General features: G+C 39.3%; 1 protein-coding gene across 1 annotated transcript; it reads right to left on the reverse strand.

The window, feature by feature from the left end:
• Positions 1-9,337: 9,337 nt before the first annotated feature.
• NOX3 (NADPH oxidase 3) lies at positions 9,338-94,645 on the reverse strand (the record flags this gene model as incomplete). Its single annotated transcript, XM_080700152.1, has 14 exons — positions 9,338-9,464; positions 19,281-19,405; positions 22,795-22,941; positions 36,713-36,869; positions 43,703-43,956; positions 45,697-45,789; positions 50,710-50,839; positions 54,743-54,924; positions 58,142-58,287; positions 67,404-67,488; positions 68,668-68,778; positions 68,926-69,021; positions 91,645-91,843; positions 94,545-94,645. The coding sequence occupies 14 exons, from the start codon at positions 94,643-94,645 to the stop codon at positions 9,338-9,340; spliced, it is 1,953 nt and encodes a 650-aa protein (XP_080556278.1).
• Between the last annotated feature and the right edge of the window lie 49,534 nt (positions 94,646-144,179).

A 144,179-nucleotide genomic window follows, 5' to 3' on the forward strand; every position in this document is an offset into this window, starting at 1 on the left:
TCAATCTCAAAGCAACGATAATTTCATCTGAAACCTCGATTCCCTTTGTCCTGTGACTCCACATTCCACAGGTGCCAAGGATCAAGATGTGGGCATCTGTTGGGGGAATTACTCCATTACCACAAGCCTATGTAGTAAATTTTTTTCAGTTAATATAATTTCAAGTTCTAAAACTTGCTTTTGGCTCTTTTTATATTTTCTATTTCTTCTCTGAGACTCTTTTTTATACTTATTTTATGAGTGCTCTTAATTGTCTGTTGGAATGTTTTTGTAATAGCTGCTTTGAAATTCTTTGTCCAACACTTGTGTCATCTTGCTGTTGGCATCTGTTGATTTTTCTCATTCGAGTTGAGCTTTTCTAGTTCTTCATAGGACAAAAAATTTGGATTATATGCTGTGCATTTTGAGCACAATGCTATGACACACTATATCTTATTTAGATCTTCTATTTTTGTTGGAAGCTAGCAGGTTTAGGTTCATAATCCATATCCTGGCCCACTTTTGTAGTGTGTGGCTCAAATATCCACTTAGTTTTCAATGCTATTTTGGTATGATCTACTTGTGTATATCCCAGAGGTCAGCCTGAAACCTGGGTAGCACTGTACCAGGGTTTATTCTCAAATCATTGGCCAAATGGTCTCTAGCTGGTTTCATTCACTGGCCTCTTGGGACCTCACACAAGACTATATAAATCCTTTTCTTCCTCTCCCTTCTCTATGTAATCCCCAGCCCAACACACACACTCACCAGCCTCTGCTAGGTATTCTTTAAATGCATGCCAGGAATAATTGATAGATCTTCACCCTACAGTCTCAGAGGGTGCGGGGTAGGGGGGATGATGGCAGAGTAACACCTGTGTTCATGTTTGCAGGATTAATAGAGTTATATCATTTTTTGGTGACAGTTGTTCATATTTTAGTAATTATCTATTGGAACCTTATATTGTTAATGCTGTTGTTATGCTCCTAAGCATAAAAATTTGACTTTTGAGATAAATTGACTGGAGACTTGGAGAAGGTGGCATGTGATTATCATACAAGTGTGTAATGATGATGTTCCTTCCCTTGATTAGGGGTTTACTTAATTGAATCACTAAATTAAGGCTTTATCATTACTGAGCTCTCCTTTTTAAGGCCAATCAGGAGTTTTTGAAATAATTTGAAGGTATTTGAAAGTAATAAGGATTTTTTTATAAAGCTGCTTTTTTCTATTCAGTTTGGGGAGGACTGGGAAAAACTAACATGGAAGGCAGCAGTTTTTTTAAAAAATGAAAACTAATAGAATAATGTAAAAATTGAAAAAAAGAAGAAAAAGGATAAAAAGGAGAAAGAAAAGAGAAAAATAATCCAGTATTACAGTACCTAGTAGGTAAGAAGATACTTTAGGCCATTTGGTAGTGAGTGACTCATATTGATAAAAGCATGGATCAACCAGGACCCATCCACCTTTTAGAGAAGGAAAAGGTTGGTTAGCCTGGTGAACGGAGCTTTCTTCATGACAGCAGAGTGGATGAGCTTTGCTTGAAGGAGCGTATAGTTTTCCTGAAGTTGAATTACACATAAGTAATGATGTTAACTTAGAAAATTTTGTAGCACATATTGGAGGTCACAAAAATAGCCTATAATTTCCAGAAATGTTTATAGCAAAAGGAGAAACAAATGAAATGATAAAACAGTGATTTTGGATAGGGTTTGGGTGTGATAAAGGATAGAAAGAAACCGAAGTTGACTCAGAAGTTTTTAATGTTTTGAGTCCGGGCATTTTAATAGATGATGGTACCATTAACTGAAATAGTGAAAGAATAGGAGTGTGAGGTGAAAAAGAGCTTGGTTTTGGATATGTTAAATTTAAGATATTGATGATACTTTCAGTAGTGAAAGTACTGGTGGATGTATCAGAATGTAATGCAAGAGAGAAGCCTGGGCTAGAGTTTTAATTTTGGGTCTCACCAGCAAACAGATGGTGTCTGAAGCCACAGGACTGTACGATATTATTCAAGAGAAGAAAATAGATGGAAAAAGAGAAGAGAGCCTATGACCAAATCCTAAGGCACAACAATCCTTTGAAAGTGGGCAGAGGGCCCTGAGAGGAAAACAGAGATGGTTCTGTTACAGAAGTCAAAAGAAGGAAGTGCTTAAAAAATGAAAGTTGGCCAAATATTTCAGTTACTGCTAAAATTAAAAAGGAGTTGGATTTCACATCCAACTTTGAAAATAGTCATAGTCATGGAGATAAAAATCCAATGAGTCTGTGTTAAGAAGTGTTAGAGACATTCATCTTTAGAGGGCTGACTGATAATGCTACAATCACACACACATGACCAATAGAAGAGAAAAAGGACAAATGTAAGCTAATAAATTTCAAAAACCTGTGCTCAAGAGAAGGAACAGAGGATTTTGAAGTAATGTTCAGAGGAGTGGTGCAGGGTGACTTCCACAAAACGTGCTTCTCTGAAGCTACAGTTTGTGAGTCCTGAGAAATTGTGCTAACACTCTTGATTTTAGGATGTGAAGAGAAGGAAGGGGAAATGTTATAATCTCTCTCTTCTCCTGGGAAGGTGTGGATGAATAAGGAAAGAAAAAATTTTTTGAAAGTTGACTTTTTCTGTTGGAAGAGAATAATTTGAGCTTTTGCCTTTATTGGGGAAAGAAGGAAAAATCTGGGGCTGTCTCTTCATGAAAATGCACTCAATACTCCCCCCTCACTCTATTAGTTGGGAAAAACCAATTTATAGGATATTCAATGTAGTCTCAGAAGATAGAACGGGACCTATGAAATCTAATAAAGCCTAACACCATCTAAACCAATATTCTTTGTTGCACAATACTTGCTCTCTCAAGATAGAGAAAGGTAGGTAACATGTGAAAAACCCAGTCTAAAATAATCATCCACACAAAACTTAGTAAATGAATGTTTATAGTAGCATTATTCTTAATGAACTCAAAGTAGGAACAACTCAGTATCCATCACCTAATGAGTGGAATGTGACAATAGAATATTATTTGGAAAAAGCAAAACACCAAAGTACTGATACTTGCTACAGTATGAATGAATCTTGAAAATATTATGCTAAGTGAAAGAAGTCAGTCATAAAGATCACAAACTATGTAATTTCATTTTTATCAAATGTCCAGAATAAAAAATCTATCCATTTATATCATATGTCCAGAATAAGAGACAGAAAGTAGAGTAGTGGTTGTCTAGGATTAGGACAGTTGGGGAAACATGGGGAGTGACTGCTAGAGAATAAGGGATTCCCTTTTGGAGTGATAAAAACGTTCTAAAATTGCCAAGGTAATGGTTATCTAGCTGTAAATACCCTACACAAAATATATAAAATACATAAAATACTACTGAATGATATACACTTTAAATGGGTTGATTTAATGGTATGTGGGTTATATCTCAATGAAGCTATAAGATGAAAAAGAAAGAGAGAAATAGGGAGAGAGAGAGAAATAGAAAGAGGGATATATATATATATATATATATATATATAGAGAGAGAGAGAGAGAGAGAGAGAGAGAGGGAGAGAGAGAGAGATAGGAGAGAGAAAGAGAGAGAGAAAATGCACAAACATGGCCTCCTTAAGGATGGTCAGGGGGAAAATACATTCCACAATTTATTCATAAATCCAATTAAGTGCCTGGGTAGTGTTAACTAATATTAGATGAAAAAAACCCAAAACCAGAGGGAGTACATAGCAACTGTGAAGAGACACTATAGTAAAAAGAATAAACACCATACAGAGAAGAAAAGAATAACTTAACCTACTGGAAACTATTGCTCAGGTGATTCCTCACCATTTATTTATGTTACAGACAACTTAATGAGTACATTAACTTAATAAGAAACAGAAAGAAGGATCAAATTGTAAACAAAAAACAAAAAACAACATAACGTAATAAGATCAAAAGGGATATTACAAATCTAAGGTAAATCAACCCTCTAAGTAGCATATTTATGAAACTAATTAAAAATTTTGTAAACAATAAGGAAAAGATTAGACATTTTCCCTATTCTGAAATTTCTAAATCTAAATAATCATGAAAACTGTGGGGGTTTTTTGTACCCACTTGGCGACATAATGTGTCCTGAACAGATGTGAGGTTATTTATAATCTTTGTTGATTCAAGTTAACTTGAATATTCATATTCCTAGTTTTCATTGAGAAAACGTTAATGCCTTTGAGTACTGCCCAGACTCCACTGGGAATATTATGCAACATATGGAACATACGTTTGTTAGTTTTTAAAATGTGAAATCATATTAAATTCCAAAATATATCTGGCTTCAAAGATTTCAGAAAGAGATTGCAATCCAGTAATAAATAAGGGAAAATGATTACTAAATAAAAGAGACAAAAGATGTAAGTAATTAGGGCAATTACATAATGGAAAAAAGAAAAAGGCTCAGTATAAGAATCACTGATGCTTCTGAAATAGAGGCAAAGGAAATATAAATGTATGCAAAGACCTAACACAAGAAAATTTTAACAAAGTGAAAGGAATCATTGAAAAATCAAACTGTAATACAAAAAATTGATGTGAGAAACTCAATATCACTATGAACTTTAAAGATAAAGGAAAAATTATTTAGGCATTTCAGAAAAAAATTACTTACAAAGGGGGAAGGGTGGAGTTGGCCTCATACCTCACTATGGCAATGTCCAATGACAGAAATTACTAGAAAGTTCTCTCTGTCACTGAACCCTAGAAAGTTCTGAAGGAAGAGAATACTGTCCAAGAATACAAGGCACATCCAAATATCAGTTGAATACAAATGCAACATGCCAAGTTTCAAAATGAATTAAAGCAGAGAAGGCGACAATTTGAGTGTTTCTTCAAACACTGCTCCACCCTTCCACAACTTAGAAGTGTAGGTTGAATAAAAACTCAAGGATAGAGAAGTTATGTTACAAAGAATGCTGGTGAGAATAAATCCATTTAAAGTTACCTCTTTTAATTTACTTACAGAACTTAACAAAGGCTATACTGAATCACTAGTTCTTTTCATCTGGGACCATAAGGACCTAGGAACTCCTTATTCCAGTATCATCCTCCCAACATTCGTATTATTGTTTTCTAGTATTTCTAGTACTTCCTAAAAATGTTCCTTCCTAGAGTCACCTGCCATTTTCTTTTGCAGTCAATACTTAGAGATTTACAAAAAATAGTTTTCAATTTCTTTGCATATTGCCTCTCATTCATTGAATATCTTCCTCCCTTGAATATGTCATTGAATCTCTTCCTTTGAATATGTCTTTACATTGATGGAGGTAAGTGTCAATTTTCTGTTGTTTGAAAATATCTGCACTTTATCTTGATCTCTGAATATGAATTTCTCTAAGCAGGAAACTCTCCATTAATGGTTATGTTTCCTCAACACTTGGAAGATATTATCTCATTATATTATGGTCTCCAGTGACGCTTTTGAGAGAGCCATTGTCAAACCCACTATTGCTCATTTTAGGTAATGTTTCCTCTCTCATTGCTTTGGGGTCTTTTATATCAAGATTTTTTTCTGAATATGAAATTTCTCTTCCCTTTCCATCTTTCCCCTTCACTTTCTCATCCCTTCTTTTCTTTTCCACATTTTTCTCCTCACTTCACTCTTTTTTTTTTTTTTTGGTACTGGGGGGTGGAATCCAGGGGCTTTTCTACCCCTGGGCTACACTCCAAGACCTATTTTATATTTGGAAACAGGGTCTCTCTAAGTTGCTGAGAGCCTCACTAAGTAGCTGAGGCTGGCTTGAACCTGTGAGATCCTCCTGTTTCAGCCTCCCAAGCACGAGATTACAAGAGTGTGCCACCACGCCCGGCTTCCATTTTTCTTCATTTTTTCCCTTTTGTTTCGATATTTGAGTTTTCTCAATTTATTTTATTTAAAATGATGGAGTAATTACCTACCATTTAAAAAAAAGTTTAATGAGAATTTAAAATTTAAAATTTCATTCATTTTACTAATTAATTCAAAACAAGTTGGTATCTTAGCATATTTAATATTCATATCTGGGGACCTGTTGACGTCTACCCATTTGAAAGTGTTTTCCTGTTTAATCATGCGTTAAATATTCTTGCATAATTTTTGTTAAATGAATGGACAGGTTTGCTACATTTTTGTTTCAATTTTGAATGGAGTTTTTATTCTTTCTTAAACTTGTATTTTCTATTTGATTATTGCTAAATAAAAGAAACCTACTAAGGTGTTTTTAAAAAAAATATGGTTAGATCATATTTTACAGAGTGTATAGGAAAATCAAACAGCATCCCTAGAAATCAAAATATGTGGCAAATTATGTTAAATACAAGAGTATTTTATTATATTAGACAAAAATTGGATAACTAAAAGATACATTTCATTTTCAAATAGGCAGGAAAAGAAAAATGATAACTAAGTCTAAGAGAAAATTTTAATATATTTAATAGTTTTGTTAAAGTAAAGATTAGATTTGACCCCAGATATTTCTAGTTGTAAAGGTTGAATCAAACTTAAATGAGGAATCAATTACAAGGAACAATTGACTATATTAAAATTAGCAGTTTGTATGATCTGTATCAGGCAACGCCTAAAGGTACAAAAAAGTCTAATGCAGAGTAATAGAAATCATTTTGGAGACATCATTGAATATATTCAATTTTTTTCTCTAGGATGTGCTTAAAATTTACCTTAGAAACTTTAGAATTACTCTCAATACTTGAGAGTAGTGTAGAATTAATGATCAATTCACAATCCAGAAATACTTAAAAGAGCTGAGGTGGCTGCCTGATTTTATATAAAAAAATCATGCCTGGCCAATTTAATTCTCTTTTATGACACAATAGCAGACTACAAAAATAATCATCATTTGCAAAACCAAATCTATTTTAATTCAGTAACTTTTTATCTACTGTATATGTGATGCTGTTTATAAGCTAAGACATATGGTGTGGTGTACTGTTCTCAATGGCTAGTTATCATTGGATGGTTTTTCAGGTGGACCCTGATAACAGCCAGTCCCAGGAATTCCTGGTGGAGTTCTTTGAAGCCGACAATCTGATTGAAAACCTAAACAAAAGAATTTGAGATATTATGCATTAAATTGGTAGGTATTAGAACACTATATGCCAGTATTGGTATCTGGGTCTATACTTTAAAACAATCTTAAAATATTAGAAGGAACAATTATAAAATATTAATCAATACTAGTCGAGAAAAGTATAAGATGTGAGAAATGTTTTGGGTAAGATAGCCCCGTGTTATGGTAAGATTGGCTCAATGGGCATTTAAAATTAAAAACAAAGTACATCATGTGATTAGAGAATTTTCCTCTCCCCCTCCCATCCCCAGGTCACCTTATTTGCTCATCTGTCGAATCTCCTTCATCTAGAGTTGCTCCTATGACTTATTTCTCCCTAGCGTTCCCATATTAGGCAGAGCATCTCATTTCTTATTTTTTTTGTGATTGACTAATCTCACTTAGCATAATGTCCTCCGGTTCCATTCATTTCCCTGTAAATGATGTAATTTTGATCTTCTTTATGGCGGAGTAAAATTCCATTGTGTACATATCCCACAGTTTTGTAATCCATTCATCTTTTGATGGACATCTTGGCTGGTTCCGTAGTTTGGCTATGGTGAATTGTGCAGCTATGAACATAGATACACATGCATTAGTTTGGTAGTTTGGTTTCCTTTCTTTTGGGTAGATACCCAGAAGTGGTATTGCTGGATCAAATGGTAGATTTATTCCCATTCGTCTGAGGATCCTCCATACTGTTGTGGAGGGAGGGGAAGGAATGGGGCAGGAATTGGGTAAGGGCTAATTGGGTGATGTGTGCATGGATGTCTCCACCATCTTGTATCACATTAAGATATATGACTACAATGCACCAATAAAACATTGGAAAAATAAAAACAAACCTCAGTTATTTTGTGGAGCAGAAATTGTGTTGGGGTGTTAAGTGTCAAGATCACCAGAGACCAAAATATGAGAATAACAAAAAAGTATTTGTTAAAAAAGAGTGAGAAGGAAATAGAGAAAGAAGAAAGAAAAGAAGGGAAAAAAGAAGAGAGGGAAAAAGAAAGAAGGGAAATAATTTAGTTTTATGTAGACTGAATACAAGATCTAAACCATTTCCTTTTCTACCCAATACTAGTCAAACCTCTATTACATCATTATTTCTTATTTTAGTCAACACATATAAAACAGAAGTAGGAAATATGAGTGATTGAAGAATTAGAATACACATCCTGGGCCAGAAGGGTAAGCATTCGGTATTGTTTGGGTTAGACAAGGGCTAGTGTCAAAACGGGTTCATTATCATATATAAAGTATTATATAAAGTATAAAGAGTTTTTGTGGAAGACAGTCCCCTTGGTGACTTCTCTGGTCTATACAGGATGAAAAAAGCACTAAGGAACTTAAGTTTAAAGCAGAATGGAGCAGGTTTGGGTATAAGGCAGGTGTCTTTGCCATTGGGGAAAATCACTTTTAAATGATTTCTTTTTTCTTTTTTTTTGTGGTACTGGGGATGGAACCTAAGGGCATTCTGAGCTACACCCCCAGCCCTATTTTTTATTCTTTATTTTGAAATGGGGTATCGCTGAATTGCAAAGGGCCTCGCTAAGTAGCTGAAGCTGTCCACAAACTGCAATCCTCCTTTCTCGTCCTTCCAAATGCTGGGATTACAAGCGTGCGCCACCACGCTGGGCTTGAAATGATTTCTAAAGATGTTAAGCCACGCAGCAATATAAGTCTCCCTGCCAGCTGCAATGTTAGGGAGAAAGTTGACCTATGCAGAGGGTCAGCCAGATTCTGCAGGCAAATTTGGTCCATGACCTGGTCTGGAATAGTAAATGAGCTAACTCTGACTTACAATTTTTTTTTAATGGTACTGGGGGCTGAACCCAGGGGCATTCTATCTCTGAGCTACACCTCCAGCCCCATTTTCTTTTCTTAATTTTGAGCCAGGGTCTCACAAAGCGTTGAGGGCCTCACTAGGTAGCTGAGACTGGCTGTGAACCTGCAATCCTCCTGTCTCAGCCTCCCAAGTATTGAGATTACAAGCGTGCGCCAGCACGCCCGGCACTTTTACATTTCTAAATGGTTGAAAACAAAAAGAAGAGCGTATGGAATCCACGGCCCTAATAAACTCTTCTTGGAGCACAGCCACGCCCATTCCTTTGTGTTCTTGTTCCTGTTAACTTTGGTACCAAACAGTGGTAGAACTGGTGAGATGGCAGGTCCACAAAGTGCAGGATGACTACTGTTTGGCCCTTTCTGGGAACAATTTTCTGGTCCCTAACCTATACAGTTGCAGCCACTCATGTCAAGCATCGATCTTACCTTCAGTGTCTAGAAGCTTTCCTGGTTGTAATAAAAGTGAACTCCTCTGGGGTCCGCTGATGAATACAAGCGGCACATTCTTTGAAGCGTCTTCGACAGGGCTTTGGGGCCACAGAAGAACACTCCGATGCTGCTGCTGGAGGGGAAAGAAGGGCAAGGCCTGTTACCTGGGTGAGGCCAGCCAGAGGCCAAGACAGAATTACAGAATTAGGGAGGTGGCTATTATCCTTGCTTATTGACTGATTCATGTAGCTGCACTCACGTGCGTTTCCCTTAGGTTTTTACCTTCCTGCTTTCAGCACCATGCTTCCTCCCAGGTCCCCAGGGTCCCGTTATTCCCGATTCACACATACACACAGGCCGGGGCAGGCAAGATTGGGGCTGGAAGGGGCCAGGGTGACTGTTCAGGCAGAAGAGCTATCACCCGGATTTGGGGTCAGGTGACCTGGATTAGCATCTTCTTGGACCTGCGACTAGACTGTAAACTCCCCAGAGAAGGAGCCTGACTAGCTTCAGGCACCACTCAATCCTAGCGCTTGGAGGAGCACTTGGTAACCAGCAGGCAAATGACGCAGCTTGACTTAAGGAAGGATCAGATGAAAGGTCGTGCCGATTATTGCCTGTGTGATCCTGGGCAAGGCACCAGATCTTAGTTTCCATAAAATATGAAACAAAGATAATGATTACATTTGTATGTGTTTTTTTTCTTTTTTCTTTTTTTTTTTTTTGGTGATACTGGGGGTGGAACCCAGAGCCTTTCTACCTCCAGGCTATACTCCCAGACCTTTTTTATATTTTATTTGGAAACAGGGTCTCACTAAGTTGCTGAAAACCTCACTAAGTAGCTGAGGCTGGCTTTGAACTCGTGCAATCCTCCTGTTTCAGCCTCCCAAGCGCGGGGATTACAAGCGTGCTCCACCACGCCCGGCTTACCTTTGTATGTTTTATTGAAAACAAAATGAGAATTCAGCCAGGCCTGGTGACGCATACCTGTAATCCCAGTATTTGGGAGGCTGAGGCTGAGACGGGAGGATTACAGGTTTGAGATCAGCCTCAGCAACATAGTGAGGCGCTTAGCAACCTAGCAAGACCCTGTTACCAAAGCGATAAAAATAAAAAAAGGGGCTGGGGATATAGGTTGGAGGTAGGATGCCCCTGGGTTCAATCCCCAGTAACACACGCATGTACACACACACACACACACACACACACACACACACACACACGGTAATGAATTCAAAAAAGTTTTAAAGGAATGAGCTGTCGCTAACATCCTGCTCCACTCAGCCTTTCAAAAAATAGGTAATAAAATGTATACTGTAGTAACAGAAACTGAATTTATTTCTCCTATTTAAATCTGTTTATTTCTTGAAGATGTCCAAAAGGAAGAGACGGGAGAGGAAAAGACAGTATTTAAAATGGCGTCACTCCAACATTGCTCTAATTATGACAGTGCAGGGAACATGGTAGAAAGACCACCCAAATCCCATGTGACTCTGTTTATATGTAAACACCACCTTGGTCCAGGGGTCCAGGTTGTCTTTTGGGACTTCCAGAGATAATGTCTTTTCCCCCTGTCTTGAAGATTACTATTCAGTGTAGCATTTCTCTGGCATAAATAGAATTAGTTAGTCTAGATCAAAAGTTCTCCAACTTTCCTGTGCATAAAGTTATCTAGGGAGATCATTAAAATGTAGATTTTATAGCTCCAAGGAATTCATACTTGGCCAGGAGCCCAGGCGATAGGAGGCAGATAGTCCTGTGAGCCATACTTGGAGGAACACTGAGGTAGAGAAATTCTTCATGAGAACCAGTCTACTATACTGCTTTATTCCTTTGGACCCACCTTTTGCTGGGAAGTTTCTTCACAGCCTAACTCAGCTTATACAGTAGCATGGTTCTCTGCTGTGTACCACAGCTACATATAAGGATGTGTTCCAGGACCGTAACATCCACAGCAGAAGTTGATGACTTAATCACATTTCAAACTAGCTTCAAAAGAACGTACCAAATGGCTTCATTTAGAAATGACAATATGCTCAAAATGCACGAGTATTACTTTCAAAGATATTATTCCCGTGGCTAAATTCAAGAAAGTACTTTTTCAGAAAAATATTTCCTACTGAAAAATACAGCTTAATGAAAAGCCATTTTAAGGTGTTTATGAATATAAAAAGCCACGGAGAAGGAAGCTGTTGGTTCTATCACATGGTTGCTGGGTAACTTCAGGAACACTAATTATCTTCCCAAAGCCATCACTGCCCCAGATAGATATGGGGCCGTAAGGATAGACAAGCCATGGCGGGTCCAGCCTTCAGCCTCAGGCTTGGCACAAGCAAATTCTCAGTCCCTTTTGGCTTCCCTACGTTATTACTGCACATGATGTCTGTAAGTTTCTGCCTGCTCTTCACAGCTGCACAGAAGATGGGATGCAGGGTGCTACCCAGAGGCCATGATAGGTTTACATGCATCAGCACTATGTCTTTTGAGCTCTGGACTGAAACATTTTAGTGATTCATGGGTCACGTAAGACCCTTCCCAATGAGAAGAAACAGCTTTGTTTTGTCTCTGATGCCCAAAGCTATCTTTGCATCCAGTTTTTAAAGATGCTGTTGTGGGTGGTGATATTTTTCCATTAGCATCGATGTCACCAAAGAGACTGCTCACTGGCCCATTCCCAACAGGCTCCGGCTGCCCTTTCCCTTGGAGCTCCGGTCACTGTTTGCAGAGGCCAATGGTGTTCTTTGAAGCTCTGCGTTTAAGACTTCATTTCAAAGGATTCTGATTGCTGGCCGCCGGATTTTTCACTGTTGTCTCCAGTGGTTCACAGCACCCCTGCCCCTTTGAAGCTGTGGCTATTCCACCGCACAGCTAAGTACATACTTTTCTGTACTCAGGGTTCATAACCGTCATGGTTATGCAATCCCCAAAAAAGTCTCGCCAAGGATGTTCATTATCTATCTATCAGCCACGACCAAAAGGTCAGCCCTTTGCTAGTTCTCTGCACAGCGCTCTCCCCACAGAAGACATTCTGTTGCTTCCCTGATGCTGCCTGTTTGGCATTTATGATCCTAAGGACAGCGATTTCTTGTCAAGATGCACACTGTGAGCTACGGAGCCGAGAACCCGCACTAAGCGGCGAAGGCACAGATGCGGCGGTTTTTTATTTTTCCTTTTATGAGGCAATGGACAAGCACAACAGAACCCTAATGGGGTTGGTAAAGAAAAAAATTCTTCTATAAAATTTAATTACCCACAATTGCTTAGAATTAAAAAAGAGATTCTCTGCAAAAGAAGAATAAAAACACAGGCACTGTTTACTCCCGGGTTTACAGCCTGCAAGCTGCAAAGCTTACGCACTCGTGAGGAGCTGGATCGGGGACAACATAAATGGCGTTGATCAGCCTGAGCTGCTGACTTTGATAAGAAAAGGACGAATTTCACATGGGCTGCAAAGATGGTTAGCATTCACAGCATTAGTTTGAGCTCCGATAAAAAATAAAGAAAATACTTCTTTGCTTCTCTGTGTTTGCTAACTAACTACTGCGCTCTTCTCTGTGGGGCTGGTGCAGTTTTTCAAAACAGTTCAGAGATGCCATGCATGGAAGGCATCCAAAATATCACCCGCCAGGAGATTTTAGCCAAGCAGATATATGAGAGTGTGGGCGCGCCCGGGAATAATCCCAGCACCTCGCTGGATTCCCAGGTTCTGCTGCCGTGAGCTCTTCTCTCTTTAAATTGTGTGTTTGTTTTTATGTGTTGGCTTTTATGCTTGGTAAGTTATAACCCTGTAGGGGCAGACCCTAAACCCCATTTAAAAAAAAATCAAATTACTTTATACCCTGAGTGCATTCTGCAAATAAAATCGATAAACAGAAGGTTCCTGTGGATTTATGGAGGCTTAGAAAGAAGGTACCGAGAGCAACAAACTCTGTTTCAGGCATTGGACACAACTTCTGGTTCATCCTTTCTACTGAATGTTTTTCACTAGAAATGCCTTCAAATGATTTATCACATAATTATATTTTATACAACGCCTTCTTTTTCATAACCACAGATAATAATTCTGCTGGCTAGCTTTGAAAAAAATTTAACTTATCTCTCAGTCAATTTGTAGCAGTGTGCTGCATTGCATTTTTCGGTGTCCAAATGACCCAGTTGTTCATTCAGACGTCTCTAAGAGTGCTTGCTTCCCGAGTCTTCTGTTTACTTTCACCAACACCATCTCCTCTGGCAGACACAGCTGTGCGGTGCGACTCTTGTCTCTGGTTTCTCCTCCATATTGCCACCCATCCACTTCTTCCTGCTGGCCACTGTGCCAAGCTCTGTGGTGCTTGGATAAAACTACTGCCCTCGAGGCCCTTAGAGTCAAACATCTGAGTTGTGGCACTGGATCCCAGAAAATGGCAAAGCCATATTTTGCCAGTGCTGTCCTTCCCCTCCCCAAACAAAACACTCAACTATCTACATCTTCATACATAAATAACCTAATATTTGGTCATCACTAAGAATTCAGTGGAGAATGTCATCAAAGAGAATTTGTAACGATAAATCCATCTCAAACTACCCACCTAATTTCTCCAACCACAAATAAAACAAATATGTAATTTTTGTTGAATCTTCACCTGGTTGGGATCAGAAAGCTGGGTGCTTTCTTGGTGGAAAGGTACTATTTAAATGTGCTGACAGTATCCATATCATTGGTTTATGGTGGCTTTATTTTTCTCATAAAGCTCTAATTTATCATGTATCGGATTTCCACTTAAATCTACTTTTTTGAGTGGTCTGAACATTTTAGTCATGTAATGAATGTTTAGGCTATCCTGCTAGATAAAGGACCTTGTGTGCTATAATCAGAATGCTAATTTCTTAAAAATATCATTTAGAAACATTTTGCACATATGCATGTACAAATGAAAATTGAAGGGTATACACACAAGCAAATGTGGCTCCAGATGGACACATTTACTCAATTTAGTATAAAGGTATTTTTACATTTCTGAAAACAATGGATGGTCTAAAATACACTCATGCATTATGAATTAGAAGCCCCCAATCACATGGCAAATTGACACCTTTATTCATTGTTAGATTGGGTCAAACTGCTCTAAAAATGGTATTGTACTCTTCTGATCCTTATTTTTTCTTCAAGACAAAAGGAACTCTTCCACTGACATTTAAAAAAATAGCCAAATCTTTACCATTTTTATGGTAATTAATGACATAAAGTTTGTACCTACCAGGCACGGTGGAGTTATTAGCAGATAAGTCAAATGTGGCAAACTATTATTTGAAGTGGAAGAGCGAAGGCTAAGGCCCCATGGAAAACACCCCGTACTCAATTAATTAAAAACAGCTGATCCACAAACTCAGCAGGCTGAGTACATATACAATGTGTGTTTGTCAAAAGCAGCTAGATGTGACAAAGCTATATTTATTTTCATTCTGTGTACCTTCTTGGAAACGATTCCCCGATTCCTGAACACTTGTCGGAAGCTTGGGAACATATTGAGAATGTTTACAAAAATGAAATATGGCTCCCTTTTCTAAAAGACACATTTCTGTAGATTAACCAGACATAGATGTCAATGCCTGTATTTAATTAGCCTACCATATTTTAATTGGGAGAATGAGTTTCATTGTTTTAATGCTTAGAGTACTTTTCTCTGCTTGTCTGAAGTAATACAGGAGTTTGGGCATATCAGTAAAAGTTATTTTTCTATGTAGCCAGTTATTGTTTGTTGATCATCTTTTAAAACATATTTATGTTTTTGTAAGTGGGGCTGATCTAATTACCCAAACTAATGACAAATAAAAACAATAGGAGTGCAGTTTCCTATTTTCTACTTCAAGTCTTTGATCCATTTTTAATTTTTCTTCCCTCTTCCTTATTTGTATTCATTTTGATGCCATCAATTTGCTTCTCTATTACTGTTATTTTTGCAATTTTCTGGTTCCTTTAGAGCTTGCCCAACTCTCTTTGATCTGCTTCCCTCCAAGCTTTATTTTTGGTGCTGTTTTTCATGTTCTATAAAAAAATATTTTCGCCCCTCTTCGCTTTATTCTTTTGATTTAACTCCTTAGAACAAGCATGGGCTCCAGCTTTGAGCGAACAGGTAAATGTTTTTACAAGAGTAAGTCCTAAGAATCCTTGGCTTTGCACTGATGAATAGAAATGGTTGAGCGCCTACTTCAAAGACACTCAGGAACAAAGAACCTTTTTGAGGCCACTAACAAATCCACCAATTTCTTCGGCCCGGTCTTTGCCAAAAGATACGAGGCAGGACGAACCTGTCTCAGAAGAGTGGCCGAGCGGGCTTGGGGACAAACATCTCCTTGACATCACAGAGGGGAAAACACACTGTTTATCTCTTTAATAACCATCCCGAGGAAAATTAATGCTACTTTGTCCTCTGCGCGGAACAGTAATTGGATTGTGTGTTTCATTTCTAGCTGGACAAAGGCCAGGATAGTGAAATACTTCTCAGTATTAGATTTTCTTGTTTAAAAATTAGATTTTATTGGTGTTCCCTTTCCGAGATTTCTTCATTAAAAGCTTCATTAAACATAAATCTTCTTTTACACAGCAGAAAACAAAAATTATTTTTAAGGAGATCATTTTAAAAGTCTTCTAGAAAGACAAGGCTAAGTTTATTTGTTTATTTTCTACTGGTGATGGCCTCTGCCCAGGAACCTGGTATTTCAGGGATATAACAATAATTGACTTTGTCCACATGGGTCTAATATTCATTACCTTTGTGCTTGAAGCTATATAACAAGTTGCTGTGTTCAAGACTCTAAGATGATAACGAATATAATATTAAAAAAAATTGGCGGCCATAAAGTATGGTTTAGAGGCTTGGTTTCAGTGACGTCTAAACCCAGGGGCCTCTTCTTTCCAGGAAGGTACCAAATCATCCAATGGGGAGAGTTTGCGGAGCTGCTGTGCTGACCAATGCAACTGAACTTTAAGGATATTTGTGTGCTTAGAGTATGGCTTCTTTAGAGAATGTACCCACTTCTGACAAAGGGCAACAGAGAAAGTGACAGCAGTATAGTCCACCCAGCTTGAAACTCTTCAACCCCTCGCTCATTCCCTGAAAAAATCGCACTGGCTCACGTCTCAGCTCTGCAGAACATAATTTTCTGGGCAGAGTTGGTGCAGGCCCAGTTTTACCCTCAGTCTCTTGATGCCCAGTGTTTCTGGCTCACACTTTCTGTGGGAAAAGAGATAATTAAATGGCTGGGTTTGCAAGGCCTTCCCCACTGAGCTGCAGACTTCATGTATGACAAAAATAAACAAATACAATGTGAGATGTCAGTAAAGGGACTGTCACCATAAAGAGTGGGACTCGCTACAGGAACTTGAAACAACGATATGTGTCCGTGTTCAAAGCTGCAAAGTGGGAAAATTCACTTTCCCGCTTTGTGACGACTGAAAACGGAGTGTAAACTATTTATGAAGGAATATATTTGTAGTTGGGCGTGGTGACACACTTCTATCATCCCAGTACTTGGGAGGCAGAGACAGGAGGATTGCAGGTTCGAGACCAGTGTCAGCAACTTAGCAAGATCCTGTTTCCAAGTAAAAATTAAAAGGGCTGGGGGTATAGCTTAGAGATAGAATGCCCCTGGGTTCTGCCCCCACTGTGTGTACGTGTACATGTACATGTACATGTACATGTACATGTATATGTATATGTATATGTATATGTATATGTATATGTATATGTATATGTATATGTATTTGTGCCCCCAAAGGAGAAAATAGGAACAAAAAACTCTAGTTATAAGAGCTTTTAATCTCTCATTAATTTCTACCCATAAACTCTTTAAGGAAACTAGTTAAAATTATTCTGTCTCTGTTCTGGACAAGAACTGGATGGGTGTGCAATGTGGCAGTGACCCTCAGGGCTCCAGGGGCTGGAGGTCCAGGAGTCACGGTGTTGAGTCAGGATTCTGAGAAGCTACGGCAGGTGGGAAGCACTGAGTTTAGCGAGAAGGTGGAGTTCCAGGACTGGACTAGTGGCCAGGCATCAGCAAAAGTTAAGGAGAGAGGCGAGGGGGAAGAGACAGAGGTCACGGCACCGAGGCTGGGAAGCGCCCTGGCTCCTTGCCATTCGTTGGCAGTTCTCATACAGGCCTCAGAGGCTGAGCCCTGGACAAAAGAAAGACCAAGGGAATGTATGGCTGGTGCTTCGCAAGGGCTTTTTACCACACGAGCCTGAAGGTAAAAGTTTAGCTTTTATTGTTTTTTTCTTCTTGGAAACCTGTGCCTTTTGGGCTGATTCAAGGTCACAAAGACATTTCCACAGTACTTCTTCAAGGTGTGTCCTCCCTAGGCTGTGTGCTAGGAGCCTTCTCACAGAGCCCTGGTCTGGTGTTCAGGGTTTCTGGGGCAGGCTGCTGGGACACAGGGTCTAGAGAGACTTACTTGGCAAGGGCCTCATGGAGCATGGCACACTTGAGATTAGAGCAATTTCTCAGGAGACACTGGTATTGTATGCGTATAAACCTGGGATGGCACACTGGTGCCCTCTTCCAAAAAGCTCCTGGTACAAATGAATCCCACAAGTGCAATGGCAAAAAAAAAAAAAAAATAAAAAATAAAGACTAGCTGGGTGAGGTAGCACATGCCTATAATTCCAGTACTTGAGAGGCTGAGACAGGAGGATCTCAGGTTCAAGGATAGTCTCAGCAACTTAGATACCTAATTTCAAGTAAAAATAAAAAATAAAATAGGGCTGGGGAAGGGGTGTAACTTGGAGGTAGAATGCTCCTGGGTTCAATCCCTAAAAATAATGAATGAACAAATAAAAGAAAGAAAGAGAAAAAAGAAATGAAGAATAAAATGTCATAATTCTGGAGTTCTGGCACAAAGAGACTACAAGGAAAATGTAAGAAGTAGCATAACTGACTCCAAACTAAGTAATATTCACCAGAAAAGTTTTGTATGGAGCAGAAAACAATACTAGGGAACTACAAGAAGCTTCATAAAGCACAACTCCTGTGCAGGAAGACCAAAGCTAAAATGCTGGGGGAACCGCAGGGGATAGAGAGGTGATCAGAGATACCCCAGTATATTTTAATTTACTTCTACAGGGTCAATACTAATAAATTGGGTAGAAAGAAGGTCAAATATTGTGACCTTTTCGGGAGGTCACGATATTGGCGGGTCAAACTACCCTCCAAATATTGTGGTCACATAGCTAGACATTTCTAGAGTCAGAAAATATAAGCTTCATTCTAGTCCCATGGCCCCAGAGCAAGTGCTCTTCCTCTTCTACATTAGATTTGATCATGTCATGATAATAATTGACATGCTGATAAAAACAGTAACCACAGCAGCTAACGTTCATGCACACTGTGCGGAAAGCCCAGTTTTAGGCACTGTACACGTATCACGCACTTGCTCCTTGCAGAGGTCATTGTTTTCAGAGGAGAAAACTAAGTTCCAGGAGAGATAATTGGCTCAGGTGTGCTGGTGGTAGTGGCAGAACCAGGATTTACGCCTATGTACTTGAGCGCCCAGCTCCAGGGTCCTTAAGCACCCTGAACCCCTGCGTGGTCTCATAACATCTTTCTCTGCTTTTGCTAGTCATGCCAGATACACCGTACAGTTGGACATAAGTGAATTCTCCAGCAAGGTAATTAGATATAACTATATTCACCAAAGTGTTCCTGAAGGCATATGTTGTTTAAGAAGTATCATCTGTAAAATGAGGTGAAGTGTGAAAAATTTCAACGTAATCGATAATCGTCAGAGGCCAGTTAAGCAGAGGTATGTGCTTCCTGAAGGAGACCATGACCCTCTCTTCTGGAGTAGATGTTTTGTCTTTAGACAAGCTGTGTAGTACTGACTGCAGATGAAATTCCCCCATCAGCAGCATTTCAAGGGTGTTTCTCCAGGGAGGCTGCAGCAGGCAGAGGAACGAGAGCTTCCCTACCTTACCTGGGGTGGTTGTAGGCAATCTGCTTGAACTCGTTGTTCCAGTTGGGTCTCCCATAGAATGTTTTCTGCTTTAAGCCAGTAATCACATCAGTGTTTTCATCCCAATGTAAAGCTATGTGAATCGCCTAAAATAAAAATTGTGGTATCAGGTGATATTTAGAAAAAAAAAAGTAAGAGCCCTGTGTAAATTAAGGATGAAATTGCTATGCTCAGTTTTAGATTTAATAAAAATATTTTTATAGGTATGGAAATGTTTATCATTAGAGGCAGATATCACTGATACTATACTTTAGGGCAAATATCATATCTCATATATCTATATATGGAGCCTTACTGGGACTAAATTCTTCATTATATGTAGTAGATTTGCAATAACATTAGCCTAGAAAAGATAGTTTTCCTTGAAAGGTTGAGAGCATTAGAGTAAACGTGGCTAAGGAAATGCAATACTAAACTATTTCTTTTTTTCCCTGCCAAACTTCTCAAAACTTAATCTCCACCTGCTGTCCCCAATCACTTAGTATTAAATCCTAGGGATTTGAGAAGGGCATTGCTAGATTAAAGTGCCATGAAATGTCCAGGAAGAAGCTGGGTCTTAGAATCAGATCTGCCTACTGGGTTGAAACAATTTGATGTATAGTCATTCCTCGATATCCGTGGGGACGGGTTCCAGGACTGGCCCCCTTCCATCCCTGCAGATACGGAACTCTGAGGATGCTCAAATCCTTTGTAGAAAATGGCATGGTATTTGTATATAACCTATGCATATTCTCTAGTATTCTTTAAATCATCTCTAGGTTACTTATAATGCCCAGTACAATGTAAATGCTATGAAATCGTTGTATTGGCCAGACAAAAAAGGTCTGTACATATTCAGTCCAACATTTTGTTGAGCATTTTTAGTCCTTGGTTGAAATTGGAATCTTGAGATGAGGAAATCTGTGAATATGGAGGGCTGGCTGTGTACTGGTAGGTTTCAGGCATTGAGAGGATACTGAGTCCAGCAGACAGGACATGGTGGCCAGAGTACAGCAAAGGGGCATGGTCACAGTTCTGTGCCTAGCTGTTCCCCTTGAAATTAAGTGAATCCACCCAGGAGTCATGTAACAAGTGGCCAATAAGTTAGCACCTGAAGCACATGGTTCTCTTGCTGTCATTTGTTTCAGCCCCTGCCGAATCCTGGCAGCTACCGTGCCCTTTCCTCCTGGGGTGGGTGTCCCTTGTGCTACCCCCGAGACCTATCACCTTGCTCACCTTGCTCTTACCCTCTGACTCTTCCCAGACCTGACAGTTTGGGTAACAACCCTGCTGGGCCAGCTCATGCTCCAAGTTTCCACTGCAAACCCAACTTGCCTGGATGACTTTCCATCTTGTCTCAGAAAGCAGACAAGGCCAGCGAGGTTCAGCAGAAATGACCAGAAGCTGCCCTAAGAGGCCAGTAGACCACGTCAAACTGGGGTTTCAAAAATTCAGGTGGCAGAGAGCCACCATCAGGCAAGTTTGACCCCAAGGAGCAGCACTAATATTAGAGAAAAGTTTGGGAACAGGACTCCAGGAGAAAACAAGGCAGGGACATGGGCAGAGGGCACTGTGAGGGAGGAGGACCAGTTTGCACAAGGACAGACGAGCGAGAACAGCAGGATGTGGAGGCATCCATCGTTGGGCAGCTCTGGAGCCAGAGGAAATGATGGGGCTCAGAGAGAACTAGGTCACATTGGGAAGGGCCTTAAAATGTTTGGGAGGAGGCCTGGACATTATTTCCTGAAGGCTTGCTCTACTTATGTTTGTGGTGCCGCCAATCACCGATGTTCAGACATTTGGAATTATATTTGTTCCATATTTCTCAGCCCAATGTTCAATTAATCTCCAAACTCTTTTGATTTGCCCTTCATAATACCTCTTCCATCTGTCCCTTCTGTTCTTGTCATTTTGCCACTTTGAGGTTGTTGAATTCAGCTTAACAATTGGCGATTTCTAAAACAGCCTCTTCATGCTTGATTTACTGACAGAACGTACCAATTATTTTTTTTTCTTAAATGTGGAGATTAGTGATTTCCTGCCTGAAACTTGAGAGTCTAAAGAACTTCCAACGTGTCATGGTAAAAATCTTAAGAAGATATCTATTTTAATTTACTTGTATTTAGAAAAAAATAACTTTCTACCCTACTCTTGGAATTGGCAGAGATAGGAGAGGACAAGGTTGTGTTGTCACAGAATCAGCTTCAGGTCTCAGCTGGGAGAACCCAAGTCTTCTACCTTGGGTTCTTGGACACTTGGGATCAATTTGCTTTAGAAGCAGAAGAGAAGGCACGGTGCTGCGAAGCAAAAGACGAAATCCATGTCTGGACCTCACCAAATAGATCATCAGTTAGAAATCCCATTTGAATAAGGGAAATGTTTGTTTAGGAAACATAATTAATGCTCTATAATTCATTAAGATGTTTCAAGCCTAGTTCCCAAGAAACCTACATTTTGAATTATCCCAAAGGATTAAATATTTAAGGAGGACTACAAACAAGACCATAAAAATTCATAAAGCTACTGGGTTTCAAGCAAAGTTGTATTCATTTGCAGAGGCAGAGTCAAATGATGGTGGTGTTCTAGAAGGATGTGTGTGTGTGTGTGTGTGTGTGTGTGTGTGTGTGTGTGATTGACACAGAGCATTCATTTGCAAATTTAGTGATTAATGCAAATCTCCCTGGCCCAGACACACTTTTCTTGAAAATATACATCCAATGATAGTTGCTACTGAAGTGGTGATTAAAATATACATTTCATAGCCTGGTAATTGCTTCATTGTTCACTCTAATATTTAAAGTGTTTAACTGGATTCAGATGAAATAGTCACCATTCAGTATTATCAACATTGAAATGTGACTGCAGCCAGTGTTTTGATATACATTATTTTTGGTAAACTCAAAATTAATATATTATTAATACAATGCAGTGCAGGATACCTCCTCTAACTAAAGAACATCTTGGTCTCAAGTAAACAAATACACATGTACACAGTTTCTAAAAACACCTCATCAAAAGGAAGTCTCTAGACAAATCATGCATCATTATTATTTTTATAGATGCTCTCATAATTTTCAAAAGTTTGACTATAAATACCCGAGAATATTTTCTGTTTAACCCAAAACAGCTCAACACATAGAATTAAGACCAATTAAGAACTCCACAGATGATACAACCCATCAGTAATATTTGCTTGTTGTCACTCTTAAAGAGACAAAACCTCATTGGAGATTTTCGATGTCTGGATTTTCTTCTACTGCTCAACCTTTTCATCTTCTTTTCTATTCAGTGAGAAAACTGTGGTCCTTTTTATGATTACAACGTAAATGTTTCATTCGAATTTGTTTTTATTTTATTTTCCTTTCCTTTTTAAGAACATAAAAGAACTCTTTCACGCTACCAGATAACTATATAGCTCATTAGTAAGATTGCTTCTCTTCTCTTGGCTCTCTATTAAACAAGTAAGATAATAATATTTTCAAAGTCTTATTGATACCTGATTTTCATCCCAGCCAGTAAGAAATATATGATAACTCAGGAAGTGGGTTTTCCCTTGCTCACTCATCCGTGTCTCCAGTGAGAGCAAGAGATCAGCAAACCACTCAAATGCCCTTGCGTCCCGGCAAATCCAGTAGAAATACACCTGTCAAGAGAGAAGGCAGGACAACCAAGCTGTCCCTCTTTCCATAATGTGCTGATAATCGCAGACTACTTTATCTCCATTAAATTATTTGAGCCCAAATGGGCACTTCTGCAAAATAACATGCTTTTCTTTGCCAGTGAACAAACTGTCACACTGTGATTTCTTTTAAAAAAAAAAAAATCACATTGTGTTTGAAACGGCCCGGAGTGAATTCAGAGAGTCAGGAGCCCGTGGCTGAGCCAGCTCCTCTGGATGAGGATCAACTCACCACATTTCTGGCTGTGCTTCTTCTGAACAAGATTAATAATCATAACTAGCTGTGCCTTTCAATGCTCCCAAAAGGGGATAAGCTGTTAGATCAACCCCCTTCATCTTTACTTATGACCTAAGCTCAGGATTTCAGCTCTCTTCTCCAGAGACCCCAAAGGCTTGGGCACTAATCCACTTCACCAGCCACGGCCTCTGGAGAATGGAGATTATGGTAATTGCAGAATCAAATCACACAGGCCAGAAATTTTCTCTCAGCGAGATATATCAGTGTCCAAGAAAACTGGTTCGTGTGGTGTGGGCTGCACCTCTGTGTCAACTGCTATAGTGAAATTGTGTCTAGAGAGAAATTAAAAAAAAAAAAACAATCTGGGTGGAGCAAATGGCAGGTGACAGGAGTAGTTTGGTTCTGCTAAAAGAAAGGCTTAGTTTTTGTGCTTTGAGTTTCAGATAATTGCATCTAGAAAAAACCATGGGAGATAAATCTGTTAATTCTCTGGATTTTTCTCACATTCTTACCCCCTGCTGCCCCTCTTTCCTGAATCTTCTCCCTCTTTCCTGAATCTTCTCCCCCAGGAGATGTCTCTAGGGCTTAACAACATCTGCAGAAGGAGAGGGGCTGGTTTCAGACCCAGGTCTATCCCCACCTGTAAATACTATCTCCCATGGCTAGTGTTCTTCTCCCTCTCCTCCAGCCAGCCTGGAAACTCACAACGGTACAATCGGATTTGTAGGCAAGATTTAATTAATAGATCAAATTCATGAGAAAATTAAAATCACAGTATGTATTCAGGGTTGAACATCTGAATACTACTCTCCATTCCTCCCCCTTACCTCCCCCATCCCCATCTGCCTGCAACACGGTAGCCAGAGAGCCCCTTCCACAGCCAGCAGGTCATGGCCAGATTCTCATCCCCTGCTGCGTCCAGTCCACCCTAGCCCCCGGCTCCTCCTTCAGACATGCACTCAGGGAGCTGCACCTCTCCTTCCCAACTGCCTACAGATCTTCTTTTTAGGTTGATGCAGGAATTTATAAATGTAGAAAGAAGCGCAAAAAACTGAAGAGCCTAAGACCCTTCTCTTAATAACTGGAAATGACATATTTGTGGTAACCTTTCTGTTCAGAAGGGCACTTGAAATATTAATTTCAGGACCAGTGGTTGCTCAGATTCTAAAAACACCCCACACCCCAACAAAGAAAGGAATTGCCTCTATTGGGTCTCATCTCTTCCCTGTAGGCAGCGGGCTTTCAGTGCAGAATGGGGGCAATGGCTCCCTCTGGTGGATGCCCCAAGAATCTCCATGAACAGGGCCTCTGGGCATCCACATATTTCACTGGCGCAATGAATATGTATTGGATGCCTTATGTGTCCAGACCATTCGGGGCTCTGGAACAATAAAATTGAACAAGAGATATAAAAAATATAATCCCTATCCTCATAGAGTTTGCATCTTAGGGAGAAAAAAGAGGATAAATAAACACACCAAATATAGAACACATCAGATGGTGAAAAGTGCTGTGCCCAAACAAAAGGCCGGCTGGGAAGTCAAATGGTCAAGGGAAGCCTCACTGAGAAGAAGATATTTGGGCCAGAGCTGGAGGAGGTGAGCAAGCCAGGTGCTGTGAGGAGGAACTCTGCAAATTCACAATCATACAATTGGATCTGTAGGCAGTTGGGAAGGAGAGGTGCAGCCCCCTGAGTGCATGTCTGAAGGAGGAGCTGGGGGCTCGGGTGGACTGGGCGCAGCAGGGGATGAGATGAGAGAGGAGGCTGGGGGAATTTCCAGTGTTGTAGGGCACTGTTGTCTAAGTGAGGCAGGAAGGCACTGGGTGCCTAGAGAATCTGGCCATGACCTGCTGGCTGTGGAAGGGGCTCTCTGGCTACTGTGTTGCAGGCAGATGGGGATGGGGGAGGTAAGGTGAAGGAATGGAGGGTAGTTAAGGGGCTGCTTTGATATCCTATGTTGGTGTTATGGTTGGCTCTGGAATGTCCCCCAGAAAAGCTCATCTGCTGGCAACACAGCAGTGTTCAGAGGGGAAATAACTGAGTCATCAGTGGACGAATCCACAGATGGGTTTATCGTGTGAATGGTCTTACTAGGTGGCAACTGAAGGCAGACAGGGTGTGATTAGAGGAGGTAGGTCACTGGGGGTACGGATCTGGTGACTATATCTGTCTTTGGTCGCTTCTTCTCACTGTCTCTGCTTTCAGCTGCCCAGGCCATGGTCCTCTGCTGCATCTTGCTGCTATGATGCTTCTGCCTTGGAGCCGGCCAGCCATGGACTGAACCTGAAAACATGAGCCAAATAAACCTTTCCTCCCTAAGGTGTTCTTGTCTGGTGTTTTGGCGATAGCAATATAAGAGCCCACTAATACAGCTGGCAATGACTGTTGTCACCTTCTTCATATTCGCTCTGTGAAGCACTTACTCTGTTCTTTGAGTAAATCAGCCCCTGCTTTGCCTGGCTTTTCTCCCAGTGGAGACAGAAATGCTGTGGACTGAATTTGCTGCCCTGTTCACCTGTGCCCCTCCCTTTCTTCCTGTCCGGTAGGTTGTATCATCTCAGAACATGAAGGGTGGCATTTGACACAGAACAGACACCACTGATTTATATTCTATTATGTCCTACTCTTTGAGGAGCATACTTAAAATACATGCACATATGCACTTGTTAGACAAAACACTTGCTTTCTTTAGGAAAAAAATCTTTTCATTTTCAACCTTTCTTACTTGAAAAATACCCACAAGTTATGTTGTAATTTTTATCTTTTCAAATAAAAAATTATTCCTGTCCTTACTTTCTTGCAGCGTAGCTGTGTGTCAGTGCTCTTGGGGTTTGCCAAGCCTTTGTGCCTTTGCTTCCTTGTAAGGGCTTTGTGTGTTTCCCTTGCATACCTGACTTACAGGGGACACTGGCAGCTTTGGTACAAGAGACTATGGAGGAAAAATGAATAGGCCCTGGTGAAAGTGCTTTAGGAAGAAAGAGAGAGAGAGAGAGAGAGAGAGAGAGAGAGAGAGAGAGAGAGAGAGAGAGAGAGGCTTTGAAGAGAAGTAAAGCATATTTACCTTTACTGTCTTTCATCTTTCTAATGGTAGGGGACATTCACTGTGAGGAGACATAAGGGCTCCACCTCTACATTTCACCCAGTAGAAAGAAACTGGCCAATGGTAGAACAAGAATCCCAGACAATGGGCAGTGACTCTGTGATCTGTGCTTCTCAGCCCTCACCTCATCTTGGTCTCCAAAAATAAAACAAACCCTAAAATCAGTTCCCACTGTAGAGCATGGCTTTCAGAATTCTGCAGCTGATACCAGAGGCCTGAAATACCTACAGTTACTTTAAAAGATCCTATTAAACAGAAAGTCATCCCCAGTGAAATAACAAAAGTTCTGAACTTTCTTGGTAACCAAAGTTTCTCCACATTCCTGTAGACACAGTGCATGCCCAGATGTTCCAGGAGATCACACCGGGGTTCTGAGAGGGGGTTCCGGGTGTGTGTGGCTGGGTGCAGGCCGTCACTGTCCCATCACTCCCAGGCACAAATGATCTGACCCTGCTCAGCTGTGTCCACGGCAGAGGCCCAGGTCTGAGCCACACTCCCGAGACCAAGCTCTCTCTTGAGTCTCATCTTGTCATCTCGGTTCTATGCTCCCCCACACCTGTGTTTCTCTTTGAGAATTCTTCCGTGGCTCATGTGGACCGGGTCTAGGTGGTGTGGGACCCACCTATGAAAAAAGAAGAGCTACTATTTTATTTTACCATGAGAACTTGCGGGTTCTCCAGTCAGGGTCAGATACTGCCAGGCTGTTTCATCTCAGAAGTCTCTACCAGAGCCTGGACGGGCCCCACAACCACAGGAAGAGGACCCTTCCACATACACACGGCTCATTCTTGACATCTGAAATTAACTTTCCAAGGATGAATGGGAAAAATGTATGTATGTATGTATGTATGTATGTATGTATGTATGGCTCAAAATCACTGCAAAAAAAGAGAGAAAGGATGGATTCATCGGGATACATGCTTAAGATGAAGCACAACACAGTCTTGATACACCGTGAGTCCCTGAGATCCATAACCTGACCTGGACTCCTGGCTTCACTACCTAGAACTGTGGAACTGGGGCAGGTTATTCAGTCCAAACCTCGATTGCCATATAGGTGAAATGTCTACAAACATGTCTGTGAACATAAAACAACTCATGAGGCTATAGTGAGGCTGAAAGGATATGGTCTGTGGAAGCGTTGAGCTCAGATGTTCCCTGTGACTGTGACTCTCCTTGTTCTTTGCAGAAGTGAACTGAATGAGCACAACACACTGATTAAATCAAGATGGGCAATTGCATTCCATGGTTTGTGTTCTAGTGAGTCACTCTTGAAATACAGAGATGGTGGTCATTGAGAGGCGAGTACCAAGCTTTATTTCTAGCACCAGTCATGGAAGTGGAATTTCAGCCCTGATCCTGAGAAGAACTGCTCTTCTAGAGAAAGTGCACCTCAGGCTCTGTGTGTGCTAATCCTCAGTGGTGGTGTTTGACAGGGAGTCGAAGTGCTCCCTTGACTCATGCCTACCCCAGGGAGAAGGCCAGTGAGCTGCAGTGTGAACTGCCTCATCCAGGGCAGCATGCTTTTGTCACCACACTGGACATCAGAACTAGAATGAATCCTGCTCTAAGCCTGCATAGAGAGAATCAGGACTATTGAAAGGGCGTTTCTCTCTAAAAAGATGCGGACTGCAAATGATATTTAGAAAACATACTACCTCCTCAATAAATAGTGCTGCTACTGTCTTGCGTTTTACATTGTTGTTATTGCCATGGGAACCCTGGATGAGTGCAATAGCATGCAAGAAAAATACAAGAATATGCTTTCTTCTTTTGATAAGTCTCCCTAATAGGTGAAGCTTTTAGTTTTAAAGCAATAAAGTTGTTTTTTTCTAGTAAATCATTATGAGACTCAGATCAGCCTTTGTCAATCATTTTTCACCCTTAAGATTTTTCCTTAAAGCCATTATCCTGAATATTAACTATTTCATGACTATTCACAACTTTGTGCTGTGACCCAGGACTTGGCATTTGTGTGCCTCTGTTTCTCCTAGTCCTTGTTGGACAGCTGGAGCATCCAGAAGCAGTCGAGTGAGTGTGTAGATTGTGGGATGGCTACTGTAGAGTATTCTGAACACACCAAATGAAATGAAACAGGTCATTATGCCTTGACACTAATGTTGTTCCAAGCCATGTTATAATGGAAACCAAAAACAAGCTATACATCTTTTCTCACTCTCTACCTTGCACAGACATATATTTATGTAAAACCACTCCCCTGCATACATGTACAGGGCTGTATGCTTGCGTGTGGCGATCATGAATAGGATGAGAGCCACTCACCGGCTTATTGGGGAGCTTTCTGGGAGTCTGATGGGGCGCTAGTTAATTTGGGAAAGAGGGTGAATAAAGGGAAACTTTTGGGGGAGAATATTTTATTTCCATCTTTCACAAGGAGATTGTAGTCATGCAATGCTTCTGGGGTTAATAAACCAAGATACCGAAAATACTAACATCAGTCACCTCTCCACTGGGCAACGGTAAGGCCTAATGGGGTACTGGAGTCTTTTGAGGTTGTCTAATGAAAGCGGGGAGCCCATGTGTCCTCAGGAGAGGAGAACGTGGCCTCACATCACCCAGCTCAATTGATTACAGCTCTCCGTGTGAGGAGAGCTGATCAATTCTGAGAGTCGCCAGAGCTCCAGCACGAGGGGAAGTGAAAGTAAATAATTTCTCAAATGAAACAGATTAAATTAAATGCATTTTTCATTCATTAGAAAGGAGAGCAGGTCCTCCTTCGTTTTATTAATATCTTTAAGTAGAGTATGGATTTTTGTCTTTCTTGGCCTCTTTCCCTCATTCCCACTGGCCCTTGCTGTCTTTTTATTTGAATTATCTGTTTATTATATTAGGTTAAGAACCCAAAGGCCATTTTACATGGGACACACTATAAATACCCATTATCACCATTATCTATTATTGAGCTGATGAAGAGAGACAATTTATGGAGAAATCAGATTATCTCAGTTTTTCTTTATCATCAGTTTTATTGTAGTCTGAAGATTACATATGCAGTTAAGAAAATGAACCAAATCTTCCAGTTGGCAGTTCCCTCAGTCCTGTCTACAGTCTTGTGGCTGTGATATTAGGGAGAACTAAAAATGTGTAAGCCAATATATTTATGTCAGCCATCTTCCCCCTCCCTCCCCATTCATTCACACCTATTTCATTCATCATTTTGACAGTTTGCACAAGCAAACTGTCCTAATTTTTTTCAAGAGCTCTTTTCACAAATTGAGTGTGATGTAGAATTAATCATACCCGTTAGGCAGGAGTTGAAGGACTTTTATCGCTAGAGGGCATTTACAGCCCTCAGCGTTCTGCTTCCTCCATATTGCATCAGAGACTCCTCAGGGGCACAGGATTCTGTCTGCCTTCAGCTAAGTGAAGTGTGCTCTTCCTTATGTGTTGAAAATGTCCCTTTCATGTATTACAACCTCCCCCACTTTCTTTTCAGCCAACCATCATTATACTTACTGTTATTTTGCCTTTCTGAGAAATCTCTCCATGACCACTTCTCCCCTCTCCTCTAACCACCCTCCTCCTCATACCTTTAAAAATAAAAGGTAGTTGGAAACAAAGAAAAAATTTAAATGCCGGCTTCAAATAGGAAATGCTGCTCACGACCCCAAAGAAGCAGCTGGGGTCTTATTGGTTATGCATCTGTATTTCACTGAGAAATTTTGTAAAATCAGGCGGCAGAGGAGAAGGGTAAAGGAGGGACAGTATGCAGTGGTTACAGTAGAGGGAAGTTTGGGGCTAATTTTTAATTTTTTAAATTTTTTTTTGGTGGTACTGGGGTTCCTGGAAGCCCTTCTACCTCCGGGCTACACTCCCAGACCTATTTTTATATTTTTTATTTGGAAACAGGGTCTTCTAAGCCAGCGCGCACGGCTGGCTTCGAACCTGGACGATCCTCCTGTCTCTGCCTCCCAAGCGTAGGGATTACAAGCGTGCGCCACCACGCCCGGTATGGGGCTAATTTTTTAACTGTAGTCTTAAAACTTGAGGCTTGTTCATTCGAATGTATTCCAACTAGTATTTTACTCATGGAGGATAAAGTCTTGCCTAGCCTCAGTTAACCATTTGCTCATAAAATCCCTGTTTTTTTTTTTTGTTTTTTGTTTTTTGTTGTTGTTGTCTTGGTGGTACTGGGGTTCCTGGAAGCCCTTCTACCTCCGGGCTACACTCCCAGACCTATTTTTATATTTTTTATTTGGAAACAGGGTCTCCTAAGCCAGCCCCGTGTGGCTTCGAACCTGCGCGATCCTCCTGTCTCCACCTCCCAAGCGCGGGGATTACAAGCGTGCGCCACCACGCCCAGCAAATCCCTGTTTTGAACTCCTGTGCTGTTTCCCCCTTATTACAAAAGAGAACATTGAGAAAACTAGCTCAGACCTGAAATCGTGGGGATGCTGTTAGATAAATATGCATTTCTTTTCTGTTCTTTTAAAAGCATATAGATGCTGACAGCTCAGTGAAGGAGTAGTATTTATAACTTGAAAGCATGTGGGCAGCCCTGGCAAATATTAGTTACATAAACCTAACGATAGCTGTATTCACTCACACGCACACATACATGCACTTGATCCAAAGGAGAGAAACTTCCTAAACTTGGTCTCATCCAAACTTGTTCTCATGCATGCGGACTCTCAGGAACTGGATCTTAAGTGTAATTCTCAGCCTCAATTTTCAATAGCATGAAAACCTTACTTCTTTCATGAAAGAGCTTTGAAGTGGAAATAAGAAACACGCGCTCTGGTCCTAACTCAGCAACCCATCAGCTCACGTATAGCCACTAAAAAAGATGTCCAGAAAAGCCATGTTTGAGGAGGTTATAGTTTGCTAGAGAAAATAGGATATTATGTGGATTTTAATAAAAGAAAGAAAGATAGTTAAAGGAACAGGAGAACAGCCAAGCACATAGTAGGTGCCAAATAAATAATACTAGTTGAGTAATTGAAGTACTCTCCACACCATTTTTGTGTAAAGCATGATGTGACCTTGAGTGTAATAGAAGCCATAAAGCAATGTGACACCTTGACACGTTGGTTTTACTTTGTGGATAGCAGGAGCAAAGAAAGAGCTCAGGAGGACTGAGAAGTTACCATAAACCATGCCAAAATTTTGCTCTGAGGTCCAGATATACAAAATGGTAGCTGTTCTGCTCTCTTTGTTAAACTTAGTTGTGATATAAAAGAAGAAAGATGGGCTTTGGCATCAGAAAGACCCTGATTAATATTCTAGTTCAAATATTTATTCACTGTGGTTCAGATTACTCATGGTATATTGAAGATATTATTTATCTGAACAAATTACTATGATAATTCGATAAAATGATTTTATCCTTTCTATTAGCTTTGTGATTGGCATCTGTTTCCTCATCTGTAAAAGCTGGGAATAAAAATGACATATAAATGCTCGGTTCTCCACCTCCTGAGAAGAAAATGCTAGATCAATTTAGGCTGGTAGTAGAAGTATTGCTAGTAATCTGTTTATATCTTTGACAGATATAATTATCATTTATATTATTTTTACACAGTACCTCTGTATTCTATATATCTTGCTTGTTATATTTGTTATTAAAACTGTCTGTTGGATGTTGTTTTAGTTAGCTTTTCTGTGCTGTGAAAAACCTAATGAAGTTCAGAAAATTTTAAAACTGGTTTGTGAGAGGAATTTGAAAAGATTTGGAGATACAGGCTGGAGAAGCCTTAGAATGTTGTAAACTTAATGGTGATGCTGGTCAGAAGACCATAATCCTGATATGAATGGAGACAGTAAAGACTGTGCCCATGACCTTCCAGAGGGCAAGGAGGACTCGATAGGGAAATTGGGTAGAGCCCACATGTATTACATTCTGCAAAGAACTTGTCTACATTTTGCTTATGTTCCGAGACTCTGTCAGGCTGAATTTAAAGACGATAGACTAATTAACCAGGCAGAGAAAATTTCAAACCTGTAGAGTATTCAAGTAGTAGCAGAAAGCAAAGTAGAAAGATTTAAATTTTTTTTAGTTTGGCCAGAAAAGTATATGTGAAATTGGGGCCATGGAATATGTTATTGCTACAGAGATTAATATCACTAAAGAGAAATTAAGTATTTTGCACAAAGACAATAGAAAGGATTCAGTGAGGGCATATCAGAAATTAGCAACAACCCACGCACTGAAGACTCAAGGGTGTAACTATGGAAATTTGTTTAAAAGAGTTTGCTTTGGGAGGTCATGGGGGCATAGCACACATAGGAGTACCTAAGAAGTTGTTTCTCTAGGACTCATTTCACCATGTTCAGCTGTTCAGGCACTCATAGGCCAGTGTAGCCATTGGTTCAGGTGAGTTTGGCGACTGCTTCAGCTAATGGCCAGGTCTTGGCATCATCCATGTGGTGCTAATTTTGCAGAAATGCCATATGCTGATGTTAAGGGGTAATGGAGGCATCCACTCAAAAAAATATTTTTTTCGGTACTGGGGATGGAACCCAGGGGCGTTCTACCTCTGAGCTACAACCCAAGCCCTATTCTTTATTCCTTATTTTGAAACAAGGTCTCACTGAGTTGCAAAGTATCTGAGGCAAACCTGGATCCTCCTCTCTCAGCCTCCCAAATGCTGGGATTATAAGTGTGCGCCACCATGCCTGGCTTCCACTCAAATTTCTAAGGAAGTCCTGGGAGGCCAGGCACCATGTAGCAGGGTCAAAATCCCTGTGGGAAGGCTTCGGGGCGGGGGGGGGGGCACAATTTGTGATTCTGTAAAAATGAAGCAAAATATGCATGGAGACCTCAGGAATTAAGAGGTGCCAGAAATGTGGGACATCTGTCAAGGAAGGCTATATGCTGCAGGCAGTGGGCAGGGTTAAGAGAACAGCTATACCAGCTGCAACTGGCAAGGCCATAGGAATAGGGCTGCCTAAGCCCTTTGGATATCATATCTCACCACTGTTTGCTTTGGGTGCCCAATATGGAGCAACAAGATTTAAAATTTGTCTTGCTGGGTTTGTTCCCATTCCCTTTTTTTATGCACCTCTTTCTCCCTTTTGAAGTATAGTGTTTACTCCATTCTCGTTCCTGGTTATCAAGAGATTAGAGTGCCTTTTCCTCTGCCTGTCCTGCTACTGAACCGTTTCTTTCTTTCTTTTTTATTTTTTTGTGGGTTTGGGGATGGAATCCAGGGGCATTTGACCTCCAAGCTACACCCCCTACCACATTTTTTAAATTCTTTTTTAAATTTTGAAACAGGGTCTCACTAAGTTGCAGAGGGCCTCACTAAGTAGCTGAGGCTATCCACGAACCGTGATCCTCTGGTCTCAGCCTCCCGAATGCTGGGATTACAAGCGCGCACCACCACGCCTGGCTTCTATTTTATATATTTTTTTGGAAACAGGGTCTCACTAAGTTGGTGAGAGCCTTACTAAGTAGCTGAGGCTGGCTTTGAACCTGTGTGATCCTCCTGTCTCAGCCTCCCAAGTGCAGGGATTACAAGCATGCACCACCATGCCCGGCTCTGAACCATTTCTTTCTTAGAGCTGGCAAATCATGAACTGACATCTGAAACCATGAGTTCCAAATAAGCCTTTCTTCCTCTAAGTTGTATTTTGTCGGGTATTTTTGCAACACCAATAGAAAGGCTGGCTAAAACAGACATGAATTGGGCATGGTGGAGCACACTTGTAATTCCTGCGCTTGAGAGGCTGAGAGAGGAGGATCACACAGGTTCGAAGACAGCCTTAGCTACTTAGTGAGGCTCTCAGCAACTTAGTGAGACCCTGTTTCCAAATAAAGTATAAAATAGGTCTGGGAGTATAGCCCTGAGGTAGAAAAGCCCCTGGGTTCCACCCCCAGTACCACCAAAAATATAAATAAAATTAAAAAATAAAAAAGCAGATATGGATTATTACTTCTCCATCGTGTGGAAGAGGAAACCCAGTTCAGAGAAGTAAACTGATGAATCAAAGGTGACCCATCAATAGGAACAGAATCAGGCAGTCCTCCTACAATGTCACATTAGGGCTGCAGGTGTGTGTGTGTGTGTGTGTGTGTGTGTGTGTGTGTGTGTGTGATGTTAACCATGTGTTGGCTATATTATGGAAAGGCCCAGATGAATCTGGGTTAGAATTCAGATTCTGTCTTTTATTACATGTACATTTCAGTATTTCTAAGTTTCATCACCTAAAAATTAGTACAAACAGGATTTGTACTATTTGCCTTATATACAAGATCATGTCAAATAGAAACAAAAACATATTTCAAGCACTTGTCACTTAGTCATGAAAGAGCTAATTTTATTCTTTGTTTTGAGGAAAGTCCTGACTGTAGAGATCTTTGAGTATAGTATTGTCCTCAGTGCTATTTCTTAATAGGAATAGATGGAGAAGGTTTCATGGGCAAATAGTTTCAGAATGATGGGTGAAACAAGGTGCAGTGAAATTCTTGTTTTGCAAAACTTATTACATAGGGTAGCAAATGATGGGAATCTTGTAAAATAATTTATTAAGGACAAAATATTGTTCCTTCCACTGGCCTAATTATCACAGATTATGCATTAGCTATTCAAATAGTGAGCTTTAGAAGTTTCAGATAACTGACAGATTATTTCACAATCACATTTATTCAAAACAAATGGCTTCCACTAGACTAAAATTGTATAAACATACTAAGACGTGTGACCGAATAAGTGAAAACAGGGAGAATTAAGTTAGGAAAAGTAAAGATAAGCTTTCTAAACCATCTGGAAGCTTTTCCAGTTTTCCTGTGATAGCAGAAAGGAGAGAGGGAGGCAGGAAGGCCCTTTTCCACTAGGTTTCATGATGGTTGGAGCCAAGAGAAGCTTCTCAGATCTGGAAACAGAACATGCCACCTGGAAGGGGCATGAGCTATATAGCAGGGATGTCAGGTTTATCCTCCCAGAAACGACACCTGGCCAGGACAAACCTGGTTTTGTCTCTGAAGGGGGAGAAGTAGATGTTAGGGGGAGAAGATTCCATGGGTAAAATAACTTGGGAGTGATGCGTGAAACATGATTGCCTGTGACTCTTTTCTCTAGGATGTACTTGATAGGGCAGTGAGTGATGGGAGTCTTCTTGAGTGGGTTGTCGTAGAGGCATTTTGTAGGTCCATCTGACCTCAGCATCCTCTTTAGCAGATCATGCCATATGATCAATATTCCCTAGAACACGCTGGGACATGCTGATTGAAGCAACTATTTTCCTTTGTTGGGTAAGAAAACTGCAGTCCAAGGGTCACTCCGAGAAGCAGGGATAGGGTTAGGACCAGCCCCAACTTGCCTGATACCCTGGTTCCACTTGTGTTCACACCACTTTGAGGCAACACAGCTCCTTTTCTCCTTGCCTGCTGCTAGGGCTAAGGAGATGGTTATGGCTCAAAAATGATAAACCAAAGTTTGGTGCTTTGACAGGCTGAATGCTTTGAACTGAAGGAGAACCAGGCTCTCCTGATCCCCCACTTCCTCCTCACCCCTCTTATTCTCCAGAAGGGCAGAAAGGGCTTTCTTTATAATTTCCCTATCTATTTAAGCCTTGACATGGTAGAATATTAAGCTGTACTAGAGTTATTACCACAGCCAGAGCCCAGGGGAACTTTGTCCCAGGAAATTTGTATGTTCTTTGGGCTCATTCATCTTCTCAAAAAATTATTTGCTCTTCCTCTAAGATTTCCTGCAGCCATGACTGCCTTCTCCTCTATGAAAGCGTATTCAAGTTCCAAGCATCTGGCCATTCTTTGAGTTTCATACTCTGTGTGACTCTCATGTGCTTGAGCATGAATAAATTTGTATGCCTTTTCTCCCATGAATCTGCTTCTTGTTACTTTGCTACATAGACTGGAATGCTCAAACTTTCAGAGATTGGAAGTTAAGCTCCCTTCACCTCCTGCAGAGTCAAGGTGTGGGATGGAGTCTTTAGATAGGACAAAGAAAGAAAGAAATGACAAAAATGGATCTCGGAAAATGGTGGCAATGCCAGTGTAAGCAGGCCAATGAATCCCCATAGTGGCCATGAGAGGAAAATATGGAATTGTACATTTGCAAAACACAGTATTAATTAAAGAGACTAAGGAGAAAGGCTGCTGTTAATGTTGCTAACTGCAGCCCATTCACATCGTCACTTGTAGCCTGTCCATATTTTACTGAGATGAGCAATTGCATGTCCTGTAATGGCAATGAAGCAATAAAATTTATGTCTTGTCATCTTTAACAAGATTAGACACAACCCTTCTCATAAATGTAAAACTGAATGGAGATTTTTAAGGACAAAGTATAGTTAAGGATCCTTGAGTTTATCCCTCATAGTTAATTAAAATCCTCCCCAAGAATTGGCAGATGATACATAGGACATTGAACCTTTTAATCCATGGCAGGGTACACTAATGATTTTTCCATACCTTACTCAGCTGGTTCTGTGGCTCACAACATTTGTACCATATAGACTTAAGGAGCGAGGCAAAGGGAGTGACTCCGATTCCAGCTGCCACACACACACTCACGTGATAGTGAAACACATCTGTCAGAGACCTTCCAAATGGTCCATCCACTGCCAGCCTGCAATAACAGAGTATAGAGCGTTGGACTCTTGGAATACTTTGCTTTCTTACAAACTGTACCAGGCCAGTGCTTTTCACAGTATGTCTGCAAATGTATTGCCGAGAGGTTGGCCTTGTACTCAGAGATGCCCTATTCAGAGAGCTTAGGCGAAGATTTGGAGCCTGCCTCAGGGGAGAACACCAGATAGTGCTGGCTAGGTGTCATTCATAGGAAGACAAAGCCTGGCATCTCCTGCTATGGCTCATGCCTTCCACATGCTCTGCTTGCAGTTCTTAAAAGCTTGACTTGGCTCCAAGCATCATGAAACCTGGTGGGAGACCTCATCCCCACCTCCAGCTGCTACCAGAGGGGAGAGGGTAAGCTTCTAAGTGGTTTAAAAAGCTTATCTTTAATTTTCCTAAGCTAATTCCCCGTGTTTTCATTTATTCGGTCATACATCTTAGTATGTTTATGTTTTATATGTTTTTTTTGGTTCTGGGGATGGAACTCAGGGACATTCTACCTCTGAGCTACACCCCCGCCCTATTTTTTTATTGTTTATTTTGAAACAGGGGCTCACTGAATTGCACAGGGCCTCACTAAGTAGCTAAGGCTGTCCTCGAACCGAGATCCTCCTGTCTCAGCCTCCCAATGCTGGGATTACGAGCGTGCGCCACCACGCCCAGCTTGATGTTTTACTTTGATTGAGGCGATTCATTTGGAATAAACATAATTTTGAAATAATTTGCCAGTTATGCAGAACTTCTGAAATTCACTGTTTTAGATAATGCTAACTTGACATTTGTGATAATCAGGCCTGGGCAGCACAGATGTTTCTTAAAGAATATTCCCTGCATAATGAGTAAGATGGACTTCAGATTGTCCTATATGGAATAGCCCTGGATTATTCTCCATCGCTCATTCCCAGTCTTTTCTCTTCTCACACTGGCTTTTCTTTAAATTCTTAAATACACAGTCCCACCTTCTGCTAGGGGGCTTTTCAACATGAGGATAGTTTCTCTCAGAATGCTCTTCCGAGTTCTCCCTTCTTCCTTTATCTGGTTCATAGTTACCTTTCTATTAGGTCTCAGCCAATCATTCTCTCCCTGGGGTGTCCTCCTGGCCCCCTTAGACTAGGTCAAAGCCCCTCATATAATTTACAGCACAGGTACTGCCTTGTCATACTAATAACTCTAGCTCATGTGTATGAGTCTGTAGACTTTCAGGTCAATGGGTGTAGGTGCTGGGTCTCTTTTGCACCACTGTACCCAGCACCTGGCATGCCAAGCAGCGTGGAGCTGTTCAGTAACATTGGCTGAATCAGTTGTAAAGGGAATGCTTGAAATATTTCAGTCAGCTGAATGTATTAAATGACCCCAACTATTCCAAAAGCACACATTTACATATGAACAAAGATATGCTAATTAAAAGGTTTCTAAGTTATTCACAACCGTTCCCTAAGGAGTGCCTGTCGAAGGCACCCGAGATTGGCCCATTTGGGCTTTGCTGTGTGTTCATGAAAGTTCAATTTGATTTATTTTAAAATATTCTGTATTGCAGACTCCCTAATAATTCAGATGAACTCTCCTCAAGTTACTCTTAATTAATAAGGCATTATTACATATTGATATATGGAAATGGAAGAATAAAAATAAAAGGGCATTAACCAGAAAGTGTTAGCATCTTAGCTCACTGTACATTATCTTATAAATAATTAGACAAAGGAAATTAAAAGGGAGAAAATTGCCTACAGATTAAAATGTCTTATTGTTGATTATTTTTTTAATTAGTCCTATTTGGGACTTATTTATTTGATAACTTAAAAAGATATCAATTAAGAAGAATTGTCATAAGCCCCACAGAAATAGATTTAAAGTATATAAAATATATTTCTATCTATATGATAATTTTTTTTGGTGGTACTATAGGTGGAACCCAGAGGGTTTCTGCCTCTAGGCTATACTCTCAGACCTATTTTATATTTTATTTGGATACAGGGTCTCACTAAGTTGCTGAGAGCCTCACTAAGTAGCTGAGGCTGGCTTCGAACCTGTGTGATCCTCCTGCCTCAGCCTCCCAAGCACAGGGATTATAAGCATATAATCACACCCTGCTATCTATATAATAAAATTTTACACATTTTAAACAAAGAATCCCTCTCTGAGAGATCATACTCTGATGTTCTACTGCAGGGGACCTTGTTTCATTTGGCGAAATTTTAAGTTTTGGTGATTTCCTTCTCATAACTTACTGAAATATTTCTTAAGACAGCTTTCATCTTTTGTCTTCTTTTGTTTTCCTGAGAAACATATTCCAGATCTTTCTTCTTTTCTATATCTCAGGCCTTTGTATGATTGATTCTAGGTCTTCGGAGACCCCATTATTCTTTTGGGGGCTGGTATTTTTCTATTTCTCAAGACCTAGCACAATCTGAATTGGCCTCCATTGTACAAACTTTTGTTTCCAAGTTTACTCAGCTAGACTTCGTTGATTCTGAACATCAAATTCTAATAATAAAGAGCAGGAAGTAATTCCTCTCCCTGGCATCCAACTCATGCTGTCCCCTGTTGTGTATGGAGCAGCTCCCCTCCTTACCCCATTAACCTCAATGTTGTCTCTTTGAACTAATAAGCATTGACTCACCTAACCATCACATCCGCTGTCATCTCTGTGGTATGTGACCTTCCTTACACTATAAATAATAATCATAGCAATACTTATGAGCACTTACTATGTATGAGGTATACAGTATACCAAGGCTTTTGTATGGAATATTATGGTTGGTCCTAAACCAAGCCTTAAGCATTATTATTATCCTCTTTGTGTAGATAAAGAACCGGAGTCAAGGAAGGTATTCCATACATTCTCTAAGAGCACACACAAAGTTGGGATTTGAACTCAGGTCATCTGATGCTGGAGCCCCTGGCTCTGGGGAGCTGGTTATAGTGCCAGACACTGTAGTGTCCACTCAGAGAAATGTCTTCATTTTGCTTCAAAAGGTCTTACGAGATCTCATATCCCCCCACCCTCTTTTCTGGGTTGAGAGAAAGACATTTTCTTGTTCTTAGCCTAGGCTTGCTTCTCTTCCTGGCTCCTCACTCATCCTTTTTGTTGTGGTTTGTCTGGAATGTCCCCCCAAAGCTCATGTGTTAGTGTGGTCCCCAACACAGCAAGGTGCAGAGGTGGTGTTAGGTAATGATGGGTCATGAGGGCTCTAATTTCATACCTGAATTAGTCTCTTTGGTGGATATATTATTTGAAAGGATTTACTGGGTTACAGTAACCGTAGACAGGTGGCTTGGTTAGAGGAGGTAGGTCACTGAGGACATGTCCTGGAAAGTTCTGTCTTCTCCTGGCCTCTTCTCTCTTTCTCTCTGCCTCCCACTTGCCAAGAGCTGAGCATCTTCTTTCCTCTGCCACACCTTGTCTCCATGTTTCGGCCTTGGAGTTAGCATACCATGGACTGAACCTCAGAAACTAGGGCCTAAACCAACTTTTCCTTTTCTAAGTTGCTCTTGTTTGGTATTTTGGTCAGAGTCAAGAAAAGCTGACTAACATATGTTTTCTCTAGGATTCTGGGGATTGGATTAAATTCTTTCTGGATCCAAAGCTGTGAAAAGATATGCCACTTCCCTAGTGTGGTTAATTTATTGACAAATAAAAACAATGCTGAACTGTAATATTAACCAAGAAGCCCAATAAAATTCTCATTCTTTGTATGTTGAAGACTTAAACAAATCCTAGTGTTTTGGGAGACCATTATGCTAATGGGCCTACACATTCATAAAAGGAGAGGGCAAACCAGCTTAACAAATGAGAGAAGCTGCACCGTTTAAGATACCTCTTATTTTAGTCATTTAATAAATATTCATTGAGTGCCTGCCAGGACCCAGGGCCTGTTTTAGGAACTGGCTATGCTAAAGTGAACCAGATATAAAAAATGCCTTTTCTCATTGAACTTACACTCTAGTATTGGAGGGAGAGTTAAATAGGCCAGTAACTGTTTAGTATGTTAGGTGTTGATAAGTACTTTAAAATTGGGCATAATGCCTATTGAGTGATGATTGCTGTTTCATATGGAAAAAGAAGAAAAGGCCTCATGAGAAGGAGCAGAGGCCTGAAGGGAGGGAGAACCAAACAAGGGACTTGATAATGGCATTCTAGCAGAGGAAACAGCAGAGACAAAGACCCTAAAAAGAGTGGGCTTAGAGTGTGTGGAAAACAAGAAGGCCGGTCATCTACAAAGAGACAACAAACATGTGGTATGCACATACAGGGAATACTATTCAGCTCTAAAAAATAAAATTCTGTCTCTTGTGACTTATGTGGATGAGCCTTGAAAACATTATATTAAACGAAATAAGCCAGGCACAGAATGACAAACACTGCATGACCCCACACGTGTAGAATCTATAAAAGCTGCTCTCACAGAAGTAGAGAGGAGACTGATGGTTACCCACAGTCAGGACATTAAGAAGGAGAGGGGTTTGGAGAGATATTGGTCAAAAGTGAAATAACTACAAGAAGATAGTGGGAATAAGTTCTTGGGATCTGTATTGTACAGCAAGGTAGCTGACTATAGGTAATTATGCTATATATCTTCAAAAGTGTAAAGACAGTGGACATTAAGTGCTTCCATCACAAAAATTTTAACTATGTGAAACCATATTACTCTTAACTAGAAATATGTGACTATATATATATATGTATATATCTATGTAGTATATATGAATAATTTTATCTGTCAATTAAAAAATAGAAAAGCAAGAGGCTGGAATAGTTATATCAGTGGAGGAATAGGAGATGGAGCAGATGATCCCAGGAAGACCCTGGGGCCCAGCTGGTGCTGGGCTTCACAGTGGGCAGTGCGCTCCATAGATGACATTTCTCCTACTGAGAGAAGTACACTCAATACTTATGGTAGGACTGGCTAGAATGTTATCTGGCTCATGAAGGGTGAGTAAATACCCAGGGGAAGGTATGCATGCATGTGTGTGTGCACATGTGTGTGTGCACATGTGTGTTCGTTTATTTCTGACTGTGGGCATCTGCACTGCATTCTGAACCTTGGAATTCTATTTCATTGCTTAGTTTTCATCATAAACAAAGAAGTCTTTGCTGAACAGCTAGGTGTCCTTACCTGCTGATATGGGAACCTGGCCCTAGCAGGTGGTATCTGTGCCTGGCTTGGTGCCCTATCATTCCTTAGTACCAGTGTTTGGAATGAAGGCATGTGACTCTCCCTACAAACTAGACATGATCAAGCTGAAGCAGACAGACTTATAGTTCTGTATCCTGGGGGAAGGAAGGGAAAAAGTATCACAGACAAATTATATTGGGTGCCTTAAATTTATGGCAGTGTTTAGTTTGTCACCAGTAAACACTTGCCAAATTCAATGAGCTGCAGAATCAATATTGAACTTGGAATTTATTTTTTCTAGTACTTTATCTTTACTCTGCACCCACCATGTGTCAGACACGGTCCTAGGTACAGGAGACTCAGAAGGGCAACGGCAACATCCCACCCTCAGCAGCTTCTTTGATAAGTGTGCTTCTAGTGTTTCCCACGTTCATGGATAGTGGCTGCTGCCCTCCAAGGATAAATCAGGGACATTTTATCTCTGGCTTACATCCCAAACTCTACTTTATATTTGGAAATAGAATCTTTGTTAAGGTACTGAGAGCCTTATTAAGTTGTTGAAGCTGGCTTCGAACTTGCAATCCATCTTCCAAGTACTGGGATTACAGGCCTGCACCACCCTACGTGGCTGAAATATTGAATTCTTTCAAACTGTTTCTGGTTTTATGGGCTTCCTGTTTTTTTTTTTTTTTGTGTGTAATCTTGAGTAGGAAGATAGAACCCTTCTACACCGTTTATTTAAAAAGAATCAAAGAGCTGTAATTTATACTGAACTTCTGTGATGTACACAGACTTTTCTGAATAAGGTGGTGTGGGTTGAATTTTATCTCCTTGTTGATATGTTGAAGTCCTAGCCCTTGGACCTTAGAATGTACCTTTATTTGGAAATAAGGTTGCAAATATAAAGAATCAAGCAAAGATGAAGTCAGACGGGAGCAGTGTGAGCTCTTATGCTCAATAAGAACACAGTATTTTTCTTCTGAAGACCAACCTCTGCGATTATCATCTAAAAACCTCAGACTGTGAGGGAAAAGAGCTCACAGAGTTGTCTTACTCATGGCAGGCCGCATATAATTAGCCAAGTGATGCTTTTGAAGCTGAGAAAGCAAACTGTTCTTTCTTGCTGGATCCTTGCCTACTTTTGTTGAACATTTGTTTTTTTTTTTTTTTTTTTCTTTTCACAGAAATGTACTCGCTTCTCCTGGAAGTTTCCTAAATTATACTTTTTTTTATATGATTCTCAATTTTTAAGAAATGGACTTAAAACCTGCGTGTGGTAGCTCCTACCTGTAATGTCAGCACTTGGGAGGCTGAGACAGGAGAATTGCAGGTTAGAGGTCAGCCTCAGCAACTTAGTGAGATCTTATTTCCAAATAAAAAATAAAATAGGGCCAGTGGTATACCTGAGGTATACCTAAAATACTCCTGAGTCCAACCCTTCATATCTACCCTCTCCCTCTCCCTCTCTCCCTCCCTCTCCCTCTCCCTCTCCCTCTCCCTCTCCCTCTCTCTCTCTCTCTCTCACACACACACACACACACACACACACACACACACACACACGCACACACATACACACACACACACAAAATGGTCTCAACCTACAACCGGACATAAGGATATTGCTGAATTTGGTGGCTTGTTGATGCATTGAGATTTTTTACTGTTTGCAATATTGTGACGTAGACATAAGAAAGCCATTGGATCTAACCTTGGCAGGCTGCTGAGCTCCTTGGGTGCCTGTCCCTCTGCCCCAAAGGCCTTTAATAAAGCTCCTGTCCAGTCGCCAGCTGCCCGGATGTGCACGCTGAAGTAGTCCTCCTGGGGGGCGGAGGTGAGGGTGAAAGGGTGCCATTCCAGGGGGGATATGGATGGGCACTGGATCAAGACGTACTGTCCTGGAGCCATTTTGAAGTCGCGCTTTTTCATGTGAAGCTCCAAGACTGCAGATGGGTGACTTATCACCTAAAGCACAGCAAAGAAAATGAACTTCAGGCCATCAAGGGTTTTCAAAAATTTTAAGTTGGCTTCTTTCAGTAAGGTGGAATTTATGAAGCCCATTTGCTATTTGCTTCCATGATGCATGCCACGGCTTTCATGTCTGGGTTGGAACTTGAGCAACAATGAAGTCTGTCCTTCAGAATGTGGCTGTGACATCTGGGGAGCTACACTTAGGTGACCTGTGATGCCCGCACGTGACTCTGTGTCTTCAATGACACAGGCTGTCACAGCACAGTTAACCAGTTCCAAGATATTATAAGCATATGGTGAGTACCACTTTTATGCTTAAAGTTATTAGAATAGCCATCACATTATCTCTGTGTTTCTAAAAATGTCTAGGAGCAGAGTGTTACTTTGGTCAATTATCTGCATCTTTTTTAACCTATTGTGAACTAGCCTGGGTATTTCTTCGTGCTGCGTGGAAAACATTTTTCTCTGAAATGTTTTATTTGCTTTTTTTGTTTTGGTTAGGTCTCACCCAGTGTCCTGTTGAGGCTCTGAGTTTTAGAGGAAGGGAAGTATTGTGCAAAGGCTTGAAAGCTTGGATAAAAGTGTATAACTCACTGCGCGTTCAAGGAAAGAAGTCATTTTCCATCATAGATTTCCATTTTGTTTTCAGAAAAAAATAAATCTCTCCAAGGCCTTATGTCTTCTTTTGTGGCCTGAGGGATTAGGGACCAAAATCTCGTATCTGGACACTGGGATAGTCCTTTCACATTCAGAAGAGCGTTTCACAGTCTTATTCACTAGCTATATAGTTCTCTGCCTTCTGATATTTGTTCTGATTCTGCTGCTAAATCGTCTCTCCAGAAACAGATCTAGAACCTTTCTGCGAGCTTTCCACTTTGGCTTTTGATACAGCTTAATAGTCTGATGTGTAGAAAAAGCTGAAATCAGGGAAATGAAGTGGTTGATTTCTATATATCTGCTTTCTTGAGGACAGTGAAAGGGGTAGAGTCTATTATTAAAGTTGCATTAGCTAGCAGTATAGGTTTGGTTAGCAGAGAATCTCTTCTGAGACTTAAAAACTAGGTGAGAAGTAGAGTAGTACTTTTTGAGTCTCCTGGATATACATTCTTAGTCTAGCTGTTCTTATTTTTTTCCAGCATGAAGTAAAAATTAAAGAATGGTGAGGATTGCTTGTAGGATTGAAAAGTACCACCACACTTCACTTTACTCACTAGGGTAGAGTGCCATGTACATATGTCCTTCCTCTCCATTTGGAACCCTGAACACATTCTCTCTCTCTGTCTCTGAAGCTTTCACTGCTTCCCCGTTCCCCGCTCAGTGGTCTCAGTTGAGAGTGTGGTGTGTGCTTGAAAATGCTTGTATATTATCTGCATGTTTGCTAAACCTATGTCTTCACGTGTTACAGGAGTCACTGTGACCAAGGTAAAGCGTACTCACTCCCCTGGCCTTTTGCCCCTAGAGAGAAACTGGAATAAAGAGAAATATAGATGATTCCAGTGCTGTAGCAGAAACCTTTATCAGAATTCTGTGTACCAGTCTGAAGCCCTGATCCCTGGCTTCAGAAAAATTAGTCACACTAAAAGATGCTCAGGATACAAGCAATTCTTAGAACAGAAGATGAGCCTTTAAATTACAGATAGTTCTGCTATAAAAGTGGCAAATTAAAACCTTGGGCTAATGAAAAATTTTCATCTGCACTCAGGCTTTTATTCAGACATAAAGTGAAGCACATACCTTGGTAATGACAACTTCTTGTCGAAATCGCCAAAACCTCATCATTCTCTCACATGCATACAAGACCATGGGGCCCAAAACCCATTTCCAGGCCTTTGGAGAGAGGGAGAGAGAGAGAGGGAGAGAGGAAGAGAGAGAAAATAAAAATAGAATCCAAGTATTTTCAATTTAAACTAAATCAGTATATAACATGATAGACTACAGGCATTTTCCTTTAACTTTGGCCCAGTTATCAACAAACAAGAACGTCTCCTTGTATTAAACACTATAACATTCAATTATTCCTTGAAGTCTATGAGCTTATTTAAGAGATTAAACTCTCCTATATTAGTTTTTATGCTTACTTGATCAATGATGCCTTTATGTAATTAGAAATAATTGAATTTGCAAGAAAATAAAGAAGCAGATTGATGTTTCTGTTACATATGATGGGGTCATAAATGGTCCCAGACTCAGCTAAAGTCCAAGGCCTTCAAAGCAATATTCTTCAGCCAATATAGGACATGAAAAATTAAATTAAAACATTTCAAATAGAAATTTTGGGGGCCAGCAATGCATTACAACCAGGAGGTCTGTTGGAACAAATACTAACATATGAAACACGCACACACACACACACACACACACACACACACACACACCCCACACACAAACTAATGTTGTCTATAATAAAATATGAAGCTAGTTTCTTAGCACTAAATTTTAGTTACAAGAGCAGAACAAAAGCATCAATAGTCATATGGAGAACTAGGACCATGAACATTTTAACTCTCAAGAATAGATCAGGTATAATGGTGATCTATCACCTCCCTATTGATGATGAATTTACCAGCAGACTACTGTTGCACCATGTGCTGTGTACAACACAAGGTGTCTCCCTCCAATAAAGAGGAAGAAACGGAAACTTCACATTTTTGAAGACTTAGATTAGGTTTGATACTGAAGAAATGGGGACAATTAGACTTGATATTGAATCATCCCACAAGGCCTATGATACTGTCTCTTACAAAAGAGAAACTAAAGTTCCATAAGATCAGATTTGTCCAGGGCCATCAAGATAATACGTTGTGCAGTGGGAGGTGAACTCAGGTGTGCCTGACCTCCAGTCTCTGTTCTCTCTAGGACTCTGGGCTGCCTCCCGCCAGGACTTACTATGTAATGGAAATGAAATCACGCTTCCTTCTCCTTCTGTCCTACCCTAAAACTGGTCCTGAAGCCTACCATGTAAAACAGTAGGAATGTATGGGCCCACTGAATAGCAGGTGTTAAGAGTTCATAGGAACCTATTCTAATTCTTCTGAGACTAGACTATCTGGTTTTCTGGGAATGGGTTTGGGTGGCCTGGGAAAGCAAAGATAGATGTCAATGAGCCAGGACTGGACCTCAAACCTTTGAAAATGTCCCAGTTTGGAACTCCAAACCCTTACTCTTCCAATAGTTTCTTGGAAGCAGGACGGGTGTGTCTTTCTTTTGAATTTAGATGTTCTCTAAATCCCTAGATGATGGACTCTTTTTTGCTTTGTTTTCTTATCAGTTATCTGGCTATTCTCTTAGGTTGACAGACCACAAATACTTTAGCATTATTTATTTTGAGTTACCTTTCTTATTGATCTATTTATTTATTTTTCTCGGCTCTGTTTGCCTAACACAGTTTTTTCTCACCAACATCAACCCTCTCTGTTTTCTTCCTGGGGGTGTCTTGTTTGCCTGATGAAGTCTAGATTTATGCAGGTACCATAAAGTACTTTGACCCACTTATTCTTTTCTGTCTCCCTGGGGTTCAGCAACGTGTTCAGAATTGCAGAGAGAATAAAACCTCTTGTCCACCTCCACTGAGGCAGTGAAAATGATTGGAACGAGAGAAGAGGCAGAAAGGAGAAGAATGGGCTCAACCAAGGGAAAGAAGCCTTAGCTTCCTTAAGCGTGAATAAATCAGGAAGTGTCATAAGAATTGGCTCGGGTGTTCACAGAAATGAGAGCAAGAATACAATCTTTTTCTATCTTGGTTTAGAAAGAGATTTGCAAAACACATTGTGTTTATGGATTTTAACCAACAATTTTCCACACCCAATTTGGAACACTTTGGACATCTCATACTTCGTCTTGGTGTTGTCAAGTCAGCCATGGTCTCTGATTTTTCTACAGTGATGAAATGGAATGGATTGTTTTTCATTTCATGATTAGTTGGGAAAGAGAATGTATAAGGTATTAACTCCTCTCTCTCCTCTCTCTCTCTCTCTCTCTCTCTCTCTCTCTCTCTCTCTCTCTCTCTCTCTCAATTTTAGTATGTAAATGGCTTCAGAAAAGATCAGTCAGTTTAAATCCACTGTAATTCTCCCAGAGCCTCTGGAAGTGAAGGAATGAAATATGGCCAGAGATTAATATTAGAAAATTGGGCTAGCCTTGACCAGGACAGAAAAGACTGAGTAAAGTCAGGGAGGCTTCACACCCCAGCTAGGTGGAGCCTGGCTCTGGGCTTGATGCTACCCTCCCGTACCTTTGGATACATTTCGGACACGTTTAATTTTCTGTTTTGTACAATGGAAAATGATTGAAGAACAGTATAATGTAAGTTCCCTCCAAGCTCTTAATTCTTTGTCCTAATTCACAGAGGTAAAGATAATATTGGGACTATATACTTATATATAGCAACAGAGAACTGACAAAATAGATCTTAGAGAAAGGCCAGAGCTAACTTTGTAGGGTTCAGAGAAGAAAGGTCATGGCCACAGAGCCAAGATCTCAGTTTTCTTGATGTGGTCTTTCTGGAAATGCCCTTTGTTATCAGAGGATAGAACTGGAGCCTCCTGAACCTCAATTTTCCCATGTATTAAATAAAGGGGCAGAAGTATTTCACATCAGAGTCTCTTTAATGTTAAAATGCTGTGTGGATTCTTCATTTTTTTTTTCTTCTGCAGGAAATACTCAGAGAGTCATGGTACAGTGAGTATTTTATGATAGAAATAAAACTATGTTGATTTAAAAGCAGCAGTAATGAAACTTGTTTCCTTCACTTTCGCTCCTGGTTTTTCATTCCTACCAGAAAATAAGAACATGCTGGCTTTGATTTTATTTTATGTGTATGTTTATGAATAGCCTCTTTTTCTAGACAATAAGATCTCCTGGGGCAGGCTCCACGTCTGTGAATCCTGTCTAGTGAAATGCAAGCAGGTGAATTGACTTTGTGTCACGGTGGCCCCTCAGCATTCACATAATTTCCTAGGAACTAAAAAAGTCAGCCTTCAGCTCATTATTTGTAAATATTGTAGTTAAAAGAATATGGTGCTTCCCTGGCTAAGGAGGACCAGGCATCTTTTAAGTCTGGATGAGCCATCTAGGAATCTGGAGCTGGTGCGCTGGTGGGTTTGGGGTAGAAAGGAGGACTCAGAGGTGCTGGGGAGGAGTCTGCAAGGTATGATCTCTTTCCTTGATGACGTCAGTTCCCACAAGATGATGTACAAAGCATTCTGTGTCCCGTTGTAGTGAACAGTGCACCACTGAAGATGAATGGATAGATGTTTTTTCAATAAAAACAGTATGAGAATGCACTCAGTTAAGAGAGGCAGAGAGGAGGAAAGGGAGCCTTGCAAAGACCAGTGTGGTGCGGTGCAGCGAGGCACAGGAACCCTTCCTTGTCCTTGGGATGCCTTTTCGATTCAGTGTCTCGGAGACATCAGAGAGAATATGGTACAGTTCAGCCAAGCGGTAATTGCACAGCCCACACACGCTTGGAATCAGGATCCATTAAAAATAATGGGAAAGAGTGACACCATGGGCTTGGGTGTGCAAGGAGGTGTAGCAAGGAGAGTTAACGGAGAGATGGGTAAGTTCCCCCCTCTTAATGATAATTAATGCCAGCGTGCACTGCTGGGAGCCGGCCCTGGTCTGTATTCATGAGGTGTGGGAGAGTATTGATTTTTTTATGGAGATGCTGTAGCTGAAAATTTTAGAGAGACATTCATGTTCCTCATTAATATGCAGGCTGGATAGTGGCTACTGAGAGTTGAGTTTCAGACAGAGACAATCTATACTGGCCATTAAAAGAACCACAGTCTAATGGGCACATCTATTTTGGTTCTCTCAGTTTTAAACATTTCTCCCAGTAGTGTCATCCTTAAAACCTGGTGCCTAATTTAATATATTTGAGGGTTTAACAAAAAGCAGTTATATTCTTCCTATGTTGAAGACTTAATTTCCTTAATCCCTACCATTTTTATGTTATAATATTCTGTTATCCCATTTTTCATGATACATATTTTGGGGCATATTTCTTCTTAATTTTAATCTACTGACTTCAGTTATTTTCTTTCCTGCATCACCTAGCTGTCCCAAAGGTTTGCTCTTCTCTGAGATTCTAGAGGAGACCAAATAAGATTCTTATTTCTCTTTATGTATGCCACCAACTATAAAGGCTACAACTTACCCAGGAAATCTTACTTTAGAGACATGCAGAGATTACTATCTCCTTAAATTAATTAAATCTATTCCTGGATAACATTGTCATTATTTCCACTTTGAGAGCCTAATTAAAACAAGAAGTAAATGCACTGACATCCCCATTTTTTTTGATCCCAAAGGTTGTAGAAAGAAAGAAGGTAAACTTATAAAGAGAGCATGATTCTCATCTGGTTGTAACTTCCTCTGAGGTCGAAAAGGGATGCTACTGGTTCTCAGAGTGGAGAAGGCAGTCACACAGTGGAACAAGCAGCCAAGGATGCTGGGAGTCAGAAAATGATTCCTCTAGAACCAGTATTGTGCTTGTATGAATCCCCACAATATCAGACATCCATAAGTAAATGTAAGTAGAGCACATTTCAAAGCTGAACAGAGTGCTTTTGGCAGGAAACCTCTTTTAAAATGATCCATAACTCGATTCCTCCATTAGCACACTTAATAAAGAGCTGGCTTTGTCTAGTGGTGACATGGGCTGTTCTTTTTTTCAAGCATATAAAAGCTATAGTTATCCTAACTGTAGGGACAGTTATTTTTGCAAGCTCCTGGGTTCATTCTTACCGAAGGTTCCTTGCCAGAAAATTGAGGCACGGGGCATGGGGATGCTGTCTGCCACTCAGCATACTGGTCTCTGCAGAAGGTGGTGTTGTGTAGCAGGAGACTCTCCGGAGTTTGGCCTCGAATAATCCGACTTATTTAAAAAATGCAAAAATATCAAGCTGATTTTGTGCAGTCTGGTTATACCATGGATACATATTCTACAGTGAGCTCTGAAACAACAATTTCATTTCTTGAAACTTGAGCTGTCACTCAATTCCTTCAGCATCTTTAAAAATAGGCATTTAAAAAGCTTTGGATAACTTTGAAGATCCCAGAAAAGAAGTGCCCCTCTGTGGTATCCTGTGCTAAATTGAAAGTGTCTATATTAGAGAATTCATAATGAAGGAAATTGTTTGAACACATCCTTTTGTAGACTGTTGAATTTAATTAGGTTTCATCTTGTCCTGATTGCTGATTTGGGCTAATTGGCTAACTTTGTGCTATTTGGTTCTTTTGCAGATTGATTTAACTTCTACCCTTCTTAGTTTGTTTCTGAGTGCTTAGAAGTTTTCAAGTGAATAAAGAAGTGCCCTGGATAATGGTATTTCCCCCGCCCCCAGTGACCAATAGCAGGCTCAGTGTTTGACAGGGTCAAAATAGGTCATGATGAAGTATATCTTTGAGACTGTATTGATATATTTAAGAGCAGAAAGAGAGGCCAGGTTTCATGAGTGGAGCACTGAATAAAGAGTCCTACAATCTTACCATGCTGTATTTGTCCTGAATTTGTTACTGACTGACTTTTGACAGACCTCTTGTCACCAGCTCCCAGAGTTACCCACTGATGGGCGGGTAGCAAAGCACCAGCCTGAGGTCATCTGGGCGTCGCTCAGTGGCTGGGGATTTATGACGAAGATGAATGAGATTTTGCTTCTCATAATAAATCAGACTCTCTGACTAAGGGACTTGAGGATATCACACAGACCTGGGCCCCGGGTACCCTGCGAAGCAGCCGTCCCCTTTTTGCATCAGAGGACAGCGGAGGTGGGAACAGTAATACTTTTGAGAAGGGTCTGGTGTCAGCCAGAACTGGCATGCTGGTCTTTGGCCCAGTCTGTTTTATGAAAGTTATCCAAACTTGACAACAACCTTTGAGTCAGAGAGCAAAACTATCTGAGTCTCCAAAGTGCAAATGATGCCTAGACATAGGGAGGGCCCACACTGAGTGGGAGCTGCAGGAGGGACTACTTAGTGAGGCCCTTTGTAACTCAGTGAGACCATGTTGCAAAGTAACATAAAAATGTTAGACAACATTTTTTCTCTCATCACAAAGAGGCTTTGGATCATTCCACAAATGCCATATTTTTAAAAAAAATTTCTGATGTCTCCATCGATGCCATCCCATAATAGGTAGATTAGTGGGCTTTAACACATTCCCGTAATCCTACTTTTACTTGGCATTTTGTGTAGAATTTGAAAATTACTTTTGCTGTAAACAGTAGCTGTAGAACACTTCAAGCTGAGAAGATTAAATGAGGCCCTTATCCCTAAATAAGCCTTTCAACTAGGTAGAAATAACTAAAAAAAATTCATCTTATAAAATGTTATTTGGATATTAAGAAAAATATCTCCAGCGAAGCACTGCCCACTGAAATCCTCCTGTGCTTCAACAATGCACCAGGGTGCACACACAGGGCACAGAGGCTTAGGGGGAGGCAGGCATAATTTCTGTGAAGAGGGCTTCCACACACCCATGGATTCTAAACAGCCTCAAGAGCGTGCCCCAGGGGAGGACAGCTCTGCATCTGGAGAAGAATTGGTGGCAGAACAGCAGAAATGACAACCTCTGGTAGAAAACACCGAGACACAACATCTATTCTGCCCTAGAGTCCCACACTCCCAGGAGACAACTGCAAATAGAAGATAGAAGATGATAGATAGATAGATGATAGATAGATGGTAGATAGATATAATTTTGTACTCAGGATTGAACCCAACATTCTACCTCCAAACTACACTCTCAGCCCTTTTGAAACAGGATCTTGGTAAGTTGCTGAGGGCCTTACTAGATTGCTGAGGCTGACCTTGAAACTGTGATCCTTCTGTCTCAGCCTTCCAAGTACTGGGATTGCAAGAATACACCACCACCACCACCCCTAGCCTCATGATACTTTTAAAATAAGGAGAATAGAAAGAAAGCTTTTAGCTGGTATCACCATAAATGTCAAGGTTGACTGAGAAGGTTATAGAGATCAGGTTATAAGGAGTAGCACAGGGAATGGCAATCCCTTAGTGGAAAATCCTCCCCTAGGGGTAGCTTCCTTTTACAGTGTGTGCATATCAAACAAGCTGAGGGGTGGTGGGATTCCTCAATGGGGCATAGACAGTGTAGAAGTGTGACCCCTTCTAGAAATGGGGGCTGACAAGGAAGGAACATCTCCTGTAGGGAGAGAGTTGGGGACAGCTGACCTGCCAAGGCACAAATTTGAAAGATTTTCAGTAGGACCTGGTGTGCAACATGGGGTCATCAAGGCACTTGTGCTCTGAGAACAGATAGCCCCTGGGACCATGCACCTGTTCTTCTGGTCTGTGCAGAAATGGAAAGGAAAATGGGGTCCATTGTGGCCCTCACCCTTTACTCAGTAGGAGAACTGGCTGGAGAACTGGGGAGCAGGTGAGAGTGCCTAGCTGGTGTAGGAAGTGGAGGGAGAGCTCTTGGCCAGCCAAGCAGGTGTTTGCAACACCACTGGCCACATTCTCATAAGGAATGAGGGTTTAACTCATGAAAAGTGAGGGCCTGTTAAGAGTAAAAGTTGGCTTTCTAAAACCTGGTGTCCCAGACCTGACCCTTCCATTCATTCATCTGGGACCTGGAGTTCATTGCTTCACCCTCAGAGAGAGCATCTGGCTTCTCCTTATGTAATGGGAGGATGGTTGTCAGGGTCAAATTGATCATGCCTATTGATTTCAAGTTTAAAAAGGAATCAATATATCAAATAATTAAAGGAATGAGCTTATTTAGACATCAATGAATGAATCCAGTGTTATTATTTAACAATTAAATAATTTAAAATATTATGTCTGGCCAGGCGTGGTGGCACACGCTTGTAATCCCAGCATTTGGGAGGCTGAGGCAGGAGGATCATGGTTCAAGGACAGCCTCGACTACTTAGTGAGGCCCTTTGTAACTCAGTGAGACCATGTTGCAAAGTAAAGACTAAATACACACACACACACACACACACACACACACACACACACACACACGGTGGCTGGGTGTGGGGGTATAGCTCAGAGGTAGAATGCCCCTGGGTTCAATCCCCAGTACTGCAAAAAAAAAAAAAAAAAAAAAAAAAGAAAAGAAAAGAAAATGTTATGTCTAAGGCTGAACACATTGTGGTCCCTCTATTATCTCAGGTGTTGGTGCTGGTCCAGCTTCCCAGTGAAGGGATGAACAGACTCAGGCAGGTATTGAATGATGTTGAATGGCAGACCAGCATCTCATGGGATGTCTGAGCAAAGAGAAAATTTCTGGCGGTCAGATGAGGAAATTAAGGCTCAGATAACTCAAAGTGTTTGTGCCCATCATTCTGCTGACTAGGGTAGAGCTGATCTAGAGTCCAAGTGGGATTGATCAATTCTAACCCTGACCCTTCATGCGCACTGGTCTAGTTGATGGCTTTGATTGATCAGGAGTAAAATCTGAGTGTAAAAAATATATCTCCTGACTAATCCCACATAAATTGAATTCCAGTAACAGGTACTGAATGAAACAGAGATCTACTGCCATCCACCATTCATTAGAATTCCTGAATCTTACAACGTGTCAAGACTCACTAACAGCTAAAAAAAAAATAAACATAATACTTTTTCACCTATGTAGCTTGTTTTCTATGTTACAGAAAGAAGTTTGCCATGGTGAATGCACATTTTCACCATGTAATGTGTGCTTTATTCACTACAGTTCAGATCCTGTCATCAAAATGACTTTTTAAGATTATTTTGACATTCACAGAAATAATAATCTTAACATATGAATGTGGTTTGTACTTACCCTGCTCCGTGGATAGCCAGACTGATAAAGAAGAGGATAAAAACATGGTGTGTGTACCAGAACAACTCATAGGAGAACTGTCTGACCAACTCCGTAGAAGAGGTCATGATCAAGACCAAAGCCAGAGAGATTGCCAGGCCCGTGATGCCTGCTATTGTCGTCAGCAACTCCGTGGTTGTGTTCTAAGAGCAACAAATGCCATGGTATTAATATCTTGGGACAGTTTTGCATTTTCAGGATCAGTACTTCAGGGTTTGTTTCCGTCAGCATTCTCACTGCTGTGACTCCAAAAAGCTGATGACAAAAACTTAGAGGAAGGAGATTTATTTGCTCACAGTTCTGGAGATTTCAGGGGCTCAGGTGGGATTGCTTTGGCCAAGTGGAATCTACAGAGACTAGGCCAGGTGGTGTCTACAGAGAGAAAGGGAGAGAGAGAGAGAGAGAGAGAGAGAGAGAGAGAGAGAGAGAGAGAGAGAGAGGGAGAGAGAAGGAAAGAGAGAGAGAGAGAACGAACATGAAGCAAGAAAGAGAACTGAGGAAGGGAGTTCAAGGGCAGACATTTGCATGGTGCCCAAGGATCTACACCCCCAGGTGTAGATCTACACCTTAGCAACCAGGGCCCATCACCAACATGGCTGCCTTGTTTATGTTAGGTATGGGGGCATTCTAAATCCAAACTATAACAGGATTCAAGCAAAGAGACGTCTCAAATGTTTTACTGAAAAGCATATTCGTCTTTGGGGTGGGATACAGAGCGAAATTTACCGAGTGATGTGTGTGCAGGTGTGAATGTATCAATTTGAATCTCACTATGATGTATAATCACAATGCACTAAAAAATTCCATAACAAAAAGAAGTGCATTAGTATCAACAAAGTCTAGACACAACTCAAGAAATGAGCTTCCTTACACTTTCTTCTCTTCCTGTCTTATGGTAGTCATTTATTTTGCTTGAATTTTATAAAACACTATGTCATTAATTACATTTTCTCCATTTGTATAATAAATTAATTTTCATGTCAAAGTTACTATTCTCACTTGAAATTAGCACAAAATATAGAGAGAACATTTTAAGATGAAATACTGCAAAGTAGACCCCAGGTTTTAAAGTTTTTAATTTTTAAAATAAAAATGTGGATCACCATGCTTAATTGCATTTTAACATTAATAAACACATTTTTTTTGGCGAGGTCCCTCAGGGGCATTCCTAATAAAGCAGCTGCGCACTCTGTTCCCCTGGTGACTATTTCTTGCTCTTGCTGTTTAATTGGAAAGACCATGACTTGCATTTCTTCCACACCATCCCAGGAGGCCTACAGGAAGAACTGATGAATCCTAAGTGATCAATAAGGTTACAGCTATTCTTATTTGGTATACAGCCCCCAAAGGCCAGCATTCTGACCCATGAGTGCAAGGGACAGTTAAATAGCTTTTTAGAACATGACGCGCAAAGCATTCGTTTTATTGTGAGTTTCCTAAATTCTTGCCTCGTCATTAGCATTCATGTACTGTGCTGCTATCGTTGAGCCGACCATGAGCTCAATAAACTCACACTATATCTTTTGTCAGTAAAACCTCATTAATTTGGGCTGCTTTGAGATCTGGAGGTAATTTGGACAGGGACTTCCCCATTGTTTATTTTTTCTTTATAAAGCAAAGAGTGAAAATAAAACTGAAAAGAGTGTGTCAAAAACATTTAAAAGATTTTTTTTTTTTGCACGTATGCTCAGGCCTTTTAGAAATCCATTTATAGAATATGGTGTGCTAATTTCAGATCATCCTACTTTGACTATTAAAGCATATTTCCTCCTTTTTGCAATGCATTTATGGAATGGTTTGAGTTGCAGTGAATCCTTAAAGTAACACCATTGCATCTCCTTCAAAATGCTGTATAATGTGCACTCCAAATGCCCCAAATTAGAGGGTGTTTTGAGCTTAGTTAGTACTTATATACTCTATTGCTTCTAAATATTTTAAACAACTGTGTTGGAAGCCACTTAATTATCTTGCTTAATTGCTTTAAAAGTTATTTATGATAAATGTTATTTATTATATAATCTCTTCAAATTGTTGAGATTTATTCTTGGGTCTGTGTAGCAGTGAATTTTCCAGAGACTTGGTGTGGAAAAGAGTTGACCTCAATAAGTGCCCAGTGACATCAAAAGCATTTTCATCTCAGGGCACCTGTAGTTCTGATTTATAACTGTGAAATTTTTGCCTCTAATTGCTGTCAGTTAAGAAAAAGCAGTTCAACCTGATCAATGGCTCCATAATGAAAATCATCTTAGGATAATTAGGAGTTTGACATGGAAGAATTTCTTCCAAAATAGACCTGAGTGTTCCTTCTTCAAATAAAGCTGTATGAGCTAAATGGTCACTTACAGAGATGGCCCAGATAATAACAGATTTCCAGATAATAACAGAGAGATTGCTGGAATGTGTTGCCTTCAAAGGCTTTTCTTGGGCAAGATTGATTTTTTTGTTTTTTTGAGTCTCTGCAGATGGAACCCAGGGGCATTCAACCTCTGAGCTACACCCCTAGCCCTATTTTTTAAATTTTTGATTCTTTACTTTGAAACAGGGTCTCACTAAGTTGTGGAGAGTCTCAGAACCACGATCCTCGGGTTTCAGCCTTCCGAATGCCAGGATTACAAGCGTGTGCCACCATACCTGGCTTATGCAATATAGATTTTTTAACTTGGTCGCCGTGCTGAACACATATTCCAATATGGTAGGACATAAAAAAGGTTTAGATCAGCCAGAGAGGTGGGATGTTTGAAGGGCGTGGGAAGTCTATCTCTGAACGTGGATTGCTGAGGCGATGTTTTGGTTTTCTTTTTTGCACCTCACAGGCTCTACCTCGCTCTGCTTAAAGGTAATTAGCATCAGTGGTGTCACTAGCCGTGCAGGTCTCATTATGAAATTAGCTTCTTTGCCCAGTGTCTGATTTGGCAGATCAGCTATTCACATGTGTGCCAAAATATGAGGCACAGGAGAAGAGATCCAGAAAACAATTTGCAAATTGAAAATGAAGACATCCAATTTATAATCTCTGGATTTAGACAGCACTTACATTCTTTACAAGTCTAATGTCTGTGGAAAAAATCGGATCATAAGCAGCTTTTAAAATTTAAAAATATCAGGGCATTAACAGATGACTACATTTCTTAAATTCTGCACTTACATATTTTTGCTACAAATTAAGTTGCATATGTTTTTCTCCTGGCTTATAACCTCCCGGTAACATTAATGGTTGAAAAAACAACTTTGTTTAAAGAAGGTGAAACTGATATTAGCATTCAGCAAGAATGTGCATCCAGCTTTTGAGACATATTTTTTCTGCTAAAGGGATGGGAAAAGGAAGGATTTATTTTTTTTTGGTGGTGGATGAGAACTCACTGTGTGGAAGGTCCGGATAGGGTTGAGGTAGCTCTCATTTGGGGTGTTGCCAAGTTTGGAAAGTACAGCCAGCAGACCCTCAGCATCCTCCGACTGGCTCAAGTGGAAGCGCTCCAGGTTGAAGAAATGTGCCACAATGTGGATGGCTAAGGACGAGGAGACATTAGTCATGGGACACACACCATATGGAAATTGGCCTCTATAGTTACTCAAAAATACTATGCTGCTATGCTCAGGTTTCTTGGTTTTGTAATCTCTAAGGAGAAGTGATTTATTTATGCACGTTTCCCAGTATCTTGAAGGAAGTGGATCAAACATTTCTGAAGATGGGGTATCGGGTACCACGTTCACTTCAATTATAATGAGAAATAACTGTCAATTCATCATAACTTAATTTTAAACATATTGTCATTCTGAAAGTGGAATAGGCATTATGGTATCACAGCATAATTGCATATGATATAATTCTTAAGGAAATATGATATGTGGACAGAGATATAAACATAAGTAGACAGAAAGCATTATTATAAAATACTTACATAATACACACTGACATATGTTTATATGGTATATATGATCTATACCAGGGAAGTATTGTTTTCAATCCCTTTTAGACATATTTTTCATTCTTTATGCATTTTAGCATATATGCTGAGGTACCTCTACACATCCATATATTACATATATTTGAATGCATTATTTCTACTGTATTGAAATAAGCCAATATTTATGGAGCTAAACATATCTTGTCTATATTTTTAAAAAGTAAAGCATACTACTTAGTTCTGAAAATTGTTGATGTCTAAATTCTAGGTGAAGAGAGCAGGCTCAGGGACGCAGCATCTGGACGGAGGACTCAGTGTCCGAGCTGATGCTCTCTTTCCTGTTTTGGGACAGCTGTTGGGAAGCCAGCAGTCACAACACCTACACTACAGCACGCTGCTGCTTTGGAATCCCAGCTGGGCAGCCAGTTGATGCCTGCCACTAGGATCAGATGCATGTGTGAATTGAGGATGCATTTTCCAGAATAGAGGTAATTCCCTCATTCCTATCCTCTCTCTTTTATTTGTTGATTTTTTTTTTGTTCCCACAGTGAGAAGTTGCAGGACTTACTACTATTGTGATCTATACAAGCTGTGGGTAGGTTGTGGGATCTTCATGGCTGCCCACTGTGGGATGAGGTGTGTAGAAAATAGGAAAACAAGGAAAAACAGAACCAGCGGAAACTTCTAAGGATACTGGTATCATTTTGGTTCCTGTGGTCCTAGTTGCATATTTATTTAGACAGCCATTTTCTATTCAGCAGATATTTTGTGACCTGAGTTCCTTCTGTCAGAGCCATTCCTTTTCCTACATTGCAAAGTTCTACTCGTGCTTTAAGACCCAGTTCAAAGTTGTTTCTGTCGCACATACCTCAGTTCCACGGGCATACATGATACTTCCATTATACTCAGCTTGTATCCTCTCAAGGGATTTTAATTTCCCAAGGCTTATTCACTCTTGAAACCTTAGCACCCGGCACACTGCTTAGCATCAGTAAGTATTTCATAATTATTTTCTAAGTGATGGTGAGATTACAGAAAGGTAGACGATTGATAAAGAAAGGGTCAATTGATTCAACAATGACTAGCGATGTATAGCTGCTGATATATATTTCTGGTATATTTTTCTTCAGCCTTTAAGTTGAAAATTAAGTCAAATATACTTTCAGTTGAGGCTCAGCAAAGATAAGCAGAGGATATGCCAGTGTTTCTGCATCTATCATGTTTGCTGCTTCCTTATGTTTTTTAGTGAGATCGACACCCAAGGATATTATATTTCCTCCTTAGGTGCTATGGTTTGAATGTAGTTTGTCCTCCCCAAGGTTTACATATCCGATGTAGCAGTGGTCTTTCATATAGCGGGACCTTTAAGAGGCGGGCCCTAGGGGGAGGTCATTGAGGTCATTACTGGTCCTTCCATGTTGGCTTCTTGTCTCCCAGTGTGATCTCTTCCTCTCAATATACCCAATATATTGATGTAGCCAGTGATGTAGCCACGAGGGTGATTCCTAGAGCAGGTGCTATGTTGTTTGAAATTTCTACCTTCACAATTGTGAGCCAAACAAATCTCTTTTCTTTATCAAATACCCAGCCTCAGGGTTTTTTTTTTTTTTTTTTTTTTTTTTTTACAATAAAGGAAAATGGATGAATGCAGGTACCTTGTCAACATACTTTGTCAACATCCATGTCTATGAAGGGGCTGCCTATGAAGGGGCTGCCTTGCATAGTCGGAGCAATAACAAGGCTAAAGAAGATTCGTTAGGAGCAACTTTTTCCAATATGGTGTATGTAAAACCGAGACTTCTAAACTGAACACATTGTCCAGTATTTCTTTTTTTTTTTTTTTTTTTGCGGGTTTAGGGATGGAACCCAGGGGCATTTGACCTCCGAGCTACACCCCTGCCCTATTTTTTATTCTTTATTTTGAAACCGGGTCTCACTGAGTTGCAGAGGGCCTCACTAAGTAGCTGAGGCTGTCCCCAAACCGTGATCCTCCGGTCTCAGCCTCCCAAATGCTGGGATTACAAGCGTGTGCCACCACGCCCGGCAATTGTCCAGTATTTCTAATTGCTATTTTTGATAATTATCTCAAAGTCTTTGCAAACAGGTAATATTTCTCATAACTAACATATATAGAATGATTGCTACACACCAGGTACTGTTATAAATGCTGTAGGTATGTTACCTAATTTAACCTTTAGGTATTAGTCTTAATGCCGTTTACAGACCAAGATGTAAAAAGTTTAAAGTTAACAGCAGCCAGGCATGGTGCCATATGTATATAATCCCAGTACCTGGGAGGCTGAGACAGGATAATCACAGTTTCAGTGCCAGACTCAGTAACTTGGTTAAAGACCTCAGTAACTTAGTGGACCCTATTTCAAAATAAAAAATTAAAAGGGCTGGAGGTGTAGCTCAGAGGTAGAATGCCCCTGGGATCGATGTCTAGTATTACAAAACAAAACAGACAGAAATCTGGAATCAATGTGCAGTATTACCAAACAAACAAACAAACAAACAAAACCCTGTTAATGGCAAAAGTGGAATAAAACCCTTAAATGTGACTTTGGGACCCCATCTTGTGACATCTAGGCTGTTCTGTTTCTTTTGTCTAATCAAAAATTGTTATATTTCCTTTCTACTCAAAATGAGTGTCTTTGAATGGCTTACATTATGGCTTCAATCTAGAATCAAGCCTAATGACTTAGGCTAATGACTGGTTATGACCTTTGGGGTCCTCATTATAGGCCCCTTTACCTCACTCTCTGCTCCTAAGGAGTTTCTTTGATCCTCCCTCTATGGACTGAAGCATTCCAGACTGGAACTGGAGCTGTCCCATTTTACAGGAACAGAACCCGAGCTTCAGATTAAATTAAGTGATGGGCTTTCCATTGCATAATCCATATAGGACACTCAGAAAGAGAATATGGAATAAATTCTCTTTTATTTTTATAACATTCTTCTCCCTTGTAATGAGCTGTTGATCACAATCTGTTTTCTATTAGATTGATTTCCACAGGAGAGTTTGACACTGTTAAACTAAATTTAAGTGTGTGGACTGAATGAACAAAGATACTGAACCATTTATTTATTCTTATTGCCAGGTCTCTCCTAACAGAGCTGAAGAATTTAATGAAGTGGAATAAGGAATCTGGGGATGGTTGGCAAGAGGGAGCTTCTGAGGGGATATGCTGAAAACTGTTCTCCCCAGTATGTTTTATGCGCCTCAAAATTTATATCTCAAAAGTTCCTTTGCTTCCACTCCCTCCATTTTGTTTTTGCTTTACAAGGTAGGAGATGGAATATTTTATTTATCTCAGGAATTCTCCAAGTAAAAACTGCCAATGCCCATTTTGTTTACCTAAACCTTTTATTTTCTTCTTAGATCTTATTGTGATCTTAGCTAGAACTAAAGATGGACCAGTCCTCAATTCAGGGCTGTTGGGATTTCATAGATACCAGGGGAGATCATTGTTTTTGTTCTTTTTTCAGACATTATATTTTCTATTCTATCCTTTGCTCAATTTAGTCATCTTAAGTATGAATAATCATATGATCTGTGTTCCGGTGACAGTTGCTTCCGAGATGTGGTAACTGCTGGTGTGGTTTGACTTTTCTCTCTCTTACTCAACACTACCATTTTGTGCTATAAGATATGATGTTAGTATACAGCCCAAATATTGAAGCAGATCAGTCTCTAGTTTCCTAATGTCTTTTAGCCCCTGCTTCCCCACCTGCAAAATGGGTGGACTGGATGGAACCGCCTGCTATCTTAACTCTCGTCTACTGCAGGGCCCCTGTGTCTTCCTCAGAAGTTAACTGGGAGCCGGGCGTGGTGGTGCACGCTTGTAATCCCCGCGCATGGGAGGCGGAGACAGGAGGATCGTTCAGGTTCGAAGCCAGCCAGTGAAATTTCTGTTTTGTTTTCAAAATCAACACTGGATTAAGTGGGGCTCTTCTGTCTTGCAGCAAATCCAGTGCCATCAAGCACACAGATGAGCTCTTTCTGGTTCCCCTTTGGGCTTTCCATGGCTCTGCTGTGCTCTTGTAAGAGCCAGGACACATATTTCCATCACCCACCCAAGTGTTTCAGGCTAAAAGGTGTTATACCTGAGCCTTTTGACAATTTTATTTTCTCACCAAACTACTTTTAAAAGAGAGCAGCAATCTTGGAATACTCCAGATGCACATTTAATTGGTGTGTGAACTTCTGAGTTCAAATCAGGAGCTTTTACTGAGCAGTGAACAACACCAACAAGAAAATCATAAAGGCTGCAATTAGAGCCAGCTGTCCTGAGATAGCTCCTTTCCCCTCTCTCTGGCCTTCTGATTTTTCTGGAGATCAAAGGGAAGTATAATTGAGGAGACTCTTGGAAGTGTGGTCATTTCTGGCTGTCTGTCTGCCTGCCTGATGGTGATAAGAGTCATTCTGGAGCCAGCCACCTCCTAATTATGCAGACTTTGGAAAGGACTCGGGGACCAATCCCAGATGTGCCGCTGCAGTCCGAATTTAGCCAAGACTTTCCAATCTTTGGGCTGATTTCTGCAGGAAGACCACTGACCCTGGCACCTTGTCCTGCTGGGCAGGCTTGAGGTTGGGCCTCTCTAGGGGAACTGAGCTGCAGCCATGCCTTCGGGGTCAGGCTCTGAAGAGTCTGTGCTGCTGGGGCTCTTCTCTACCCTGGGGTCTCCAAATCTCTGTTTTCTCAGTGCCTTTATCCTGAGCTCTTCCTCTCAAGCTGCCCTATTCTGTTTATTGATGTTTATAAACTAATTTTAGCAACTCATCAGGAGCTGTACTCAGGGTAATTGTACACCCCTGAAGCCTGGCAGACACAAGCCTCGGAATTTTCCGGAAGGAGCTGCCTGGGTCACTATTTACAGCCGCCTTTGATGGAAACTCGGGCTTAAAGTGCTGCTTTTCAACTGGAAGGGTCTTCAAGGTCTACCATGGACCAGGGAACCCAGAAAGATCCACATTAATAAGAACGAAGAGGCTGTGAAATTATGATTTTTATACCACTGGGGTTATAGGTGCCTGGAAATGATTTATTAGTGGTTGAAGAATGCTCCGGCAGCTCTTATCATGGGCAGGCAAGCAGGAAGGCAGAGAGCCAAAAGAAGAAGGGCTCCTGTCACTGCGTTTTTGGTGATGCCCTTGGTTATAGACACCATTGTTGTCCTCTCCCCTCCTCCCCCAGCCTACTTCCACCAGTCTCTAATTACACCCCTTAATGATCCGACCAATTAAAGCCTGCAGTTCAGCTTCGAGGGGAACGGATGAGAAATTAGAGGCTGGCACGCCAACTTCAATGTGGATGTGCTTCTTCCAAGGTTACACACCTCTATTAAGCCAGTCGGCTATTTGAAAAGCAGCATAATGGGCGAGGCTAATAAAATAAGCGCAGGGACATTTGCAGCTGCTCCCCTGCGGATACAGCCGAAGGACAGAATGTGAACGCAAGGTATATCTAGGAAGCCAGGGCTTAGCTTTTTTTTCTCTCTCTCTCTCTCTCTTTTTTTTTTTCTAAAAGCGCAGTTGCCAGCCACATTTCTTAGTTAATGTGAAATGTAATAATTGCGTTGTCAGGGTCTGGGAGAAGCAGAGTGCTTTCTTTCCACTTTCCTGCCTTGGCCCAGGATGGAAGCCGCGGCAGTGCTTGTTGCCATGGAGGTGTGGACCAGGGCATTTTGCTCTCACTTGCAGCCCTGACTCTGCTGGGGGAGCCCAGGACATGACTGGGAGCTCAGCGGAGCAGCGAAGATCCAAGAGGAAGAGGGATGGAAAGGATGCTTGGTGCACTCCAGGGATTTGAGGGGGGAAGAGGGAGAAAGAACATCCTGTTTTCTATCACTGCAGCAGAATGTGCATTTATTATCTTGAGCGATCTGTCTGATTCTGAATCACTTTACTCCCCACACTCTATGTTTCTGCCACTCACAACTGCTTGGCTCCCTGAGCAATTGATACCCGTTGGTCTTAGACCTTCAACCTGTCTTGCCTGCTCGCTGAATCCCACTCATCCTCAGGTTTGACCAAATCCATTGAGGACCTATTATGTGCTAGGGATCAGGGAAGCTGAGATGCACCAGGCGCTTGGGTGTCGGAGGACTGTTACCCCGTGGTAGGAAGGGTGACATGAGCCCAGTAGGTGAGGGAGCTGGAGCAGGAGTCGGTGGGCCAGGCGATGGGTCCTGGATATGGTGATCCTATCCAGTGAGGATTTTGAAGAAGTGGAGCATGTTGGGCAAAGGGAATGCACCAAGTGAAGGTGTGGAATGTTCTAGAGAGGAAAAAATCAAGCAGTGGAGTGGTATGATGATAGGTGGACTGGGGTGGGACGCGAGGCTGGACCAGTGAGACCTGTCTGTCATGTTGTACTGGGGATTGAACCCATGGCTATTCTATCTCCAAGCTACATCCCCAACCTGATTTTATTTTTTATTTGGAAACAGGGTCTCACTATGTTGCTGAGAGCTTTGCTAAATTGCTGAGGTTGCCTTGAACTGCAAGCCTTCTGTTTTATCCCCCCAGTACTGGAATTACAGGTATATGTACCACCATGCCCAGTTTACTGTTCTTTTAACTTCCCGGAAGGCACAAGGAACTTAATTTGAGATCACACAGCTAAACAGTAGCAGAGCTTTAAACAACTTGGCCATCTGATTCTAGTCAACTGCTGCCTACACTCAATTATACAAAATAGTGACCACACTAGTTTCAGAAGGTTGTATGTACTATTAGGGTGTCTTACACATAGGAGACATTCAATATGCATTACTGATGTATTCTACTATTGATATATAATTCCATATAAAGAAATATACCCTAAGATTTATAAAGAAAACTGTTTTGCAACACATTTTCTTTTATTTATCTATTTATTTATTTATTGTGGTACTAGGGATTGAACCCAGGGGCATTCTACCTCTGAGCTACACTGCCAGCCCTATTTTTTTTTTTTTTGTGGTATTGGGGGTGGAACCCAGAGGCTTTTCTACCTCTGGGCTATACTCCCAGAGCTTTTTTTATATTTTATTTGGAAACAGTGTCTCACTAAGTTGTTGAGAGCCTCACTAAGTAGTTGAGGCTGGCTTCGAACCTGCGTGATCCTCCTGTCTCAGCCTCCCAAGTGCTGGGATTATTTTGAAACAGGGTCTCGCAAATTGCAGAAGGCCTCACTGAGTAGCTGAAGCTGGCTGGGAGCCTGAGATCCTCCTGTCTCAGTCTCCCAAGTGCTGGGATTACAAGCGTGCACCACCACGCCCAGCTCACATTTTCTTTTATTATTTGCTTCTTTTTTTGATGCATTTTTCATATTTTCCCCCTTTTTCTATAATATCTTTACAACTGACTCTTAAAGTCCAGTTCTGCCTTTAAGCCACCATGTGGTGATAACATTCTTTTTGCCATTTTATTGCATTATATCGCCCCTTTTAATGCAAGAATAAAGAATCCTTAAGGTTTTAAAGGAAGCCTAGAGATGCCTTAAATTCCTTCTCTCATGAGCCTAGGAAAAAGCATTCTGGCCTCTGCTTGGATACTACACATGACAGGAAACTCAGTGTCCATAGAGAACTCTAAATCTAATTTTAGACAAGTTTCAGGGTCTGGAAAAGACTTGTTTCTGAGCTGAAGTCTGTTTCCTCGAGTCCCTATTCCTTGCCTGTATACTCACCCATCAAAGGTCACAGGCCTGGGGACCCAAGGTGAACCTGTTGGTTTTTTATGGTACATGATGTCTTTTTACCCTTTTCCCTTAACAAATAACAAAGCCCTTCTGTGAAGCACTGCTCGGGTTGGTTTGATCTGGCGTTGAAGCCAGTCAATGGGGAGAATCTTCCCCTCATGTCTCACTGCACACCCAAAGTTGTGTTAATTGGCACCCAGGCACCGTCTGTCATGTCTTGTTGCTTAATTAAATTCACATTTGTTTTGAGTGTTCCTTTTACTCTGCTATTTTTTATGCATGAAAGGATAAAAACAATGAGGCAAACTTTTTATGGGTAAATTAGTTTAAGGGAAACAGTTCTGAATCCTAACTCTTTATTGTTCCGATAGCCTTTGATCCCAGTGCCTCTGTTTTCCAACGGAACCGCAACCCACTGATACTCACCCCTCATCTTCTCTTCTTTCTCAACAGTCCAACCTCGGACTTGGATGCTAATTTTTACTACCCTCTTCAATTGAAAGTATAATAAAAGTGATAACACTTTTCATGCCAAGAAGGACTCATTTCTTTAAAAGATCCCTGTATATCCACTAGCTCAGTACTATTCAGGACCTAGTTCCTATGATCTTTGTTTTCTTTCTTTTCTTTTTATTGCTTGCCTTACCACTCGATGGTCATTTTTCTATGACTGTGAGTGAGATCTGGAGCACAGGCAAATTTTATTTCTGATGAGGATTACAGTAGATAACAAAGTGTTCATTTTTTCAGGTACTTATTTATCATTGCATTCTCGATGAGCCAAATTACTGACAAATACAAAGACAGTTTCATCAACTTATTTTTGATAAGTTGAGGTCTTCATATGGAAACTCTTACATGTAAGAGTATAAATTAGAAATTTCAAAAAGCCCACTTTGATAAAGCTTATGTGGTCAGATGGAGGGTGAACATTTCTTTTACTTAAGGGTGACACTTGGGATTAAAACAATGGCAAAAATGTAGACATTAGATATTATAAAACCCACAAAGTAATTAGTAAGTACTTACTTGCATTCACAACTATTCCATAGGCAACCAGTTTGTGGAATTTGAGGTTCTGGTCTAATTGCCTCCTCCAGGGTCCTCTGCAGCACTAGAGTAACAAATAATAAAAAACTAGCTGGGCGTGGTGGTGCACACTAGTAATCACAATACTTGGGAGGCTGGGCTAGCAAGTTTGAGGCCAGCCTCAGCAACATAGCGAGACGTTCAGCAACTTAGTGAGACCCTGATTAAAAATAAATAAATACATAAAAATAGGGATGGAGTGTATCTTAGAACTCCCCAGTATCCCCCCCACATTCACACACATAAATAAATAAAAGAACAAATAACATAAATAAAAAGTAAAAATCTGATTTAGAGAAAACTCACAGCGACTCAACAGTATTACGAGAGTCAGGAGAGCAGGACTCAGGCTCTGCCTCTGAATTGCATAATGTGGGGTTAATGACACAGAAGTTGGTGGCAATTCATCAAATCAAAACAGAAGTTTACTATTTGCTTTGTTGAAATTTCAACTCAATAAAAAGGATTGAATCAGTAGTTCTCTACCACAATGCAAAACTCTTGAATAAATATTCTAATCTCCACACCTTACTCAGTTTCTAGAAAATGAAGGTAATAGACATTATCCTCATCTATGTGGTTTAAGTAATCTATAATTTTTTTTTCTATTTCCAAAAAGGGTACTATATACATCTATATATAATAGTCATAAAAATGGCAATTATATGATAACATTATTTCATCTAGTAAAGGTAATTGAAGGTCTTACTTTCTGAGCATTACTCTGTTTCATAGGAAACACAAGTAAGGTACTCAGCACAAAGATATCAATATAATGAGGAAACATCTCCTTAGATCTGGTAGGCAAAAAAGTCGACATACTGAAACGTGCATGCCCTGCCTGTGATTGTGGTGAGAACTCAGATCTTTCCTGAGTGACACTCTTTTGGACTGCTTATTTTTTTCAATCAGAAATATGAATACTTCAAGCCATTATAATGCTTCCAGCTCAGAAATACATTAGAAAAAGGTTGAACAAGGAGTGCCATGTCATGCAGGAAGTCGATGGGAGAAGCAAAAGTCACATTGGAGCTATTCTTTCCTGGCCTTCATTGTAGCCATTCTATTCTCTCATACATGAACACAAGCCCAAGTTTAGACAGGATTCCTGGGCATTTCGCAGTAAAGTACATCTTTGTTTTCAGTAGTACTTACATTACTAAGTCATACCAATAGAGGTTCTTTCAAGCATTTTAGTACTTACCATACTTGCTCCTCTCATGAACGAAATAAGGTTGCGACTGACAGGTAACAGAATTAGCATGCAGTTAAAGTTCAGGCATGACGCGGATGCTCGTGCCCATGCCAGTGTTGACTGCCCATAGGTGAAGATCCAACAAACAAACAAACAAACAAACAAACAAACAAACAAAAAGTGAGACAGGGAGAATAAGCAATCCCACGAAAATAGAATGTATTTTGTGCTTTGAAACACTAGTGCATAGTCACCAAATCTACTTACACCCAGAATAATGCGTGTATAAAGAAAAGACTCCTCCTCTTCATACCAACAGAAAGTGTCGATGAACAGATAGAAATTCACTCCCAGCCATGAGAGCTAGGGTAGAATGAGAAAAATCAATCAAGACAATCTTCACCCCTTCCCTCCACTCAGCATCATTAGGGTTCTTCTTTTAAATGAAATGAAGAGCTTCTCAGTATTAATCAGAATTACTCCCTATTTTTATTATTCTTATCATCAGAATTCCCCCATATGTTTGCTTAAAACTCAGATTAGTTTCCAAAAGCTATTCCAATGGTAAGAAATGATTTTATACACATATGGGTTAACCTCAAGTAATTTAATCAAAAGTACAAAAAACAGCTTTCCTATTCAACATTTCTTGACAAAGATGACAAGAAGGAGGAGGAAATATTTAAAACACTTCAGAAAAATCCCAATCTCATAGACTCATTCAGAGGCTTCATTTGACTTAGAGGAATGCTCATACATTATGCAAAAACAAACCACTCGACTTCAAAAATAATTAAAAATGAACTCAAACGGAAAACAACTTTGCATGATTCTATAAGGGCAAATTAAATGCCTCCACTGAATGTTTTCTAACAAGTTTTAGTTTTTAACTAAAGTAATATCGCTAGACTTTTTAATGATCCTACACAAGTTATCCTCAGAATCAGACTCTGCAATATGTACATTTAAAGCTGAATAACAAAATGGTACTTACTACTATCACAGCAGAGAGACTCTCATTGAAAGCCCAGCATACCATCATGACACTTTCGCTATCAGCAAATGGCTCCTTTCAGTCACCTGAGCCGGGATGTTGTACGCTTAGTAAGAGTTTCTCTAATAAATTATTTCATCTTTTTTGTCTTGGGAAGCACCTATTGGGAACAGCTCTCGAGGAATTTCTAATTAAGGACTGCTTGCCAAAGGCACATCACCCAGCTGCCATGCCTCATGACCTGGGTAAATACAAGGCAAGTCTCTGTCTAATGGTTCCTTTCTTCAAAGGTTTCATAAGGAGAGAAAGCTCATTTTATTAAATTGTCCTCATGTACTTCATACCCCATTCATTTTCTACATGATTGCAGTCAAGATGATAATAAGTCTACATGTAAATTTAAGAAATAACCAAACTGCAGAAGGAGACATGTGGTAAAGCATTTCCACTCCAAATTTCTCCACTCTGATTTGTTTTTCTTTTTACTTCTCTTCCCCCATTAAAATTTTTTTATAGAAGACATAGAGTAAGGGCTAAATATGTATTAAATAATTTTTCAGAATATGGTTAAAAATTCTAAAAAATCACAAATAGGAAAAGTCAAAGAGTGGCTATAAAATAAGTTCAGTAAATATATTTTTCATTTTTTGGAATCGATAGACTAGACCCTCCCCTTTTTCTCCTAATCCCACTTGGTGTACCCGGTAGCCATTGAGAATATCTTCTTATACTCTGGTGATCTTAGGAGTGGTTGTGTATGAACCTGGTCATTCTCTGATTTTCTTATTATATACGATGCTTTAATATAGTAGGCAAAGCTACCCTACTTGAGGCAATGTTCTGGCTAGTTCTGATGCAAATATCTTATTTCAAAATTTTAGATAATTAAGATTAAAACAGGAGATTTGAATCATTTGGATAATTGCCTGAGCTTTCTGTATTTTCATAGAGTGGATCCATTTACTTCTTCCAAAAAAATAAAAAAGTAATTTAAACATGGAAAGCACAGTAATTGTATTTTTGACTGATATTTATCCATGTATTTAGAACTTTCAAGTATTGTCCAATTAAATCATACATTAACTGTAGTAGCTAGATATCATGAGCTCCATTACACTAATGCAGAAACAAACTCAAATGAAGTCACTTGCTGGCTGGGCACTGAGACTTGATTCCAACTCTTTCTGACTTTAACATCTTTATTTTTAACCATTACCCTAAATTGCATTATTTATGAACTATTAGTATTTGGATGTGTGCAGAAAAACATACCTAATGGATTTAAATTGTATTACTATAAACTGGACACATTGAAGTTATAGCTATTTAATTAATTTGAACATCTGTTATCTTACCACACCTGATTAAAACAAGTCCCAGATGATAGTCCAAACATTTAGCTCTCTAAACATTTAAAACTTTGGTATCAATGAATACTTTGATGAAGAGTTACCTTATTTATTCTTTGTGATTCTGGGAGTTGAACCAGGGGTATTTACCTCCATGTTACAGTCTCAGACCTTTTTATTTTTTGTTTTGAAACAGGGTCTCACTAGGTTGCTGAGAGCCACACTACATTGTGGAGGCTGTCCCCCAACCTGTGATATGCCTGTCTCAGCCTCCTAAGTACTGGGATTTCAAACAGTGTGCCACCATGCCCAGCTCAGTAGGTGAACTTTATACTTGTCATTGAGCCCTGTCATTTACTTAATGGTAATTATGATAATATCTACCTGATAGTGTCAGTCCTTCTTCTCTTTAACCTTCAGAAACTCTCTCTCTCTCTCTCTCCCTCTCTCCCTCTCTCCCTCTCTCTCCCTCTTTCTCCCTCTCTCTCTCCCTCTCTCCCTCTACCTCTATCTCAGAAATACACTCATCATAATCACATGTAAGGAAAATGGTGCTACTTTTGGGGAAATATTAGTTGTGGCTGGAAGAAAAGATTAAGTTTACTTCTCCTTTGGAAAAGGCATTATTTTAAAAGTATTTTCCCCTCTAGAAATACATAACATCCAGGCACTTTGGCAGCATTAGCTTGAGATTAGAGGGAAGTTAGTAAAATATCCTCAGTAGCTTCTGTAACAATGAGCGATGTAGAGATGTAAAGTCTTTATATCATTTCTTTAAGCCAATAATCTTCCATGATGAAATGATTTGTTATTTCTAGAGTGTTTAGGATTTACATATTTTAGAGGCCTTATTCAGTTGGGTTATCAAAGTTAATTCAGAGAGAATTCATCCAGAATGTTATACAGTCTTCTCTTTTAAAGTCGATAAGTGTCAGAATCGATAGTTTCTAGTCTTTTGTACTCTTAACACAATATTACAAGCGAGAGACATATATACTTGCTATGGTTTGGATCTAAATATACCTAAAGGCCATGTACTAAAGGCTTGATTACAAGCCTGTGGTGTGATTGGGGAGTGATGGTACATTTAGAAGGGGGGTGCTAGTGGAAGGAAGTTAAGTCATTGGGAAAAGAGAATATTGGGAACCCAGCCTCTTCTCTTTTTCCTTCCTGACAACCACGAGGTGAACAGATCTCTAGCACATGCATGCTCTTCACTGTAACATTTTTTTCCCCACCACAGGCCGAAAGCCACAGTGCCTGTGACCATGGACCAAAATATCTGGAATCAGGAGCCCGAATAAACATTTCTTGTTTTAAGTTGTTTTTCTCAGGTATTTTGTAACAGCAACAGAAAACTAGCACCTGCTGAAGAAGAATAATGTATAAGCATGTTTTCGTTTGTTAATTGCTTAGAGTATTTCTAGTATTACATTAAACATAACTTAAAGGTGTATGCTTAAAAGCTAATCTTTATATGCTCCATTTTTATTTCTAAAATATGATTTTTTCTCATTTTGAATATATAAAAATTGTGTTAAAGTGTAGCTATTATTCACTTATAGCATACAGAATTGGTTAATGGTTGCATTGCAAAGTATAATTCATGATCTAACTCTTAAGTGTTTTTTAAAAAATTCTATTTTTGTCAAACTTGCAATGATTTTTAGTTCACTCATATTAAAGAATCATGTGAATTTTAAATTATACTTAAATTTATTCAGAGCTCGATGAGTTCATGCAGTTGATAGGCATATATATATTTTCTTCTTAACTTTTCTATTTTTCAAATTTCAGAAGAATCTGATGATACTCCTGGTCGGTTTATAATATTGTAATCAGACCTCAAATGACACAAGATATCATGTCTTACATCATACACTAAAGCCCAATCCCGCCTAGCCCGAAGGCTCCTCCATCAAAGCATTCAGTTTTATAAAGAAGACATCAAGTTTTGTTTATTAATTTACCTGATGAAGTTTTGGGGATACATATCAAGCCCAAATGATCTGCCTCACTTTTTACTTCGTTGAAGATCTTTATAGACTAGAAGTTAAATCTGAATCATTTCCAAAAAATCGGGGATGAGTTTATGGGGTTGCATTTAAGAAGGAAGGAAATTGAACAAAATCTACTGCAATTACATAAATACTCAGAATTTGCTGCATTTTATCTAATTGTTTTCATTACTGGTAGCTAGTGTCCATCTCATTTCTCAGAATTGTCTCAGTACTAAAAAAGTGAAATTGCCTTGTTTCCAAGGTGGCCACTATCTTCCTAATTAAATTAATGAATGCATTGGCTCTTTCAGCCTACCACAAAAGTTGAGGTGGCTTTCCCCCCTCCTTGTAAAGATCACCAATAATGATTCTCTAATGGAAAAAGTAGAGGAAAAAAAAACAAATGCAAGTTAATTGTGTGTATATATGAATGCAAACTCTATATCAACCTGGCTATATTCCTGCACCGGATTCATTCCGTCCAGGAATATTTTTAGTTTCTTAGCTAATCAGTTGACCCAACAAAGAAACACTTTGATCCTCAAGGGCAGGATTGATCACCTAGTAGCTTTTGCTGCTGCATACTAAATTCTCAGTTCCCTGTACTTATAGCAGAATTCACAGAGTATAAAAATAGCTCTGCCAAATTATCCTCTTCAAAGCATTAAATATGTTCTTGCCTTTTTCTGAAAGTATATATAAACATCAAAGTATTAAGGTGAAAATAGATGAAAAAATAAAGAAATGCAAACACATATAATCCCCAATTCTTACATGATTATCTTGAGAGTTATTTATTGTGATAATTATGTAATTATATTGGATACATCATTTTGAATAAATTCCATGTTTAAAGGAAAAGCAGAATAATAGGAAAAAGTTATAAAACACATATACATGAAAACATGTCTGATTTTAGAATAAATTGAGTTAAATCCATTGCTGGTACTTTAAATTTTACTGAATTAAGATTGTGTGTTTATTTCAGGTAACATATTTCCTCAGTATCATTTAACAATGGCCCGCATCCACATACTTAGTTTACAGTACTTAGTCCAATCTTTCTTCCCTTGCCTGTGGCATCATTCTTTAACTTATCCCACTTTCCTAATGTCAAATACTCTCTGAGATCACAGCATGCACCGCAGTCATAGGCACAGTGGTGATCTGAAGTCTGGTTTCCATGATTTCAAAGCCTAGGATACAGTTGGGGAGGTGACGGGTAGGTGTGCAAGAACTACAGCATCATCTAGAGGTGATGCTCCCGAGTGGTAAAGATGCCCTCCCAGGACCTCCTGAAGCATGAAGACATCTCCAGCCCTCTTCGGTCTCCTGAGCCCAGGACTTCTGTGCACTGTTGGCCTCTGATTTCCCTTCATCTTTGTTGTTGTTCAACTACCTTTGCAATACATTTATTTTTCCCATGTATTCCAAATCACCAAAACTTTTTTCTGAAGTCATTTGGAGAACCAGGGTTACCTGAAGATCTCAGTTCATAAGAAAGCTGAGTGATTAATCCAACATCTCCCAGCCAAAACTAAACGGCACAGTTCAAAGTGTCCTATCTTGCCAGTTTTAACTTTTTGGCTTAGAAATCTGGTGGAAGCCAAAATTATTGTGCTTGTTTGCTTTATTTATTTATTTATTTATTTATTTATTTATTTATTTATTTGGTACTGGGAATTGAATCTAGGTGTGTTCTATCCCTGACCTACACCCCCAGGCCTTTCCATTTGTTTTCTTTTTGTTTTGAAACAACACCCGTGATCCTCCTGTTTCAGCCTCCCAAGTATGGGGATTATAAATGTGCCCACCACACCCAGCTGTCATGCTCTTCAAGTGTTATACATTGTTCCTAGCACACATTAGATGTGAGTTAATATTAAGAAAGAAATATGGAACCACATTCATTTCTCTGCTTCTCAGTACATAAGACAACTGTACAAATTCCTGTAGATACAGTGGCAGGAATTCTCAAGCAGTCGGTAGCTTTGATTAAAGTTTAAAAGCAAAAGGAAAGCTGCCCTTTCTAGGTAGTGAATCATTTAACTTCTGAGTTCAGGAGAATTTAAAGTTGAAGAAGGCTAGCCTAGAAATCCCTTCTTTGCAAGCTGTTCATCTCTCAAAAGTCAAAGTGGATGCCAGAATTCCATAGATTTCATTTTTTCAAGATGAACATTCATATTTGAACATATTTCGAGCCAGATGGTTTACAGTTCATGTATTTGTTGGCATTTTCCTGCCACAACAACTAAATATTGAAGACACATATTTATGATGAGGAGGGCATTTCCAACCGTCCTTTCCTGCTGTTCTTCCATGTTGCGCTCATGCACCCCCGGCCTCCTCCACCGCAGGCTGCCACGAAAGCTCTGGGAGGCCCAGTGGGAATTACATCCATTTGATTTAATAGACAGGGGATAGGTGAGCTAGCATAAAACAACCCTCCTGCAAATAAATATTTCTCGTAACAGTCATGAATTTTCTGGCAGCAAATAAGAAAGCAAATGCACATCTATTGAAATGCTCTGTCTTCACTCTCCATTTAGACAAGCTGGAAAGTGTATTTTTCATTCTTCTAGAACTTTATAAGTGAGTCTGCCAACCCACGGGACTGTTTGATCAGAGTTCAGGAATGAACAGGAAAATCAAACAAAGGTTTAGTATGTTTTTTAATAGAGCCATCAGAGATGAAAATAGCAGCTTCAGGAAACATCGAGACGCTTGTGCTGAGGGATGGGAACATCGTTCGACAGGTATGTTGGTATCTCTCATTCGGGATGAAATTAGTTGTTCCTCTGTCATCTCATGCACCATTAGGAAGCTGAATCAAAAACAGTTCCAATTTTTCAAAATGGAAAAAATCACACACAGCCATCATTACAAACATCATCTAATGGACACAGGACATGTACATGAAAAAAGACCTGATACTATTTTTTTAGAGAGAGTTTTCAGGGTTTCCTATTTTGAAGAAAAAGTCTATGATCAACGTCCTTTACCTACATGGATTGGATGCTTCTGTTTTGATCAGCGTTTTGAACTAGAGGCATTTTATGATCGATAGCCTGGCTGATTAACTTGAACCAATTAAAAATGTTATTTGGAATGACTAGAATTTACACTGTGCTTCAGTCCATGGAAGGAGAGGATCAGTGGTCAGGTGCTATCCGTCTGCTCTCACTGATGACATAGCTCTTGAGAGTGTACATGTAATATTAAATGTTAAAAGTTGTACTGAAAATGTGACTTTATCTAAGGGAAGAGCATGATTTCATAGGACAACTGACTTAAAGAAATGCTTTGTTCTTGGTCGGTAACTTAAAAACTAAAATTAATTTTCCCATGCCCATATTTTTTTTAACAACTCTTTGAGCAGAGGAGAGAAATAAAACAATTGCTCAAAACCCATGTTAGAGTGCGTTTTAGTAGATTGATCTTCAACAAGAGCAAATAATTCCTGTCAGTATGCTGAAAATCAGGCAAAGAGGTCTGGAGTTGCTTGTGATACCAGATTCTTCTCCTGTGTTCCTCTTCATGTAGTCTCAACCCTCCCAGACAATTTAAGTGTCATTGGAATCTGAAGGTGCCACAAAACTTACCATTTCTAACTGAATGTAGCTCTTCTATTTTTCAGTTCAAAGTTCCTTCCAGGGAGGGACTTGAATTCCACAGGGGAAAAACCAAAGCTACACATCATTTAATTAATTGGTACTGGTTGTGATTAAAACAAGGTTGGAATTCATGGAACAGTCTGGGAAGTCAGGTAAGATTGGACATTGCAGTTTGGAATCTGAATTCCACTAGGCAGTAGACTAGAGGCTCAAGGAGGATTTCTATATTGCCATCTCAAGGAGAATTCCTTCTACTTGGAAGGCCTCAGTCTTTGCTCATAAGGCCTTCAGACTGATTGGGTGGGACTCACCCACACTATGGAGAGTAACTCACTTTGCTTAAAAAGTCTACTGATTGCAATGTTAAAACATCTCTAAAAAAATACATGATGTACATTCACAAACAAAGTCAATCACTAAGCCAAACTTGAGAAGAAGAAGGGAGGAGGGAGGGAATGGTGTGGGAACTGGGGAAGGGCTAAATGAGTGATGTGTGCATGTGTGCCTCTAACATTTTGTACCGCATTAAGATACATGACCACAAGCTGGGCGTGGTGGCATACGCTCGTAATCCCAAAGCTTGGGAGGCTGAGACAGGAAGATCGCACAAAGCCAGCCTCAGCTACTTAGTGAGGCTCTCAGCAATTTAATGAGACCCTGTTTCCAAATAAAGTATAATATAGGTCTGGGAGTATAGCTTGGAGGTAGAAAAGCCCCTGGGTTCCACCCCCCAGTACCACCAAATATAAAATAAAATAAAATAAAATAAATAAAATAAAAGATATATGACTACAGTGCATCAGTAAAAGAAAAAAAATACCTTCAGGGCAACATCAATATCAAACAATTGGGCACCACAGCTTAGCCAAGCAGACATGTAAAATTAATAATTCCATGCCTCATAAATCAGCCCTTTGAGAATCAGGTCAAATAGGATCTCTTCTGTAAGATTTCTACTGAAATTATTTCAGTCTAGTGTGGAAGATTAAAGGAGGCCTCTCACCTCAGGGAATACCAGTGCCACCAGGGGGCAGCAGCCCGCTCTGCTTTGGGAATAAGGAGGGCATGCCTACTGAAGAACTGTTTAACTTGGAATTTTAGAAGGAAGCTATGCGGAGACTCTTCTGGGCAGGTGTGTTAGTTAGCTTTTTGTTGCTGTAACAAAATATCTTAGAAAGTCAACTTTACAGAGAAAAGATTTGTTTTTGCTCCTGATTTCAGCCCCTGGTCACATGGCCCCATCACTCTGGACTTGTGGTGACATAGAACATCTTGGTGGGGAGGGTGTGGAGGAGCTGAGGTGCTCACCTCATGCAGGCCAGGAAGTAGGACAGGAGGCAGAGACAAAATATCATCCCAAGGTCAGATCCACGGAATTTAATCTGAAACCTTTGACTGGAATCTGCAGGTGCTAATCGGTGGGTCCTATATCCTATAGTTTCCATCACCTCCCAATAGAATATTCACAATTTGAAGTCACCAGTGGGTTAAGCCACTAATGAGGTGAGTTTCTTTGTGATCTAATAATTTTCTAAAATCCCTACCTCTGAACATTTCTGTACTGGAGACGAAGATTTCAATAATGAGCCTTTGACCTTTGAACATAAATCTAAATCATAAAGCAGGGGGAGTAGTAGTTGCAAAAACAGAGTTACAAGACCACAGAAGTGTGAGGAAACTGCAGGCCTCTGAACAGGTCGACAGCAAAGACGGTAGGTGAGAAGCGACGCTGGAGTCCTAGCCAGGGCTGGGACTTGAGTGCATGGGTCCTTACTGCTTTTTATGCATTTCCTAGGGCTGTGATAAATACTACAACATTGGCAGCTTCAAACAGCAGATTTTGTTCTCTGACAGTTCTGGAGACCAGAAATCTAAAAATCAAGGTATCAGCAGTGTTAGATCCTTCTGGAGGCTCTGAGGAAGGACCCCTTCCATGCCTCTCGTGAAGCTTCTGGTGGCTGCTGGTAATCCTTGGCCTTCCCTGGTGTGTTGGTCTTTTTTCTTTTGCTGTGACAAAATGCCCAAGATAATCAATATAAAAGGAGGAAAGGTTTATTTTGGCGCACAGTATCAGAGGTCTCATAGCCCACGGTGACTTGTGTGGTGGCACAGGACATCATGGCTAAGGACATGTGGTGGAGGTCATCTGAGAATAAAATGTCGGGATCCGATCCTGCATCCAGGGGCCACTGACCCATACTGGACAGCCACGGTTGATCAGTGAAGGGGGACTGGGGCACCTGTTGCAGACCAGCTGATTGCAATGATGAGTTCATCGAGAAGGGCAGCTCGGCAGAGCCCCCAAAGGATGGATCAACATCATTTTACCTTTTTAACTTTTGAAGTGAAGTGAGATTTTTAGAATTTCACATGAACTCTTATTGCTTTGTAACAATTTGGATTAGCAATTTTAAATGAAAACAAACGCTAAGACCCCAAGCGAACATTGACTGAATAAAAATGTGATTTAAAAGATCGGCCCCATGAAACAATAAAACTTATGGAGGCAAAATTTGTATCCTATGGAACTATATCAAATATTAAAGAGTTCTCTTTTACATACAGTCTGAGTTCAAGAAACACATCTGTTACCTAGAAATAGCTCATGAGCCCCCAGTCTGAGATGAATACTACAGCACTCGCAAGCCCTATGAAAGCATAAAACAGAGTCATTTCTAGAGCAGAAAATTATGTGGAGGTCAGGGGGGAGGATAGACTAGAAAAAGTGAATCTGAAAAACAGAAGGCAAAAGTAGGAAGTGTTTGCAATAGACCAGGAGAAGACACAGGAAAACTAACCCAAGAGTATCAGTGTCTAGCGCATTGCCGAGCCCTGTGTGGGCTCACTGGATGAATATGTGATTTGAGGGACATTTATAAAATCTGAAGCATGAAAAAATAAAATTTATGAAGGCAAACATTTTTTCTTACGGAACTGTTTCAAATATCAAAGAGTTCCTTTCTTCTCTTTCAAGAACTAGATCTATCAAGTACCGCTCTGCTTTCATTTTCTAGTGAAAAATATAACCATATACATAACTAATTAAATTAATATAGCTTATTATGACAAAAATAATTTCTTTTAACTTTGTGGATAGCACCACGTTTTCTATTAAGCTGCTAATACTCAGAACCAGATGATTTCAAAATCAGCCAAGCTTGAAAAATTATTGTCTCCAACACTCCCAATGATCAAAGCAACCCCAATTATAATATTATATTAACCAAGCTAAAAAATAGTATTAAAATCTCCAACCTTTCTGAACTGTAATTAGTCATCTAACTATGTATCCAAATTTATTTCATATATTTTCATAGTTAATTAATTATGACTTATTTAAAAGTATTCCATTTGTAAAACTTTGTTCTCCCAAACCTACAAATCAAATTGCCAAGGTACAAATTTTATTCTTAAGTATCTGCTTTAAATTGTATTAAGACACATTTAAGACCTAGAGAAAGAAACACTGGGAAATATGTAATTCTTCCTCTTTTAAAATTTAGACTTTTAAGAAGGGGGGGGGTTAGCCTGGTGTGGTGGCGCAGGCTTGTAATCCCCGTGCTTGGGAGGCTGAGACAGGAGGGTTGCACAGGTTCAAGCCAACCTCAGCTACTTAGTGAGGCTCTCAGAAACTTAGTGAGACCCTGTTTCCAAATAAAATATAAAATAGGGCTGGGAGTATAGCCTGGAGGTAGAAAGCCCCTGGGTTCCACCCCCAGTACCACCAAAAATAAATAAATAAACAAATAAACAAATAAACAAATATAAAATAAGAAGAGGGGAGGGTTAATTCTGAGGGACTTGACAATTTAAACAAAGAGACACATGAAAATATTCAAAATATTCAGAACAAATGACTGAATAATAAACTTATGATAAAGTAGTGCTCCTAAAAAATGTTTTTTTTTTTTTTTTTAATTTTATTTTATTGGTGCACTGTATTCATACATCATAGTGGGATACAAACTTTTGTAGACATACATGCACACATCGCCCAGTCAGCCCCCACCCGATCCCCACCCCATTCTCTCCCCATCCCTCCCTCCCATGCTTGGCTTAGTGGTTGACATCTAGTATTATAGCAATTTATCCAAAATTAAAAATGATAATCTCACATAACAGTTTCATTTGTCTGATACCAAGCTTTTGATGACTTAAAGATAACATTTCAATATTTCTTTTTGCTTTCTTTCTTACCAGAGAATATTTTTTTCTTTTTTTTTAGGTGAAACTATCATATATTTATTTTTCAGAAAAAAATCTATCCTGATATGGAATATGGACTCTAGATACCCAAAACAATCTCGAAGCAAAAACAAAGCTAGAAGATGTATATTTTCTGATTTCAAACCATATAAAGCTACAATAATTGAAACAGTGTAGTACTGTTCTAAAGGCAGATATATAGACCATTGGAGTTAAATACAAGCCTAGAGATAAATTCTTCCCTATATTGTCAAGTTATTTTTGACAAGGTTTCCACGAAGATTTGGTGGTGGAAATAATAATCTTTTAACTAAATATTGTTGAAAAATAATAATTACATGGAAAAGAATAAAATTGGACCCTTACCTAATCCCACATACAAGTATTAACTCAAACTAGATAAAAGACCTAAATATAAATCTTAAGACTATAAACTTTTAGGAGAAAATCTGGGTCATAAAACCTCACAACATTGAAATTGGCAGTGATTTCTTGGATATGATTTCAATGGCACAGGCAACAGAAGAGTATACAAACTCCCTAAAAAAATGTATATCCAAAGACAATGTAAACAGAGTTAAAAGTTACTAATAGAATTGGATAAAATATTTCCAAATGCTATATCTGAAGGTATATTAATATTCCAACTAGAAATCCTAAAAATTAACAACAATAAAGGCAAACAATACAATTTAGAGATAGGTAAAAGACTAACATAAATAATGAATCTCCACAGATAACCAATCTTAGTTGTCTGTTGGATGGAAACTCTTGTTTCTCTGGTTCTGGTGAGTTTTACCTATTTCTTCTTTGTAGTTAATCTCTTTGAGTATTTTCTCTAGCGCTGGTTTTGAAGACATAAATTCCTTCAGTTTCTGTTTGTCATGGAAGCTTCTTATTTCTCCATCTAATTTGATAGAAAGTTTTGCTGGATAGGAAATTTTTGGCTGGAAGTTGTTTTCTTTCAGAGTTTGGAATATGTTACTCCAAGCCCTTCTGGCTCTCATGACTTGGTTTGGGAAGTCTGGAGTGATTCTAATTGGTTTGCCTCTGAATGTCACTTGGCCCTTTGTTTTTGTTGCCTTTAAGATTCTCTGCTTGGCTTCCACATTGGTCATTTTGACAATTATATGGCGTGGGGATCCTCTTCTCGGATCCTGTCTAAAGGGAGTTCTATAAGTTTCCTGGATCTGTGTATCAACCTCTTGCTCTATATTTGGAAAATTTTCTGCTATTACTTCCTTGAAGAGATTGTTGATCCCTTTGGTATCACTTTCTTTTCCCTCCTCTATTCCAATTATTCTTAGGTTAGCTCTCTTAAGATGGGCCCATATTTCTTCAATGTCAGATTCCTGCTGTTGGATATCTTTTTCTAGATTAGAAACTATGCATTTATTTTTGGATTGCTCATCTTCTAAGAGCGAGATTCTGTTCTCCATGTGGTCTAATCGGTTGTTTGTGCTTTGAATTGAGGCCTTTACTTCATTAATTGCATCCTTTATCTCTTTTTGGCTCTCTCTGAGTTCTTTTCGAAGCACCTCTATTATTTCTACAGTTATTTTCCTGATTTGATCTTCTAGAAATCTCTGATTTTCTGTTTTATCAGGTTCTGATGTTGTGGGGTTGTGCACATTCATTACTTCAGTGTTATTCCTCTTTCCCATGATTTTGGAGGTTTGTGCCTTCTCTGGGTTCTTCCCTTGGGTCACTATGGCTTCACTTAAGGTGCTCTGGATCTCGAGTCTGTATTATCTCAGACCCTACTACTCCTTTACTGGGTTGTATCACAGAGTCTCCAACCCAGGGAGTCGATAGAGGCTGCTTTAAACTATGGGGGGTGCCAGGTTGCACGCTCTCCTATGGTGTGATATCTCTGCCACCACCACTCCCTCACTGGGTCAAGTCCCAGGAGGCACAACACTGGGATTTCTCCTCTGTGGCCCGCAATTTGACTCACTGTTCTTGAGTACGTAGATGTAGCTGTACTGGACTCGGTGAATTCACTGCTGCTGCCGCCGCCGGTGGCAATATGGCGCCTCTGCCACGCCCTCGGCCATGAGGCTGGCGTATTTTTTCTTCTCTGGTTTTGATTTCCACTCTGAATCCCTGCAGCGTGTGCTGAGCTCAGCCACTGGGAGCTTTAAATGCTGTCTGCGCCGAAAGATCCCGCCTGGCTGTTCCGCATCGGCTCACCTCGGCTTGCTGTAGCCGTCCGCTGAGTTCGCCGCTGCCGCCGGCAGTATGGCGCTGCTGCCGCGTCCTCGGGCGCGTGTGTCTCCTCTGTGGCCCTGAGCTCTGTTCTCAGTCCGCTTTCTCTCTGGAGCCTGGTGGTTTTTTTGTTTTTCTGGTGATGGTGTTTTCTGGCTATGAAAGGCGCTCTTTTTGTGGTAATGGAGATTGGTTGTTAGCGGGACTCTTAAGCCCCGCTTTTCTCGGTCGCCATCTTCCCGGAAGTCCTAAAAAATGTTTGATGCACACCCTGAGGAAAATATTTCAAACTTGTAGGACAAATGCTTTATAGAGTATATTTGCCTATCAGTTAAAATCACATTATCTAGAATGCAATAAAAAATTCCCATTGGCTCACTGAGGGCTTAGGTATCATGCTCAAAGTCAAAACATGGCAGAACAGAGATCAAATATTAAAAATTACTTGAAATGACTACCAGAAATTAACCTGGATGTAGACTGACATGAACTCAAGTTTTTTGGGTGAGAAATTCGATCAATTATTCAGATGTTTACTATTATGAAAATATCTGCATGAAAAAAGGTTTCCAGATTTCACCTATATTTTCTGGTCTGTGTAAACATATCTGTGGAAGTTTACTTTTGAGCCTCTGCTCATGATCTTAATAGATGCAGCGAGCAGCCCTATTACTTAAAGCACATAAAAAGGAGCAAGGTGTGGTGGCACACCTGTACTTCCTGTACTTGGAAGGCTGAGACAGGAGAATTGCAGGTTTGAGGAGAGCCTCGCCAACATCGTAAGACTCTCTGCAATCTAGTGAGACACTGTTTCAAAACAAAATAAAGTAAAATAAAATAAAATGGGCTGAGGGTGTAGCTTGGAGGTAGAATGCCCCTGGGTTCACTCCCCAGCAACACACACACACACACACACACACACACACACACACACTCACTCACTCACTCACACAGATATGCCAGCTATGATATTTTTAAATATTAAGAACTTCATAACCAGGCTTATGACAAGAATGGAAAACATTAGATATCTAAATGAAAAGGGAGCACTTAAACAGTAGAGATGTGTGTGTGTGCTGGGGAGGTCCCAGGCAGGAGACCCACCTTAGGACCTGCAGCTTAAAGATGCCCCGTGCATACCCAAGTGTTTCAGTCGGCATTTTTACTGCTGTAATCTAAAATAACTGATCGCCACAACTTAGGGGAGATTTATTAGCTCACAGTTCTGTAGAGTTCAGAGGTTGCAGTCTATGTCAGGCCAGTTTACCTCCATAGAGCTCAGGGAATGGGAGCAGAAAGGAGAAAGAGGGAGAGGGAGAGGGAGAGGGAGAGGGAGAGGGAGAGGGAGAGAGAGAGAGAGGATGTCAAGTCAAGCGCAAAGGCTCTGCTCTCACATCACAAGGCAGGAAAACCAGGGGATTCAATGACTCAAGCAGTCTGAGGCCACACCCCAATGACTCACCTCCTCCAGCGCCTAAGTTACCACTCAGTAAATCCATTAGGATTTATTCATTGATGAGGTTGCAACCCTCATGATTTAATTAGATCAACTCTGAACATCAGTACATGAGCTCTTTCAGGGCACAAACCTAACACCAAGAGATAGTATCAGGGATCCTGTCTATATTAGTTAAGTTTTTCTATTGCTAGTAACACAATATACAGATTGGTTAATATTTAATGAAAGAAATTTATTTTGGTTCACAGTTTTAGAGGTGTGAGATTAAGGTGCTGCACTTGGTGAAGGTGTTCTTGCTGGCAAAGTCCCAAGGAAGGATAGGGCATTGTGTAGTGAGAAACAAGGAGTGTACGTGTGTGTGTGTGTGTGTGTGTGTGTGTGTGTGTGTGTGTATGTGGTGTATGTGTGTGTCTTCTGGTCTCTTTCATTTTTTTTACAAGTCACTAGATTCAATCATAAAAGCTCCACTCTGATGACCTTATCTAATCCCAATAACCTCACAAAGGCCCCAACTCTAAACAGCACAGTTGGTTCAGTTTCTGCTCTCCTCCTCCCCACTTCTTGTACTGCAGATTAAACCCAAAGTTGTTCTACCACCAAGCTATGTCTACAGAACATTTTAGTTTGAGACAGGACCTCAATACATTGGCAAGGCTGGCCTCAAACTTGAGATCTTCCTGCCTCAGCCCTCTAGGTGCTGAGATTACATGTATGCACCACTACACACAACTACACACACAGTTTCCACTCTTTTAATACATCACAATGGTGATAAATTTTAACAGTGTTAGATTTGAGGATATTCTCAAACCACTGCCCAATATAGTAAGGCCTAATGGAAGAAGAATCTGTCAAATCTCTGCCCTATTTGTTAATAGGAATGGAAAAACTTTTGCTTATAAGCCTGGATGGAATGCTTTATTTTTTATTGTGGAAGAAAACAGAATCACTTTGAGAGTTGAAACTCTCAATTTATACTGCAAATTGATGAAACATGGAGCTACAGATTAATGTAAAAATAGTTTATAACCAGTCAAATGTTTTAGAATCTTGACAGAAGCACTAATATATGCTATCCAGAAGGTGGAACTCTATTATTTGTTTTACTTTAAGACTGTAAGATGACCTTACATATAGATATTTTAACACATAAAAGGTTCAGTACAAGCAAGGTGTGGTCATACACACCTATAACTTCAGTACTTGGGAGGCTGAGATAGGAAGGTCACAGGTTCAAGGCTAGTCTTAGCAACTTAGCGATACTCTCAGGAAAAAAATAAAAAAGGCTAGTGTTGTAGTTCAGAGATAGAATGCCCCCAGATGTAACCCCCAGGGTCCATAATAAAAAGGTTTCAGTACAAAGCAAGAGTTCATAGAAAATAAATTGAGTATTTACTATCAAAATGATTAGGATTAGTGAAGCAATAATTCTACAGAGAGGAATTATTTCAAGTTACATTTTATGAAAGTATTTTTCCTACACTTTGAGATACATTTTTGAGAACCATAAAAAGTAAACATAGTTCTCATGGTAATATTATGGTGAATATTGTGCATATTGAGGGATAAAGAAAATTAATGTTTCTCTTGATGTTTTCAATGTGAGAAAAAAATACAGACATAAGATCAAGAAGTCAGAGAAGAGACTCTATAATTACAAATTCAAATTAGAAGTATCAGTAAAAAAGTCATGACATATTTTATCTAAAAGATTATTTTCTTTCTATTTTTACTGAAAAGGGCTAGGAAAAAAACTACCAAGTATCAATGGGCAGTGAACATCCCTTGATTAGCTTGTGGTTTTGTAAATGCCATTTGTCAGTAAAAATCATGAATCTATGAAGAAGTGGCCAAGTCTAGGTTTTCCTGAGCAAAAAATTTATAAGACCCTGGAATGTCCGGTCATAACAGGAAGCCAAGAAAGCTTGTAATGTCAAGGAGACTTAAATTCCCACTGGTCAGAAGTAGGATACTGTGAGGATCAATAGAGATCATAATTTATCAAAATGTAATAATGTATAAATTCGTAGAAAAGAAACACTGCAAATGTCACATTCGGAAGATGTTGAAGGGCCAACTCATTATTTTGAAAACTGATAAGGGAAAGAACCAAACATTTCTACTTTTTATCTGATCTTTCTGTCTGAACTGTACTTAGGGTAATCAAATGCTTGATGAAGAGATTTTTTTTTTCTTTTGGGGAGTACTGTATTTGAGCTAATTATTGCAAAAGAAAAATCAAAGTAAAAAATGATTGTTTTGTGACTCACAACTCTGACTCTCACCCAACCTGAGTGAACCTAGGCAGTTTACCATCACTGGCTGCTAACAATCACAAAAAGAACATTGACCAGACATTACACACATTTTCATGGTATGTAATACTACACAGAATTTCTGCCAAACAAAATATTGAATCATTATTTGATTAGGCTCCTAGATATAACTAATAGCCTTCAGGAAATATTGGGGACAGAAGGATATTTAAAATAATGCCAAGATACAGTTGGCAAATTTCAGACAAAAAAATGCTCTATAGGACGACCTATTCAGATTCTTCAAACAACAAAACACAGCTCAAAAGCCAGAGGAAAGCTATAGTTGAAAAGAGACTTTAGAGAAATTAATCAGTCACATGTACCTTAATAAAAACCTGACAGAAAGACAAGACTATAAAAAATTATGAGATAGTAAGGAAAATTGGTCACTAAGTGAATCTGGTTATATTAATTTTATATCTTTAAGAATGACAATGTAAATGTGGCAATAATTTTAAGAGTCCTTATCTTCTAGAGATATGTACTTAAATATGTATAGATAAAATGACATAATATCTGATTTTTTTATTTCAAAATAATCAAGAGATAGGCAGAGAAGGGTAGGAAAGCAAATGAATAAAGATTGAGGTAGAGTTTATTACTTCTCAAGCTGGGACAGGTACCTGGGAATTTGTGATATTATCTTCTCCAATATTTTCCACAAACAAAACTAAAAAAGGAAATAATAGAAAGATTTAGAAGATATCTCAAAATAAATATGTTTAAAATAACCATATTGGTATGGGAGAAAGACAGTCATTAAATAATAACATGAAATAATGACAGACATGTGGAACAAAATGATAAAGATAAAAGAGAAAGCAACTAACACAACAATATAAATATTCTTAAGAATTAGAGTATGCTATCAACCAGACTATATTTTGAAAAAAATCTAAAACACATGATCTTCAAGAAAACAGGGACTGGTGCAATGTACTCAAAGAGAATTAGAAAATGCAAGAATAGTAATTATTAGTCACAATTCTTCTTTATATTTTTTATTGGTGCATTACAGTCTCACATCATAATGTGGATCATGTTGAGTACTTGGTGTTCTCCCCACCCCTGCTTCCCCATTTCCCTCCCTCCCAAGGTTAGGTGTTCAGGTCAGCAATGCTGTATTCACATCACACAGTCACGCGTAGCTTTCTATTAATGAGCTGCCTTCTTCCTCCTCTACCCTTCCTTCCTGGCTTCCCCTCCATTGTTAAAGTCCCTATGGTGTTCCTAATACTCCCTAGCTGGAGCATATTAGAGAAAACATACTCCCTTCTCTTTCTTGGCTAATCTCACTTAAAATATGTTCTCCAGGTCCTTCCATCTTCTTATGAATGGCATAATTTTGTTCTTCTTTATTGCTGAGTACAATTCCATTGTGTATATTTCCCATAACATTTTATCCATTCATCTGTTGATGGAGACCTAGGTTGGTTCCATATTTTGGCTATTGTGAATTGTGCTGCTATAAACATGGGTATACATATGTTACTGTAGTTATCTGATTACACCCACTTTGGAAATATACCCAGTAGTGGTATAGCCGGATTGTATGGTGGACCCATTCCCAGTTTTCTAAGGAATCTCCACACTGAACTCCATAGTGGCTGAACTAGTTTGCACTTCTACCAACAGTGTAGAAGAGTTTATATTTTCCCACATCCTCATGAGCATTTGTTGTTATTTGATTTCTTTATGCTTGCCACTTTGATGTGGTTAGATGGAATCTCAGTATAGTTTTGATTTGCCTCTCTCTGATTGCTAATGATGTTGAATATTTTTTTCATGTACCTATTGGCCATTTGTATCCCTTTTTTTTATCTATATAATTTAGTTGCCCATTTCTTTATTTGGCTTGTTTTGCTAGTGTAAAGTCTTTTGAGCCCTTTGTATATTCTGGATATTACCCCTCTATCAGAGTGGTAGCTGGCAAAGATATTCTCCAATTCTGTAGGCTTTCTCTTTAGATTCTTGATGGTTTCCTTTGATGGGAAGAAACTTTTTAGTTTGATTCCATACCACTTGTTAATTCTTGTTTTAATTTCCTGCATTTTGGAGGTCTTGTTGAGGAAGTTACTACCTGTTCCTATGTGTTGGAGTGTTGAGCCTATGCCCTCCTCTATTAGCTTTACAGTCTCTGGTCTGATTTCTAAGTCTTTGATCCATCTTGAGTTGATTCTGATGCACAGTGAGAGGTAAGGGTTTAGTTTCATCTTTCTACAAATGGACAGCCGGTTCTCCCAGCACCATTTGTTGAAAAGGCTGTCTTTCTCTAGCGTATGACTTTGGCCCCTTTGTCAAAGATCAGTTGACTATATTTGTATGGGTTTGTTTCTGTATCTTCTGTTCCATTGGTCTGTGTGCCTGTTATTGTGCCAATATCAAGCTGTTTTAACTACTCTTGCTTTGTAGTATATTTTGAAGTCAGGAATTGTGATGCCTCCTGTATGGTTCTTATTGCTGAGAATTTCTTTGGCTATTCTATGTCTTTTGTTTCTCTACATAAAATTCATGACTGATTTTTCTAGATCTATGAAGAATGTCAATGGTATTTTGATAAAAATTGCATTGAATCTGTAGATTGGCAGAGTGGCCATTTTGATGATATTTATTCTGCCTATCCATGAAAATGGAGATCTTTACATCTTCTAAGTATTTTTTTCAAAATTTTTCTTTAAAGTTTTATAATTTTCATTGTAGAGGTCTTTTACCTCTTTGGTTAGGATTACCTCTAGGTATTTTATTGGTTTTAATGTTATTGTGAATGGAATTGTTTTCTTTATTTCTTTCTTTGTGGATTCATTGTTGGCAAATAGAAAAGCTACTGATTTCTTTAGGTTGATTTTGTATCCTGCTGCTTTGCTGAATTGGTTAATCAGGTCCTATAGTCTTTTGGTTTTGGGGGTCTTCTCTTCTAGATATAGAATCACATCATCTGTAAACAGGATAATTTTAATTCCTATTTTCCTATTTGAATTCCTTTCATGTTCTTCTCTTGTCTTATTGCTGTAGCAAGAGTCTCAAGTATTATATTGAAAAGAAGGGGTGATAGTTAGCATCCTTGTCTTGTTCTTGATTTTAAAGGGAATTCTTACACTTTTTCCCCATTCAATATGATCTTGGCTTTGGGTTTATAGTATATTGCCTTAATGATGTTGAGATACATTCCTTCTATTCCAGTTTTTTGAAGTGTTTTTTTTTAACATACATGGGTGTTGGATTTTGTCAAATGTCTTTTCAGTATCTATTGATATGATCATGTGATTTTTTCTCAGTTCTATTTATGTAATGAATAATATAGACTGATTTGTGTATGTTGAATCAACCTTGCTTTTCTGAGATAAAACCAACTTGGTTGTGGTATACAATTCTCTTGATATGGTTTTGAATGTGTATAGCTAGTATTTTGTTTAGAATTATGCATCTATGTTCATTAAAGATAGTTTTCTTTAATTTTCTTTTCTTTAGGTATCTTTGTTTGGTTTTGGTATTAATATGATAATGGCCTCATAGAAGGAGTCTGAAAGAATTCCATCTCTTTCGAGTTCCTGGAACATGTGTAGTATGGGGATTAGTTCTTCTCTGAAAGTTTTGTAAAATTCATCTGGAAACCCATCTGGGCCTGATGTTTAGGATTAAGAGACTGTAAATGATCATTTAGATGCATGACCCAAGAGAGTCAATTGCCAAAAGATTTTAAGATAATTTTTATATAAAAATAGAGAGAAATGGGTAACAGGAGGAACTCTACATGAAGAAGATTCTATAGTTGAGCAAATAAGGCGACTTAACTGAGGGGATGGGAAGAGGGAATAGGGAAACTCTCTAAAGCACATCATGTACTTAAACAAACATATCAAACTCAATTGCTAAGCAAAGCAATGGAAGGAGGGAGAGAGAGGGAATGGGGCGAGAATTGTGTAAGGGCTAATTGGGTGATGTTTGCATGTATGTCTTCACCATCTTTTATCCCATTAAGATGTATGACTATAATGCACCAATTAAAAAAAAGATACACAAACGAACAGGTTTTCTATTTTCAAAATATAATCAATTAGTAAATTGTGCTTCTCACATCAGAGAGGCAAGAAGCATAAGAAAGTAAGCAAGCATGGGGAGTCAAAGACACAGCACAATCCCCAAGACTACACCCCAGAAACCCACCTTCTCAAGCTCCCCCACCAGCCTAGGTGACTGCTCATTTTGACGGATTCATCTAGTAATGAGATTACAGCCTCCTGACTTAAGCATATTAATCTTGAGCTTTAATGCATGAGCTCTTCAGGGGACATCTATATCTCACCATGACAGTTGTTAAGATAATGTGAAAACTGAGAGAAACTGTTTTGACATATAGAACTGATAGAGAATAAGTATCCTTAACATAAGGACAATATGAGGCAGTTCTAGAAACTTGTAAGAAAGACACAAATGGTCCAAGAAAAAAATTATTGAAATGAAAATGGGTGACTAAGAAAAGAAGTAACGACATTGGTCAACACATGAATACAAAGGAATTTAACTTTCTTAATAATCATAAAAATACCTCTGAAAAAAAGTGTTTTTCATTTGATTTGAAAAATTAAAATGGTAGACTCTATGAAGTTGACAAGAATATGGGAATGGACACTTTATGACCTTCCGGAGGGTGGGTTAATTGTTAAAACCACTTGCAAAAGCCATTTAGCAGTGTGTAGTTGATTTGGACATCGGTACACTCAACCATCTAACAATCATGCTAAGTACCTGCCTGAAAGAAACTCTCAACATGTGTATCCGCAGGGCTATGCACAACAAGTTTATTACTGCTTTTAAGAAAGTAATAAATTTTAAACTACCTTATGTCCAGGCACAAGAGAATGCATAAAAGGCACTTCGCTCTTGTAATTCTCAACATTCTTTTCATCACTCTTGACCAAATTCACTTCTTGATTGGTGTTTGATGTTTTATCATCTATTTGGTGGACAAATGATATGTCCTCCCTGCTTTCCTGGTGAATTTTTTTATGATTGCAAATTGATATGTTCTTATGGATCCTTAAAAAAGAAAAAATATGGATCAGAAAAGTAAAATAACAAAGCCTTGATTTGGGAAGATAGCCCTAATTAGTAACCCAAAGCTCAGTAGAAAGGAGTTTATGGAAGTGGGTGTGGAGGGAGAAGCATTTGGGATGAAAAGGCTGCTAGGACCTGGGGAATCTAAAGGGCTGGTGAATTGGTTTGAAAGCTACAGGCTCTTCGATATGAAGTTCTAGGCCAGGTTTTTTATTTTCTATTTGATATTTAAAAAATCACTGAGAAAATATCTTAAAAATGGCCATGTTACCATCATTAAAATTAATTTTTTTGGTGTTACTGGGGATTGAACCCAGAGGCTTTCAAGCTAGCCTTTTAAATAGAGTTTTGCTGTTGACTTTTGAGTATGAATGTTACAAGACTATTTTCTTCTCTTATGATTACATGTTAATTAAATATTCTGATTACATTACATTGTGATTACATATTCCCTGCTTCAGTCTTTCCAAAGGCAGCATTTTAGATGATCTTGAAGTAGTCTTTCATAAATTATCACTTAATAAAAGAAAAGAAGCGTAGCCAATTATAATTAAGTGTTCAAGAGCTAACAGTTATTTTTTTATTTTCAAAAATAAGTTCTAGGAAATCTATGTAGCCTTGTATTCTGAGAGGCTAATAATCCTTATATCAACTGAAAAAATGACATTGTTAAATAAATGAGGTGCAAAATTTGATTTACCTTAATATTGTTACAGTCTGGTGAGGAAAATCCACAGTATTCTTCATCCTGTCACTTACAAATTAAAAAAGTATCCATTGTTTATTTCAATCCTATAATGGACATGAATGACTATCCATACAAATGCATACTGTAATTGACACCAGTTTTTCAGTGTTAAGACACATGTATTTTTGTTTTGCACAAATACACATACGTGCTGAAATATTTATGTCTACTACTTGAGGACAGGCATGGTTTGTAAGTTTGTGTGTGTGTGTGTGCATGTGTGTGTGCATGCATGCACTGCACATGTGCATATGTACACACACGTGAATGCAAAAATCCAAAGAATTTTAATTATGATGAATTACAATTCAGGGCAGCTGGTATACTCTTCTGCTCACCTGTCTTTAATAATAAGAAAACATTTCCAGTCTCAATATCATGTATGGGGAAGGAGAGGGAGTTGGGAGAGAGAGGGAAGCTTACCAAGAGATGTGTGCATATATGTCACTATCATTCTGAACTACATTTTTTTTTTTGTGGTACTCGAGATTGAACCCAGGGGGAATTCTACCTTGCAGCTACCCCCTCCAAGTCCTATTTTTTATTCTTTATTTTGAAACAGGGTCTCACTAAATTGTGGAGAGAGCCTCACCAAGTAGCTGAGGCTGGCCACGAACCAGAAATCCTCCTGTCTTATTCTCCCAAGTACTGGGATTACAAACATTTGCTTCCGAACTACATTATGATATGCGACTAAAATGCATCAATAAAATCATTTAAAATAAAAAAAATGAACAAACATCTTTACCTGTAAATTTGAAACTCTTAATCATGCAGCTAATTTAAGGAGGAATTTTTAAACTTCTGGCAATTGTTCTACTAAATCATTATTTAGCTTTATGTCACTGTATCTTATGTCATTGTATCCAGTCTGTTTGGGGTTACTTAGGAAGGTAGGACAGAAGCGCCACTCAGGTTCAGGGTTTGTTTAAGCAAAACTAATGATCTGTCTAGCAGTTTATCTGGATTATGCTGGGTCCGCAAATTAAATTTCTGCACCATACAGATAGTCACGTAGATGATGTGAGGATAACTTTGCAAACTCGCCACTTGGTGCTGCCCCATATGCCAGTGGAAATGACAACAGGGTTGTTCTTATGCTATTATTTACTCTTAAGTGTTCACTTAGGGAGTTTTTCTTTTGTTTCTGTTACCACAGAGATGAATTATTTGGTTATTCTGTGTTGCCCGCCATGGTGTGTTTGTGGTGGAGTTGATAATTTGCAAGTGAGAAGCTGCAGAGTTAGACATTCAGTCAACTGGAGTCAACGGCTGGGTTCCTAGAAGTCCTGGGTTTGCTATCACCCCCTGGCGACACTTGGATAAAGTGCTAACCTTTTTTCATGTCAGTTTCTATGACCGTATCAGGGAATGATTATAATGCTTAGCCTGTGGGCTTACTGTAAGGACAGTTTTCAGTTATCTACATCAAGTCAGTTGCACTAGAAGGGAGGCTGAGACAGGAAGATTTCTAAACAAAATATAAAAGGGGCTGAGGGTGTAGCTCAGAGGTAGAATTCTCCTGGGTTCAATCCTCATCAAACCCCCTACATCCTAACATAAGAAATGATTTTCATCAACTCAACTCCTGGGCACGGAAGAGCATAGATAAATAAAACATGTCAATTATTACCAAATGTCCCTGTTATATAAAGGGAACCAGAATATGTTACCAGTTATGCTACTTTGGCACAAGGATTACTTTGAGCTGAAGGTCATAAAAACGAAGCAGACATAAACACAAGTTCCCTGCCTTCTCGCTCTTTGCCTAAAAGTGGGAAAACCTTTTCACAGTTGTCCTCTACGAGGAAGGATGAAGGTTAATCACTGAAAGTACCCTTATCTTATTATCAGCTTGGAATGGCACCAGAAGAATCTATAAAACGAACTTCACTAAAAAAAGTTTATCAGCCTTTCATCTTCTCATGTATCTACCTGTCCACAGCTTGCCGCTCTTCAAGGTCTTTAATCACTTTATTTTGTCCTTTCACTTCTTTAATCTTACTGTTCTTTGTTGAAGATTTGACATAAGCCATAATTCTGAGCCACCTCTTTGAGATGCTCATTCCCTGGGTTTCTTGGGGAGAAAGGGCATAAGGAAAGAGTTTTTCCCCTTTTTCTATACATGCAACAGAGATCCCCATTTATTTTTTTTCTAACAAAAGAAGCTTCTGCTTGACTTCTTCTCCGGTAGCTAAAAGCTAGGGTCTGTAAATCTGGCTGAAGATTTAAATCACTTGTGAAGTTTTTTTTTTTAAAAAAAAATACAGATGTCAAGTAGACCTCATGTCAATTAGAATTTTTGGCATTTGGCCTGGGCATTCTTAATCCTTAAAGCTGATCCTAAGAGCAGCCAGGACTGAAAACTTCTAGGAAATGAAAATTTTCTTTTAAAGAAACCTATCTTTTGACCGCACAGAGACGCAGGGGCAGGAGCGGGGTTATCTACGTTTCTCACTTCACTGAAAAGCACTTAGAAAAAACCCTGTAATATCTGCTTTTGTTTCCTCAACTACCGTTCTCCTTGCAAGCATTGCTGTTGGGTTTCTACCGCTGCCACGGACACGACATCGATGGACGGCTTTCTCTGTGTAGAATGGATCTGCCCATGTGACCAATCTCTCTGTCCTTTGGTTCTTCTTTTCTTGACTTTAATGGTGGCCCCTCTTCTAGTTCCCATTCAGTGTTTCCCAGTTGTTCCTCCTCACTTTCCTTCAGGGGCTCTCCTTCCTTTGTCCAACATCTTAAATGTTGGGATCTCAAATCACTGTGACCCTTTCTCTCCTTACACTTCATGCTCTCCGCCATGTTCGTGGCTTTACCCTGATGCTGGCGATCACAGATCTCTCTTTATAGCTTAAACTTCATCCTGAGCTCTGGATTTTAAATGGCTAAGTCTGCAGTTGTCATTGTATGCCTAGAATACTTTCTATCCCATAGTAGGAGGAGGGGCTTACTTACTTTAAAAATTTAATAAATTTACTCATGGGCAAAAGGTCTATGAGACCATCCAAAGAAGAAGTTTGGATTTTGTCTTGCAGACAGTGAAAGCTCATTAAGAAATTTTGAAGCAGCAGACTGAAATGATCAGAGGTGCATTTTTAGAAAGATAGCTCTAGCCGTACTTTAGAAGATAGACAGTCTGGGAGACAGATCATAGAGACAATATGAGAAAATGGTTAACTAACATTTATTCAGTTTGAAGGGACTTGACTACAACACCCCAAAACATGACACTATGGAATAAATATTACTTTGAGATGAAGACAATTGGGGAATAGCAGACATAGGAAAAGCTCCCCAAACACAAATATGTATAGAACTAAACCTGCTTTCCCTCTTTGTTCTATCTTATGTCAGTTTAATTCATAGGGCCACAACAATTGACCCTAAGAGAGTAGAGGAAAAAAAACGTTTTCATCTCCTACAAATTCCTGCTATTTGCCATGTACCAAAGTATGTACTCTTCACGTTCTGTCTCACTAAACGAACACACTAAGCCAGGCACAATGGCATGCTTCTGCAATTCCAGTACTTGGGAGCTGAAAGAGGACAATTGCAGGTTCAAGACCAGTCTCAGCAACCTAGCAAGACTCTCAGAAATCTAGTGAAATCTGACCTTGTTTCAAAACAAAACAAAACAAGAAAAGAAAAGAGAAAAGGGTTAGAGGTAGAGCTTAGGGGTAGAAAGCCCCTGTGTTCAATGCCAAGTAACACACACACACACACACACACACACACACACACACACACACACATACACAGACACCAGTGAGAAAGGATTATTATCATGCCCACTTTGCTAATAAAAACCAGATGACTAAAGAGACTTGGTAATTTGTATGAGGTTAGGAAGCAAATGAAGTTTTGGAGTGCTAACTCCAGGAAGAGAGTTAGTGAGGCTTGGGCTTGGGTGGTAGAGGTGAAAAGGAGGAACCTGATCACATGTTCAAGGAACAGCACTTGTATCATGAAGTAGAGGGACCGTGAGAGGAGGGGTTTGGTGTGAGCTCTAGGTTGCCATCTGAGGCAGATCTGTCAGTCTCAGTATCATTACCAACCCAAAGCTTCATTTCCATTAAATTATCTGCTCCTAGACAAAACTTATCATTTTGCATAAATTTGCATTTACATTTTTGCACTTTTTGTTCCCTGTCTCCACCTTGATATTATTAATTCTTTCTTCCATCTATTCAAATCATATAAGAATGGCAACATTTCAAGACCTGCGATTCAAGTATTAGCTCTTTCATACAATTTTTCTTATAATTTTAGCCAATACAGAATCTCTTGTTCTTAAGAGGTATTATCTACATCCAAAATTTTAGACAGATGATCAGAAGTAGCGAGGCATAGCATTTAAGCGTATAAACTTTACAGCAATAAAGACCCTTGGTTCAAGTTATTACATGCCTTCGTAACGTGATGGTCTGAATATTTATGCCCGTGTCCTCCAGTTCATAGGCCGAGACTCTCACCCCCAAGGTGATTAGATCATAGAGCTGGAGCCCTCATGAATAGGATTAGTGTCCTTATAAAAGAGTCCCTAGAGAGCCCCCTTGTCCCTTCCCCCATGCAAAATTAGAGTGAGAATACAAATGTCCATGTGGAAACAGGTCCTTTCCAGACACCAAATCTGTTCACATCTTGATTTGAGACTTCCCAGCCTCTGGAACTGTGAGCAATAAATTTCCATTGTTTATAAGCTTCTCTGTCTTGAGTATTTTGTTAAAGCAGTCTGACTGAACTAAGGCAAATTGGAGCTGATTTTTTTCTTCAGCTGTAAAATGGGGATTTCTATAACAATGTGTACAAAGTGTAGTGAACATTTCATAAAATAATGCATGTAAAGTGCTTAGCACCTTGCCTGACCCACAGTAAACACTTATTAAATGTTGATAACACTACCTTTGCTACAAAGTACTTTTATTTGTCTCAGTGTTCTCGTAGTGTGTTCTGTTTTATACTCGCGTGCTTTGGCTTCCCAGGAATAACTTAATTATCTCAAGGGCAGGGAAAGCATTCAGCACATCTGGCAAACTGCTAAATACTCACTGTGCTGAATGAATGGATGATTGCACAACTTTTGCTTTTCTTTCAGTGGCTAGCATAGTATCAGACCGGTACTAGACACTTAATAAACATGGCCGGGATGTTTCAAAATTACTAAAATAGGTGATGAGGATGTTCTCATGCATGACTTCCCTAATTGGATGGAACTCCAAATGTATTAAAAGGAATGTTCTCTCAACGTCAGAGCAGCAGAACGTTGCGCGGTTGCCTTTTCTTGGTATCATCAATATCTGCAGGAATATTTTCCTCTAGAAATTGGTGTTACCTTCACATGTCCATCACTGCTGGGACTACAAAGGTAGGCGGGCTATCTTAGTTTATCGAGAAGATGTAGGAGAATTTGTTTCTGCCTTCTTTTGACCCTCTGTATCCATATTTCTTCCTCTCCCTCCTCATTTCATTCAACAAGGGCATAGCACATGCCAGCATTGATCCAAAGAGGAACATGAGGATTCAACAAGGGCTGGGCATGGTGGCGCATACCTATAATCCCAGGATTTGGGAGAGTGAGACAGGAGAATCACAGTTTTGAGGCCAGCCTCAGCCATGTGGGGAGATCCTCTGCAACTTAGTGAGACCCTGTTTCAAAATGAAAAACAAAGAATGCTGGGGGTGCGGCATAGATGTAGAATTACTCTGGGTTCAGGTCCCAGTACAAAAAATTCGATGAGAAATAATATATACTTAAAATTTTAAAAGCTTCATAATTTAGAGGAGGGTACAAACCAGATAATTACACAGCACAATGTGATAGAAAAAACACATGATGTAATAAGGCCAACACCAAGAGTACTAACTTCAGATTTATTATACCATCTTCTTTCATCCTAGATACACTGAAGATGATTCTGTAGTGTACTCAATTAATGTGAAAAGCACATCCTGACCTTCAATCTAGAAGATGTAGGACAAAATTAGGCCGGAGCATCTTTTTTTCTCTTATGACATTCTACATCTGATTTTACTGAAGTATAGTACACAATTACTTGAAATAAGTGCCTATAAAAGTCCATAAAACTAAGTGACCTTTCAAGATATAGCAGAGGTAAAAGGTTATTGTTGTCTCTATGAATTACTTCATTATCAATACCTTAGACTTTGAAGTAAAATATGAAAAGTTTGCTTAAAGCAAATCATTCTTCAGTATTTTATACTAACATTTCATAAACATATTCCAGATGCACAAATGCGGATCCGTTTATAATCCTTGTCTTTCTAACTCAATAAATTTCTTATACATGGATCCAAGTGTTTCTCTTCATATAACACGATTGTCTTGACATCTGTCACTCTGGCATTAAAAACATGGTACATAATAGTAGAGGCAGTAAGGAAAAGATTACAAAATGTACAAGAATATTTTAGTTTCTTTGTATGCTATATTTCATCATCTGCCATATTTACTTCTTATTTAATGTTTTAATGTGTGCCATTAAGTAAATGTTCCTACACATTTATAAATATATTCCATATTGTTATTGTCAGAGAATGCCCATTAATGTATCTGACTTATTAAAAATGAACAATGACATATGTACTTGTGCTGCCACCCGTGTGACAAACTACAAACTTGGTGTCATTACAGTGGCCATTTATGGGAAATGGAATAATTACATCGCTGCTCTAAATTACAAGAAGAGTGCTCATTGGAACCATAGACTGCTAATAAGGGTTGAATTCATTAAGGATTTATCCGGTTTTCCTTTCTGCTGTGAGTTGGCATTTAGATATCTGTAAGTTCATTTACATGAGAAACTGAAAGCAATTGATTAAGACTATTGGAACAAGAGCATTCAAATCTCACGAAGTTATTTGCATAGCTGAAGACAGACTAGTCCTAAATCAATTTTAGCAAAGTATTCAGAATAATTGGACCCTAAGTGGAAGCAGCAGAAAAAGGTCAGAAAATCACACTTTTGAAAATAAAATTGCAGGTGAGAGAAACTGTAAAAATAAATTCCATTAACCATCAGTAAAAGTGATGCAACCAAAATGAGAAAAATAAACTGGTCAGTATTATACTTTAAGGACAAGATAGCTTGGGTTTTAACCGGATTCGTTTAAAAATATTAACATTAGATTCCCTTAGTGTTATCACGGGATCTTTTGAATTGTCATTCAAGGATGTCAAATAATTTCTCATATTGCAGTACCTCTGTTTTCTTGGCTTAGCTTGTTAAAGTTTCAGTTAACTGTGATCAGTCAAATTCCAAAAACATTACATGGAAAATTCCAGAAATAAAAATTCATAAATATTAAATGGCACGCTACTCTGAGTAGCATAATGAAATCTCATGGTGTCCCACTCTGTCCCACCCATACTGTGAATCATGGTTCTATCAAGCATATTTGCACTGTACATGCTATCTCTTAGTTACCTGGAAACTTTCTTGCTTACCATTTTAACTAGGTTGAGGTATCATACTGCTTGTGTCTGGGGATCCCTTATTTCACTTAACAATGACCCCAAAGCACAAAAGCAGTGATGCAAAGGAGTCGATGGACCCTAAAACACAAAAAGGGCAGATTAGTACTGGTACTATGTGGTCACACTATGGGGCACATAGGAAAAAAAGAGTGTATACAGGGTCTGGTACCTCCTGCAGTTCCTGGTATCAACAAGGGGATTTTAGAATTGTCCCCTACAGATGATGGGTGGGGCTATTGTCCAAGTACTGCAATTTTAGGGTCATACAGATAAGATATGGTCTGTTAGAAAGAACACTGTAGTAGAAGACAGAAGCCCAACATACTTAATTTTTTTCTCTAAATAGCATGGGTTACTCCATCTACTCCCTCAGATGGTCTGATGTAAAATAAACATGCCAGACTAGATTTTTTTTAAGGTCTCTCGTATTTCTGAAGTCCTATAAGTAAGGAGATTGTTAGAATGTCAATGTAGATTTGCAGTCACAAAAAACAAAACAAATAAATAACAACAACAACAACAACAACAACAACAAAACAGAATCTGCTTGATCTCTTCTCTGTGTGTCCACAACTGGCTGGCTCTTGTTCTCATATTGGCAGCATCACTTATTGCAGAGGGTTAAAGAGAAAAACTGTCATATTCGAAATATTCAAAATTACAGTCAATCTAAAACAATTAAATAATAGTTCTGTGTTTTGCTATTGTGTTTGCATTTAGAATAAAAAAGCTATTTAATCTGTATAACAATTTGGAGCTAATGATGGTTAAATCACCTAATACTGCTTGATATCCATGCATATTAATCTGAAATTTAACTCCATTCATAGGAACCTGAGTGTCTCCAGGCATTTGTATTAGATCTCTTCTAGAAAATGATTTTTAAAAAGTCTGACACCAAATCCTTCTTGAATTTGAAGGTTGAATTTCAAAGTACAAGAATTTTTTATATTGGATCATAAATCTGCACGGTAAGAACTTCTTTTTCTTAGATTCTAGAGTTTGGTTTATGTTTCCAAAAACAATTATACTAATAAAAATGTCTAAGTAGGAGATAAGCAGAAGAAGAAGTAAGTGCATTATAAGCCAAAACAAGGCTTTTTTTTTTTTTTTAGCAGACAGAGAGGAATAGACACTTCTTTGGCACACACCATTATAAAGCACAAGATTAATGCAGTTCTCAATAAGAAAGCTAAGTGTATAAAATAAAAGAGCACAACCATTATCCATCTCAATGGATATGCCTCCAACTTGCAAATCCCAACAATCCATAAAAAATACATGATGTTATTAGGTGGTAGAAGCTGGCAATATATTGTCCATAACTTATTTATAAAAGGCTGTTCTGAGAAGCAATGTTTAGCTCTGCTGGCTAGGCAGATAGGAGGTGGGGCTGGAGTGGTTGTTTACAGAGTCTGAAGTTAATGGACAAATACTTCTTGAAAAGAAATAAAATGTGGGACATCTTAACCCCTTTGCCATTACCTTCTGGACCAGTTATTTGTTTTCCCCCAAGTTTATATTGATTTTGCCAATAAAGGTCATCTCACATTTCTTCTTTTTTTGTCTAAACATTGTACTCATTTGTTGAATTTATTCATGGAATTATGAATTTAGTAAATGCCACTTAAATGAGAAACTGGTGGTTGCATATAATCACAGAGCTATTTGAAAGACGGCTGCTGTCTCTTTAGCTAAATGCCTGGAATCTACTTTGGGCTTCCATGGGACTAGGTCAGCTTGGGGTGATTTCTAGAGGGGGAAATCCTATGTCAGCTAGGGAGGTCTGTTGGTATTGACAAGAAATATAATGGAAACCAGATTCAGCCACAGGATTTTGAATCTGGTTGTTCAGGGGTCCTGGACCCGATGGAAAGAACACATAGTTGAATTAAGGCTTGAATTAAGTTGCCATTGATCAATTATGACAGCCACAGGTACTTTGATTCTAATGTCCACATTCTGAAAATTTGATTTTTGTGATTATGTGTAAGGTTTTGCTAATAGACAAGCTACTTTCACCTTAAAATTTTTTTCTGCCGTTAAACAAAGATTGTAATAAAAAAATGACTTGTGGCTGGGCACAGTGGCCCATGCTTGTAATCCCAGCACTCTGGAGGCTGAGACTGGAGGATCGCAGTTCGTGGACAGTCTCAGCTACTTAGTCCCTCTGCAACTTAGTGAGACCCTGTTTCAAATAAAAATGAATAAAAGATAGGGAAGGGTGTATAGCTTGGAGGTTGAATGCCCCTGGGTTCCATCCCCAGACCTGCAAACAAACAAACAAACAAAAAAGACTTTTGTGTTTATTCAAGTAGTTCAAAATGAGTGAGTAAAACCAAAGAGGGGCTGAAAGAAGTTGTCAAATATTTCAGCAAAGAAAGCACTAGCCCTTCAGTATATAATCTTTTGGTCTCTCTTTTTAAAAATGGGGATTAAAAGTTTCTCATCAGGACATAAGAGGCTGTCATTGAACATTAAACATGAAAGTGTTTTCTCAATATATTTGGTAGGAATAGTGTGTGTCTTTTTAGGTTGTCAATTTATAGGGAAGTGAGATCACATTTTTTTTTTTTTCCAGGGATACTATGCAATTGATTTCTCAAAGGTCACCAATGAACTTCTTCAAGTGAATTGAATTTAAAATTAGTTTAGCCTTAAAGGGCATTGCAGTTCAGTGGTCTAAATCAGAGATTAACAATTAAAATTCTGAACCCCAGTTTTCTGGCCTCTGGTGTCAGGAGAGATTGCATGGATACCTTGTGTTAGCAAGGGCCACAAGCTCCTGCTCCTGCTCACACGGATTTTCCTTATACATGGGTATCAGTTGTGTTTGATCCTTTTTAAAGATGTAAAGGTGCCTTGAGAATTTTAAGATTATTGTATTTTATAACAATACGAGTTAATAATTAGAATGCCATTTCCCTGCTTAGTTCAACGGCATGAGCACAGGCCATTTTAACCAATAGCACCCATCAGAAGCATTCATTTATGAATCCATACAGTACCCTCCATCCAGGGACATTCTGAGTTGAAAGGTAGGCTAAGATCCATGTATTTGGTCACAGTTCCCTGGTGACTGAAGCAAAGCAAACAACAGCAACATATGCTTACGTATACCTATGCATAGATACGTATTTGTACAATATGTAAATGTACACGTTTTTTCACTTAACAATACACTATGGAACCTTACAGCATCAAAGCACACCATGAGCTTATTCTTTTTAATGGTTGCACTGAAACTCATTAATTTGATGAGCATTTTATTTAAGAAAAGCTTTCTTCTCTGTATCTCAATATTTTCATCTGTTAAGTGGTGATCATAAGAATAACTACCTCACAGGATTGTTGTGAGGATTAAATATGTTAATATGTATAAAGAGCTTAGAAATGAGGATGCTGGAAAAAAAAGGTCTCTAAAGCACACTTAATACAATTTCCCAGCACTTGCAGGAAGAGTCCTTGCTGCCTTCTTTTGAAGCCACAATGGCTTATAGATCACCAAATTTAATGACTTACCTTCCCTTTACAGGAAAAAAATTGCTCAGTGCCCTCATGACTGCCTCCAGTGCCCTCTTATTTTTATTCAATGTACCTCAACTGCACCAAAGGCTCTACTGTCCCCATAGACTATTCCAGGAACTCCCCCAGGGGCCGTATCTCTGACTTTGGGAAACTCTGGCAGAATGTGACTTTTTAGTAGGCACTCAATAAAATTAGTAGGCACTCAATAAAATTCTGTTGAAAGAATATTTTAAAAAGATAACTCAAGATGCAGCGAGTACCAGGCACACATGGTCTTTGTACCGGTTTTGTTTTGCTTTTTAACTGATTTTCTGAGTTCCCCTCCAGAAATTTTTCTAGAAATTTAATAGGAATGCCCATGTTTGAATCTCAGAAAAAAACTTTAAGTAGATTTAATCTTTTTTTCTTAGTGAATAACTGTACATATATTTATATTATTACATTAAAACACTACAGTTGAATCAGATCAACAACTGCAAAATATTTATGTCTAGGACACTTTGTTAAACTTAAGGGTAGGAGGATGCATGAGAAACTTCTTTGTCATAGGCATGTACTAAGGGAATATCATGTGAAAAGTCTTGCACTTTTTAGGAGATGTTTTAGTCAGCATTCTCTTTGCTGTGACCCCGAATACGTGATGATCACAACCTAGAGGAAGGAAGATGTGTTTGCTCACGGTTTTGAAGATTAAGAGGTTTAGTCCATGTTAGGCCAAGTCATGTCTGCAGAGCTCAGGGACCGCTGGCAGGAAGCAGAGAGAGCAAGTGGAGGAGACAGAGGACATTCATCACCCCCAGAGCCACATCCACAGTGACCCGCCTCCTCCTGCCACACTCGACTGTGACTCTACCACCCAGAAAGTCCGTCCATCCATCCATCCATCCATCCATCCATCCATCCATCCATCCACCCATTTTAATCCATAAATCCACTCATGATTCAATTTTTTCACCTCTGAACATTTTACATTGTCAATAGAGGAACTTTTCCAAGGGAAATTATATATCCAAACCACAACAAAGGAATAGTTTAAACGCAATAGTGCAGTTGAAGGGACCTCTTGGACTAGTGATTGGAGTGGTCTCCTTTCACATCGATGAATTGGCATGAAATTTAAAAAAAATAGCACAGTTAGATGCAGTTGCATTATACTTTTATAACATTAGCATTTGTTATGTGATTGGAGATAAACTAGGGAGGCTGTAAGGTAAAAAAGGATGGGCCTCTTGGATCTTGGTCCTGCTATGTATTTGACAATTTGAGATGACTACATCCAGAGATTCTGAGAGATGTCATGTATCCTAGTGCTCAAAGGCCTCTGAAGTAGAATTAATTTTTTCCATGCTGGAGTACGGATTTTTAAAATGCCACTTTCACTTAATTGCATAATAAAGCCAAACCAAAGTTCTTCTTCATCAGAAATATTGCAGGTAAAAGGTATGGAAAACCAATGAATTATAATAAATAATAGTGAGTTTTAGTATAAAACTCACAGAAAGATGCAACAGGTCAACCAATCTATGAACCTCTGGAGGGTAACCAGACAGTAAACTTGACATTGCACAGTATTTGACATACTGTGGTATTTGACATACAGTGAATCATTATTTACATTTTATCCAAAAACATTTACCTGAGAAAAGGTCATGACGTTAAATTTGGAGACATTTACAGCAATCACCAAATGTTTACTATCTACATGAATGTCATGCTTCTCAGTCAAAAAGCAGGTTGATGTGCTAAATGTCAATTATTTCCACTTGTTTGATGGTAGCACAGATTGCCAAGCAACATAAAAAGAGGTTTAATAAATATTATATACACTGCTAACCATTAATCTTGCCTAGCGGAGGCTCACGTTTTACGTATAGAGGATTTATGACAAGAAACGGCTAAGGACATTAAAACTCAATTACCGCGGGCCTGGATGGCGGCCCTGTCATTAGCTTCTGGAAGCTGCACCTTGTTTCTTCAGTGTCTGCCGTCACTTCTGAGAAGGCACTGGGGAGAACAGAATTCTTTCAGAAAATAGCACTGTGATGTTTTCCTTGTATTTTCTTGTCCCTTTTAGAATGAGCAGCAAAGGAGGATTACCCAGAGTTAACACTGGCTGGAAATGGAATTGTACCACTTTTCTCACCGATGGCAAGGCCTAATGATATTTCCCAACAACTCCTAAGACTTTAAGAGAACAGGACAGAAACGTGAAGAGGGATGCAATAGCACAGATGGAAGAAAAAGTTGTGAGGGAGCGAGCAGAAAGCAAAATGGTTCATCAGCACTAAAATGTAAAGAAAGCAAGTCTTTTTCTTCTAATAGTAAAATATGGATGTGACAAAGGAATCTGGCATCGAGCCAAAGAGAAAGAGAAATACTTTGCATCAAGTGCCCAATGTCAATATTCTACAAAGTTAAAACCAGCATAAGCATTGTATATTTGTGCGTGTGCAAAAATCATCTTTCAAAACCAATGCAAATATCTTTTGGTTTAACTGTACACACACACATACTATTAATTGCCTCTCATTTGGAATTTAAGCTCGTGGCTTATTTTGGATGTTATTTTGATGTTATCCGATGAGCATTTATTGAGTACTACTGAATTCAAGGCATGGCGCCGGGCTCTGTTGTAGGAGATTATTATAGTCAGGAAGATGATGAAACAGTGCAAGTTAGACTATATAAATACTCCAAGAAAGAAAGCAAAAGTGAAACCCAAATCCAAATTAAAATGGACTCATTGATAATTTAGAAGAAGACATTGTGAGCTGTATCAAGGAATCTTTCAGGAGCCTCGGGTGGGCAGTGAGGACGGATCCATTTGGAAGTGAGTTGCAAAGGGGCAATCCAGGGAGAAAGGACCCAGTGGCCAGTGGCCAGTGGTGGGTGGAAGTGTTTGTGCATATGGCGGGTAGCAAAGTGGTCAGCTCTGCCTGAAGTAGAGGAGTTAGGACAGAGGACGAGAGGTCAACCCAGAAAGGGAGCCATAAGGTGATTCATAGAGAATCTGGGTTATCGGGTGTGAGTGTGACTTTTATTCTCGAAAACACATGGAAGTACAGGAGTTCTTTGAGCAGGTCAGAGGTGGGATGTAAAAGGTTAATCTAGAGAAGTCAGGAAAGTTTAAAAAGTCCATTATTAGATGAAAAGTGAAAGGCGGGGGAAATTCAGGGATGTTGGAAACAGGGCAGGAGAGTCAGGGAGACATGTACTCTTAATTAATTTTTAAAATTTGCAATGCTGGGGATGGAAGCCAGGCCTGGCGCACACTAGGCAAATGTTCTACCACCGAATCACACCCCCAGCTCACCTATTTTATTTTAAATGCTCCACGGGGGAAGGTAACACAGGAAGCAATGGCATTTCCTTCCCAGGTAAACCAACCTCTAACCTCCTATGGGTCAGGAAGTATCAGGGGTCCTTTCAATAGAGATAGCTAAGCTACTAGGTCCCTTTGTCTCTATTGTGAAGGAATTTCTATAAATAATCATAAAGAGTTTCCTTGTGCTGAACACATGGATATTCACAGGTGAATGTTATGGTAAGTCTCTGACTTGCCAGATGCTAATAAAGTTTGATGGGGGGTGATTTGCAGCTTATTCCAGATGTATTGAGTCACCTTCCTGAACAACATAGGCAATTTGTTCAGCTTTGAAATATAGGTTTATTTTAATAGACTTTTATTAGTGCATTGTGATTTCACATAATAATAAAGTTTGAAATCTAGGTTTATCTTACAATTTGAGAATGAAAGCTTTATTCTCCAGCACTAGCTAGAAGATAGAGTTCCTTCTATCTGACTTCACCCGTGTGTGTACCCATTAAACATTCTTTCTCTGCCTCCCCCTTCCCAGCCTCTGGTCACAGCGATTCTGCTTTCAAAAGAGTCATAAGCACTTCCCAGATCTCTGTACTTCTTTAAAAACTACCAGGTCACCTGATGTTTGCATTATCATGTGTTTATTCATGTTAAATATTAAAGGTTTCCAGTGAAATACAATGATGTTATCAGGAAAAACCTAAGGCACTATGTTATTTTCACCTATTCGTCCAAATAAATGTTAGATTTTTCCATCAATCACCTAATAGAGACATAAAGAAATAGTATAGGTAAATAATGAAGAAAATATAAAGAAAGAGCTCTTTTGGGAGAAGCAGGGCAATGATGAGAAGAAGAATTTGGGGAGAATGGAATTATTTTAGGAAATATCACTTGGATGTTTTCTTTGTATTTTCTAGTCTAGCCGATGGGTAGGTAGGTAAACTAATTGTTGACTTCATAGTTAGATGATTTATTTCCTGACCTTCGCTGGAGTCTTGGAGAGAGTCAGCCTATGAACTGGAGAACACAGGCATAAATATTCAGACCAGCACATTCCGAAGGCATGTAATAACTTGAGCCAAGGGTCTTTGTTACTTTGAAGTTCATACACTTCAATATTATCCTTCAGAGAATAGACGAAGAACTGAAAGCCACAGAATTTTTCCCGTCAGCAGAGCAAAACAACAACAGGAAATACAACCTCACTATTCAAATACAGAAAAAGTTAATGAGTTTCCCAAAGGCTGAGTAGCCATTTGGAGTTCTTTCCAGTGGTTGGCTGGGTGGATAAAATTTAGTTATTAATTGGGTAGTTGGACTCAAGTGATTTTTTAAACGCCTCCCAACTTTGAGATCTTTACCCAGAAGAATGCAGGGTACGATATAACAATCATATTAAGGACTTGTGCCTGAAGAAAGTGGCTGAAATAACTCGATATGCTTTCCATGTCTCAGCTAAGTGACGAATTGGAGAGCTGCAATAACTCTTGACTGCCCTCCAAAGGGTAAAGGAAGGGTAGAAATATATTGTTCCAAGAGGAAGCATAACAAGAAATAATGCTATGGAATTTGCTAAAGGAAATGGTGGGATCTGAATTAGAGACATTTTTTCAAATTAGAGCTTCAAAATCTAATGCATTTTGGCACTATCTCCCAAGGCCCTTCCCCTAGAAGGCCTTTTGAAGAGCTCCCCACAGCCTGGGTTGGGAGGATTTAAGCAACATGCCCTTTAGAAAATAAAAAAAAGCCTTTTCCAGAGGACAGGATGGGAGGATAGTACAATTTCTTTTCAGCAGAAAATATTTTGATGTGAGGCATTTTCCTTGGGTTTGCCCCCCACAGACCATTTTTTCTGTAAACAGGCTGCAGGCAGAGCAGCTTACTCAGGCCTGACATACAGAAGCAGGGCATTAAGAAAACTGGGCTGGACTAGTAGAGTTAGGAATGCGGAAGAAGTCATGGCTGCTCTGCTCCTGGTTGGAGTTTGGTGTTTCCTGACACCAACTAGCCTCCTCGCCTTCTGTCCCTCATTGTAGGGTCATGTCTACTCTTCACTCAGAAGTCCACTCACCAGCCTCACCTCCTTTTTCTCAGTCAGAAATGTTGCAGGTTCACTTTTCTCTAGAATAGAGAGGTAGCAGCTTGAGTTATTTGAGCAACATCAGAGGCCACTCAACCCTCAGCTGGTCAGAGTACCAGATTTTTATAGTTGGAAAATTGAGGTGTATAACCTTAGGCATATCACTGAAACATTCTGACGTCCAGGTTGTTAAGGCTTAAATTATGGATGTTCTATTTTCTTCACAGACTACCACTGGGATCAAAAGCAATGATAGAAGTGTATGGAATTTTGGTCATAAATGTCTTTGTTTATGTAAGTGACTATTGTTAACACTGAAATAGACAAACCTTCCTTTGGACCATTGTATATACCATGGACTCTCTATGAGTGACCATGCCTCTCCTAGCAAGATCTGGATTTTTTTTTTTTTTTTTTGGTGGTGCTAGGGTTCCTGGAGACCCTTCTATCTCGGGCTACACTCCCAGACCTATTTTTTAATATTTTTATTTGGAAATAGGGTCTCTTAAGCCAGCAAGGCTGGCTTCGAACCTGCGCAATCCTCCTGTCTCTGCCTCCCAAGTGTGGGGATTACAAGCGTGCGCCACCACGCCTGGCGCAAGATCTGGATTTTGAAAGAGGGAAAGAATATTTACTAGGTTTAATTTTAAACTTGTAAATGATCTTCAGCATCTATGAACATACTTTACGGGCTGGGAAATCATGGAAAAGCTTCAAGGTTATTTCAATTCTTTGCTGGACTTTGGAGGAAAGAAAATCTGATTCCTAGAATGCCATTGGTGCTATGGCAAGGGAATTGGGCTGCACGAGTTCAGGACTGGTGATGTGAGAGGAAAAGGAGGAGTTAGGAGCTGGTTATTAGGATTAAATTTTGCAGAATTTCCTCTGAAATAAACTGTTATCTGAATATATCCTGTATCCCAAATTCATATGTTGAAGTCCTGACCCCATGTGATTTTATGTGGAAAATAGGGCATTTAAACAGATAATTAAATTACAACGAGATAATTAGAGTGAGCTCTAATTCAATATGACTAGTGTCCTCCCAAGAAGAAGAGATTTGGACACAAATGAGTACAGAGAGATGGTCATGTGATGAGAGCCATCTTCAAGCCAGGAAGAGAAGTCTCAGGAGGAACCAACCTTGCCAATGTTTTCATCTTAGACTTTCAGCCACCAACATTGTGAGAAAATACATTTCTATTGTTTAAGTCACCCGATCTGTGATGCTTTGTTATGAAACAGACAAATACAGGAGGCTCGGGCAATTGTAGCTCATACTTTTTGGCTACACGAACCCTACTTTGTCTTCCTGAATCTGCCCATTCTCAAGAGTGAGCAGTCTCCAAGGTGTGCAGTCGGAAGGTTCCATTGTCATCTCAGTTAGCTGAATGCCTGGTGGATAGGTGCTCCATTAGTATATCACAGAAGTTATCCTAATCTCTCTTGGAAAGATCACTCCACCATGGTGTTTTGAATGTCTACGAGGGCAGCATTGTGTTCTAGACACATTATGGTAAATCAGAGATTGCTAACTACAGCATGTTGGCCAGATCTGTGCTACAACCTGTTCAACACACAAAGCTTTGTTGTAATACACTGTACTTTTGTTTGTGTGTTGTTTGGTTGCATTCGTGTCACAATAGCAATATTGAGTTGTACAGAGACCAGATAACCAATAGAGTATAAAATAAGTATCTTATCTAGTACTTTATGGAATTTTAAAAGTTCTTGTTGTCAACTAAAAGGGATTATTGTGCCTAAGTCCTCGACCATGATGAGTATATGGTTTTTGGAAGGGGAAAGACATACATAAAGATACAGAATTAGCTCTGCAGCCAAAGGTAATTTTAAGTCTTCAGCAACTACCCTTGTGGTGAGTCTCCCTGACATCTCTTAGCATGTTGCCTTCAATTTTATCCTCAGTGTCTATTCCTCCAATACACAATATATGAACTGTTAGGAAAAATTTGATTCATTCAGAATTTAAAAATGGACTTCCTGCAGAGTACTTTATACTTCAACTGGGTACTGTGACAGATCAAAGTCAATAGCAAAAGAATCTACATCCATGGAGAATTTTCATATCTTACAGTTCAAAATGCCTGATTAAATAGAGGTGATGACAATAAATTCATGGGCCTGATCACTTAAATTATTAGTAAATGAAATAATAAAGAGCTCTAAATGCTTAGGAAAATTGAAGTAAAGTGAAGTAGCAAAAGAAGTGAAGAGTTGTGCACTGAATACTATAAAACATTCTCAAAAGATCCTATTGAATGGAATAAGATATTTTATGTTTATGGTTGGGAAGCTGAATATTGTTAAAATGTCATTACTACTTAAATAGATCTACTAATTCAGTATGATTCTTAGCTGATTCTTATCAAAATCATATCTGTTTTGTTTTGCAGAAATTTACAAGAATACTAAAATCTATATAGAATTTTAAGGAACTCAAAATAGTCAAACTGTCATAAAAAGAAAACTAAAATTAGAAGACACACACGTCTCGATTCCAAGACTTTCTACAAAGTGACAGTAATCAAGACATTATGGTACTGGGAAAAAGATAAACATACTAGATATAGAATAAAATTAAGAGTCAAGAAATCAACTCATACATTTATAGTGAACCATTTTTTGATGAGGGTGCCAAAATAGTTCAATATGGAAAGAATAATCTTTTTGACAAGTAGTGCTGGGAAAAGAGATAGCTACATACTAATGAGTTAAGTCGGACCTTTTCCTTATACCATGCATAAAATCAACTCAAAATATATTAGATAATTAAATATAAGAGCTAAAAGTATAAAAATATTAAAATAATCATTGGAGTAAAATTTTAAAATCTTGGGTTAAGAAATGACTTCTTAGGTAATATATGAAAAACCCAAGTGGCTAAAGAAAAATAAATAAACTACACTTCCCCAAAACTAGGTGCTGTGTGCATGCATATTTATATCACTCTGTACCTCACTATGATGTATAATTAGACTGCACCAATAAAATAATTTATGAAACTATCATCAAACGAACCGACAACCCAGAGAATGAGGAAAAATATTTTCAAATTATATTTCTGATATGGTATTTGTATCCAGCACACATAAAAACTATTATAATTCAATAATAAAGAGATCAATAATCCAATTAATAGCTGGATAGGCCAGGCGTGGTGGTGGCACAGGCCTGTTCATGGGAGTCTGAGACAAGAGGATTGAAAGTTTGAGGGCAACCTCAGCAGCGTATCGGGACTCTTGGCAATATAAAAAAGGACTATAGCTATATTTTAGATGTAGAATGCCCCCGAGTTCAATTCCTAGTATTACAAATAAATAAACGAAGAAAGTATTCAAACCAAAAGTTCTCCAGTGAAGATAAATAAGTGGGTCACCAACACATAAAACTGTGGTCAACATAATTATTTGGAGGGAAAATAAAAATGGAAGCTGGTGACATTGCTTCGTACTCACTAGACTGACTATAATCAAAAGGGTAGACAATAGCACGTGTTGGTGAGGATGGACAGCACAGTGCTACTGGCAGTGTAAAGTTGTGAGATACTTTACAACAAAGCTTGGCAGTCCTTCCAAATATTAACTATACCATATAGTCCATCATTCCATGGGTAGGTATATATTTTAAATAAAATGCAAACACATTCACATACACTTACACATGGATTAGTATATATGCAGCATTATTCATAGAAGCCAAGAAGAAGAAAGAACTCAAATGTTTATAAATTGATGAGTGCTACATATGGAATGCCCATATGTTGGAATATTACTGATCCCTTTAAAAAGAATGGCGTATTGATACATATTATAATACGTACGAACCTAAAAACATCGTGCGAAGTGAAAAATTGAGTTATGAAAGACCATATCTTGTATGACATATTTACTTTGAGAGATACATCTTTGCATGTATATATCCATATACACATAGAGCAGAAAGAAAATTAATTGTTGTCAGGAGCTGGAGGAAGAAAGAACAGGGAAGTGACTGATAATGGATGGGGGTTTCTTTCTAGAATGATATAAATGTTCTGAACAGGGTGTGGGTAATGGTTGCATAACTGTGAATATATTAAAACCATTAATTCATATAGTTTATTTTTATTTATTTATTTATTTTTGGTGGTACTGGGGTTCCTGGAAACCCTTCTACCTCCGGGCGACACTCCCAGACCTATTTTTTATATTATTTTTATTTGGAAACAGGGTCTCTTAAGCCAGCGAGGCTGACTTCGAACCTGCGTGATCCTCCTGTCTCTGCCTCCCAAGCGTGGGGATTACAAGCGTGCCCGGCTTGAATCATATATTTTAAATTTGTGACTTTTTGATATGTGAATCTGTAGTGAGTGCTTATAATTCTGTGTTGCCTTGACCAGAGTAAGGCTCAATCAGTCATGACACAATTTCGAAAGCCCCCCCCTTCTTTAATGTGTCCCAATCAGACACCTGCTGCACCTGTTGCATACATCTGCTCCCTGGTCACCATGTCGCCATGTGGCAACTACATGTATCCTGCTTGACTGGCCCTGTGGACCCTCATTCTCCACATGGACCATGAGGATATGTCACAGTAACCCCCCTGCAGCCACACTGTGACACCCTGGGATTTGTGCCTGCTCCCTTTAAGGTCAGCAATGAAAACTTCCCATAAGCCGGGAACGGTAGCATACACTTGTAATCCCAGTACTTAGAAGGCCAAGACAGGAGGATTATAAATTCATGGCCAGCCTTGGCTACTTAGTGGGATCCTCCTCAACTTAGTGAGACTCTGTTTCAAGAAATAAAGAAAAAAAATAGGGCTGGGGTGTAGCTCAGAGGTAGATTGCCTCTGGGTTCATTCTCTAGTACTGCAAAACCAACAAAACAAAACAAAACTCTTGACAAAAGCCTGTTTGTATACCCACCCTGGATGCTATCAAGGTATTGTTCCATAGGCCCATCTCTCACTCCCCCCCAATGTAGTCCCTGACGTATGTGTTTGTGTGTGTGTGTGTGTGTGTGTCTGTGTGTGTGTTCTCTGGGCATGCAATGGACCCATCCAGGACCTGTGAATAATAAAATTTTGACTTTCATCTTGGGTTTCTTCTAATCACTGAAAGGCTACTCTCTGTCTTAAATATTCCACATTAAAACAGAATCAGCCAGGCGTGGTGGCGCATGCTTGTAATTCCAATACAGGAGGATCGCGGTTCGCAGACAGCCTCAGCTATTATGAGGCCCTTTGCAACTCAGTGAGACCCTATTTCAAAATAAAGAATTAAAAAAATAGGGCTGGGGATGTATCTCGGAAATAGAATGCCCCTGGGTTCCAAACCAGAATCATAGCTGGGCATTGTGGTGAATGCTTGTAATCCTAGTACTTGGGAGGCCGAGACAGGAGGATTGAAGGTTGGAGACCAGTCTCAGCAATTGCGACTTTCAGCAACCTAGCAAGACTCTTCTTCAAAGAAAAAAGAAAAAAAAAATTAAAAAGGGCAGGGGTATAGTTTGGAGATAGAACATTTCTGGCTTTAACCCTAGTACCCCAAACAAAAAATAGAGTCATATTAAAATCAAACTACTTTAAAGAATGAGATCACAGTAGGTACTTAATAAATATTGAATGATTTTTCATGAGGTAGTTTTCAGCAGATGAACTGTATATTAAATAAATGTTCTGGGAATGTTATATTGGAATGCGTTCACCATAGGACATTGTAAAATTTCCTTCTCTGGAAGACAAACAAGAAAGTTTTTATTCACTTGAGATGTATTTTGATTTTGTCCTTCTTGCAAATAGGAGGAAAGGTTACATGACATTTAGCCCTAAAGCTCCCACTCTGGGTTTGCCCTTTTCTGACGCCCAGGTGCAATTCTTAAACTAAGCTTTGAGTCAGTAAGAAAATAACTTTTATTTTCCCCTAAATTTCTCTAGTATCCTTTTATTGGAGACCACAGATTATAAGTGAGATATCATGCTCTGCTGCTATCATGCTCCTGGCAGGAGTTCAGTGTTCTCCACCCAATTCTGCCCTAAAAGAACAATCTCTAGAGATACACCTGTGCATTTTGCTGTCCTGCTTTTGTTGTTGATAGTGATGACAGCCACAATGTAAAGAGACTGGGCATAGAAATTTTTTGTTTTTGAAATATATACATCTGGATATAATTTGTTATTTTTTTGTTATTATTAGCTGCGTGGACTGTACTATTATGATGAAGTCTATAGAGAAGCCATGTAAAGAGTTAAGACCTGTCAATGGTCTTGCAATGAGTTTCCTCCTCTGGAGAGTTAACTCAGAGCCTCTATCAAATAAGTAAATGTGATCATTCCAAATTTCTCACTGTCTCTTAGAAAGAGCCTGCTTTTCAAACCATAGTTAAAATTCTCCAAATTTACTGTTTTGTTGTCAAAGACTTTTATACTTAAAGAGAAGTTAGCTTCCTTAGCTTCCATGTAACAAGAAAGATTGTTTTAAAAGGATTAGGTCTCATTTGCTGGGCAAGATGCAGATGTTGACCCATCTGCTTCACTAACCCACAATGACCTTGTGTCTGAGGACTATAAGTGTGATTCAAAGAAGGTTTCCTTAGAGTTCCTCCTATGACTCAATTCTCCCTAACTCTCACATATTAGGGAAAGCATCTGATTTCTTATTTTTTGTAACTGACTAATCTCACTTAGCATAATGTCCTCCAGTTCCATCCATTTCCCTGAAAATGATGTAATTGAGGTTTTTTTTGATGGCTGAGTAAAATTCCATTGTGTACATATCCCACAGTTTTGTAATCCATTCATCTGTTGATGGACATCTTGGCTGGTTCCATAGTTTGGCTATGGTGAATTGTACAGCTATGAACATAGATACACATGCATTAGTTTGGTAGTTTGGTTTCTTTACTTTTGGGTAGATACCCAAAAGCAAATCCTATGGAGGAGCAAACAAGACAACCTAAAGGAGGAGAATGGAGGGGGGAAGAGGAAAATCTCTAAAACACACAATGTACTTAAACATATTGAAGTCAACCACTAAGCCGAGCAAGGGAGGGAGGGACGAGGAGGGAATGGGGTGGGAATTGGGTAGGGTTTAAATCAGTGATGTGTACATTTCTGTACACACAAGTTTTTTACCCCAATATGATGTATGAATTTATTGCACCAATAAAAATTATAAAAAAATAAATATAAAAAAACAAAAACAAAAACAAAAAACAAAGAAGGTTTCCCATCTTCACTATTGGCCGCGATAGCCTTGCCATTGTGGTCAGAGCATAACAGTGAAATAAATTCAGGGGAGTTTATTATTTCAACACTCTGCTGATGATACTGTTATTTTCTTTTGATATTGAATAATTGAAAAGGTATCAAATAGCAAAGTTTCAATTATTCATCAAGCTATTTCATTTACCAGACTAATGTCTATAGGCAAATAACTGACACTTGAATTAAAAGCTAGCAACATCACCATGGCTTTGCTTTTGGGGCTGTCACTGCTTCCATTCTCAGATATCAAAGCTTCATACAAATTTTCAGTGGTTATAGAGGGAGAAAAATATTTGCATACTTATTTTTGTTTCTGCGATAACAAATAACCATGAATTTAACAATGAAAACAACAGCCACTTAAGATCTCACAGTTCTGTAGGTCATGAGTCTAAATGGAAGCCAGCTCAGTGGGGTCCTCTGTGTAGGATTTCATAAGGCTGATCCTTTCTGGAGAACCTGGGGAGGCATGAACTTCTAAGCTCATGCGGGTTGCTGGATGAATTTGGTGTCATGTGGTGATAGGACTGAAGACTCCTTTTCCTTGGTGACTGTTGACCGGGCGCTGGCCTCTGCTCACAGAGGCTGCCCACAGTGTGCTCTGTGCATTGCATACAGCGGCCCTGAGAGGCAGTGCACCTACTCCTGGTGCAAACCTCTCTGTCCTCCTGACTGATACATCTCTTCTGCTTCTAACTCCAAAAGTCTCCCCCTTCCTTTTGTTTTTTGCGGTACTGGGGATTTAAGCTAGGGGCATTCTACTTTCTAGGTAAACCCCTAGCACTTTTATTTTTTATGTTGAAACTGGGTCTTCCCAGGTTACTAAGTCTGGCTTACATTGCCGAAGCCATTCTTGAACCTTCAATCCTCATGTCTCAGCCTCCACAGTACTTGGATTACAGGCATTCCCTTCCCCTCTCTGCTTCATTTTAAGAGTTCATGTAATTAGATTAGGTCCACCCAGATAATCCAGGGCCACCACCCCGTTTTAAGCTTTGTATCTGCAAAGGTCGCTTTTGCCATGATTGCAACATATTTCAGTTTCTGGGCATTGAAACACGGGCATTTTATGGGACTGCGATTCTATCTACCAGTACTGAACAACGATTTGTTGAGGCTTTGCACTTGAGGATTTAAGCAGCCATGTTCCAAGAACAAACCAATGAAGATGTTGCTTGCTTTTAATTCAAGGGTCAGATTTCATAATCCAAAGGCTTAGGAATTTTTTTAAAGAATAAAATGAATAAAAAGAAAAAGTGGTGTAGAAATACCCATTAGGTATTAAGCAGGAGTGTAGACAGTATACTATTATTTGCATACTTATTTTTGCCCATATATATAGGCCTATATATTATATATATTTGCATATATAAATGCTCTAATTCCAAGCATTTATTTCTCCAGAATTCTGTCCTCTGCAATTTGTTTCTATAAGATATCTTTCCAATTCTACCTTCCACTCTAGAACTGCAAACATGTAGCATATATCATGCTAGGATGCCTAAAATAAAAATCTCTTAAACACACAGAACTAATTTTGCTTTCTGAGTCCTTTTTTTTTGTTTTGGTTTTGTTTAGACCTGTAGAAAATGCTCATCCTAAAGCTCCCAGATTCTTACCTCCTATCATGCTCTTCAGCCCCACAAATCGTGCAGATGATACAGCTGGACCAGGAAGTCAACACTCTGTGTTCTGAAATTCCGCCTCTCTCATATTCTTTCCGACACTTGGAATCCGTCTTCCATTGGCAGTCCCTGGGAACCAATGCTCCGTGTTTGGTTATTTTAGCAAAATTAATACTCTGCACAGCTTCCCCGTTGTGCCATTCAGTCCTCCACTGACATCTTCCAACCTTTCCTGCTACATGGGAAGATATTTACCTGAAAATGTCACCTCAGTGTAAATGTTACAGCTGTTAAGAGCTATGAAGAGCCCGAGATCTCATCCTATTTGCAAGCTAATAAGTTTACCTGTCAACAGTTTCATGGGTGCTTGGAGAAGATGCGAGAAAGACTCTGGGGTCAGAAGCAAAGGATATTATTACTTGTGTAGCAGGAAGCTTGAACTTCATGTTCACAGTGTCCCATGCTCCCCGAGACCTGGGGGCATGCCCTGGAACAGCCCAGGTGGATATAAAAAGCAGTGGGTTTGCTTCATGACTGAGGAATTTTGAGCTTTTAAGAAGAGCTCAAGCTGGGCCTGGTGGCACACGCTTGTAATCCCAGCATTCGGGAGGCTGAGATAGGAGGATCCAGGTTCGTGGCCAGCCTCAGCTACTTAGTGAGGCCCTCTGCAACTTAGTGAGACCCTGTTTCAAAATAAAGAATAAAAATTAGGGCAGGGGGTGTAGCTCGGAGGTCAAATGCCTCAGGTTTCCATCCCCAGACCCCCCCCCCCAAAAAAAAGAAGAGCTCAGAATCCTAGTATTTAGGAGGCTGAGACAGAAGATCACAGGTCCATGACAACCTCAGCAATTTAGTGAGTATCTCAGAAACCTACTGAGACCTTGTTTCCAGATTTTAAAAAATGGGATTGGGGAGGGGTATAGCTCAGAAGTAGAATGCCTCTGGGTTCAACCCCCAGCACTATAAAAAATAAAAAAATTAAAATGAGCTCAGAAAGCACTCTTTCAAAGGGGAAGTTTCTAGCAAACCTGCCCAACCTTTGCCTGAAAAGAGACACTATCTTTGTATCCTGAGGTTCAGATAAATTAGCCCTGTGCCCCAGAGGAAAACCCTACATTTTCTAAGCCCGTTACTATATAAATATCCCCCAACATATATGCTGATAAAAGCTGTGCTTACTTCTGGTCTTCAGACACCTACGGATCCAAGAGACCCAGAGATAATTGCCTTCCAATAACTACTTCTTGTTTAAAATACCTTGACAGGTGAGTAGGAATGTCTGTCTGATATAGATCAGACTAGCTTTTCCTAGGTTTAGAGAATAAATAAGAGTCATTTAAAATTCTACTTCCAATGTGGGACTTATAAGTTATACATACTTTTGTAAATATGTATATATTTTATAATTATTTATGAAAGCAAATTATACAGTACTTGAGAGGTTGAGACAGGAGAATTGCAGGTTTGCAGCCAGCCTCAGCAACTTAGCAAGTCCCTCAGCAATTTAGTGAGACCCTGTTTCAAACTATGAAAAGAAACAGGGCTATGGATGTAGCTTAGAGATAGAATTCCCCTGGGTTCAATCAATCCCCAGTAACACATACCACACACACACACAAACACACACACACACACACACACACACACACATTGTACACATATATATGTATGTCCACATGTGTACAAATAAACATTTTCAGGAGACTATTGCAAAACAATAATTATTTATTCCTTTTTTTTCAATTGGTTGTTTATTAACAGTTAATGCCATTTCATTGCTAAACAAATAAAGACTAAACTTCATTTGGATATAAAACTGCATGCAATTATTTCAATACTGAAAAGGCAGAAAAATGATTGATTTTTTAAAATTTGTACAACCTTAATTTTGATTAGTCAAAGTAAATTGGCATTTTTACTATTCTACTGAATTATTTCATTTCATGAGAGTGTCTAATCAAATATTTTAAATACATATTTATTGTTTTCAGAATACATTTAAACATTTATTATATATTCTTTTTTTGATTTTTTAAAATTTATTTTATTGGTGCACTGTATTCATACATCATAGTGGGATATAAACTTTTGTAGACACACATGCACACATCGCCCAGTCAGCCCCCACCCGATCCCCACCCCATTCCCTCCCCATCCCTCCTTCCCATGCTTGGCTTAGTAGTTGACATCTAGTATTATAGCAATTTATCCAAAATTAAAAATGATAATCTCACATAACAGTTTCATTTGTCTGATACCAAGCTTTTGATGACTTAAAGATAACATTTCAATATTTCTTTTTGCTTTCTTACCAGAGAATATTTTTTTCTATTTTTTTTAGGTGAAACTATCATATATTTATATATTTATTTTTCAGAAAAAAATCTATCCTAATATGGAATATGGATTCTAGATACCCAAAATGATCTTGAGAAAGAACAAAGCTAGAAGATATATATTTTCTGATTTCAAACCATATAAAGCTACAATAATTGAAACAGTGTAGTACTGTTCTAAAGGCAGATATATAAACCATTGGAGTTAAATACAAGCTTAGAGCTAAATACTTCCCTATATTATCAAGTTATTTTTGACAAGGTTTCCACGAACATTTGGTGGTGGAAATAATAATCTTTTAACTAAATATTGTTGAAAAATAATAATTAAATGGAAAAGAATAAAATTGGACCCTTACCTAATCCCATATACAAGTATTAACTCAAAATAGATAAAAGACCTAAATATAAATCTTAAGACTGTAAACTTTTAGAAGAAAATCTGGGTATAAAACCTCACAACATTGAAATTGGCAGTGATTTCTTGGATATGATTTCAATGGCACAGGCAACAGAAGAGTATACAAACTCCCTAAAAAATAAAAAAAATATTGTATATCCAAAGACAATGTAAACAGAGTTAAAAGTTACTAATAGAATGGGATAAAATATTTCCAAATGCTATATCTGAAGGTATATTAATATTCCAACTAGAAATCCTAGAAATTAACAACAATAAAGGCAAACAATACAATTTAGAGATAGGTAAAAGACTAACATAAGTAATGAATCTCCACAGATAACCAATCTTAGTTGTCTGTTGGATGGAAAATCTTGTTTCTCTGGTTCTGGTGTGCGTTACCTATTTCTTCTTTGTAGTTAATCTCTTTGAGTATTTTCTCTAGCACTGGTTTTGAAGACATAAATTCCTTCAGTTTCTGTTTGTCATGGAAGCTTCTTATTTCTCCATCTAATTTGATAGAAAGTTTTGCTGGGTAGGAAATTTTTGGCTGGAAGTTGTTTTCTTTCAGAGTTTGGAATATGTTACTCCAAGCCCTTCTGTCTCTCATGACTTGGTTTGGGAAGTCTGGAGTGATTCTAATTGGTTTGCCTCTGAATGTCACTTGGCCCTTTGTTTTTGTTGCCTTTAAGATTCTCTGCTTGGCTTCCACATTGGTCATTTTGACAATTATGTGGCGTGGGGATCCTCTTCTTTGATCCTGTCTAAAGGGAGTTCTATAAGTTTCCTGGACCTGTGTATCAACCTCTTGGTCTATGTTTGTAAAATTTTCTGCTATTACTTCCTTGAAGAGATTGTTGATCCCTTTGGTATCACTTTCTTTTCCCTCCTCTATTCCAATTATTCTTAGGTTAGCTCTCTTAAAATGGGCCTATATTTCTTCAATATCAGATTCCTGCTGTTGGATATTTTTTCCTAGATTAGAAACTATGCATTCATTTTTGGAATGATCATCTTCTAAGAGCGAGATTCTGTTCTCCATGTGTTCTAATCGGTTGTTTGTGCTTTGAATTGAGGCCTTTACTTCATTAATTGCATCCTTTATCTCTTTTTGGCTTTCTCTGAGTTCTTTTCGTAGCACCTCTATTATTTCTACAGTTATTTTCCTGATTTGATCTTCTAGAAATCTCTGATTTTCTGTTTTATTGGGTTCTGATGTTGTGGGGTTGTGGGCATTCATTGCTCCATTGTTATTCCTCTTTCCCATGATTTTGGATGTTTGTGCCTTCTCTGGGTTCTTCCCTTGGGTCACTATGACTTCACTTAAGGTGTTCTGGATCTCGAGTCTGTAGTAACTTAGACCCCACTACTCCTTTATTGGGTTGTATCACAGAGTCTCCGACCCAGGGAGTCGATAGAGGCTGCTTTAAACTATGGGGGGGTGCCAGGTTGCACGTTCTCCTATGGTGTGATATCTCTGCCACCGCCACTCCTCCACTGGGTCAAGTCCCAGGAAGTACAGTACTGGGATTTCTCCTCTGTGGCCCGCAATTTGACTCACTGTTCTTGAGTTCGCAGATGTAGCTGTACTGGACTCGTTGAATTCTCTGCTGCTGCCGCCGGTGGCAATATGGCGCTGCTGCTACGCCCTCGGCCGTGAGGCTGGCTTATTTCTTCTTGATTTTGAATTCCACTCTGAGTTCTTGCAGCGTGTGCTGAGCTCAGCCACTGGGAGCTTTAGATGTTCCCTGCGCTGAAAGATCCCACCTGGCTGTTCTGCAGCGGCTCACCTCGGCTTGCTGTAGCCGTCCTGTGAAGTCGCCGCTGCCGCCGGCAGTATGGCGCTGCTGCCGAGTACTCGGGCGTGAGGCCGGTGTATCTCCTCTGTGGCTCTGAGCTCTGTTCTCAGACCGCTTTCTCTCTGGAGCGTGGTGATTTTTTTGTTTCTCTGGTGATGGTATTTTCTGGTTATGAAGGGCGCTGATTTTGTGGTAATGGAGATTGGTTGTTAGCGAGGCTCTTAAGCCCCGCTTTTCTCGGTCGCCATCTTCCCGGAAGTCTTATTTATTCCTAATACTTACTAAGCAGAACAAATGAAACACATACCCATTCAAAGACTGAGACACAGTTAAGAGCACTGTATTCACATATTTCAGAAAGTGTTTCTGTGGAAAAATTATGCTATTTTAAGCTAGCTTATCCACAGTTTGTTTTTAATTGTTCTTTAAAGTTTGTCTTTCAAATACAAATTCCAGTAACCATTAATCTTTGATAAAATAATTGACGTCCTAAAATATAAAATCACTCTACCTAACATATGCCTTTCTACAATAAAAGTCACTACAAAGATTAGCATATTAAAGAATATGACAGTCCTGATATGAGAAAAGTGGTTTTGTTTTGTTTAATTCAGTTTTGTCCTAATTGACATGGCAATGGACTCATGGGCTGTGTAGTATGAGTGTGCAGTGTGCACCTCTGCAGCTCACACTTAAACCTTTTGCAGAACACTCTTAATGAGACACTTTAGGGAGACCAAGATTTAGACCAAGCAGGTCACCCTTCTTATTCAGCACAGGCTGAAGTCTTGGAATGCGCCTTGAAGTTGATTTATTCTGCACATCACACATTCAAATAGTACATTTTTATTGGGCTTGATTATCTGGAAATGTCATTAACTTATTCTTAGTGTCCTTCTGCTTCTCTGATATATTTATAAGGTCAGCCCCTGAAGTTTAATTTTCATATTGATGAGAAGATATGCTTAATGTTATAGGATTGATTATGATGAATTCTAAAGCAAAATGGGGAAGAATGCTCATCAATGAATGTTTTTAAAATCTTAACAAAATAGTCTAGAAGGGAAACGGCAAAAGGGTCAATGTGATATTACCCCAGTGTTGTTTGCATTATAGTTGTATACAAAACCAATAACATTGCTCATAAAAATTTAGAGTGCTCTAAATGAAACTATAATTCAAATGAGGTAGTGAAAGGTGTAAACACTGGCATTTGTGTAGGTAGGTCAAACTAAATAATTTGCAACGAAGATAAACATTTATCTGTCCTCGTCGCACTTCTCAAATATATCCATCAGTAAAAAAAACCTACCAGTTACTACCAAGGACTCAAATTTTAATAAAAATGTATGCCATTTGAGACTCTTTCTGCCTAGTTGCTGTCAGTATTCAATAGCTTTATTTTCTCCTTGCTCAATAAGATATAAAACACAAAAAAATGAACAAAACAATAAGAGACAAGAACAATTTGTTTTAATCCAGATGTTTTAATAAATTGTGGTGGTTTGATTGTAATTATATTTTCTTCCAGCCTGTTTCTAAAAATCAGCATTACCGAGGTCTAGTTATATAATAAAATGAATTAATTGAAATATATAATTCAGTTAGTTTTGACAAATGTATAAAGCTATGCAAGCATCACTCTAACTAAAACGTAAGACATTTTGGTGTCTCCTAACAGTCTCCCCATGCTCCTGTGCATTCAGGCCTTCCCTTTTCCCTGGACGTTGATAACAACTGATCTTCCCATCACTGCAGCGCTCTCTTTGCCAACATATCAGTATCAGTGCCGTGTCCGGTTCTTTCACTTGTGAGATTCATTGAGAATCACCTTTATTGACTGGCCTATCAGTAGGACACTTCAGTGATCCATCTCATGGTTGGAACATGTGCTATCCACTCACCATTGGAAGCACATGGTTTGTTTTTTGGGGGGAGCCGTGGGAGGGTGGGGGAGAGATTATGATGAATAAACAACTATGATCCTTCAGGTACGAGTCTTTTTATTTCTTCTGTGTAAATATGGAGTTGATTTCCAGGTACCTTGGCAAAGGTATTTTTAGCATAAGTAGAGGCTGCCGAATCATTTATCAAAGTGGCTGTAGCAATTTTTAATATGTGTACATTGCAGCGACCTATGAAATTTCAGTTAGCCCATATTTTTACCAAAATGGCAAATTTTATCTTTTTCATTTTAGACATTTCAGAGTATGAGGTAGCAGCTATATTCCTTAATGACTAGTGAATGATAGTGGACTTATGCAATATTTATGTGCTTATGTAATATTCACATATCTTCTTTTAGATGGCTTAATATATTTTTCTTCATTTTTATTGGGTTGTTGGTTTTTATTATCAAATTTTGAATCGCTCGAATATTTGGGGCACAAATCCTTTATCAGATATAGGTTTTAGAAATATTTCTTTGAAGCCTTTGGCTTCCTTTTTAGTTCCTTAACAGTATATTTTAAAGAGCAAATTCCTTACTGATAGGAAGTTCAGTGTGTCATTTTTTTTCCCTTAGTGTATGCTTTCTGTGCCCTAAGAAATCGCTGCCTTATCCAAGGTCAAAAATTTTTCTTTTAGGTTTTCTTTCAGAAGTACATGCAGATCTTTGACTCATTTTGAGTTAACTTTGTATATGGTATAAGGTCAGAGTTCTTTTTTCCTTTTTCGCATGTGGGTATCCAACTACTCCAGTACCACCTGTTGCAGTGCATCGGCTTGGCACCTGTGTTGAAGATGAACTGATCCTGTACGGGCTCTCATTACTTTTGGATTTCTCTTTGTTTCAGGAGTCTGTGTTTGTCCTTTCACCAATGCCACACTCTCTCGATTACTGTAGTTTTGCAACAAGTCTCCTTAATCTCAGTCCTCTTTAATTTCCTCCCAGCAATATTTTGTAGTTTGCTGTAATTAGGTCTTACCTTATAGTAAATTTATTCTCAAATATTTCAGTATTATTGCCCTAAAGTGTTATTATTTCTTTTAAAGGTCAATCTCCAATTATTTGTTAGTATATATAAATATAATTGATATTTTTAAACTGACTGTTTATCTTAGCAGCCTTGTTAAATGCACTTGTTTCTAGCAGATTTCTACATTCCTTTGGGTTTTGTATATAGATGATCATGTCGCCTGCAAAAAGAAATGACTTTTAGTTTTTGTTTTCCAGTCTGTATGAATTCGCTAACATTTTATGATTATCCCTTTAATGTCTTGAGACTCAGTAGTGGTGCCACTCTTTTATTTCTAATACTGATACTTTCTATCCTTTAGCTAACTGGCTTCTGATTACATTAAATTTTTTTCTCCGTTATTTATCTATTATCTACTTCATGTCCCTCTTTCTTATTACAACCTTCCTGCTGATGAATTTGGGTTTGATTTTTAGACAAGTATTTTTCAATTGTTTTTCTTTATTTAGCTTAAATATTTAATGCTATAAAATTTTATCTTATCATTGCTATTGCATTCTACACACAGAGATGTGCTTTATATTTTATTATCTTTAAAAGCATTATTTCATTTTCTTTGTGCTATTCCTAACTATTGAATTATTTGTAAATATGTTATTTAGTTTTCTAATATGTAGGGATTTTCCAGATGCATCTTAAAAGATTTTAGTTTTAATGGTGATCAAAAACCATATTTTATTTGATTTTAGTTTATTTAAATTTAAGGCTCATTTTATGGCCTAGTATACAGTCTTTGTTGGTGTATATCCCACGTGTAATTGTAAGGAATATGTATTCTTTTCAGGAGAAGACGTATTCTTTTGTTTGTCTAAATTTATTGATGTGTTCTTCAAGTCTCCAATATTATAATGAGTTTTCTTTCTACATATTTTTATCAATTATTGAGAAAAATATTGATATTATATAAAATATAATTTTAGATTTATTTCCATCTCCTTTCTGTTCCATCAATTTTTGCTTCATATATTTTAAAGGTCTGCTATTAAGTATGCACACTTTTAAGATTTTAATGGATTGTATTCTTTATTACTATAAAATATCCCTCATAATTCCTGATAATAGTCCTCGTTCTGAAATTTATTGTTAATATAGCTACTCTAGTTTTCTTCTGATTATTATTTTTTTTGTGTGTGGGTATGGGGATGGAACCCAGGGGCATTCAACCTCCAAGCTACACCCTCTGCCCTATTTTTTTTTAATTTTATTTTTTAATTTATTTATCTATTTTTATTGGTGCACTGTATTCATACATCATAGTAGGATACATATTTTTGTAGACATACATGCACACTTTTCCCAGTCAGCCCCTACCCAATCCCCACCCCATTCTCTCCCTATCCCTCCCTCCCATGCTTGGCTTAGTAGTTGACATCTAGTATTATGGCAATTTATCTAAAATTAAAAATGATAATCTCACATAACAGTTTCATTTGTCTGATACCAAGCTTTTGATGACTTAAAGATAACATTTCAATATTTCTTTTTGCTTTCTTTCTTACCAGAGAATATTTTTTTTCTATTTTTTAGGTGAAACTATCATATATTTATATATTTATTTTTCAGAAAAAAATCTATCCTAATATGGAATATGGACTCTAGGTACCCAAAACGATCTTGAAAAAGAACAAAGCTAGAAGATATATATTTTCTGATTTCAAACCATATAAAGCTACAATAATTGAAACAGTGTAGTACTATTCTAAAGGCAGATATATAAACCATTGGAGTTAAATAAAAGCCTAGAGCTAAATTCTTCCCTATATTGTCAAGTTATTTTTGACAAGGTTTCCAAGAACATTTGGTGGTGGAAATATTAATCTTTTAACTAAATATTGTTAAAAAATAATAATTACATGGAAAAGAATAAAATTGGACCCTTACCTAATCCCATATACAAATATTAACTCAAAATAGATAATAGACCTAAATATAAATCTTAAGACTATAAACTTTTAGGAGAAAATCTGGGTCATAAAACCTCACAACATTGAAATTGGCAGTGATTTCTTGGTTATGATTTCAATGGCACAGGCAACAGAGGAGTATACAAACTCCCTAAAAAATAAAAAAAAAATTGTATATCCAAAGATAATGTAAACAGAGTTAACAGTTACTAATAGAATGGGATAAAATATTTCCAAATGCTATATCTGAAGGTATATTAATATTCCAACTAGAAATCCTAGAAATTAACAACAATAAAGGCAAACAATACCCTTTAGAGATAGGTAAAAGACTAACATAAATAATGAATCTCCACAGATAACCAATCTTAGTTGTCTGTTGGATGGAAAATCTTGATTCTCTGGTTCTGGTGTGTGTTACCTATTTCTTCTTTGTAGTTAATCTCTTTGAGTATTTTCTCTAGTGCTGGTTTTGAAGACAAAAATTCCTTCAGTTTCTGTTTGTCATGGAAGCTTCTTATTTCTCCATCTAATTTGATAGAAAGTTTTGCTGGGTAGGAAATTTTTGGCTGGAAGTTGTTTTCTTTCAGAGTTTGGAATATGTTACTCCAAGCCCTTCTGGCTCTCATAACTTGGTTTGGAAAGTCTGGAGTGATTCTAATTGGTTTGCCTCTGAATGTCACTTGGCCCTTTGCTTTTGTTGCCTTTAAGATTCTCTGCTTGGCTTCCACATTGGTCATTTTGACAGTTATGTGGCGTGGGGATCCTCTTCTCCGATCCTGTCTAAAGGGAGTTCTATAAGTTTCCTGGACCTGTGTATCGACCTCTTGCTCTATGTCTGGAAAATTTTCTGCTATTACTTCCTTGAAGAGATTGTTGATCCCTTTGGTTTCACTTTCTTTTCCCTCCTCTATTCCAATTATTCTTAGGTTAGCTCTCTTAAAATGGGCCCATATTTCTTCAATATCAGATTCCTGCTGTCGGATATTTTTTTCTAGATTAGAAACTATGCGTTCATTTTGGATTGCTCATCTTCTAAGAGTGAGATTCTTTTCTCCATGTGGTCTAATCGGTTGTTTGTGCTTTGAATTGAGGCCTTTACTTCATTAATTGCATCCTTTATCTCTTTTTGGCTCTCTCTGAGTTCTTTTCGAAGCACCTCTATTATTTCTACAGTTATTTTCCTGATTTGATCTTCTAGAAATCTCTGATTTTCTGTTTTATCGGGTTCTGATGTTGTGGGGTTGTGGGCATTTATTGCTCCAGTATTGTTCCTCTTTCCCATGATTTTGGATGTTTGTGCCTTCTCTGGTTTCTTCCCTTGGGTCACTATGACTTCACTTAAGGTGTTCTGGATCTCGAGTCAGTAGTATCTCAGACCCCACTACTCCTCTACTGGGTTTTATCACAGAGTCTCCGACCCAGAGAGTCAATAGAGGCTGCTTTAGACTGTGGGGGGGGTGCCAGCTTGCACGTTCTCCTATGGTGTGATATCTCTGCCACCACCCCTCCCCCACTGGGTCAAGTCCCAGGGAGTACAGTACTGGGATTTCTCCTCTGTGGCCCGCAATTTGACTCACTGTTCTTGAGTACGCAGATGTAGCTGTACTGGCCTTGCTGAATTCGGTGCTGCTGCTGCTGCCGGTGGCAGTATGGCGCCGCTGCTACGCCCTCGGCTATGGGGCTGGTGTTTTTCTTCTTGGTTTGATTTCCACTCTGAATCCCTGCAGCATGTGCTGAGCTCGGCCACTGGGAGCTTTAGATGCTCTCTGCGCGGAGAAATCCCGCCTGGCTGTTCCGCAGTGGCTTACCTCGGCTTGCTGTAGCCGTCCAGTGAATTCGCCGGTGCCGCCGGCAGTATGGCGCTGCTGCCGCGTCTGCAGCGTCCTCGGGCGTGAGGCCGGTTATCTCCTCTGTGGCTCTGTTCTCAGTCCACTTTCTCTCTGGAGCCTGGTGATTTTTTGTTTCATGGTGATGGTGTTTTCTGGCTATGAAAGGCGCTGATTTTGTGGTAATGGAGACTGGTTGTTAGCGGGGCTCTTAAGCCCTGCTTTTCTCGGTCGCCCCTCTGCCCTATTTTTGATTCTTTATTTTGAAACAGAGTCTTACTAAGTTGTAAAAGGCCTCACTAAGTAGTTGAGACTGTCCACAAACCGCAATCCTCCAGTCTCAGCCTCTTGAATGCTGGGATTACAAGTGTGCACCACCATACCCGGCTTAATTATCTTTATACTATATATTTTTTCTTTTTTATATTTAAATTATCTGAATCTTTATATTTAAAGGTTTATATTAAAGAATATATAGCTAGGTTTTGACTTTCTTTCTCTGTGGTACTGTGGATTGAAAACAGAGGCATTCTACCTCTAAGCTACATCTCCAGTCCTATTTTCTATTTTTGGTTTTATAAAAGAGACTTGCTATGTTAACTTAAAGTCTCTCTACTTGTTGAGGTTGTCTTTTTGTGTGTGGTAGTATTAGAGATAGACAGGGGCATTCTACCTTTGAGCTATACCCCCAGGCTTGTTTTTTTTATTCTTTATTTTGAAACAGGGTCTCACTGAGTTGCAAAGATCCTCACTAAGTAGCTGAGGCTAGCTGCGAACCTGCAATGCTCTTGTCTCAGCCATCCAAGTATTGGGATTACAATCGTGCACCACCACGTTCTGCTCTGAGGTTGTATTTAAACCTGTGATCCTCCTGTCTCAGCCTTCCAAATATTGAGATTACAGGAATACACCATCATGCCTGGCTGATTTCTTAAAGTTCTATCTGAGAGAATTAAAGATGGCAGAATGGAGGAAGGCAGTGTGTTTTAGTTGCTCTGAGACTCAAAATTCAACCAGCATGAAGACTGCTTTTTGGTAAGAGAAGAAAACAAGTCAGAGCTCAGCAGAAGAAAGACAGTAGAAATGTGGTGGGATAGGATGAAGCACAGGGAGCAGAGGACCGAAAAGAGCTCTTCACATCTCATCTGGCAGGAAGAGAGTGGCAGCAGCCTCATCCTGGTGAGCTGGCACCTAAGCTGGCTGTGGTAATACTGGCAGCTCCCAGAGACCAACTCAGCAGAGAAGCAGACAGACTCTTGTTGCGCCAGTGATTTCAGAGAACCAACATCAAAATCAGTCACATTTTTCTTCCCACACTCAAATACTTCAAGATGCGACTCCCCAGACCACCCAGCCAAATCTCCCAGTGAACTCCTGCGGCTTCAACTGAACTTATAGAGATGGAGAAATGACCGGCTCTTCCTGTAGAAACCTGATTGGATACAACCCACCACTGAATTTACAGACCACCCAACCAAACTACCTAGCAAACTCTAACTGCAGCTAAACTCATTGGGTCTGAGTAACTGCAGACCATTCTGCAGGGACTGGGAGTCTGTCTACATAGCTCCAGGGACTTGTGTGGCAGTGACCAAATCCATGAGTTTGCAAGTTTGCAAACTATCTCTGTGGAGATGGGGGCTTGGACTACAGTCTGATAGATCAAAATTGTGACTTTACTGACAGTCCTTAGGGACATTTGATGTGGGAGCTAGGGTCAATAGTTCACCCTGCCCCATGAGGTCTTTAGCAATAACTTCAGGACTGCTAGCAGTGGTGTTAATGGGGTGAAATAACTCAGCCAATCATGCCACAGGATTTTTAGGCTATAAACTCTTGCCCAGAAATGTTGGGGTGCCACAAACACCAAGGCTGGTGGGCTATAAGTTCTTACATGATCACAGCTACCTGGAGTAGCAGCAATGTCCCCGGGCCTAATAACTCAGCCACTCAAGCCCCTGGAGCATCAAAGCTCAGTCAGCTGGGCCACAGACTCAGAATACCATAATCTCTGGCCCTGATGATCTTGGGCCCAGTGGCACCAGAGGCTGGAGGACAGCAGTCTGAAGTGTTTCATGTGTTCACAACCAGCAGAACAGCAGTGGTGTTACTGAGGCATTAAATCTCACCCAGACAGAAAATAGACATATAACTTCCATACAAAAGGCAAGAGGATGGATACAAAGACAGCAGAGATAAAAATCTGAGAATTCTGAAAGAATGAGAATGAAAACCAATGAGGAAGTAATAAACTCTCACTACTCAACAATAGTGGAGATCACCTATACTGAGCTACAGATTTTCAGTGTGATCAAAGGTCTTAGAAATTAAATCAGAGAAAGTGTACAGAATGTGAAATAATATATTAGTAGAGAGATTGAGGCTATAAATAAGAACCCAAAAGAGGCTACTCTAAGAAAAACTAGAGACAATAAATGAAATAAGAACCCTAATAGAAACAACCTCTGGCAGATTAAATCATATGTAAAATAGAATCTCATTCTTAGATGACTGCACCTTCAAAATTAATCACACAGACAACAGTCAATAACATAAAGAAGACAATATGACATGACCAGAATTTTCAAGAAATATGGGATAATATGAAATGACCTAACTTATAGATAGTAGGCATTGCAAAAGTTCTAGAAACAGCCAGGCGTGGTGGCGCATGCTTGTAATCCCCGCACTTGGGAGGCGGGGACAGGAGGATCATGCAGGTTCGAAGCCAGCTGCGCTGGCTTAAGAGACCCTGTTTCTAAATTTTAAAAGTTTAAAATAAGTCTGGAAGTATAACCCGGAGGTAAAAGGGCTTCCAGAAACCCCAGTACCATCACCAAAAAAAAAAAAAAAAAAAAAAAAAAAGTTCTAGAAACACAAACTACAGATATTAGAAACCTCTTCAGAGAAATATCTGAGAATTTTTCAAACATGAGAAGCAAGATAGCATCCATGTAATAGGAGACATTAAGAACTCAATAATATAAGATCAAAGAAGAATTTCTTCATATCTCATTGACTAAAGGTAAAAGGATAGAAAATGATATTCTATACAATGGATGCAGGAGTAGCAACTCCAATATTTGACAAAGCAGACTTTAAAACTTATAAGGAGAAACAAAAGCAGGTCATCTCTTTCAGATAAAAAGAACAATCCTATAAGAAGACATATGATAGCAAACACTTATGTCCCAAATAAAGTGGGTGTACCCACTTTTATAAAACAAACACTTCAGAACATTTAGGCTCAGACCTCAATACAATACTGAGAGATCTCAGTATTACTCTCACATCACTGGATCAATCTTCAAGACAAAAGATCTGTAAAGACCCTCAGGCCTAAGAATACTGTAAGCAAATGGATATAATAGACATATAAAATATTTCAAACAACAATAGCTTAATACACATCCTTCTGAGCTGTTCAAGGTATCTTTCCAAAAGATATCACATTGTGGACCACAAAGCAAGCACCAGAAAAGTAAAAAAAAATGTAATTCCTTGCATCTTTTCAGATCAGAATGCAATGAAATCAACAATAGGAAGACCCAAAGGAATTATATAAACAGAGGAAGATTGAATGATACATCTTTGAATGAGGACAGGATCATAAAACAAAGGGAGAAATAGTTTTTGGAATTAGATGAAAATAAAGATACAACATAACAAAATTTATAGAGCATTTTGAAGGCAGTTTTAAAGGAAAAATTTTTATCTCCAAGTGCCCCCATAAGAAACACTGAAAATCACCAAATGAACAACCTAAAGCCATACCTCAAGGTTCTCAAAAAACAGGAAGAGACTAATTACAAAACCAGTAGAAGCGGGGTGTGGTGGCACATCCCTGCAATCCCAGCATTTGGGAAACTGAGACAGGAGGATCATGGTTTGTGGCTAGCCTTAGCTACTACTTGGTGAGGCCATTTGCAACTCAGTGAGACCTTGTTTCAAAATAAAGAATAAAGAAATATGGCTGGGTTATAGCTTGAAGGTAGAATGCTCCTGAGTTCCATACCTAGTACTGCAAAAAAAAAAAAAAAAAAAAAAAAGAAGAAAAAAAAAAAGAAACCAAATCAAAAAACCAGTAGAGGGCAGAAATTAATTAAAATGGGAGCAGAAATCAATAAAATGGGAAGAAAAATAATAGAAAAGATAAACAAAAAAGCTGTTGTTTTTGAAACAATAAACAAGGTCGATAGACCCTTAGCCAATCTAACCTAAAGAAAGAGAGATTCAACCCAAATTATTAAAATAAGTAATGAAAAAGGACACATAACTACAGACAGTGGGGAAATCCAGAGAATTACTAGAAAATATTCTGAAATTTTATACTTTAATAAACAGAAAAACAGAAGAATTGACAGATTGCTAGGCACATATAACTTATCTAAATTGAACCAAGATCATATAGAAAATCTAAGCTGACCAATAGAAAGCAAGAGATAGAAATAGTAATCAAAAACTTTCTAAAGTTAATCCAGACAGGTTCCTAGTTGAATTCTACCAATATTTTACAGAAAAACTAAACAAGTCATTCTGTGAAATCAAAAGAGATGGAATTCTTCCAAACTCCCTCCATGAGGAGAGTATCACCTTAATACCAAAACTAAGTAAAAATGCCACAAGAAAAGAAAATTATAGCGCAATATTACTGATAAACATAGATGCAAAACTTCTAAACAAAATACTAGTGATACACATTTAGAACTGTATCAAGAAAATTGTGCACCATGACCAAGTTGGTTTTGTTCCAGGGATGCAAGGTTGGTTCAACATATGCAAATCAATATGTGTCATTCACCACATAAATAGAACTAAGGACAAAATTTATATGATCATCTCAATAGATACTGAAAAAGCATTTGACAAAATCCAATACTAATTTATGTTAAAAATACTGCAGAAAATTAGAATAAAAGGGACTTACCTCAACATCATAAAGGCAATGTACAATAAACCCAAAACTAGCATCATATTAAATAAGAAAAAATTGGACTTCCGGGAAGATGGCGACCGAGAAAAGCGGGGCTTAAGAGCCCCGCTAACAACTAATCTCCATTACCACAAAATGAGCGCCTTTCATAGCCAGAAAACACCATCACCAGAGAAACAAAAAAAATCACCAGGCTCAAGAGAGAAAGCATCTGAGAACAGAGCTCAGAGCCACAGAGGAGATAACCGGCCTCACGCCCGAGGCCGTGACAGCAGCGCCATACTGCCAGCAGCAGCGGCAACTTCACCAGACGGCTACGGCAAGCCGAGGTGAGCCTCTGCGGAATAGCCAGGCGGGATTTCTCGCTGCAGGTAAAATCTAAAGCTCCCAGTGGCTGAGCTCAGCACACGCTGCAGGGATTCAGAGTGGAACTCAAACCAAGAAGAAATAAGCCAGCCTCACGGCCGAGGGTGTAGCAGCAGCGCCATATTGCCACCAGCGGCAGCAGCAGAGAATTCACCGAATCCAGTACAGCTACATCTGCGTACTCAAGATCAGTGAGTCAAATTGCGGGCCACAGAGGAGAAATCCCAGTACTGTACTACCTGGGACTTGACCCAGTGGGGGAGGGGCGGTGGCAGAGATATCACACCATAGGAGAACTTGCAACCCCGCCCCCCCACACAGTCTAAAGCAGCCTCTATCGACTCCCTGGGTTGGAGACTCTGTGTGACAGCCCAAAAAAGGAGTAGTGGGGTCTGAGATACTACAGACTCGAGATCCAGAACACCTTAAGTGAAGCCATAGTGACCCAAGGGAAGAACCCAGAGAAGGCACAAACTTCCGAAATCATGGGAAAGAGGAATAATGCTGGAGCAATGAATGCCCACAACCCCACAACATCAGAACCCGATAAAACTGAAAATCAGAGATTTCTAGAAGATCAAATCAGGAAAATAACTGTAGAAATAATAGAGGTGCTTCGAAAAGAACTCAGAGAGAGCCAAAAAGAGATAAAGGATGCAATTAATGAAGTAAAGGCCTCAATTCAAAGCACAAACAACCAATTAGACCACATGGAGAACATAATCTCACTCTTAGAAGATGATAATTCCAAAAATGAATGCATAGTTTCTAATCTAGGAAAAAATATCCAACAGCAGGAATCTGATATTGAAGAAATATGGGCCCATTTTAAGAGAGCTAACCTAAGAATAATTGGAATAGAGGAGGGAAAAGAAAGTGATACCAAAGGGATCAACAATCTCTTCAAGGAAGTAATAGCAGAAAATTTTACAAACATAGACCAAGAGGTTGATACACAGGTCCAGGAAACTTATAGAACTCCCTTTAGACAGGATCGGAGAAGAGGATCCCCACGCCACGTTAATTGTCAAAATGACCAATGTGGAAGCCAAGCAGAGAATCTTAAAGGCAACAAAAACAAAGGGCCAAGTGACATTCAGAGGCAAGCCAATTAGAATCACTCCAGACTTCCCAAACCAAGTCATGAGAGCCAGAAGGGCTTGGAGTAACATATTCCAAACTCTGAAAGAAAACAACTTCCAGCCAAAAATTTCCTACCCAGCAAAACTTTCTATCAAATTAGATGGAGAAATAAGAAGCTTCCATGACAAACAGAAACTGAAGGAATTTTTGTCTTCAAAACCAGCACTAGAGAAAATACTCAAAGAGATTAACTACAAAGAAGAAATAGGTAACACACACCAGAACCAGAGAAACAAGATTTTCCATTCAACAGACAACTAAGATTGGTTATCTGTGGAGATTCATTATTTATGTTAGTCTTTTACCTATCTCTAAATTGTATTGTTTGCCTTTATTGTTGTTAATTTTTAGGATTTCTAGTTGGAATATTAATATACCTTCAGATATAGCATTTGGAAATATTTTATCCCATTCTATTAGTAACTTTTAACTCTGTTTACATTGTCTTTGGATATACAATATTTTTTATTTTTTAGGGAGTTTATTTACTCTTCTGTTGCCTGTGCCATTTAAATCATATCCAAGAAATCACTGCCAATTTCAATGTTGTGAGGTTTAATGACCCAGATTTTCTCCTAAAAGTTTATAGTCTTAAGATTTATATTTAGGTCTATTATCTATTTTGAGTTAATATTTGTATATGGGATTAGGTAAGGGTCCAACTTTATTCTTTTCCATGTAATTATTATGTTTCAACAATATTTAGTTAAGAGATTATTGTTTCTACCACCAAATGTTCATGGAAACCTTGTCAAAAATAACTTGACAATATAGGGAAGAATTTAGCTCTAGGCTTTTATTTAACTCCAATGGTTTATATATCTGCCTTTAGAATAGTACTACACTGTTTCAATTATTGTAGCTTTATATGGTTTGAAATCAGAAAATATATATCTTCTAGCTTTGTTCTTTTTCAAGATCGTTTTGGGTATCTAGAGTCCATATTCCATATTAGGATAGATTATTTTCTGAAAAATAAATATATAAATATATGATAGTTTCACCTAAAAAAATAGAAAAAAATATTCTCTGGTAAGAAAGAAAGTAAAAAGAAATATTGAAATGTTATCTTTAAGTCATCAAAAGCTTGGTATCAGACAAATGAAACTGTTATGTGAGATTATCATTTTTAATTTTGGATAAATTGCTATAATACTAGATGTCAACCACTAAGCCAAGCATGGGAGGGAGGGATGGGGAGAGAATAGGGTGGGGATCGGGTGGGGGCTGACTGGGTGATGTGTGCATGTATGTCTACAAAAGTTTGTATCCCACTATGTTGTATGAATACAGTGCACCGATAAAAAAATAACCCTCAAAAAAAATAAGAAAAATTGGGAAAATTCCCTTTTAAAACAGGATCAAGACAAAAATGCTTACTATCACCATTCATTTTCAATATAGTATTCAAGACTCTAGCCAAAGCAATAAAGCAAGAGAAGAAAATCAAAGGACTACAAATGGGAAAAGAAGAACTGAAATTATCCTTATTTGAAGATGACATGACCCTATACTTATACCCCAAACCCTCAACTAAAAGACTTCTAGAGCTGATTAACAAATTCAGCAAAGTATCACTATATAAATCAATCTAAAAAAAGTAGCTTTTTTATATGCTAACTATGAATCTACTGAAAAAGCTATCCAGAAAACACTTCCATTTACAATAACTTCAAAAAAAGTAATTATGAATAAATTTAACTAAGGAGGTAAAGGATCCCTACAATGAAAATTATAAAACACTAAAGAAAGAAATCAAAGATAGCAGAATAAATACTTCCATTTGTAGAAAAAGGGAATTAAATTACTACCTCTTCCACTGCATAAGAGTCAACTCAAAATGGACAAGAGACCTAGAAATTAGACCAGAGACTCTGAAATGATTAGAGGAGGGATTAGGTCCAATACTCCAACATACAGACAAAGGTAGAAACTTCTTCAATAAGACCCCCAGGGCTCAGAAAATTAAAACAATTAATAAATTGGATGGGAGCTGGGTGTGGTGGCACACACTTATAATCCCAGCATTTGAATTGAGACAGAAGTATTTCATGTTAAGACCTGCTTCAACTAATACTTAGTGAGGTCCTTTGCAACTCAGTGAGATCCTGTTTCAAAATAAAGAATAAATAATAGGGCTAGGGGTGTAGCTTGGAGGTAAAATGTCACTGGGTTCCATCCCCAGTACCGCAAAAATAAAGAAAAGAAAAGAAAAGAAAAGAAAAGAAATTGGATAGCATTAAACTAAGATGTTTCTGTTAATCAAAAGAAACCATCAAGAGTTTAAAAAGAAAGCCTACAGGATGGGAGAAGCTCTTTGGCAGCTACTCCTCTGATAGAGGACTAATATTTAGAATATACAAAGTACTTAAAAGACAACACTAAAAAACTAAATAATCCAATTAAGAGTGGGTGATTGAACTAAAAACACACTTTACAAAAGAAGAAATTTATATAGGCGAGCCAGGCGTTGTGGCACACGCTTGTAATCCCCGCCCTTGGGAGGCTGAGACAGGAGGATCGCACAGGTTCGAAGCCAGCCTCAGCTACTTAGTGTGGCTCTCAGCAACTTAGTGAGACCCTGTTTACAAAAAAAATATAAAATGGGTCTGGGAGTATAGCCCGGAAGTAGAAAGCCTCTGGGTTCCACCCCTAGTACCACCAAAAAAAAAAAATTATATAGGCAATAAGTACATGAAAAAATATTAAATATTATTAGCAATCAGGAAGACACAAATCAAGACAAGATTGAGAATCTATCTAATCCTAATTAGAATAGCAATCATCAAAAAGCCAAACAACAAATGCTGGTGAGGATGTGGCAAAATAGGGACTCTTTTAAACTGTTGGTGGGATTGCAAATTATTGCAGCCACTATGGAAATCAATGTGTAAATTTCTCAGAAAATTGGGAATGGTCCCACCATATAATCCAGCTATATTACTCTTGGGTATCTTTCCCCAGGGACTGAAATCAGAATATAAAAATACATGCGCATCTATGTTTATGGCAGCACAATTTATAACAACTAAATTTTGGAACAACCTATAGGTGTCCGTCAACAAAAGAATGGATTATGAAAGTATGGGGCATACACACAATGAAATTCTACTCAACAATAAAGAAGAACAAAATAATGTCATTTACAGGAAAAATGGATGGACCTGGAGAACATTACGTTAAGTAAAATTAGCTAGTCACAGAAAGTAAAGGGTTCTAGCTCTTCTGTCATAATAGAACCTGAGGGTAGTCAGGATAGAAGAGGAACTGCAGATAATGCAGGATAAACCCCAGTGGAGCAAGGGAGGCAGTGTAGGGAAGTCAGGGAGGGAGAACTAATGAAGGAAATATTTCCATTGACACTATGTGCATGTGTGAGAATACCAATACCAAGCTTAGTATCATGTATAGGAAGAGGGTGGGGAGAGAGTTGGGAGTCAGGGGAGAAAACTCTTCAACTGCCATGCGCATGCATGTCACTATCAGTATGAATGATATTATAATGTGGGGCTCTAAGATTTTAATTCGCCAATAAAAGTATACAAAATTTTGACTATTTCTGCCTGTTTCCTAGGGTCTAGACAAATATTAAATGTGATTATTATTATATTTTGTATTAGTTATTATCTCTTTGTTCTATCTCCCCCCCCCTCCTGCCTTCTTAGTGAATTTTTTTATTCTTCTGTTTTCTGTCTCTTTCCCACACGCTGGAGTTTTGCCTTATGTATGGACGGATCAGTGTTCAGGTACTGATTGGAGTGGGCAGTTCTGCAGATCCCTGGAGCTCTTTTTGTGTGTGGCTCTGCCTTCTCCACTATTCCGTCCAGCAACTTGTAGACATGCTGGTGGCTTCTCAAACTCCAGCTCCTATTTCTTCTCCATTCTGAGATCTCCAGCTGCTGTGTTTTCTCCCTCGCAGCTTTTGGTTCTAAAAATTACTTCTATTCAGTAAGTTGTGGTAACTGCAGGGATTTATCTCATTAAAAATACTTTTGAGAAATTTACTGAGTCTTTTTTTTTTTTTTTTTTGGTGGACATAAGAAGGAATGCCAGGACATATTCTTGCCATCTTGCTTGCTGGGATTATCTCATTTTATCCCTTTTCTCACAGATCACCAACCCATATCACTTGTTACCCAGTATCTGAAATTTGTTTCATTTTTTCTAGTTTTTAAGTTGGTATATCAAGTGACCATTTTTAGCAAATTAGTCCTTTGTGGGAGAAAGCTTTGATGATATTTTCTTTATTCTGCAGATATAGAAGTTGTCCATGTACATTTTTAGCAGTGTGTGTTTTTTAATGTGAATGAATGTTTACCCTAAAATTCTGACCTCACTGCAAAACAACTCGTAACCCCTTCCTAAACTTCAGTCTCCAGACTGTAATCATTTTAAATAAAGAATTATTATGTACTAAATAACTTGAATTTAATAGCTACAGACTTGAATTTATGCTCTTATTAAATGGGGTTGTTTAAAGAAATAAGAAAAATGTCTGAAATCTCACTAATTTGTTCTCCATTAGGTTAATTTAACTATCTTAAAGGGGATTTCATTTTTTGTGTGTCTGCCAACTTCACAGTAAACTATCAGACCAATTGTTTTCTCATTTACAAAATGTGGTCAAGACTATAAAAATGGTCTTTTGGATTTTGGTAGAAATTGGAAAACATAAAATGGAGTGAAAGTATGAAATGGGGAAATCATCTAATTATTATAATTGCTTTTTGATTTAAGCAATGTCCACTTCTCTTTGACTTTGAACACAAATCTGTGCCAAGCTTTGAGAAGGAAGAGAAATCATGATCCAAACAGGAAAGGGACCAAAAAATTATTGCTAGAGAAACCTAGAATAAGGACAGAGTCCACAGAGGAAAGCGCTCAGGGCGTGACACCCAGTTCCTGGGGGGCAAAGCCAGCCTGTGCCACAATGGCCAGCGAGAGAAGTGCAGGACTTTCAGTCCTCTCCAGCTTTGCATAGCCTTCTAGATCTTTCTTTTCTGAGATGGGTAGAATGAAGGTTTAAGAGAATCAAATTCTCTTTCCACTTAGCGCGGAAAAGTGGTTTCCTGTGTAACTATGCAAACCCAGCTTGCTGGAGGTATCATTTTCTCTGTAAAATAACCAGTGGATATCATCAGATTTCCTGCGTTGACGAGTGTAAGTAGTCTTTTCAAAGGCTCTTATACAACTACCTGCACTTTATAAATCAAAATTTGTAGTTTTGCTTGAGGAAACAAGTTGCTTAAACAGGCCCATTTTAGAAAACCTTTTCTGAGAACTCTCTTTTCACTCAATCATTTCAAGTAGGAAGCGCAGTGATTTGGGCATGAGGTGTATTTATTCAATTTCTTCTCACACTCTACTGTAAGAAACGAGAGTAATCATGTTCATTTTTTTCCTGCTTTTACTAGGTGATAAACTATTCCCATTGCAATATCTCACGGAGCTGCGCTTAGAGTGCCCCAGGCATTGTAGGGTGGAGCTGTACTATCCTCCTTGACTTTCTTTTTTGTCCAAAAAAATCTTATGGACTGCTGCCAAGTGCTGGTTATGCTTTCTAGGGTGTGAGATGCGAAAAATCATGGTACAGACTGAGTTGTTAGAAATAGGAAGTTAATTTGGTCAAATGCCTGGTCCTCTCATCTTTCATCTTAAATAGCAAGCATACGTGTGTGAGATGTACTGTGCTATTAGTTTGGGGACATGAAGGTGAACAACAGAAAGATCATGTTCTGAGGGACTTGGAGCTTATTCACGTGGGATCCAGGTAAGAGTATAGGACTCACAATCAGTGGGTTATGTGTCATGACACAGAGAGACCTGCCAGAGCCAGGAGATGCAAAATCCTCATCAAAACAGTTCTCATCTTCCTTGTGAGATGCCACTGAAAGCCATCAAAATCAGGACTGGAATCTTTTCGCTATTTCTGCAGCCTTCCAGTGCAGGAATTCTGGTGTTTACGGAAGGTATGCGGCACTCCTATTGCCCAGGGAAAAGTAGAAATACCAGTTTCCCAGGAAAGTCTCCAAAAGCCATTGCATTCAGATATTTGCAAATCAATACTTTAAAAATAATTCTACCTTAATTTTCTTTGTTTGATGGTACTGGGGATGGAACCCTTCTACCTCCGGGCTACACTCCCAGACCCATTTTATATTTGTATTTGGAAACAGGGTCTCTTAAACCAGTGAGGGTGGCTTTGAACCTGCGCGATCCTCCTGTCTCCACCTCTCAAGTACGGGGATTACAAGCATGCACCATCACGCCTGGCTCTACCCTAATTTTCTGATAATGCATATTCTTCTTTTAAATCACAGTTATCACACTGCTACTTTCATTTGATTTTAATACATGTATTCTAAAATACTTTGTCTTAATACTGTGTCAAAAGTAGCCAATAATTCTATACTTTTGAGTCACATCACAACTGATTAGAGCATGACAACTTTCTTCTGATAAAAATGCCCATAGGTTTTGAACAGTATTATAAAAAATTTTAACAGCCACGTTTGCAAGTGACCCTCCTCAAGGCCCAGGAGTTATAGCGAATTATTATTATTATTATTATTATTTTTTCCAAAGAAACACTTTGAGTTGAGTCCTATGTTCTGTAAAACTGCTGTGCAGGGCTGGTCACCTAACTAGGGGGCAAATCTATTTGACCATCCTCAATCTGAATGAAACTATGCTTTTCTCTGCCAGCTGAAATAGTCAAAGTAACTCTCTTTAAAAGATTGAAGAGGCCGGACGTGGTGGCGCATGCTTGTATTCCCCGCGCTTGGGAGGCAGAGACAGGAGAATCACCCAGGTTTGAAGCCAGCCATGCTGCCTTAAGAGACTCTGTTTCCAAATAAAAATAGTATAAAAAAAAGATTGAAGCAGGCGGGGCACGCCAGATGGGGCCCGGGTCGCGGGACTCTGGGCCCCGGCCGAACTGCGCGTAGCACGCCAGACCCCTGGAGAAACCGGACCCAGTAAGACGCTGGGTTCTGGGTGGGGGTCGCGGGCTGGGCACGCCAGATGGGGCCCGAGTCGCGGGACTCTGGGCCCCGGGCCGAACTGCAAGTAGCACGCCAGACCCCTGGAGAAACCAGGCCCAGTAAGACGCTGGGTTCTGGGCAGGGGTCGCGCGCGGGGCACGCCAGCTGGGGCCCGGGTCGCGGGACTCTGGGCCCCGGGCCGAACTGCGAGTAGCACGCCAGACCCCTGGAGAAACCGGGCCCAGAGCAGAAAAAGATAAAGAAAAATATCGGAGAGGTGGTAAGAAAGCCCTTATGGATGCCAGGACACTGGAGATGCAGACAAAACTTATCTAAATGCACTGGAACTTATGGAAAAATTCGCCGTGAAAGAGGACTGCTATTTCTCTATATTGTTAAGAATCTCAGACATCACATATAAGGAGACAGTTTAGCGGAGACCAAGGAGAAATGCGGTGTTGAAAGAGTTCTCCGCGATGGTGGTGGAGACTTGTATTCAGGAGAAGCAGAAACCGGATCTTACCAACTTTATTTTTTTGGAGAAATTACACCAAATGTCAAATGCTACCATCACGCATGCTTAGGAACACTGGACAACATTCAGAGTGGAAAAAGAGCCTGGGAAGGATTTGAAACGGTGGAGGCAGTGGCAATGCCAGTGGCCAATATTCGGGGGAGGCAGAGATCTGATACATTACAACTGGAACCTTTGAAATAATAACCACAGAGACAGTGATCGGAACCTGCGGAGGGGTTAGGCGGGCGCCGGGGCCAGTGGCCAACATCGGAGCTTGCTGTGAGGCAAGGCCACTACTGAGGCCTCCGTGGCTGGGATTGGAACCTGCAGAGGGGTTAGACCGATGCTGGGGCCAGCGAGGCCGGCATTGGAGCCTGCCATGATCCAAGGCTTGTGCTAGGGCCTCCGAGGTCGGGTCCAGAACTTGCTGAGGGGTTAGGCCGGTGCTGGGGCCAGCGAGGCCGGCCTCGGAGCCTGCCTTGAGGCAAGGCTGGTACTGGGGCCTCTGAGGCCAGGATAAGAGCCTGCCGAGGGGTTAGGCCGGTGCTGGGGCCAGCGAGGCCGGCATCGGAGCCTGCCTTGAGGCATGACCAGTGCTGGGGCCTCCGAGGCCGGGATCGGAGCCTGCCGAGGGGTTAGGCTGGTGCTGGAGCCAACGAGGCCAGCATTGGAGCCTGCCATGAGGCTAGGCCGGTGCTGGGGCCTCCGAGGCTGGGATTGGAATCCTGCCAAGGGGTTAGACCGGTGCAGGGACCAATGGCCAGTATCGGAGCCTGGCGTGAGGCAAGTTCACTCCTGCGGCCTCCAAGGCCGGGACCAAAGCCAGCTTAGGGGTTAGACCGGTTCAGGGGCCAGCGAGACCAGAACTGGGGCCTCCCATGAGGCAAGGCCGCTGCTTGAGCCAGCGAGGTCTGGATCAGTCCACTGAGTAGCCAGGCCACTACTGGGACCATCAAGAGTGGGATTGGTACTTGCAATGCAGCATGCACAGAGAAATATCGCAGAAAATATAAATCAGACGCTTCTCTTAATCAGCAATAACTAGGAGGAAAAGGGC

Source organism: Muscardinus avellanarius (assembly GCF_963383645.1).
Source record: "Muscardinus avellanarius genome assembly, chromosome: 8".
NCBI lineage: Eukaryota > Metazoa > Chordata > Mammalia > Rodentia > Gliridae > Muscardinus > Muscardinus avellanarius.